The sequence below is a fragment of the Cryptomeria japonica genome, chromosome 4 (assembly GCF_030272615.1).
Source record: "Cryptomeria japonica chromosome 4, Sugi_1.0, whole genome shotgun sequence".
In the NCBI taxonomy this organism is placed as follows: Eukaryota; Viridiplantae; Streptophyta; class Pinopsida; order Cupressales; family Cupressaceae; genus Cryptomeria; species Cryptomeria japonica.
Window position 1 is genome coordinate 388,137,089 of NC_081408.1, and position 144,179 is coordinate 388,281,267.

The window sequence follows — 144,179 nt, forward strand, 5'->3', positions numbered from 1 at the left end:
ATCCTGTGACTATGATCGATCTTTGTAATACTCAACAGAAAACAAGGGAACCTCTTCTTACTTTTCTCCAACACTGGAGAAGGATGTTCTCTAGGTACCCACGACCTATCCTGAACTCTGAGAAAATGGATATATTTGTCAATAACTTGGTCCCCGAAATGAAATATAGCGTACAAATGCAAGTACACCCATCATTTAACAAAATGGTAGATAATGCCATTCAAATGGAAGATGTGCTCATAAAAAAGGGAGATATCACACCTTGGAAAGAAACACAAACAGGATCCAGTTCTAAAGAGAAGAACAAGTATTGGAAATTTGCCAAAGACAACAACAAGAATGTTGTTAATGATGGAGTAGTAGACACTGTCAAAACCAACTCAAAATCAACAATATTCAGTCTGGCTGGTGCTACACAAGCGCTTAAAGCCGCTAAAATTACAGCAGAAAATCAGCCAAAGAAAACAAAGGAATGGTTCAAAGAAAAGCCTTGGCTTTCCAGACCTAAGCATGATTTTACTCCTCTTGAAGAATCATATGAGTCGACTTTCAAAACTCTATTGGCAAACAACTTGATAATACTACCAGATAACTCCAGACCATATGATCCAGATGTCAAACCAAGATGGTGGAGAGAAAATGAATACTATGACTTCCATCGGAATAAGGGTCATAATATAAACAATTGCATGAAGCTAAAACATCAGATTCAGGATCTCATAGACGCTGGTAAAGTTGTTGTTGGGAATCACCCAACCAATGCTGATCATAAAGCATTTAAAGACCCTGTGCCTGCTTATGAACAAGGTGATTCCTCAAAGACCAAAGGAGGTGCCAAGGTAAATTATGCTTATGCCAGCCAGGACAACATTATCAACATGATTGAACCTTCACACTTAGAATATTGTAATGTGATTATAGTTCAAGATAAACCAAATGAATCACAATATGCAAAAGCTCTGACGAGATCTCAAAAGAAAGTCACCCTCTAAGGAGCTAGCTCTTCCAAACTGGCTCAAGAAACATCAAATCCGACAGCTGTGCCAAATAAACAAAAGGAATCAACCTTGGACAAATTTAAAAGATTAACCTCCTCATCATCATCCTCTGGATACAGCGTGGTTGAATAGTTGAAAAAGACAAATGCTTAGATTTCAATTTTTGAATTGCTACAGCTCTCATCTGCTCACAAGAAAATTTTACACCAAGCATTGCTCACTACCAACGTTCCAAAAGATTTAGACATTGATCGGTTTCAGTCTATGGTGGGTCATTTGACTTCACCTCACTATTTGACCTTCTCTGAGGAAGATGACAACTCATTAAATCATCCACATAACCAGCCATTGCATATTGAAGCCATGATCCACAAACATAGAGTTAAACATGTTTTGATAGATGGAGGTGCGGGGTTGAATATTTGTACTTATCATCTGCTTACACAATTAGGATTCTCTAAAAATGTCATTGACCCAGGCAAGAAAATAACAATTAAAGCCTATGATGAAGAAGAGAGGACCTCCAAAGGTTTGGTATCATTACCAATCAGAGTGGGACCGGTAGAGAGAGATGTCCTTTTCCAGGTTCTCGATATTCCATTGTCATACAATATATTGTTGGGCATGCCATGGATTCTTGAAATGAAGGTAGTACCCTCAACATATCACCAATGCTTAAAGTTTCCTTATAATGGAGCTGAAGTCAATATTCTGGCTGATACAAATGTCATCTGTAGTGCATTGACAAAAGGTGTAGATACTCTTGTGCCTCATAATAGGGCAGCCTCTCCAAATGAAGATCTAGAAACATTGATCAAAGACTTAGAAAAGAGATTGAAGATTACAGATACCGGCATGGATAGCTACAAGATAGAACCGGTATTATCATTAGTTTCTCTCCCTCCATCGCCAAAACAGTTAGGCAAGCCATCAGAGGCTATGAGAACCCAAACTCCAGCTCCAAATATTATATATGATGGTCTCTTTATACAGTCTTCTACCTCCTTGGCAGATGAAATAGAAGAGGATGTTGTGCTTAACTGGCTCTATAAGGAAGATAGTCCAAATGAGGAGGTACGACATTGTGAGATTTCTTCAAACCAGTGTGGTCATGGTTACAAAATGATTCAGTGCATGGGGTACTCAGGTACTGGTCCTTTCGGCAAACAAAAAGAAGGTAATACTGAACCAATTCAGCTAGAAACCAAATCCACACATGATAAAGCTGGACTGGGATACAATCCTAAAAAGACATCAGAACAAAAACATGTTTCTAAGTCTAAAGGCTTGAAAAAGATATTGCCTTTGATATTACATGAAGCAAACGCTAAATAGACGAAAGAAGAGCGTAGAAAAGAGAGAGAGGAATCAACAGTCAAGAAAGAAGAAATAGTTAGTGCTCAAGCTTCAACGGTATCAGCTACGATAATACAAGAAGTTGAGGTTCCTGAAGATATAAGAGATGAATTTGTAAGAATCAAAGAATTGTTTGCACCATTAAAAATTCCAGTCACATATACTGGCAGCCAACAGGTAGATGATTCAGAGACTGATTCAAATGAGTATGAATGGGGTCTTGACTATCTTTCAGACACATCCGCTACAGAAACTCTAGAAGAATCTAGTGGTATCATAGATGATACTCAAGAGTTGATGCGCCTAAAACTAGAGAAGGAAATACAAGAAATTAGACAAAAGAGGCAAGCAAATTATGAACAAGCATTGAAAGAAGGAACAATACCAGAAAGCTTCTCATCTATGTGTCCTTATCCCGAAACAGAACAAATCAGTTATAGCACTACACAAGAAGAGTTAGAAGCTACACGACAAGAACCAGTTGTAAGTCCAGAAGAAGCTGAATGGAGTAGACGACAAAAAGCCGCAGAAACAATGAGACCATGTCAACAGGTGTGTCAGATACAAATGACAAATGAACTACAATATGAAGGAATTTGTAGCATTAAAGATGTTAGTATTGATACCATACATATGCTTACTAAATCACCTGAAAGAGACTTGGAAACTTCATCAGATAACTATGATGATTATGATGACTCTAATGACAGTCTTGTTCATGATGATACCCACTCATCCTCAAATTCTAAATCATCTGATACAAACAATGAAAAATTGCCCACTAGTCTTCTTGCTGTTAAACCACAACATGACGTCCAGTCTGACTTAGTCAATGATGTTATAGGTATGCCTATTGGATTAGATTGATTAAATATTAACGTGAACTTTAATAATCATGATCTGACTCTTCTTGGTCTTGAGAAACTTACACAAGGTATCATTCTGGAACTCGACTTTTCGATCCGCAACTGTGATAACAATACCGTGAACGCTCTTGAACCTATCCAAAATTTGTCCCTAATACATCCCAAATTGATTGACTGTACTTTACAGAATCAACCCATGGATATACCTATTTTTGCCAATGACTATACATTATCCTATTAGCTCAATGCAGTCAAACCTATTAACTCTTCCACCAATGAATGGAGTGAAAATATGACTGAAGAGGATATCAAGTATCTTAGTTGCAAAAACAAGAAAGATAAAAATAAAAGATTTGATGGCGAAAACCACATTGTGGCGATGTCAGAATCTAAAAAAGAGAAAATAAAGGACGTACCCAAAGGTGAAAACCTCTCTGAGGCACCTGAAGGTGAGATACTTGGTATACTGCCTAGTCATTTTCAAGAGCGATCTTCCATATTGATCAAGCCAACTCAGCCAGTGAATATCGGGAATCAAGACACACCACAAATTATTCACGTAGCTCAATCACTATCAGTAGAGGAATTGAAGGATTTCACTCAGCTATTCCTAGAGAAGAAAATAAATTTTGCATAGACATACTCTGATATGCCAGGCTTAGATCCTGATCTCATTATGCACCATCTCTCAATCACACCAGGAGTAAAACCAGTTAAACAAAAACTTCGTAAGATGCACCCACATGTCGCACTATTGGTCAAAGTTGAACTAGAGAAACTACTCAAAGCTGGATTTATCAAAGCGATAGATTATGTTGAATGGATTTCCAACATAGTACTTGTGTCAAAGGCAGATAAATCTACCAGAGTTTGTACAGATTTTAGAGATCTCAATAAAGCATGTCCAAAAGATGACTTTCCATTACCAAATATTGATATGATAGTCAACATGACAGCTGGGTATGAGATGTACTCACTAATGGATGGATTCTCCAGCTACAATCAGATTAAAATTGCTCCTGGAGATCAAGAAAAGATAGCTTTCGCCTGTGCATGGGAAACCTTTTGCTCGAACGTTATGCCATTTGGGTTGAAGGAACGCAGGAGCGACCTACCAAAGAGTAGTTACAACTATCTTTCATGACATGATGCATAAGAATATGGAAGATTATGTTGATGACACTTTAGTGAAGACTATGAAAAGATCAACGCATATTCAAGAGTTAGGTCCTGTAGCGTCCTAAAATTGCGACACTTGCAATTTCGACTACATTTCGGTCTTCACGATGGCGACACAACACGCAACCTGAATGGAGACCCCGAAACCTGTTTATGACACTAAAAACTGCATTTTTCAAGTACCCTGGCCTGAACCTCCTTGCACCCTGCTGTCCCAGGAGGTGGGACCAGAGTGCCCAGCGCCCTGGTCCCCAGGACCATGGCGCCCAGCACCCTGGTCCCTGGGTCCTATTTTGGGCCCGGTCTCCTAAGGAGATTGCGGGTCTTTTTGTTTGCAATTTGGAAATTACATTTCCTGGTCGGCCTAAGGTCGGGAAAATCAGTCTATCAGCCCTAATTGACAAGTATATAAACTACATTTTCCTCTCTCATTTGGAGATAACACATACATGACGGAAAAAGCATGGAAACTATACTCAAACATTCAAGCATTCAAGCATTCAAGCATTCAAGCATTCCTTCTAAGTCTCCATTCAAGGCTAAGTGTTGCATTCAAGACAAGGATTCAACCATTGAAGAGGAGATCACATACAACATACTACTACAACATACAACATACAACATCTAAACCTTCGCACATAAGGATACAAACATCCTTACAACAAGGTATTAGTACTTGTTTTACAATCATTTACATTTACAGCTCTTGCTCATTTCTTGGTTAATTCCAAAACCGGGGTTTGACCTAAAGGCAAACCCCTAATCCCTAACCCCCCAATCGTCTTCGCTTTTCTATGTGTAGGTTGCAGGTACGCGGCTGAAATTGAAGATCTGGAATCCTTGTGCAGAGACGAACAGATCCCCCTTCGTTTCGCGGATTTTTTGGAGGACCGTGGCGCCGGGCGCCATCGTCCCGACAACTTTTGCTCAAATTTGTAGGACAGCGCCGTATCGACATTTTACTGCTAATTCCAGGTCCGCAGCTTCATCCTATATCCCTATCTCAGTTTATAAGCGAATCTTTGTCACTTTCTATGCATTCCTAGCTTAATTCTTCTATGCACATTCTTTACAAAAGAGGGTAGCCTTGCTTTCTTAACCCTTGAAACACATTTAGCATCCAATCTTGCATTGTGTGGGATTGGATCTTGTGGGTTTCAACCCCTCTTTTGAATGTAAAGTCTCTCCCCTAAGTGAAAACCATCAACCCTAGTGAACCTCCCTTCTCTCTCCTTGGAGTTGGAAGAGGGGAGAGCAACTAGGGTTCGATCGCGATTTTCCGCTTTACATTTTGGTGAACCCGACGTGAACATCCTTTCTGATTATTCATGCTTAGATCTGAAAATTGATTCCTTGATTACATTTCCATGTTTGATCTTTTGCAAAATTTTAGAGGTGATTGCATAAAAACCCTAAAATTTCTTTTTAGTAATTAAGCTTGTGAAATGTCTAAATGTTAATGCTTGTTTCAGATCTGTCCTTCTATTACAAATTATCAATTCATATCTATGCTTTAATTTTGAAAATTAAGTGGTTAAGTGTCAAAACCCTAATTTTTGAAACCTTCTTGATTCAACCTTTGTCTGACAATTTCACTGATCAAAACATCTCCAAATCAGCTGTAACTTTGGATTCCGCAATAAAATCACAATATCTTTCATCCCTGAAAATTTGGAAAAAAGTTGTGAGGACCGTGTGCACTCCGAGCGCCATCGTCCCCGACATTTTTTCCGAAATTTCGGGAGCGAGATCTTACTGTATTTTCCTGCTAAAATCCAGAATTTTGGCTGATTTTATCAAATCTAACACTTTCAAAATTGCAGTCGAAGTTGGTCTTGTGATTGCTTGGATTAAGGCTTCTAAACATTCAAAAATCATTGAAACTGAAATTTTGTGTCAAAATTGTGTTCTTACTGTCCTAAATCTGAAAAGTGTATTTGCATTCATTCGAAATTTCAGTGCTTTATTCAAATTCTTACAATTTGTGACTTTTGAAATTAAGTGCTTAATTACAACAACTTTAATTTCCGCTTTCAAAATTGAATTTTGCGTGAAATTGAGTCAATTTTTAAATTTCAAAGTTTGCATTGCTCTTGGCATTCCCTCTAAAATCATAACATTCAAAATTTCAGTTTCCCTCTCTTTTTCAAAATTCAAATTTTTGCATTTTTCGACAATCTTGGTAGGGTTCAATTTTGAGATTGCAACTTTAATTTGGCCTATCTATAGATCGTAAAATCACTCAATTTTTTCAGATTAGCTCTAAAATCATCATACCTTTCATCCCTGCAAATTTCGAAAAAAGTTGCAAGGACCGTGTTGCACTCCGAGCGCCACGGTCCCGGACATTTTTTCCGAAATTTCGGGAGACTGTCATGATTGCATTTAACAGCTTAAATCCAGAAGATTGGCTGATTTTACTGAAAATTGCTACCTCTAAATTCAAAATCTTTCTCTCCCTCTCTAGTGCATGAGTTTTACAACAATAAGCCCTACTTACACTATTCCTGTTAGACGAAGCCGTAGAATTAAGTCTTTCCGAGGTTTAACTACCGAGGAGATGGAACCTAATTTGAATAGCCTTTTTAACGAGGACATGGGTAATTCCTCTAATCCTCCTAATGATGAAGAAGCTCTCCATGAGGTTTCTGTAGAACAACTTTCAAAATTGGATAACCAATTTGACGATTTTCGACAATGGATGTCTCATGAATACCCCGATAGTCAAGCTCTTCCTTTAATTGAGGGTCTAAAACGTATGCTTCAAAGTGATAAGAATGGAATTGATATTTTGCGTGGTATTGCACACATCATGGATTCGAATGTGATGCCTATGAAGAGTTGTGCCAAAACTTTAGGTTATACACAACCTCCTACACAAGTCAATCATTCTATTCCTTTGATGACTTCTATTGCTAGCATACCTACCTTTACATCAAACATAATGGCTACTTCTACACAAGACATTCCCCCTGTGATCACTAGTCATGGGGGCGATCCTCCCTCTTCTTCAATTAACCCTATCCCTTCATTCAATCCGACTTCTTCATTCACTCCTTCAATGAGTGTTCCTATTACATCTTCACAAATGAACATGACGCAAGGGGGAAATTCATTTAACCATTCCATTCCTCCTTGTAGTATTCCTCCTGTCCAATCATCTCCTATGACTAATTATCATAGAGTCCCACCACCTTACTCTTTGCCTTCTTTCAATAACATAACACCTCCATCTCAATCTAACAAATCTAATATGAATTCTTCGACTGAAGCGACCATTAACAATCTTGCACAAACTGTCTCTTCCTTACAGCAACAAATTGCCTCTATGAACCAATCTAAGTTTAGTGTGCCCACATTTGATGTTGCGAGCCCACTTTCTCTTGACATTGTTCGAGCTATCCCTCCTAAACATGTTGAAATCCCGCATTTGGAGCTTTATAATGGTAAAGGTGATCCTCTAACACATGTTAAGACTTTTCAAACAATTTGTACTGATTTTGCTTATGACCAAAGGTTGCTTGCAAAACTGTTTACTAGAACATTAAGAGACAAAGCCCTACAATGGTATTGCTCGTTGCCTTCCTATTCTATTACTTCTTTCGAACAACTTGGAAATGCTTTCATTCAACAATTTCAAAACAATATAAGTCCTAAAGTTACTTTGATTGATTTAATGCATTGTAAACAAGGTGTTAAAGAAAAAGTGACTGATTTCATTGGTAGATATAAGCATTTGTATGCTCAAATTTCTTTTCCAGTGCCTGACAATGATATTCAAAGAATCTTTATTTCTAATTTACAAAAAGATATTCGAGACAAACTTCTGTTTTCTGAGTTTACTTCTTTCCAACAGTTGTGTGCCACTCTTCACAATTATCAACTGACTGTGAGTCAAATGGAACAATCACATCCTATGGCTCCGAGTGATAAGGGTGATAGCAGTCAACAACCATTTGGGAAGTTTAAACCGAACAGAGATTCCATCAAATTCAATGAAAACATCATCAACAACAATGTGAATGCAGCATCAGGTGTGCCTCCTATTTCTAAATTTTTCAAGAAAGAAAGAAAGTATACTCCTTTGAATGAATCATTGCATAGTATTATGAATAAGTTATTGCAACAAAATGTGCTTACTCTTCCTCCTATAAGACAAATTGATCCTACAAAGATTACTTCACCTTATTTTGATAACAAAGCCTTTTGTCAATTTCATCGTCAGCCTGGGCATGATACTGAAAAATGTTTTTCTTTAAAGGGTAAAATTCAAGATTTGATTGATAATAATACTATTTCTGTTTCTGGAGTGAATGATAAAGGCAACACATCTGTAGCTCCTCCTAACCAAAATCTTCAGATTTTTACTGATCCATTACCTTCTCATACCTCTAATGCGATTGAGACTAATGATTCCTCTTTTTCATCTGATGGTCTTGTGTTTATGGCTCCGAATGTGATTAACTTCGTAGAGCAGCAAGAAAACCCTAAAGAACCTTCCATCACATTTGATTCTAGTGAAACCATTAGGGCACCTGATGGTCCTTTATACATAGTTGCAAAAGTCAAGAATACACCTTGCCGTGGAGTGCTTATTGATCCTTCGTGCATGGTTAATGTTATTAATGAAGAATTTCTTTTTACTTTGCAATTGAATCAAGTGATTTATGACAAAACAGATGTGATTGTGAAACTATTTGATGCATTTTCTTCTCCTGCAATTGGTTCTATTACATTTCCTATTGAGGTCCATAACAAATCCCTTGATGTGAACTTTGCTATTATTCCTTCTTCCGAACAATTTCGTGTGAAGCTTGGCTATCCTTGGCTATCTTCCATGAAAGTTATTGCTTCTCCTATACATAAGTGTTTGAAATTTCCCCATAATGGTGAAGTTGTTACTATCAATCATAGTCTTTTTAAACCAACTGAAAGAACTTCTAGCGTTCCTCTTGATTACTTTTGGCCTAAACAATTCCAATCTCTTCCTCCGCGAAGTGATCATCTTTTCAAATCTTATCAAAAGTGGAAAACAGATATGATCCTATCTTTAAGTGAACCTAGAACACCCAAACTTGACATTCCTATCATTCTTGAGAAGGAAGTTCTTCCTTTGAAAGATAAAACTAATGTCTTTCCTCAAGAAGATTCCCAACCCGTTCCCATGGATGTGACTATGTCTATATCTAATAAACTTCCTAAAAGTAGACCTATTCCTCCTCGTCATGATGGACTTGGTCTTCTTCCTAAACCAAATATTCCTCCCTTATATGGAGCAGTTCCTCCTCCTTCCTTTTATAGAGAGAAGAGACCTTCTTCTTCTCCTATTATCCAGCCTAAGAGACCACAACCTAAACACCCAAGTGATAAGGATGAGAACATTCCTCCTCCTCAATCTTCTTCACTTCCTACTAAGACTAGATGAAATCGTTCTGCATGTGAACGCCGGCGAAAGCGTCGTCTTAGAGCTCAAACTTTGCAATCTCCAAAAACACCTTCAACAAGCATTATTCCATTTTCTCCTCAGCCGAGAATTGAGCCAAAATCTCCTAAACATAAGATGCATGATGGTCTTGATCCTGTGTGAATTAAAGATCCTATTTTTATAAATCTTGATGATGATATAGATGAAAATGTTATTCATGATGAAAATGCTACTTCTCCTGTTCATTCTGATAGTGAATATGAACTTGTTGATATTGATAACCATTTATCTAATGAATTTTCTAAAGCACTTATCCTAGCTCCTAGACAAGAACAACGTGGCTCGGAACATGAACATAGCCCTTGTTTGGATCTTGTGATAGCTCCATCTGCTGTGTTGGATGTTCCTCCTCTAGCGTGTTCCCTGCCTTCCTGAAACATTGATCAGCAAGATCGGGGGGTAGATGACATGCTAGACTAGTTTCATTAGCATAGCAGATTCTCTCCTCCTCTCTTGTGTTACTTCTTCTATACGTTATTCTCATTCTTCTATTTGTTGTCCTTAGTGTTGTCTACTTGAGGACGATGCAAAGCATTGAGATCTCTCGATCTCTCTCATGTTGACTCAAAAGACACATGTGTTCCCTTCTTCTAGGTGACCTTCCTTGATTGGGGAATGAAGAACAATTATGCATACATAAATATGATATATATACATGAATTATCATACAGCATACTGACCCCGAGGAAAGCGAAGTCACCTCGTGCTTTGTGTTTTGTGTCTATTATCCTTGGGCTTATCTCACACTTGGGGGCTAAATCCTTGCGATAACGTGCTCCTTTCCTTTCTCATTCTTATATGTATCACTACGTTAAAACAATCACCCCCGTTGAGGCGTGTGCGATCGCTTTAACGTAGGGGGGCATACACCCTGTCTATTCTTTCAAGATACTTGAAAATTTCTTGGCAAACTTAGCTTTGCCTTGAAAATTTTTGGTATTTCTTTTGCATGACTCATAGTGAGGGAACCTTACTACTGACAGTCATGGTTCTCCCTCGTGATCTTCCCTTTTACTTTGTCAATCGAATTCGTAAGATCCTTAGTCCACTGGGGGCTTGGTGTATCTTGCCTCCTTGATGTGGTGAAAGTCTTTCAATGTTGTTTCCTTGTACTTTACCGGAAGTATGAGCATACATACTCCCGCTAAAGTGGGGGCTAAATGTAGCATCCTAAAATTGCGACACTTGCAATTTCGACTACATTTCGGTCTTCACGATGGCGACGCAACACACAACCTGAATGGAGACCCCGAAACCTGTTTATGACACTAAAAACTGCATTTTTCAAGTACCCTGGCCTGAACCTCCTTGCACCCTGCTGTCCCGGGAGGTGGGACCAGAGCGCCCAGCGCCCTGGTCCCTGGGTCCTATTTTGGGCCCGGTCTCCTAAGGAGATTGCGGGTCTTTTTGTTTGCAATTTGGAAATTACATTTCCTGGTCGGCCTAAGGTCGGGAAAATCAGTCTATCAGCCCTAATTGACAAGTATATAAACTACATTTTCCTCTCTCATTTGGAGATAACACATACATGATGGAAAAAGCGTGGAAACTATACTCAAACATTCAAGCATTCAAGCATTCAAGCATTCCTTCTAAGTCTCCATTCAAGGCTAAGTGTTGCATTCAAGACAAGGATTCAACCATTGAAGAGGAGATCACATACAACATACTACTACAACATACAACATACAACATCTAAACCTTCGCACATAAGGATACAAACATCCTTAGAACAAGGTATTAGTACTTGTTTTACAATCATTTACATTTACAGCTCTTGCTCATTTCTTGGTTAATTCCAAAACCGGGGTTTGACCTAAAGGCAAACCCCTAATCCCTAACCCCCAATCGTCTTCGCTTTTCTGTGTGTAGGTTGCAGGTACGCGGCTGAAATTGAAGATCTGGAATCCTTGTGCAGAGACGAACAGATCCCCCTTCGTTTCGTAGATTTTTTGGAGGACCGTGGCTCCGAGCGCCATCGTCCCGACAACTTTTGCTCAAATTTGCAGGACAGCGCCGTATCGACATTTTACTGCTAATTCCAGGTCCGCAGCTTCATCCTATATCCCTATCTCAGTTTATAAGTGAATCTTTGTCACTTTCTATGCATTCCTAGCTTAATTCTTCTATGCACATTCTTTACAAAAGAGGGTAGCCTTGCTTTCTTAACCCTTGAAACACATTTAGCATCCAATCTTGCATTGTGTGGGATTGGATCTTGTGGGTTTCAACCCCTCTTTTGAATGTAAAGTCTCTCCCCTAAGTGAAAACCATCAACCCTAGTGAACCTCCCTTCTCTCTCCTTGGAGTTGGAAGAGGGGAGAGCAACTAGGGTTCGATCGCGATTTTCCGCTTTACAGGTCCTATACTTGACAGAATGGAAAAGTTCAAGCTCCGATTAAATCCAAAGAAGTGTACATTCGGAGGGACATCTAGTAAACTACTTGGCTACATCATTTCAAAGAAGGGCATCGAGGTTGATCCTGAGAAGGTCCAGGCTATAATGGAAATACCGCCTCCAAAGAACATCAGTCAAATGAGAAGTCTACAGGGACGTCTCGAATCCATTAAAAGATTTATTTCTCAACTAGCAGACAAAGCTCAACCTTTTACAAAGGTACTAAGGAAAGGCGTATTATACAATTGGGATCAAGAATGTGAACAACACCTTCAGCAAATCAAAGAGTATCTATCAAATCCACCGATATTGATGCCACCTATTCAAGGTAAACCATTAATCTTATACATATCAGCAACTGATTCATCATTGGGGGCACTTCTGGCGCAACAGGATGCCAACAAAAAGGAAAGAGCTATTTATTACATCAGCAGGATATTGGTGTCTTACAAAATGAGCTACAGTATAATAGAAAAAGCATGCTTGGCATTAGTCTTTGCATCACAAAAACTAAGGCACTATATGCTCGCACATTCAGTCAAGCTGGTGCCCAAAATTGATCCACTCAAGTATCTTCTTAATAAAGCAACACTCACCGAATGATTGGCAAAGTGGGTAATGATCCTTACAGAGTTTGACATTGAATATGTGGAATGCAAAGCCATAAAAGGACAGGTAATTGCTGATCAACTTGCTGAAGCTCCACTTGAGGATACTCAACCACTACACATTGAGTTCCCAGATGAATCAATAATGCATCTTACTCAACAACCCTGGAAGATGTTCTTTGATGGGTCCTTTACTCAAAATGGTTCAAGTGTTGGCATACTATTCATTACTCCTCAGAAGTACTCCATTCGAAAATCTTATAAGATTTTATTCCCTTGCACAAACAACATTGCAGAATATGAAGCATTCATAAATGGAATAAAATTAGCCATCAAATGGAAGGTTGTTGAATTACATATTTATGGAGATTCTCAGCTAGTCATCAATCAAATCAACGATACATATCAGACTCGGGATGAGAAATTGATGCCTTACAAGAGGATGGTAGATGATTTCAAGAAGTATTTTGCTTTTGTATCATTCCAACAAATTCCTAGATCAACAAATAGAGTAGCCGATGCTATGGCTACCTTGGCATCTATACCTGAGCTACAAGAGTCCAATTTTCGCTTTGATTTCCTGGTGGAAGAGTTATATTGCCCTGCTTATGATTCTCCTGAGACCCAAATAGTCTGTTCTATTAGTGGACACGATTCATCCCGATACAGCCACATCTATTCCTATCTTTGTGACCAAATTATCCCTGAAAACCTTACTCGTAACGAGAAAAGAAACCTAACTCGAAACGCTTCGCGATATGTTATCATAGCTAACGATTTATTTAGACGAGGTTTGGATGGTACTTTTCTTAGATGTCTAGAAACTGAAGAATCAAAACGTGCATTATCGGAAGTCCATGAAGGTATTTGTGGATCTCATTCGAATGGTTTTACTTTAGCTCGGAAACTATTACGGGCTGGCTACTACTGGCCAGATATGGAAAAAGACGCCATAAAATTTGCTAAGACTTGTGAGAAATGTCAGCTTCATGGAAATCTCATACATGCCCTGGCGAGGGATCTCATACCATTCATTACACATTGGCCTTTTCAGCAATGGGCCTTTGATCTCATTGGTCAGATATATCCTGCTTCATCCAACGGACATAAATTCATCATAACGGCCACTGAGTATTTCACCAAGTGGGTAGAGGCAATTCCGCTCATCAAAGCAATTGGTAAACAAGTCGCCTTATTCATCCTAAACTATATAATTTGCAGGTATGGGATACCTTCGTCCATCGTGACTGATAATGGAGGACAGTTCAAGAATAAAGACTTGGATGAACTTTGTGAAAAATTCAAAATAAGGCAACATTGGTCATCAGTATATTACCCTCAAGGTAATGGACAAGCCGAGGCGTCTAACAGAACAGTGAACAAATCCGGGAAAGATTGGCATCTGTAGCTCAATCCGACACTATGGGGTTATAGAACAAGTATCAGAACACCTACTGGGGCTACACCTTTCTCTTTGGTGTATGGGTCCGAAGCAGTATTACCTATTGAAGTAGAAATACCATCTCTAAGAGTTTCGTTGCAAGGTCTTGTTACTGATGAAGATCGTAGAATATCTAGATTGCAAGAACTCAAATTGCTAGATGAGCGTCGACAAGTGGCGTTTAATCATCTCAGAGTGTATCAAAAGAGAATGTCCAAAGGGTATAACAAGAAAGTTCGACAAAGAGAATTTCAAGTTGGTGACCTAGTTCTGAGAGAAAATCCAAAAAATCAACAGTTTCGAGACAACAAAGGGAAGTTTGAACCAAACTGGCTGGGTCCCTATATCATTACTGTAGTCTTCGGCTCTGGTGCCTATCAACTCTCAACATCGGAAGGAGAACAACTCCGAGAACCGATTAACACCATCCACCTAAAAAGATTCTTTACTTAGCATTCTCTGCTCCAGCAAACTGTACAGCAGAAAATGTCCTGAAGAAATCATAAAAATCAGAAAATGTCCTAAAGAAATCCTAAAATTCAGAAAATGTCTTGAAGAAATCATAAAAATCAGAAAAAGTCGTGGAAAACAAAAAAAAAAAAAAAAATTTGCACTGCTCATTTTCATTCATTTATTTGCATATGAAAAGAAACAAAAACTTAGACATCCATTATCATTTGTAATACATACATTCATGCTAAAAAAGAAATGCATACATATAGAATAAAGCATATAGAAACATCTCATAATCGAATTGACACAAGTACAATGAAGTCAAATCGGATCTCGTATATATATATACATATATATATACATATATATATATATATACATATATATATATATATACATATATATATATATATATCATCTCAAGTTTAAGAGTACAAAATGATGTCCAATGACATGTACAAACTCCCATCAGAGCAAGAATCGTATAGGCTACAAAAACACAAATGGGTGTGTCTACAAAAAAAATTCTGAGCTACAAAAAGAATCATCTAGCTGGCACCCTCTCCCTCATCGCCTGGTGGAGGAGGAGGAGCCTGATGCCCGGGATCCTGTCAAGGTGCTCGCGCTCCCTTCGATCTGGCCATATACTGCGAATAAGGTTGCACCTGCTGTGCAACAGGAACTACAACACTATACGCAACTACATAATAAGATGCCCTACTACTCTGGAGAAGGGCCTCCTGTCGTAGAGATTCTATCTCTGCTCTCGACTCTGCTCTCAAAGCTGCAATCTGGCGATCACGCTCAGTCCTCACCTCGGCCAGCTGTCAGTCTCGCTCCGCCAGCTAAGTCTACGCCACTAACAACTGTGACTGTAGCTCTGCAAGATGTGCTCTTATCGACCAACCCGTGTCAGCCCCCTGCTCTCTCGCAGGCTCTCTGCCACCATCTCCACCACCCTCTCCACCTGTGGCTCCACCCTGCTCCTCTCGCCGCTGACGGACCTGCCTCGGAGCTGCTCGCTCCTCCTCTCCCCCGCCCAACCTCACGCCTACTCTCCCAAGGGATCCACCCTCACCCCTCTGTTGTCCAATGTCAGCTCGCACTCCGCTGCTGCTAGCACCAGGATCACCACCAATCCATCGTGGAGCATCTGGTCTCTGGCCCTGTCCCTGCCTATGACCTTGTCTCTGTGCCTGTCCCTATGCCGGTGCGGGGGCATCATCCTCCACATCCTTGATATGAGGAGCATGCTCTCTAGGATCCGTAAACCGAGGGAATGGATGTTGCTGCAAATAATCCCTATACTAGGGCAATACCCCCGCATCTGCTATATCCTCTAGGTAATTCCACCTTGGGTGGGGTAAACCTGTCAGCTCCTGCATAGCCAAGGCATAAGATAGCCTAGGTGCCCAACCCTGCCTCTCCTCGTCTGCATACCTAGCATATGTTGTAAACTCCTGTGAGATCCCCTGAGGCCGGCCATACTGCCTCATCACTCGTGAAACGACGAATCGCTCCACAACAGTCTGCGATCTCCCAATCAGTGGGTGTGTGACAAATAGATCTTTGCGCACTACCCGCCAGTCATCCCATGGCTCTAACCTCTATATGGTTGCCATACGATAGCTATCAAGTCATCGAGCTGCCGTCTCCAGTAGTCTGTCTAGCCCAGATGGGGCTGCGTGATATATCCAACATATCTATAAATGATAGGCTGTCCTGGCTCCCTGCTGTCTGTCACTATCGACTGACACACGGGAAGGTGCTCCCAAGCCCACACCTGCAAAATGTACACCCCAGCAGCCATGCTCTGCCCCTCTCTATAAACAATCTCATGCATCTCTCGATACATGTGGGCCAGTAAGCAAGAACCCCAGCCAAGTCTTTGAGGGGACTCTATCAATCGCTCAAGCATCTGGCTCCATCTGCTCTGGAAACCCTGCTGCCCTCAGTCTGGCATCAAAAAGCACCCAATAAACCCTACTAAGACACATGCCAGCGGATACTCCTCACTGTACCTGCTCATCAGTATATCCCAACTCATAGAACAAGTCAAGATATCTGGATCCCTGAATACATTCCTCAGTGCCTGTAGTCTAGGTAACAATGCGGTATCATAGTCCACCTTATCCCCAGCAAAAGGGATACGAAGAATCCTGTACATATCCTTAGGAGTGATGGTCAACTCCCCAACCGACAAATGAAAGGTATTATGCTCTGACTGAAATCGTTCTACTAACGTCGTGAGCATCTCGTGGTTCACACGGATATCAGGTAACCTCATCAAATGAGCCAAGCCACATAAATCAACATGAGCCTGCTCAACCTCAGACAAATCACGAACTAAAGCCATCATGGGCGGATATACACATCTGAAGAGCACAGGAGGTAAACAAACCTGCAAAACCCAACAACAAACATCAGAAAACATTCCAAATTAGCCTGCAAGAGAAGTTAAACATCACGCAAATCCAAATAAGTTAAATACAAAACCAAAATTTCATGTTTACACTTTCAAAAATCGTCACTGTTTTCCGAACGACAAAACACAGTTAAACGGAATCTCGTACGGGTCAGAAATGGCTATCGTACGAGAAAACAGCCTCAAACGACAAATTTTTATACAGCGCACGACAAAATGGTCTTTTAACCGGCCTATCGTACGACACAAGGGTTGCTCTCGTATGACAATTCTAATGGGTTGAAATGATAAAACACAATTTGCCAGTTTCTCGTACGAGACAGGATCCTGTCTCGCATGATAAACCAAGAAACTCGACTTCAAACTCGTCAAAAACGTGAAAAATACACAAAAAAATTCAAATTTGGAAACATACAGAGGCTAAAGATTGATCACTTACCACTGGCTCGTAGTTTCGAGGTCGATTATGTCGTCTCTGCCGCTCGAATCGATGCTGACGAGTAGGGACCACCATTTTTCTTCGCAAAAGGTTTTTTGAATTTTCAAACTTGGAGGGTTAAAATGAATTGAAAATGACACTTTTGTCCTATATATAGCCTAAAACTTAATTTTTCAACTTACTCCGATGGACACGAAAATTGTACCCTTGGCTAATGTGCCTGCTCTGATTCCATTTTCGGGATCGAAATCGAACTTCGAGATCGTCTTGCTAGTCAATTTCATAATTTTGACCACTTAGCGCTTTTTTCCATTAATGCTCATTCTTTCTTCAAATTGCGCTCAATTTCAATGCTGAATCTTAATTCAATTTCAATTCTACACATCCACATTTCAATTCTACCTATCAACTCTATGCTCAATTTCTCATCAATCATTGCCAAATCTCCAGAAAAATCCTCAAAATCAATTTGTGCTTAAATCACTTATTTTTGCCAAACAATTGCCTATAATCAACTACCCTCGCTATCTTTCGATTTTGCTCCCGAGGGGGCATACTCATGACCTTATGACTTTACAGTCGAGAATTTTTTTCAAATCTTCATCAAAAGTCGAGCAAAATCTTTCTAATTAAAATCCTCATCGCTAAGGGGCATCTCAACTTCATCGCTTCACATCAAGTTGAAATCTCTCGATCATCTGAATCAATCAATCGCTAGGGGCATATCAGTTTCATCACTTCAAATCAAGCTGATATTTGTCTTTCATCTGAATTAATCTCTTAACATTAATCAGTTTCATCGCTTCAAATCAAACTGATTATTCGTTTAAACTCAATCAAAAGTTTAAAGAGTTTCTTTGATCATTCTAAATCTAAGCGGGTGTTCAGTATTCGTTTCTTGATCAAGCTGGACGGTTTATTCTTCGCTCATCATGTCTTGATCAATCAAGTTCAAGATCGATTTTTATCATTATTCACTGTATCTAAGATCAATCAAGTTCTAGATCAGTAAGATCCGCTTCTTGATCAATCAAGTTCAAGTTCGGTATCTTTGTTTTCTATCATTCCTCAGTTCAATCAAGTTTGGGATCGGTATCATTTTAATCAGACCTCATTTAGCTTTGTCGCTTTGAATCAAGCTAACACCCCACTTTTTATCTAGTTCATGATCAATCAAGTTCAGAACTGGCATCTCCTGGACATCACACATTCTTTGAATCAAAGCGCTGCTCGCACATTAATTCAAAGAGGGGCAAATGTAATACCCTAAAATTGGTCATCTAAACCATGGGCCCCTAATCTCGACAACATCACCAAGGTCCTAACCAAAGGCAATTAAATCAATCTTGAGCACATTATTAATTCCTTAATTATCAAAAATCACATGGCAAATCAACCACTCAATATTAATTAAATATTTATTTAATTAATTAAATTATTTCAAGAATAATCATTTTGATCAATTATCCCATTTTAATTTATTAAATATCTTTGCATATTTAATTAATTAATAAATTTGCCATTCAATCATGCGAAAGGATTAATTTATTACAAAGAGTTGAATTGAAACAAAACAAAAGTCAAAAAAAAAAAAAAGAATTGAAGAGAGAGAGAAATCAAACTTGAGATATTATTTCTTTTTCTAAATTTAGAACTTGAAATCAGAAAAGCGATTTAATTGAATTGTTGAATTATTCTCTAAAATTGGAACTCAAAGTTTTTCAGAAAAAGAAGTTCAGTTGCATTAAGAAAACTCTTTTCTTGATTAAATTGAAGAATTATCTATTTTTATCAGATGTGCATGGAATTAATTTATTATTATTTTCCAATGCAACTTGGACTTCTAATTTGAATGCATTTCAATTAAACTTATAATTGGAATCTATCTCAAGGTTAACTCAACCTGATTTCTCAATTATTTTTTCAATTAATCCTAAATTGAGCTTTTTGTAATTCTCTATAAATTCAGTCTTCAGCTCTCATTCCAATTCACCCCAAAGATTTTTGAGAACATGCTTGGAAATTATTATCACGCTAATTTCACTCCGGAGTCATTGAAATCATTGTGCTTTTTTAGATTACTTGCATCCATTTTACATTCATTATTGCTTGCATGCATTGTTGCTTGAATTTGCTTGAATTACTCATCCATCTTGCATCCATATAGCTTAATATCATATAGATTAAATCCTTCATCTTGCTGTAGTCTAGTCACTGGTATTGCTTATAAAAACTTAAGAGCAATCTTATACTCACATCTTTTAGAAGGCAATTAGTCGCTTTGCTATGGTTTATTTCTTATTGCTTATTGATTACTAACCATGCATATAATGACTTAATTGAAGTGTTGTGCTTGCAGCTACAGGTTCACTTTTTCACACACACACTAACTTTCCATTCTTGTCATGAACTTTGACAATTCCTTTCTGAAATTCTATTCAGTAACCTGTATTGTTTAGCTGTGCTACACTCAACAAATTGTATTTCAAACCTTCAACCCAATAAACATCATTGCATCTTGCATTATCAAGAAGTGTTATAGATCCTTTACCTCTTACCGGACATGGTGCATCATTACCAAATCTAACATAGCCTCCATCATAATCTTCTAACATAACAAACTTGTGTTTATCTCCTGTCATATGATGTGAGCATCCACTATCTATAATCCAAGAATCATTAGTGTTTATGTGAGATATTAGGGTTTTTTCTTCATACCTTTCTTCATCTGAGCCATCCTTGATAGCCACATAAACTACTTCCTTTGTATCAGTCTCATCTGATTTATCATCGTTAGATTCCTCATCAGCTATTAAGCATGTCTTTCTATCTCTTCTTCTGAAGTCTCGGTGTCCTCTGTAATGATTGTCTTTCTGTCTGTCATCTCAGTGATCTCTCTTTTCAGTAAAATCTTTGTCAGGATAGTTAGAAGCCATATTTCCTATCTTATCACAATTGAAACATTTCAAAGGTAGTTTTCCTTTATACTTACTTTTGCCTCTCGGTAACCTTTTGGCTAATAGTGCTTCAAACTCTTCTTGCTTTCTGATTTCCTCATATAGTTTGTGTACTTCTTCCATGTTCTTCCAAAATCTTTCACTTGCTCCACTATGATCTCCTTCAGAGTACTTATACTTTATTTCATTGTAATCATTAGATTCATCAAGATGAAAAGAACTAAATGCAGATTCAACTTTATTTACCAAAGATCCACTGTTATCAAAATTACTTAACTCAAATGCATGTAGCTTACCAATAGTAGCATCCAAAGAAACTGGCATATTAGGTATAGACCTCAATTCATTGATTGCAGAAACTCGGATTGCATAAGCTGGTAGAAGGGTTCTCAACAACTTGTTATATCCTTTTCTTCAATAGTTCCACCTGCTCCTTTGATTCGATTGACAATCTCCTTTAGTCTTGTATTGTACTGAGTTATGTTCTCACCTTCATTCATCCTCATAGATTGAAGTTGTCCTCTCAGACTGTCTACTTTTGCTCTTTGAACATGTTCATCTCCTCCATATACCGATATGAGCTTATCCCACATTGCCTTTGCATCATTGCAGCCTTCTAGATCATTAAACTCTGAATCGGTCAATGTAGATGTTATTTCAATCATTGCTTGAATATGTTCTTGCTTCGCCTTTATCTCTTCCATAGTCAATGGATAGGTGCTCGGTGTAACAAAATCATTCTCCAGATAGTATACAACATATTCTCCAACTTCTGATAGATGTAGCTTCATCCTTTTCTGCCATGTAGAGAAACTTGACTTGTTCAGCTTCGGTGCATCCCTCTTATACATCTTTGGATCTTTAACTCAAGTGCCTTTAAACTTTCCTTCTGGAGTCCAAAGCTCTGATACCAATTGATAGTTCTGATACTTAATATAAGTACAGATCCAATAGCCAACAAGATGAGAGGGGGGGGGTGAATCATACAAACTTAATCATCCATAAAAACATCAGATTCAACCTCGGTAACATATATATCAGTAATATAACCAAAACTGTTAAACATGCAAACTCAAAAGCATATGAACAATATAAACCTCATAACACCAGATTTAACGTGGAAACCCAAATAGGGAAAAACCAGTGTGGGATTTCGGACCCACTAAGAAATATACTCTTCTAGAGTATGCTCGATTAAAAGCAAATCCTGTTAAAGATTACAAACACATTGCTAGATGTGACCCGGTTAAGGGATTTCCCTCAGATCTATTAGGATCTTCACTTTGTTAGAAGTGACCTTGTTAAAGGATTTCAAACACTCAATCAGAATGTCACCTTGCTAGAGGGTTTTACATATAAGACTGTTAAGTCCACTCGATTAAGAGATTTTCTGTCACTTTCACAAAATAACAGTAATAAAAATCTATCTGCAACTTCACATCTAAAATGCTAAAGAAGATTCCTATTTGTTCAATAAAATCTAGACATAGAACTAATCTTGTCTATCTGCTGGGCTTCTATACTCTGTTATTCTAACAGGTCTTCAAGCTTCTGTGCTCGGTAATCACTATGTAGCATCCCTGTGCATACACTTGCCTGCATACATTGTTTATCAACAGTTTCCTATTTATAAACAATTAGGTAACCGCATAATCTCCTTGATCACATTTCCCATGATCAATCATAGCCATCAGATCTTCAATTTTGTCCAGGTTCAATGCATCTTTCGATCTGAAAATGTTTTACCCCACCTTGGAACTTGCATAATAGTCTTGGAACTTGTGTCAGGGTATTGCGGTTCAATCTGAGCTGTAGATCTTCATGCCGACTTTCCATTGCCTTAGATTCGTTAACAAACTTCTTACACGGCTCACCAATCATTTGATCCGCTCCAGCTCATCAAATTCCTTCATTAAATACCGCATGTAAACATTTAATGCATTTTGTTATAGCTCGGATACAACTCGGTAAATACTAAACTTCACTCGGTAGACATTCCGCCTTCATTAACCGATACCGATAACCTTAGGGTTTACAGACTAGGTTCCTTAGGGTTTACCAACTAGGTTCTTTGCTTGATAACATAGTATAGTATTAACCTTTACATTTTACAACATATGTATGATGTTAAAACAATCTAAAACATCATGATCTCATCATTGTCTGACTCGGTAGTAGTTGCCCATTGAATACCTTATTCATCCCCTTATTCATCATATTCTTTCTTGTGCCTTTTATCGACATCTTTATAATCTTCATATCATACTTCTCATGATATGGCAACATCATACTGAATTAGAAAATCAATTTCTTGACATCAATGACAAAATAATAATATCAAGATAGTAAAACATCTTTAATTAGTTATATCCATAATCATCAACAACCTTCTCAATATCCTTAAGAAATGCCAACAATCTTTCATTGTCTGTTATAATGCAATATTGCCAATAGGGTTTTCATGAGCCTTTAATATACCCATAAAACAAATGAAAATCATGGAAACAAGAAATAACATTTCAAAGTAAAAGCACTTGTAGGAAGAAATTATATCAAATTATTAGAAACTAATTACATCCAAATTTTCTATTTAGAAATCCATGATATTCGTATTTTATGAATCACTTAACCCTTAATCTTTTTGAAACATGATCAAATTAACTATTCAACACTTAATAAAATGATACTTCTATCATTCAAATCTATAGAAAAGTTATTCAAATGTATTACATGACTTCATTTTGGTCAAAATTCTCTTCCTAAGTTTCCAATTTTCAAATATTTTATTTCAACTACACAATTTTCTATTAAATTTTAACTACATTTTAATCTAACTTCTGATTTCTAGATTGAAACAATAAAAAATGAATTTCTACATATTTTAATTTTATTTTATTCAATAACTACCCCTATTTGTAATGCTTTCCTTCGTTGAATTTACTCAATTCCTAGGTTTTTAATTCACTAGTTTCTTGATATTCAATAATGAATTCAAACATATTATCACCATTTTTAAACATGGCAAATTCAAAAAATTGACCTTACTAGGTCAACATGTGCCAATTAAATTATTTTCTTGAAAGTGATTTTGATAATTTATTTGTAAAGAATCTTTGGTACCTTGGTTGGATAAAATTAAAAATATCCATGTCAAATAGTCTTGGTTGCAAATGTGTTCAATTGTTTTGAGTTGTCAAATTGCCTATTGATTCAAATTTTATTTATTATTGATCATAATCACAAGTCATCTAGAGTAGATTTTGGTCACTTAAAGGTATCGCAAAATTTTCTATATCATGTTGTAGTTCCTTGTCAACCTAGTAATCCATCTGAAAGTCATTAAATGTTTGATGAAATCATCAATGGAAAAATGTAGATTTTTAATGTAATTTGATAAGTTTATAAATTTTGAGGTTGCATTCTCATAGTTTACTCTTCCACTCTTTGCAAGCTTTACAAAGTCATAAGTTGACTTAGAAATTTTGACAATATATCTTAAAGGGGTTCTTTTGAGGTTTAGTATGTTGATTTTTTAGAAGAAATTAAGTATAATTATAATTACAAATGATTTGTAAGTATGTTTTGAGATGAATTCCTAGTTTAAATACAATCACACAAATTATAACAATTACATCTAGTGAACCGACATTGATTCACAATAATATTTATCTTACCTCTACAAATAAGTAGCTTGACTATTGAGGTCGTATCAATGGTAAATAGTTGGAGTTGAAACTTTTAATGCAATTTGTAGTTTTATGATTGTCTTCGTAGAAGTCATGTTTCATAATGTGTGGTTTCATATGGTCACAAGTTGATTCTCAAAAAATGTATAATCTGTTAAATTACTTTTTTGGGAAAAAATGCAATTATAATATATATTTTCATTTGTGAGAATATATTCTCATAAATGAAAAAATTCTCATTTCCACAATATTTGCACCACTAATTGTACAATTGCACTCCATTACTTTCAGGAAAAATAAAACATAAATGATAAAATGATAAATTTGTACTTCCTGAATGTAAATAAAGTCAAAGCATTGAAAAAGTAATAGTATGATGCAATTTGCTAAGTTTAGTCTGTATAGGTAACCGTAACCGTAACCGTAAAAATATGTTGTTTGGAATGAGTGGAAGACGAATGGAATTTTTACAAAGGCTTTTATACGAATGCAATGCAAGTGGCAGTTGTAAAGCTAAATTCGTTGTGAATCGTGATGGTCTAAACTTTGATTGCCAGATTTTAAAGCATCATATTTACCAGCCTGGCATAAATTCGTTGTCATGGTTGTTAAACTTCAAAGTGAATGCAATTAAAGCATGGTATAAACTTTGAGTAGAATGTAGAGATAGAGAAATTTTGAAAGGCAATTAGCACGTTTATTGTAATAAGAGTGATCTGAGATGGGTGCAAATACAATTGAGGGTCCCATTAGAGAGCATGGTTTTAAAGTAGCCCTATCATTTTCATTTTTTAAGCTCACTGGAATAACTATCAATTTTGATCCTTCACATTAGAACTAGTTTGCATACAAAGTAGGACTAGCTAATCTTTAGTCTCTAACTGGGAAGAGTTAATAGTGCATGGGTTTTTATACTAAAGTTTTCTTTTGAGATCTTGATACATCCAATGCATAATGAGTATCAACATTTCAAGTTTCTTAGAAATGTTTTGATTACATTGTAACATCTTATTTGTGTTCAGTTTATTTAGAAACGGGTCTTGGTCAATTGACAAATCTGGAATTAGTTACTTTGAATGATGAATCTTTTATTAATATAGATGTTCTATGTCTTATAAGGTCTATGAGGCTTCTTTCTCTTATACATTTGAGGTTATCTCAAAGATAGTCAAAACCAATTTGGATAGTATATTATCGAAGGCAAGAAATATAGACATGATTCAGTGAAGATTTCAAGACGATTGGTGCTCTAATAGTTGTTTATTTTCTTAAGCTTCCCAAGTTTTAATGAAAGGGATAATTTGGTGTGTAGCTTTCATCATTATATAAACATGGTTAAAAACTCAAAACTATGAGAAGAGTTGCAATATCTTGCGAAGCCAACTCTAGTTAAGCTCCAATTGTATCCCTTGAACCAATACCATTCCCGACATGGAGATCTATCTAATGTGCCTTGTTAAAAGTAGAATTAAGCATGATCTAAAGGTATAAGGATATGTTGAAGTGTTAGATTAGAAGTTACTTTTATTGCTATTGAGGATATAAAGAATACAACAAGAGGTCAAAGTGATAATCCAAATGGAGAATAAATGACAAACATATTGAATTATATTTTACAAGAATAAAAAAACTGCAAAGTAATTAAAGTGTAAGTAGATGAAGAGAAAGAGAATGGAGTTGTTAAAAACACAACTAATAATGTCAAAACATCAAACAATCAAAATGATTTAGATATAATGCAAAATTGCAAAGTAATTAAAGTGTAAGTAGATGAAGAAAAAGAGAATGAAGTTGTTAAAAACACAACTGATAATGTCAAAACATCAAACAATCAAAGTGATTTAGATATAATACAAAATAGCATGTATAAGCTTTAGTGATGACTACTTCATTAGATGATATATCTCATTCATGCCATGTGAACATACATGCAAATTTTTCAACAAGATGCCTCAAGTTGATTTGTACCTATAAATTTTCCAAGTGAAATTGTTCAACAAAATACCATGACAACTATTCACGTGTCAAATTTTAATAGAGACTTAATAATCTCTTATAACACATTCCTCTAATATTTGTAGTCAAATATTTTTAATGCTTATTTATGAGAATTATTGCATTTCATTTTTAACAAAATTTATAAACTTGAAAACAAAATTTGAATGGTTATGTGAAAGGGAAATATTTCCCTATAAATTGTATAAGGAGTTCATTGTACAAGGATTGTAATTGATAGTTTATGTTTTTATTTTTCAAAGAATTAAGAAGAAATTTATATAAAATTTGTGTCTTTAATTTTTTGTTGGTTTTATGTTACTTTTATGTTCAATAGAAGATTCATTCCTCCTACTTTTCTTAAAATTTTGTGTAGATTAAAAACTTTTAAAATCATCATTCAGATTGAACAATGTGTATGAATTGGTCAAAAAATAATCTTTTATTCATTTTTACATACACCCCCAACTTTTCTTCTTTTTTTCTTATTTCATTTATCGAGCAATCCTAAATAGTCTGTTGTGTTGAGCCTACTTAGGGTGTATATATTTTTTATTTTCTATTTGTGCCTTTTTTGTAAAAAACACGAAAATCAATAAACACCTCCATCATCTAAGGGAGTTGTCCCTAACAAACACAAAAAAATAAATCATATTCAATGGTAGTTTCTATAACTATTGCAAGTACTCGTCCCTACTATCTATTGGACTAGAAACACATTTTTTTGATTAATTATCTAATTCAAATTTAATTCGAAAAGAAATATTAATGTAAAAGTCTTTCATGCATACATTCCAACCTCTCAACACATAATTGAAACCCTTGATGAATGATACTAGAAATATTGATCTCATTCCCTAGATGACACTTGAATTCTTCAACTTTATCAATGAAAATATTATTCAAGATCTAGTTCTCAATACTCGTATGTGTGCAATGATAAAAGATAAAGTGTTATATTAGTTTGTATGACTTTATAAGAATCCCATTCTAAAAAATCAAACACCAATTCCTTCTCAATCAAATGAAATCAATAAATACATTATTTAATTCAAGAATATCCAATTAAATATTCTAAATAAACTCATACACAATTTTCCATTAAAAATAATTTTAATATTGAAATATTTTTCTGGTTCTAATTTATTACTTATCCTCTCATAATTTCAAATTTAATTCATGTTTTATTTTATTTTATGTACTAAATTATAATATGCTTTCTTTATTCATCAATATTATAACAAAATTTGCATGTTGGACCTATGTAACAAAAGTTGTGTCCTATGTATGTTGGCCTTGGTACAAGAACTTATAGCAAAAACAAGAATACTATGAGAAGTTGGAGGAGGAATTTGTAGAAGATTATTTGTCATTTATCAAAGAAAAATTGGAGGAGAATTGGAGGCTAAATTTCTCTTAATTGTTTTACCTTCCCCCATTAGATTGCCTATTGTTTGTTGTTGTTTGGTGTTATTGGTTGATTCTTGTCTTCTTTTAGTATTGTTGTAGCTCCATTATGTCTCTTGCCTAGTTCTTAGCTAAGTTGTTCCTCTTTGTTCTTATTTCTACCTTTTTTATTTATTTTGGATGGAAAAGTATCTAGAACCTTTTTAAAACCTCATTTTAACCTTCTCAAAAAAGGTTTCACCGAATAAATTAAATATCATTCTATAATTTATTTAAAAATAAATAAATAATTTATTTAAAAATTATTGTAATTTATCAAAAAAATTAATTTGATACTTGATTAAATTAAAAAGTCTAATTAATTACTAATTCTATTTATATTTAATTATGTTATTTAATTTATTCTTGAACAAGGTCATTGCTTCACAACTATAGATTAAGTGTATTGCATACTTAACAAAGCAAACCCAATTTCATTTTTCCTACTACCTATTTTTAAAATTAACATAAACTTTATTTTTAAAATTAACATAAACTTGACATACCATAATAGAGCTTTTTAAATAATAATAATCCATAATGTCAATCTAATTTGTCTACTATAAGCAATGAAATCAATTACAAACACATCACTTGATAACCACCAACACACAAAAATTTATCAACAACTAATGCCAATCACATTAATATTCAATCATTTTGTAAACTAATTGTGAGAGTCATCTAATGTAACAATAACAAATATTAAATCGTAAAGCATCAATCTATGTTAAAAGTAAAAGGGATGATTGAAAACAACAATAAGACAAAAGGGTCAACAATGTAAGATATTACATGTATCATGTCTCTGTTTGAGAACACAAAAGTACCTTATTGTAGACACTAAAAAATGGTCAACACATGTGTCTCCTATTTTTAACATATCATGCTCATATTGCCTCTTAGGTTTAATTAATTAATTAAACCCCCTTTTACTAACAATTCTTCTAAGTCCTAAATAAATGTCCCCTTTGTCCATTAATTAAAATTCATTTTATTTAATTAACTAATTCATAAATATGAGTAATAAATTAATAAATCATTTTTATTAATTTATCATATTTATCTTTCTCCAAACTAAAGATAATTAATAAATTTTATTTATTAATTCATATTTATTTCATTCTTTTCTTAATTTTTTATTCTTCCATTTTATCCTCTTATGTGGAGATATTTAATAATTTTTAATTATTAAATCTTCTCATAAATCCTCATAATTTTCAAATTTGGAAACTAATATCTTTCCTTGATTTTCAAAAATCAATCTTTTTGGCAATATCTCTTTATTTTTAATTTTTAATTTTAAAAATGAGGTATACATCTTCAAAAATCTGCTTTTTTGTGAGGAGATATTTTCAACTTGCTAATTTGGTATTTATGAGAAGATAATTAAAGATTTTATTATTTATTCTCATAATATCTCCCCAGTTGCTTTCTTCTATCTTCATCCTTCCTTGAATGGCAACTCTATTGTGCACTCAATCAGGTCCGTCCATCTAACAAAAAAACTTATCAATCTTGGCCATCCTATCAATCTCCAATTTTTCTATAAATTGAACTCTTTTATTCATCATTTGCAACCACATTTCAAGTATCCTTATGCTGTCAATTTCATCATTATCTTCCTTGCAACACACTTTCTTTGTAGGTGGCATCCACAAATTTGAAGGACAAAGAAGAACAATGGAGGAACAATGAAGGAGATTTCAACATTTTGGTTTGTGTTTCTTTTGAATCTTGTCTTCATTTCCTTTATTGAATGTATTAGGATTTAATTTCATTGCAATCTAGTTTTTGTGGTTGAGCTAGTTTAATATTGCTTTGATGCATTCTAAATTCTTAGTTACATGAACTAACAATTGTGCTAACATTTCTGATGTTTTTTTTATGAGTTCTTGATTGCACGCAGGAACTAGGAGGCAGATTTTAAAAGTGTTTTGTGCAGGTTTTGAAGTGTTTTGCATCCATGATCATAGTTTTGAGCCCAAATCTGCATCTCAAATTTAATCTAATTAGGAAGTTTAAATCACTAGTTTGGACTAATTATTTTCATTTGGGATTAAAATCAACATAAATTTGATTTTCATTTTGGTTAAAATTAACAAGAAGTTGCATCTACTTTCATTGCATGGGTTAAAATTGAACACAATCTGCATTTTCACTCATCTGGTTTAAAAAGAACCCACAGTTTGCATTTTCAATCAATATTAGATTAAATAGGGGATCAAATTAACCACAATCTTCATTTTTATTTTACAAATTGGTTAAAATGAACCTTATAGCCTCTTTTTAGTTGCATGCTAGGTTTTTAGCTGCATATTAACTTTTTTTTAAAATTGCACCTCATTTTTTTTAATTTTTTTTTAAATTGCATGTTAGCTTTTTTTTTAAGCTTTTTTGCATGTCAGCTTCCTTAACCTTTTTTCATGTTAGCTTTTTTAGCTTTTTTTATTGCATGTTATCTTTTTGAGTTGCATGTCATTTTTTTTAAAATTGCATGTCATTTATTTTAAGTTGTATGTTAGTTTTTTTTAGCTTTTTTGTTGCACGTTAGCCTTTTTAGTCGCATGTCATTTTCTTTAGCTTTTTTATTGCAAGTCAACATTTTAGCTTAATTGCATATCCGCTTTTTTATTTGCATGTAGCTTTTTCCATGGCATGTCGTTTTTCTCCACTTGCATGTTGCTTTTTTTAAAAAAATTGCATGCAGCTTTTTTCATTGCATGTCACTTTTATTTGCTTGCATGTTGTTTTTTTCTTGTTGCTTTTTGCTTGCATGTTGCTTTTTTTTTGCATATTGTTTTTTCTACTTAAGTGGGTTTTATGTGTTACTAATCATTTTGTGCAGCACCTAGGCATTTGTTGGGAGAAGACAAACATTGAAACTATTAACATATTTGTTGCAGGACGTGGCCAAAGACATATTTGAAGCCATGTGTTTGTGATTTCTAGCTTAGTTGCACACTTCATTTTCTAAGGGATAAATGAACACCATGTATATCATGTTTGTTTTTCACTTACTTGCGTGTTTTAGCCTTTAGATAGTGGGCTTGCCTCCCGATTTGTCTGGTACCTCGACAGGCATTGGTGAGAGGGAACGACCCTAAGTGGTGATGGGGTTGAAGATGAACCTCTTTCAAACCACTCTAAATAATTGTGGATGCAATGAAAGTTGTAGACAACGGGTGTTGGAATGGCATAGAGACGATTAAATTCGTGGGATCTAAGTCCACCCGAACGGATGCCCTAACTAGAACCCTTTGTTTGTAGAGACCAAAATCCTTCTATCCGTTGGCTCAGGCGTTGTAATATGCACATGTCGAAGACACCTCTCATGTACTCCTCAGTTAGAGATAGCAAGTTCTTGGGAAGTGATTCCCCTTGAACTTGAAGCTTGGTATGCCCGAGAAGTGAGTGCACTGTAAGGGGGAGTCAGTGCTACCAAGCGTCTAGCTATTCGATTGAATGTTGTATTTTATGGTTAGAGGATTCAACAAATATTGCCCCAGCTAGCCATAGGACATGTTGTGAATGAGCATGATTGTCTTGGGTCTAAGTCCAAACATCTTGTCTTTTGTGATTGTCAAAATTTGAATCATACACATTGTCACAAAAATTAAAAAAGGTCATTTTCAAACAAGTCAAAAACAAGTTCCAAATCAAAACAAAGTTCAAACCAAGAGTCAAAATTTTGTCCAAGTATTCATCCAACAATTGAACATGACTTGTCAAAACATTGGATACCCAGGTTGTTTCAAAATTCATGTCACTTAGGATTAGGTTTTGCATAGTCCAAACTTAGGTCTTAGGAAATTCACATTGCCTTCATAATAGTCCTTTTGCATTATCATATTTTCCTTTGCATCTAGGTTTCAAAATCATTTTCTTAGGTCTTGGTCCTCCATTTCCATTGCATTATCATTTTGATACCAAAATTTGGTCTTGGTTTAGGTTTCACTTTGCATTTCCAAAGTCATTGGTCTTCACATATCCCTATCACATTAGCTTTGTCATTGCATAGTCCAAACCCTAGGTCTTTTCTTAGGTCGACATTGTCAAACATTTCCATTCATATTCGTGGTTCATATCATTTTCTCAAATCATATCATATCTTGAGACCATATCATATCCTTAGGTCATTGTCATTATCATTGTCCTCTTGCATTTAGTCTCAAAATTAGGTTTGCCAAACTTTCATAATCAAAAATTTAGATTAAACCCTAAGTTGTTGTTAGGGAGTCTTGACCTTGTCCAACATTTATCCTTTTGTCAAACCTAGCTTAGTATCCAAGCGTATAGGTGAGACATTGTCAAATTTTCCTATTGTCATTTCGTCCTTTGTCCTCTTAAGGTCTTGACTTCATTTCAATTTCTTAAGGGTCACATCTTTAGGATTGCATTCTAAGAGTTTGTCCAAACCTCAAAAACAACAAAAAACATAGATTGCATTCTTGTCCTAGATTTCATGATCATTCCCCGAGACTACATTTAGTTGCATACCATCATCACTCCAAGAATTCAAACGGGACAAAAACATTTAGTTACATTGTCAATCACCTAGGTTGCATTAGTTGCATACATCATTCCTAAAAGTAAAAAATCCTAAAAACATTGCATAGTGACATGTCTATTGAAACAAGGTTCCAAGCTCCAATGATGCAACAAAGTTTGACATATCAGCCGATGATTGATCCAATGAATAACATAATGCAATCCAATTTTAATCCAAGGCAATCACAATTATATCCAACCCAACAACAAGGCAATATCAGTCAAACTTTTTATGATGAAACAAGTCTCCAAATACAAAAACTAGAGGAGAAACTAGCTCAAGAAACAAAGATCATTGAACAAAGGGTGAAAAATAATGAGTAGATTAGATCCCAAATGTCCAAAACATTTTGAAAATTTCAAGGTCCAAACCCAAACTTTGAGCCAATTGATGTAAAATCTCTTATTGAACGATCAGACATACCTACTCTCATCTCTCAAATAGAGATGATGAAACAATTTCAAGCAACAAACACAAATTTCAATCAAGTCCCAAATCAAATTTCATTCAATCAATTTTTTTTCAATCAAATTTGGAATCAACAACAACCAATAGTCCAACATTTCCAACCAACACAATCAATGGTGCAATTTCAAAAGTATGCTCAACCAAACACACAATGTCAACAAATGGTTCAACCAGCTATCAAGTATCAACACCAAGTTCAATCAACAAATCAATATCAACACTTACAATGCAGAATTCAAAAAAAAAAAATTGCAACTCACAACAAGACAAATTTCAAACATGTCAAACCAATTCAACCAAAAACCAATTCAAGATCAAAGTGTAACAACAAATCAAAACCAAATACCTTTCAAACAAGTCCAATATCAAAACCGAACCATGTCAAAACCTCACAAGGTTTCAAATATGTCTCCAAAGAAAGGTGGATCTATTACACAACTCTTAAAGAGAGCCCTAGGTGATTTTTCTAAGAAATATCAAAATCAAGCAACCGTGTCTAGCAATGGCTCATCCCCCCGTAAACATATTGAGTCTCCAGTGGCCTCTATTCTGACACCTTTTGAAACTTCACAAGATCCTCCCATATCATCTCCTAAAGCTTCACAAGAGAAATTTCCACCATCTCCTTCAAATGATACATCAAATAATGCATCCTCCCAAGGGTTGTCTGCCATGGATTCTAATCAGTGTCTTTATGCAAATCCCTTATACTACTTGGAAATGCAAGATTTAATGCCATCAGATGCTTCTCTTTTAGAGAGTCCCATTCAAAGTCTATCTCCCTCATGTCAAAGCATTGATCCCTTACCAAAATCCCCAATGCATATCCAAAGTCCAACCCCATGTCAAGAGGATAATTTAGAGCACGAAAAAATGAGTCCTAAAGAAAATCAAGATGAAGATCCTGAAACCTTATCATCCCATCCAATTGTTGACCAGGATCCCATCTCCTTAAACACTCACAATGATTCCCTTATTCCTATCCATTCTATCCAAGAACACAATACCCTTTCAAATCGCGTTGACATTCCACATCCTGAGCAAGATCAAGATATCCCAATCCATCCTATCCCAAATGATCCTCTTCCATTGCATGACAAAAATGTCCTTTTAAGTCCCATTGGAAATCCACTGCCTAAGAAAGGTTAAGATATCCCCTCCATCATTTTCTAATGATCCCATTGAAAGTCAAGAGCAGAGCCCTTTTTAAAGAGGAATCTAATGATCTTCCTCCTTGTCAAGATCAGAGTATCTTTCCAAATTCATGTCCATCTCAAGATCCTTTCATCCCTTTAAATCCTCCACACGATTCCTTTGTTCCTCCATCTCCATGTCCTAATCCTCCATATATGCTCCAAGATCTTATTTCCTTTGATGATCCCATTATTTCTCCCATTCCATCTCTTGAAGAGCCTATCATTGATCCATGTCCACTACACAATCCTAGTCCCCCTCATGATTCTAACATGTCGGTGCAAGATGTTCATGAACCCTGTACATGCACAATGGGTTCTTCGGTCCATTCCAATCCACTTTATGATCTCATTATTTCTCTCATGTCATGTCCACCTAATAATAGACTTGCATCTTCCTCTAAAAGCACAAAGTATCCTACAAGTCAAAATATTCATAAAGGCAAAGGGGTAGACCATCATGAGAAAGAACCCCTCCATATCAAAGAAGAACTTACTTGTCATGTCTACACAACTCACTCTCAAGACGTTGGTATCCCTCCCTCAAAATCAAAACATACACCTTCCCCATCATCTCTTCCATCCATCTTAGGTCCTTATATCCCTTCGTCCTCTATGAAAGGTCAACAAAGACATACATCCTTGAGTAAATTTCATCCATCCAAAATACCTCCATTTCATTCATATCCATCCATGCATTCCTTTCCCCCTTCAAGCAATTTGGATGCCAAGTATAAAAGTCACAAGTCTAGCAATCCACATGTATTCAAGGATAAACATGTCCAATATAATCAACATGTCAAAACAAAACAAAATATGATCTATAAAGAAAAGGAAAAATCCAAAAGGTCACAAAGGCCCATTGCTCAAAATCAAAAGTCAAAATCTATATGGGTTCCTAAATCCCCTGTGCAAGCAATGCACTCCAAGGAACCACAAAAGCATGAAAAATAAAAAACCATGTGGATCCCTAAGTGGCTCCTTGAAGCACAAAAGCCTAAAGAAACATAAAAATTGGCATCTAAAATTGCTATTCCCCCATCCAAACCTCTCAAATCTATTCCTCCATCACCTTCATCATCTATTTTGGGTCTTGATGTCCCAAAATCACCATCCTTTCCTCCATCCAAATCTCACAATCTGAGATCCATTTTTCCTCCATCAATCCACCACCCCTCAAGGTGTGTTCCAATGTTGATCTTGCCAACATTTCCATCCACTGAAGCCCAATTCTTCCAATACCCTACCCATTATCCAATGCATATTTTCCATCCTTCCATCCCTTTGGTCCAATCCTTTACATAAATCCTTGCCTTAGTTTCATCTCATTTTTCATGTCCTTATCCTACCAACGTCTTTGAGCATACTTTTAAAGGTAATGGTCCATTTTTCAAGGCTACTATCCAAACAACAAGATGCTTGAGTCCTTATTCCATCCCCTATAATGTGTCCATTTTTAGCTAAAATATCAAAATACAGCAAAAAAAATTGAAAAAAAGGAAAAATAGAAAGAAAAAATAAAGAAAAATAATTCATCCATTGGTGAAAACTTGACAAACAGGCACCTTGGGCAAATACCATGATGAAAACCTGGCAAATAGTCGTCATGTGTAATCCATGAACTTCTTGCACACCATACTTGGGGAGAGGTTTCCTCCTTCATTATCTTTTCACCATTCATTATCCTATCATACCCCTGTCATACCCCTTCCTTTTCCTATCATCCCTCATGCACATATCCCTTTTCTACCTTTGATCTTGACAAGGCTGAGGATCTTCATGAGCATCATGCATCTTTTTTGCAACTTTTAGTCCATCATAGCTTTTGGTCTTTATCCATTTGCTTATTACAACCTTTCATCCATATTCTCTGGCTTATTGCAACTTTCTGCCACTATCCCTTAGCCTATCCCAACCTTTAGTCCATGTCCCTTATCCATTCTTGGTCTTTCTTATCCTATCCATACACTCTTTTTCGCTCCTTGATCTTGATCTGACATAAGGACACAAAATTTAAACAAGGTTTCAAAAACCTCTTGACATGTCCCTCATGCCATGTCACAGCTTTACATTGTCATATCAAGTCTCTTGTCCCATCAAGCAATAGCCCTTGAAAATTGCATCCATGTTGTCTCCATAATAAAAGGCCTTTGTCTTCCCTCTATCCATCAACATTTCAACAAGCCTATTTATTCACCTGTCATATTCCTTGCCTTGCTAGACACTAGGAGCAAAATCATAAAAATCCAAAAAAATCAAATAAAGTCCTAAAAAAAAGCCTAATTTTTTTGAAAAATGTCTTGAAATAATAAAAAAATATTAAAAAAATGTCCCAAAGTAATCCAAAAACATCGAAAAATGTCTCGAAATAATTCAAAAACATTAGTAAAATGTCCTGAAAAAAAAGCCCTAAAAATCAAAATGTTCAAAAACCCTAAAAATCTCAAAACATTAAAAATCCAAAAACAATCACTTTTGTTTCATTTCAGAAATAAACTGTCCCTTTTGTACATAGACAAACATTTGTGTAGACAACAAATAGATAACACGTTACAACACTGTGCTTAACAAATCATGCATTAACAGATGAACTTTTCAATCAAACTGATCAAAATTATCATGTCAATCAATCAACATCAATATCATTTGTCCTTGTTAATATTATCATGGGTCTTATACAGGGTGTGTTATACTCGAAACCAGACTGTGTCCTGTCTTAGATGGGGTACTGCATTCCCTGAAACTAGACAACATGATCGTCATTTTATCACGACACTATCACTTTGGCAACAAAGATCTGAATGTTTGTTTGACTTGTTTGAATTTGTGAGTCTTATCTTTTTATTGATTTATTTTTGGCTTCAACCATGTTCCTATGTTGCTCGATGATGTCACTAAGTGATTTAGAGTGGTCGGGATGGCTCATTGTCCTTTATTGTTTTTGTCTTCTATTTGTGGAGTGTTTCATAACATTCTGGGGCAAGTATGTCTTAGGATTTTTGAACCATTCCTTGTCTGTGAACATGTCCGTCTTACGCAAAGGGATTGCATTATCGCCTTGGCCTTCATTGCCATGGTGTGTCGCATCTGTTTTGCCATATCAAATAAAGGATCTCACCTACTAGTTGCATTTGTGAAAGCAAGATTTCATCACACTAATCATTCTTCACTTCTCATTTGAATTTCTTTTGGCTAACATTTTTTTCCTCATGAATCCTTCTATCTATTCATCAAGTCAATTATTATTCTCTTTGATCAATCAATTTTTTTTTCATTTGGTATCAATCATCCTATTTTTGTACAATCCCTTAACATTCTTCCCTTCTTATTAACATTTTTCTCTTTCCTCATTTTTTTTTCTTTCTAACATTCTTCTCTTCTTTCGAGAGATCATTCATTTCTTTCATACATAAACAATCTCTCGAGGGGGCATCCTACCTCCATTCCTTAGTTTGTTGGGGCATGATCATTTTTTTAGTTTTCTTTGAAACAATGCTCAAAATCACATTGTCTCAAAGAGGGGCAAAAGGTAGACACTAAAAAATGATCAACACGTGTCTCCTATTTTTAACATATCATGCGCATAGTGCCTCTTAGGTTTAATTAATTAATTAAACCCCCTTTTACTAACAATTCTTCTAAGTCCTAAATAAATGTCCCCTTTGTCCATTAATTAAAATTCATTTTATTTAATTAACTAATTCATAAATATGAGTAATAAATTAATAAATCATTTTTATTAATTTATCATATTTATCTTCCTTCAAAATAAAGATAATTAATAAATTTTATTTATTAATTCATCTTTATTTCCTTCTTTTCTTAATTTTTTATTCTTCCATTTTATCCTCTTATGTTGAGATATTTAATAATTTTTAATTATTAAATCTTCTCATAAATCCTCCTAATTTTCAAATTTGGAAAATAATATCTTTCCTTGATTTTCAAAAATCAATCTTTTTGGCAATATCTCTTTAATTTTAATTTTTAATTTAAAAAATGAGGTATACACCTTCAAAAATCTGTTTTTTTGTGAGGAGATATTTTCAACTTGCTAATTTGGTATTTATGAGAAGATAATTAAAGATTTTATTATTTATTCTCATAATATCTCCCTATTTTCTTTCTTCTATCTTCATCCTTCCTTGAATGACAACTTTGTTGTGCACTCAATCAGGTCCATCCATCTAATAAAAAATCTTATCAATCTTGGTCATCCTGTCAATCCCCAATTTTTCTATAAATTGGACTCTTTTATTCATCATTTTCAACCACATTTCGAGTATCCTTATGTTGTCAATTTCATCATTATCTTGCTTGCAACACACTTGCTTTATAGGTGGCATCCACAAATTTGAAGGAGAAAGAAGAACAATGGAGGAACAATGAAGGAGATTTCAACATTTTGGTTTGTGTTTCTTTTGAATCTTGTCTTCATTTCCTTTATTGAATGTATTAGGATTTAATTTCATTGCAATCTAGTTTTTGTGGTTGAGCTAGTTTAATATTGCTTTGATGCATTCTAAATTCCTAGTTACACTTATATATATTCCACCCACCTCATATTCCTTTCATTGAATGTTTCTTGGCTATTAATGGATCTCAATGCTTGATGATCAATATATATAACAAAACCTCCTTTTTCATCAATCTCCACTTACATAAATTTTAAACAATTAAATTAAAGTTCTTGACAATAAACTAAATATTTTTTCTTAACTTCATTCAAATTTTCACTAAAACAAGCAAATGGGTTGACCTTTTCACTCATAACAATATTAATGGCTATACCATTGGCATCACAATTAAGTTTAGTGCCAACATCAACTTTTCTATTATCATATTCTTCTAGAGTTCAAAACTTTTAATTAACAAAGATCCACTCAAATCCTTCCTTCTACATATAGTGTGCCAAAGGTGTATATATCCTACTAAAGTTTCTAATAAACTTTTTGGAGAAACTTGTCAAACCAAGGAAAATTCTTACCTCTTTTGTACTATGTGATTCTAGTCACTCAATAATTACTCAATCCTTCTCGAGATTTCACAAATATAAAGACCTTCCTTATAAAAGTGCATTTCTTTGGGTTAAATTTTTTTTTTCTTCTTTCAGTTTTATTTTAATAAACACTAAAATATCATCCAAATAAACAACTAAAAACTTACACAAAAATTATTTCAGAACTTTGTCAATCAATCTCATAAAGCTATTTGGTTCATTATTCAACCCAAATGGTAGGACCACCCACTCATCAAACCCAACCCTAGTTTTGAAAAAAATCATTAATCTCCCTCATGGATAGTAATAATATGGTAATTTCTCTAAAGATCAATTTTGGAAAAGTAACATGCTCCACCCAAATAATCCATCAAATCATTTATACTTTATGGTGATGTTGTTGATCAAATGAGAAGATGTACACATCTTCTATTCTCCTCCATTATTTTGCACATATATTATACGTATAGCATAAGCGTTTATATTATCCTTTACCAAACCTATCTCTACTAGTTTATCAAACTATCTATTCAACTCAACTCTCATATTAAGGCACATCCTATGGAGCTCCTTATTAAGTAAACTTGATCATGGAATCAAATCCATACAATACAAAATATTGCACATGAGTGTTAATCATTTTCATATCCCACTATTTATGGTGTCCTCAAATTATCACAATAATGCCTATGTTTCTATCCCCTCAAAGTTATATTGTTTATATTCCTTCCTTGTCAATCTTAACTATTAATGTATAACATTTCTTCAATTTTCAACATCCTTAAGAAACTTATTAGTAGTCAATAACTTTACTTTTCTCTTGATAGATTCTTCCTCATCCTTCAATGGATATAATTCAAACCTCTTTCCACCCTTGGTGATGGTGAAAGTGTCCTTCCTCCCTTTGTGGTTATACTAACAACACATGTCAAACATTGTTGGCAATCACTTCATTCTAATTTTTAATGATATAATATCCTCTAATATGGAATGAGACTAAGTGTTGTTCTTTCACAACCATATTTTGACCCTTATGCAACCACAAAATGTGGTAAGGATTAGGATATAATACTAGTTCCAATATTAGTTTCTCTGCTACTTTTTGGATAGGAAGTTATCAATGCTGCCTCCATTTATAGTTATGTTGTACCACTTTCCTCTAGATTTACACAATGTAGGAGACATTGTTCCTCAACAATGGCTCTTTTTTCTCCCTATTAGGTGTAATAGAAGCCTTGCACAAAATTATAATCTCTCATTATTTTTGGATCACTTTCTATTCCACTACCTTACATCTCATCACCTTGTGTGATATACACTCTTTTCTTAGTTTATCATTGATGGAGGGGCCAATCACACAATACACAAAACAAAAATTTCACACAAGAAAATATTAATATTATTTAATTGAAATGAACAAAAATAATATTAAAGAAATGACAAGATAGAAAAAAAAGGATGAATCTTCACAGGTTGCAACTTATTACAACTTCTTTCCACTAGTTTCAGGAGCTTTATATCTTCTACCTCTCCAAACATGCCTTCAAATTTTTCTTTTCCTCCTTATGCATGAACTACCATCTTCCCCTCCTCCATTACCAATAATTCTAAAAAGGTCATAAATATCTCCTTGGCACCTTCAAGCCAAATTTTGAAATTTATAACTCGTGCCCAAAATTAGTCTAACTTCTATCAGTCATAACTTTTTGATCTAGGCAATCAATTGAGCGTAGACTAAATTTAAAACTAAAGATATCAAAGTTCTCTACATGCAAGAAAATCAATTGATTAATTTTCTTCAATTTTTGAAACCCTGAAACATTGTTTGAAGCCTCAAAACCACATAACAATAGTTTTTGGGAAAGTTTAAAACTTAAATCTTTAATATCTTCCAAGATATAATCTTTAATATTTCAAGACATAATCTTCATATCTAACTTGAAGAAAAGTCAACACCACCTTGATACTAACAATATGGGGCATGACCTCCAAATCCCACAATTTCTTCTATTTTTTAGGCCTCAAAAGGCTCTCTAGAGTTTTTGTCTACCAGAAGAATCATTGCAAGAAACATCATGAGCTCTAGTTTCCCTTGGGATGTTCTACCTTGCTTATTTTATCCCCAAAAATCTACATTTTCTTTTTCTTTTTAGGTTTCTCCTTAACTTTATTCCATTACTCTATCAAAACACCCTCATATAACTTCAAAGGAGGAGTTTGAGAAACATTAGTACCAAAGTCCGACAAGAGAGAGGGAATCTTGCATGTCTTTACTTTGGCTCCCTAAGAAGCTATTAAAAGAGCCATCTTCCATAGTCATATTTTTAGGAACCATAATATCTACCACCGATTGTACTTCCTTTATTTAAATCTTTTGTTTTTACCATAGCAACATTGACATATGCTTCTTGTGTCTTATCTTTTGTTTCTGCCATATCATGAATCTCATTAGATTCATCCTCATCCTTACCCATTACTTCCTCAACTTTCTTCCCTTGTTCATGAGTTTGATTCAATAAGAGATCATTCTCCTCCAAATTCTCATCTTGATTACAAATATCCATTGCTAAGGCTAGGGACTTTCTAACAAGATTATGTTTCTACTAACTAGACACCATTTTATTTTTTGTTGTTAATTGTGTCTTGCACGTGTTGCTTAAATGACCAAATCTCTAGAATTTTCATACTAAGTGCTTCGGTTCCACATGCCATATCTTGATTTCAAATATATATTAGAAGGATATATTGATTTCAAAGATATGTTGGAAGGTAAAGACATGTTAACAACCACATTAACACAAATCCTTGCAAATGCTAGTTTGGAATTCTATTGGGTAACTTTATCAACAATAATCAAATGACCAAAGGAATTAGCGATTCCTTGGAAAATTCTATAATTCCAAAACTTCAAAGGAAGACTCAAAAGGAAAATCAAGTTAGAGCCTTTGAACTGAGATCAGTTGATAGATCAAACCTTGACTTCCATTTACATATGGAGAGGAAATTGTTGAAAATTTTATTAAATGTTCTAGGACCATCAATGAACACCTTTATCAAATATTGACACTACCCTTAAGCTTCCAAACAAAATTTGCCCATTTCCTAACTTGATCAATGTCGGGACAAAAATCAAGGAACTTACCAACTAGGGATAATTGAAGCCCAACAATCACCTCATCCACCCGATCATCAAAAACCACAATGCCCAACCCTTCCACAATTCATAAAACCTTTAAAGGGTCTAAAACCCTAGATTTCACCATCTTTGAGGATCTAACGTCAACCAACTTTTCCATGTAAGAAATATGGTCCTTTTTAGAGAAAAATGATTCAAGACCATATGGAGGGGACATAGAGCCTTTTATGGGTCTCGACCATTAAATGCCAAAGGGGATGATGCTTTGTTCACCCTTGCTCATTCCTTAGCTATCACATAAGAAACCACATTAGATACAGGAACCAAACCCTTGGCCGACTTCTAAAAAATTGAAAATTGTAGAGCACACTACAAATATTAAAGCACATAAAGTTGAGGTGTTTTTTTTAAAGTTATTATATATGTTTTTAAATATTTTTTGTAATTATTTAGATCATTTTTATTTTCACTTCTCATCTTAAGATTAGTATAGTTAGTAGATTCTATTACCTCTTGCTTCCTTTTTTTCTTTTAAAAAGAGAGGGGTAAATGCTTTTGACCTAGAGCTATGAATTGGTGAGGTCACATATGGGGGACCTCATCCCCAATATAATCAATCAACAATAGCACCCCAATGAGGCTTAAACCTTGATGGAAATAACAATAACAAAATTTAACCATCACACCATGCCTACATCTACATTATGTCTTGCTTCCTTACACTAACAATCCTTATTAACTCTTTTGTATGCGAATGTAGGATCCTCCTACACTCCCCATCATCCTATTTAACCAAATGAGACTTCATCTTCTTTATTTTTACTATGATCCACTCATAAATTTTAGGTCCCTAGGATGCTATTATTGAGGGAGAATTCGAAGATATATCATAATTTGAAGGTAACAAGCTCATTAGAGAACACCTCGCCTTGTTTGTTTGAGAAGAAACATTAACATTCCTTGAAGAAGGAACCTTACCAATGGCATGGGGCGAGACACTAACATCAAAAGATGGAGCCTCAAGAATAATGAAATGATCAACTAAGAGATCACCACCTAAAGATTTAGAAGAGGAGTAGTCATCAAAGGCCTCATAACTAACATCCTCCTCAAGTTCAATCACTTGATTGATGGTGCTCAACCCTTGCTCACCACGTAGATTGCCTATGTTGAGGGGTCAAATGAGAAAGAGAAGGGAAAACACAAGATTTTCTCACAAAGACAACACCTTTATAATTAATTCATTGTTTCCAACTCCTTTTTTCCACTTTCACATGTTATATTCTAGATTTTTTTCATAAAATTAATCCCAACTTAAATTCTAGCAAAGGTAAAATGTGTAAACATCTACTCAAGATTTTCAAGACAGATATAAAATTACCTAGAGAATCTTAAATGGAAGAAAGACTTTCCTTAAACTAAATTTGTAAGGTAAAGCTAGGAAGCCTAACAAAAGCCAAAACAATTAGGAAGGGGAGAAGATAAAGGATTGAAATCTAGGAACCAAGGTGTCAACCCTAAAAATAAATTATCCTAAAAATAGGGGCATCCCTTGAGTAGAATATCTCTATTTGTAGGGAAAGTAGATACTACCAAAAATCAACCCTTAGTGCAAGGGAAAGTAACAAACCCACCTTTCACTAGGGCTTTCTAATGCAGAGATAACAAATCATACAATTTGACTAGGCTAGACCAAAAATTACGAAGTTTGCATACCAAATCAACTTTTTGTAGTAACATTTCCTTCTTGGCCACCTCTTCATTGAAACTCACTATTAGCACATGATCTATCTTAATATTATTAAGACCCGTGACCTTTTTATCAATTCCGCTAGGTTGATTTGATGTCTTAAGCTTGCACCACCTCCATTATCCAAAATATCGAATACCTCTTTTGTGCTTTTATCCTCAAATCTCATTCACGTAGGAATAGATCTTGGGCCAACTTCAAGCCATTAAAGCTCATGCAATATAGATCAATGGAAGGAGAAGGGGGGTTGATCCGAACTCCCATCACATACATTAGCATAGGATGGCATGATTTTGGAATAAAAAATTACCCTAAATATAATAGGAGAACCTATGATGGCTTCCATCAATACTTTAGATAAATATGGCAATGAATAGATGTGGATCAAGAAAATCATTGTTAACATCTTCTTTGCCACCACCTAATCATCGAACTTGAAGCTTGCCACCATTAGAAAACTTCAGATGATTCGAAGGGGAGAAATCAAGTGCATTTAGGGTTTTACCATTTCACCTAGATCTATTTGAGAACAAGCTCACTTTTCTAACTATAATTACATAAAGGTTATTTACTTAAAAGCTATTTTATTTGACTTTAGAATTAGTTTATATTATTACATTGTTTGGTTTATTTGTATTTTGGAAGGTTACTTTATTTATGTATATAGATTTTAATTCTATTTTTACAAAATTACCATTCATTATTTTCATAACTTATTATTTTATTTCTACTTTACAATGTTAAATATATATACTTATATATTACTTTTTTAAAAGTTACAATTTTATAATTATTATTTTTTATAAATACATGTCACATTGTTTTGATTATTTTTATATAAAAAATTAGAATACGAGACACTCTATGTCGCTATACAACACTTTTGAACCTTTTTTTTTTTAAACATATAAACTAGTTTTCTATTTTTACTTTTATTATTTACAGATGTATATTATTCTAGAAGTATGGAGAATAAGAACATGAGATTCTTTATTTCACTACACAATACCTTGGAACTATAATTTTTTTTGGCATATACTATTTTAAATTCTATTATTATTATTATTTATAGACGTGTATTATTTTAAAAAGATAGTCGAGGATAACTGGTTTTGTAAATACACGGCAAGCGAATACATGGCATCTCTCGAAAAACAGCGCCGAGAATGGCATTTGCGGTCGTTGCTTCCAGGCCAAGTACACTTCACGCCTTCATCCCTTGTTCTGCTTCTTTACATCTCAAGCTTTATGGTCGTGCTTCAACATTGAATCCCCTTCGATCTGAAAACATCATTATTGGACTGAAAAACAAGTGTTTTAATCTCGTCTGGGAAAGTAAAACTCGGGCAGATTGCATTCTTCAGCTCACAAAAAAAAGAATTAAATTTTTAAGTAACAATTGTTAGTTATATAGATAAGATGCAGGCAAGGCATGAATGACACAGATACCAGAATTGTATAGAAATTTGTATTGAGTAGGTCGAAGAAGGAAAGCAATGGGTAGCTGCCTGGGAAAGAAACAAAAGGTGGATGAGAGTGAGCCAGCAAAATATTCTAAGCATAAATCACAATCACACCCAAAGCCAAGGCAGGCTTCTCCTCTTCCTGAGATATCAGCAGTGCAACCCTCCCCACCTGCTGTCATGGCTTCTCCCAAGGCAGCTATGTTGAAGGCAGAGAGCATGGGGAGCGTACTTGGCCGACCCTTAGAAGATGTAAGGGTAAAGTACACTATAGGCCGGGAATTGGGACGGGGGCAGTTTGGAGTTACATATTTGTGCACCAACAAGGTCACTGGCGAGCTCTTTGCTTGTAAATCCATTGCCACGCGGAAACTGAAGAACAAGGAGGATATTGAGGATGTGAGAAGAGAGATCCAAATCATGATCCTTCTCAGGGGACAGCCTAATATTGTGGAAATGAAGGAGGCTTTTGAGGACAAACAGGCTGTCCATTTAGTCATGGAACTTTGTGCTGGTGGGGAGCTCTTTGATAGGATAATTGCCAAGGGACACTATACCGAAAGAGCTGCCGCTGCGGTGATTAGGACTATTATCCAAGTTGTGCATACATGTCATACGATGGGAATTATGCATCGAGATCTTAAGCCTGAGAATTTTTTGTTGCTCAACAAGGATGAGAATTCACCCTTGAAAGCTACTGATTTCGGCCTTTCAGTTTTCATACAGCCAGGTAAGTCTATTTGCATTGTCGTTTTCTGTTTCTTATTTATGCCCAATGCGACTTAAAAACAAGCAATTATCTGCAAGTTTGTTTTATTGTTATTCTGGCCACCATCTTTATTGAAAGATTATAAATTTAAAAGACACAGAAAACAGAGGAAAACAGAGCTCAGGAGAAGAAGACTACAATAATTTATCATAACTGATAATATTGATATTAAAACCTTGAACTCATACACAATTACATAGCACTGTATTTATAGCCTGCTGATCTCTTTCACCGATCAGAGAGAGAACTATAAAATAAAACTTAAAACAAAGCTAAAAGAAAAACTGAAAAGCAACTGCCTTACTGCACGTAGACATAAGTGTTAACTAAAAAACAAAAAGCTAGAACTATGTTTATTGTAGCAGTTACAAGTTACAACTACTGTTTTATTAGCAGAAAAACATAAAGCAAATCTCCAGCACAGCCTTGTAGTGCATGCCATATTTGATCATTCATGATTATCTTCATGCTCCCCCTGAATGATCAATGGAGGTGAGTCCCAACTGATTTCGGAAAGTAGTAAAGGTGGCTACGGGAAGAGCTTTGGTAAATATGTCTGCAACCTGTTCAGATGAAGGAGGCCCAATCTGAGTCTGTGTAACCAATTAGCTCAAACTTGTCAGTGGGAGAATACTGAATGCCAAAATTTTGTTTAGCACTCACATACCTCAAAATTCTTTTAGCAGCCCACCAATGTGACTCATGTGGACCTTGCATGAACCGAGAGACGAGAGTCACATCATACATAATATCAGGCCTAGTGGTTGTGAGGTACATGAGGCTACCAACCAAACTCCTATAGTGAGTTGCATCAACCTTGGGACTAGCATCTTCCTTGGTCAATTTTTCACCAAGTGCTATGGGGGTTGCAAGTGCTTTGCATGCCGCCATGTTAAATTTCTTCAATAGATCAGCAACATACTTAGTTTGGGAAATAAATATACCTTCTGATGTTTGTTGTAGTTCCACACCAAGAAAATAGTGCATGAATCCTAGATCCGACATTTCAAATTCTTTTTTCATTTCTACTTGAAACTTCTCCATGAGAGCTTTGCTATTACCTGTATAAATAAGATCATCAACATAAAGGCAAACTATGAGAATATCATTACCAATACGTTGGACATACAAGGTAGGCTCTGAGTGGCTTTTGTTGAATCCTTTCTTCATGAAATAACTGCCAATTCTAACATACCAGGCACGAGGAGCTTGCTTCAACCCATAAAGGGCTTTCTTCTGTTGTTTGTAACTAGGCAAGATGGGTTCGGATTGCCTTAAGGCAACATCCGAACCCATATAGGACTGGGTCCTATCCTAAAGGGGTAACGTGCCCCCAAGATAAGATCAGGCCCTATAACTTTCACGCCACCCTAAAATGCTCCACGCCTCAAATAAATAAATTGGCGCCAAAAGGAGGAAGGCCGACTTGGATTTAACAAAGGTCAAAGACTCATATAAAAAGTCAACTTGCAAATACAACTTCACTTCATATATCACATACAATCAACGAACTATCTCTGCAATTAAAATGTGCGAAACTTGAAGAGGATTGTGCGAACTTGTCCAAAGGATATAAGACATTTTTGGTGGAGACTTGGTGTATCTAGAAGGGCAGATCTGATATACAAAAGAGGATCAGATCTGGAAATCAAGCTAAGTATTGTATTTGTACAATTAAGAGTGAATACATAATCTGACCTGTGGGTCTTTAGTGCTGGGTTTTTCCTCCTTGGAGGTTTTCGCAGGGTATTTTGTGTTTGTCTCCTACTTTCTTGTTTCATTTGTGTATTTACTTGATTATGATTTACTAAATGCTAACAACTAATCAAATGTTACAAATCTGATTACTGAACTAGGGCACAAATTTAACATGGTATCAGAGCTAAGGTGTCACTAATCTCAAATTTTAGTAAATCTTTTGCTGCATATAGTTGTTGTTTGTTTTCAGATTAAAATGTCAGGTTTGAGGGCTGAAGATAGACTTGATGGAGCCCTTGATTTTGTTGCTTGGAAAGTCCGTATTCTTTTGATCCTTGAAGAGAATGATCTACTGAAATTTGTAGAAGAAGAAAGGCTGTCCCCTCCAAAAGATGCTGAAGAGCTGAAGCAATTCAAGAAAGACTCCTTCAAGGCTAGGAAGATCATAATTGAATCTGTCAAGAATCATCTTGTCACTGTCATATCAAAATTTGCGTCTGCCAGGGAAATGATCAAACACTTGGAAGGGATGTATGAAGTCAACAACCTCAGCAGGACTCTTGCTCTAAGGCAGCAACTTCTTCACATGAAAATGAAAGAAGAAGACTCAATCATAGCCTACTTCATGAAGATCAATGAACTATAGGACAAGCTAAGTACTCTTGATTGTCAAATTTCAGATAAAGATCTTGTTATGATTGCATTAAATGGTCTACTTGATGAATGAGAACCATTCATTCGTAGCATTGGTGGAAGAGCTGATCGTCCCAACTTTGAGCGTCTTCAATCTGATTGCATTGAAGACGAATCTTGAATTGAGGTAAGAGGAAAGCTCAAGAACTCTTACAAAAATGATAATCATGTTCTCTTAGCTAAATCTAGGAAAAGTGGACATTGGAAGAAAGAAAAGAGAAGCAAAGATTTTAGATCCTCCTCCTATGATCGAAGGAAGAAGTCAAGAGATTCCTCTCACATTCGTTGCTTCAGATGTGATAAGTATGGTCACTATGCTCGAGATTGTCAGAATGATCCCAAGGAAAGGGAAGCCAATTTAAATGAAGTTATTGAACAAAGTGAGGATTATCTTCTTATCTCTGCTCTATCAAGCAATGTCCCTACGGACATTAATACTTGGATAATTGACAGTGGTGCCTCCAGACACATCTCAGGTTTTCGTGAGCATCTTTCAGATCTGATTGAAAAGGATACCAACCTTCATGTGGTAATCGGTGATGACGCTAGATACTCGGTAAAAGGCTCTGGCACTACCTCTTTAAAACTAGATTCTGGTATTTCCTTACAACTCTGTGATATCCTTTTTGTACCTGATATTAAAAGAAATCTTATTTCCATTTCTGCTTTAGAAGATAAGGGTTTGCAAATAGCATTTTCTGAAGGGAAGGTACTTGCTTGGTCTAAGAAATCTAATTTCAAAACTGTTCGTGTTATTGGAAATAGATGTGATAGTTTATATAAGCTTGCAGCTAATCCAATTCAAGCTCTCATCCATGAGGCCCCTGAATCATGCGAGCTATGGCATAGAAAACTTGGTCATCTACACTTTCAAGCTCTTCCCACTCTCGGTAAAATGGTTAAAGGTATGCCTAAACTTAGTTTATCTCATGATGTTGTAGAGGTTGTGCAATGGGTAAGAATGTAAAGAACCCTTTTCTTAAAAGTGACAGTAGGGCTAAAGAAAAGTTAGAACTTATTCATTCAGATTTATGTGGCCCTATGTCTGTAGCATCTCCTAGTGGCTTCCTTTATTATGTTATCTTCATAGATGATTTCTCTAGGAAAACATGGATTTACTTTCTTAAATCTAAAGAGTCTGAAGAAGTCCTAAACAGATTTAAAGAATTCAAAGCCTTAGTTGAAAACACTATAGGGAATCGAATTAAATGTTTAAGATCTGACAATGGAGGTGAGTACACCTCAGGTAGTTTCTATGGTTTTTGTGTTAGGGCAGGGATTAAGAGGGAGTTCTGTGTTCCCTACAATCCTCAGCAAAATGGAGTTGCTGAAAGAAAGAACATGACCATTGTTGAAGCTGCAAGAGCCATGATTCATGATCAAGACCTGCAACCTTTTCTATGGGCGGAAGCATCCAAAACAATAGTTTACATTCAGAATAGATGTCCTCATCGTGCTCTAAGGGATGTAACTCTTGAAGAAGCCTTTACAGGAATCAAACCTGACTTCAACCACCTAAGGATATTCGGGAGCCCGGTGTATGTTCATGTGCCTAAAGAAAAACAAACCAAGTTGGATCCCTCTGGAATGAAAGGCATCTTAGTGGGATATAGTGAATCTACCAAAGCCTTCAGGATCTACATTTCAGGTCAAAGGTATGTTGAGGTAAGTAGAGATGTAACTTTTGAAGAAGATATTGCTTTCAAAAGATCTAAAGGTTCATTATCTGATAATAATGATATGATGATTGAAAATCAAGATTCAAAAGTTGATACTAACCCTGAGATACAGAAGGAGTCCTCTAACCTTCCAGATCAGGAAGTTCAGGATGACCCAGCAGAACCCATGGACTCTACAGATATACCTCAGGATATTGTGGTCTGCAAGAAGAGACCACTTTGGGTGAGAAACATGATTCAAGATGCTGATGGATTTGCTGCTCCTAGAGGAACCTTTAGAGATAGCAGGAGACTCCAAAATCACGCCAACTACATTTCTGTGATGTGTAATATCATTGAGTCTGAACCTCACAATGTCGAAGAAGCCATATCCCATCATGCTTGGAAATCAGCCATGGATGAAGAGTATGGGTCTATCATCAAGAATGATGTCTGGGACATTGTACCCAGACCCAAAGGTAAGTCTGTCGTTTCTTCTAAATGGTTGTTTAAAATTAAACATAATGCTGATGGTAGTATTGAAAAATATAAAGCTAGGTTTGTAGCTCGTGGTTTTTCTCAAAAGGAAGGAATAGATTATGAAGAAACTTTTGCCCCTGTTGCTAGATATACTTCTATTAGATCTATAATAGCTATTGCTGCAGCCAAAGGTTGGGAACTGCATCAAATGGACGTTAAGACAGCCTTCCTCAATGGTGTCATTGAGGAGGAAGTCTATATTGAGCAACCCGAAGGTTATGTAATCCATAAAAGAGATTCTCATGTTTGCAGGTTGAAGAAAGCCTTATATGGGCTCAAACAGGCTCCTCGTGCTTGGTACGAAAGAATTGATAAGTACTTACTAAGCTTAGGATTTTGCAAGAATGATGCTGATGCTAACATTTACTTGAAAATTTATAATGATGAGATGCTTATTTTGGTTTTGTATGTGGATGATTTATTTCTCACTGGTGAAAATAAATTAATCATAAGATGTAAGAAGGAATTAGCCTCAGAATTTGAAATGAAGGATTTAGGTCTAATGCATTACTTCCTAGGGTTAGAAGTATGGCAAAAATCCAATGAAATTTTTCTAAGTCAAGGAAAATATACTATTGATATTCTGAAAAGATTTAGAATGATGGATTGTAAACCCATGTATACTCCTATGGAATCTAACTTAGGGAAGTTAAGTGTTTCTGCAACTAACTCTAATTTTGCAGATCCATTTGAGTACAGGCAGTTGATTGGATCCTTGATGTATCTAGTCAATACTAGGCCAAATATCTGTTATGCTGTGAATGCCCTCAGTTAGTTCATGAGCTTACCTAAACTTGTTCACCTGGTTGCTGCCAAGCACATTCTAAGATACCTGCATGGCACTATTGGTTATGGGTTGAAGTATTCACTTAATACCTCAATCTTCTTGGAAGGCTACTAAGATTCAAATTGGCCAGGGAGTGTCAAGGACAGGAAAAGTACTTCAGGTATTTGCTTCAACTTGGGCTCTGCAGTGATCTCTTGGGCATGTAGAAAGCAATCTTTGGTAGCATTAAGCACTGCAGAAGCTGAGTACATTGCAACATCTGTTGCATCCAGAGAAGCAGTGTGGTTTCGCAAGCTCCTTGTTGGATTATTTGGGCAGGGTAGTGGTCCTACCACCATTCATTGTGATAATCAAAGCTGTATAAAGATGTTAGTAAATCCTGTGTTCCATGACCGGTCCAAACATGTGGAAACACACTATCACTTCATTCAGGATATGGTGCAAAGAGGCGCCATTCAACTAAAGTACATTAGCATAGATTAACAGGTTGCAGATATCTTTCCCAAACCCTTATCCAGAGTGAAGTTCGAATACTTCAAAGACAGACTTGGTATTGTGGAAAATGGAACCTTGATTGAGAGGGAGCTCCAATCTCAGTGACCCTACCTACTGCACTTTGATCATTCTTTGCTTGTGTGCAAGAATGAAATGTGTCCAATCTATGCTTGTGTGCTAGATGAAAAATTGTAACTATGTAAAGACCCACTTGTGTATTACACTTTCTATGCTTGTGTGCTAGAACCATCCTATGCTTGTGTGCTAGGTGGAAGATGTAATTCTATGCTTGTGTGCTAGATCCATTCTATGCTTGTGTGCTAGATGGAACTCTAAAGGTTTAGATTATGTATTCTCTTCTTCCCTAGTTAAGAGGGAGTGTTGTTTGCCTTAAGGCAACATCCGAACCCATATAGGACTGGGTCCTATCCTAAAGGGGTAACGTGCCCCCAAGATAAGATCAGGCCCTATAACTTTCACGCCACCCTAAAATGCTCCACGCCTCAAATAAATAAATTGGCGCCAAAAGGAGGAAGGCCGACTTGGATTTAACAAAGGTCAAAGACTCATATAAAAAGTCAACTTGCAAATACAACTTCACTTCATATATCACATACAATCAACGAACTATCTCTGCAATTAAAATGTGCGAAACTTGAAGAGGATTGTGCGAACTTGTCCAAAGGATATAAGACATTTTTGGTGGAGACTTGGTGTATCTAGAAGGGCAGATCTGATATACAAAAGAGGATCAGATCTGGAAATCAAGCTAAGTATTGTATTTGTACAATTAAGAGTGAATACATAATCTGACCTGTGGGTCTTTAGTGCTGGGTTTTTCCTCCTTGGAGGTTTTCGCAGGGTATTTTGTGTTTGTCTCCTACTCTCTTGTTTCATTTGTGTATTTACTTGATTATGATTTACTAAATGCTAACAACTAATCAAATGTTACAAATCTGATTACTGAACTAGGGCACAAATTTAACATCTTCAACTTGTACACTAAGTGTTCTTTTTCTTTAACTTCATAACCCATAGGTTGTTCCACATAAACTTCCTCATCTATATAACCATCAAGTAATGCTGATTTCACATCCATCTGAAATATTGGCCACTTATATTGTGCTTCAATAGCCAATATAATCTTGACTGTATCAAGTCGAGCCACAGGAGCAAAAGTTTTTGCATAGTCCACTCTAGGAGTTTGTGCAAATCCCTTGGCAACTAGTCTTGCCTTATGTCGTTCTACTAAACCATCCGCATGATATTTGACTTTGTATATCCATTTCACACCAATCACCTACTTACCTTTGGGAAGTGGAACTAATTCCCATGTATTATTCTTTTGAATGGAATTCATTTCATCATTCATAGCATTAACCCATACGGGTTCTTTCATTGCTGCTTCATACACAGAGGGTTAAACTTTAATTGTACTAAACAAAGCAAAATTAACAATTGGATTTATATTGGCACTCCTTTGATAGATATCAACCAAACTTCGTACCTTTCTTGGAATGAATGCTGGAGGTGATGGTGGAGTGTAATGTCCCCTTCTCATTGATGACCTTCCAGTGGTCCATTAGCCTATTCCCGAGACCCGTAGGCTAGGTGGAATGAAGAATGAGGGTCCAACATTGATGAAGCGAGGACTTACTATTTTTAGTAAGTCAAGAAATGGCTATTTTGGTGATACTGTCCTACTGAGCTCTCCATGCTCTGTCACTGGGCGCGAAGATCATGCTTTTCGGAGCATTAGTTCTTGACTTACTATTTTTAGTAAGTGGCAGTGTGGCATAATTCTATTTCTGGCAGTGGACAGGGTTCTGATCCTGTAGTAGTTCAGTGGTCTTCCTGGCTCAGTTTCATCCTGGTTTTGACAGTAATCAGTACGGGAGTCATATGTGACACAATTAAATATTATTTCCTTATCCTAAGGTTTAATATTTAATTAATTTGATTAATAGCTACTGATTTATTGAATTTGGGTTAATGTCTATTATCTCCTAAGTATTTGGCAAAATTCATGTTTAATAAGGGGATGTCAAAATTATTGAGAGAGATATTATTTTATAACTTATCTCTAATGTTTGCCAAGTGAATATCGTGGGTCCATGCTTTTTGACGTGAGGGTTGAATTGAGAATATGGCGCCACTCTTGGGGTCCACGTGGGGTGGAATGAAATGCAAATGAAAGAAGTTGAGTTTGAAGGAATTTGCATTTGGATTTGATGGTGTGAAGTTATAAATAAGAGATTTGGCCTCCCATTTGCTGCATCTTGAAAATTTGTAATGTTATGCTGTCGGTTTGGCGACAAAACTTGAGGCTTTGGAGTGCGTCTCCCTAGTGCTTCCCGGTTTTGTACTTGAAACATAGTACCTAGCTGTGTGCTATATTCTACTACATTCTCAGAGCTTGCCATAGTCATTTTGGTGTTGGAGCGATTCTGGAGACTTGCTGGTTTGCCTGTGGCTGAAGTACATTTTCGATCATACCTCTCTGCTGAAGTGATTGACGGTTATGGGTATCAGTTCCATCCTCCTTCCCAGCAATGGTGATACACTTTGTGAGTTTATAGCATTTTTAATTGAGTTTTGAATTTCCTAAACCAAATCGAAATTCTCAAGCTTAGCATGGTTTTCTGTTTTGCATTGGGATGCGTGCAAAATTAATAAGGGGTATTTGGTTTTTTGGTTTTGGTTGGTTGTTGTTGCAATTGATATAGTGTGGGTTTGGGATTGGTTTGGAGTGATTTGGATGAATATTGAGGGAGTTATGAGTTTTTTAGAGTTTTCATAGGCTACTGGTTTGTAATTCCAGCTTGCAGATTGGTTTTAGCAGAAATTCATGTTCTTATTGGGATAATCTGCATTACTCTCTTTCTATTATCTCTATTTTTGTAAGGTTAAGTAGTAGTACTACTAACTAGTTCTACGTTGTAATTCTCATCCCGCTGAAAAAAGTGGAAGAGGCTGGCTTGCCACCTACTATCAAGCAAAATTGCAATTTTAGTCCTCCCACTGCATAAGTGGTCGAGTGATAGCTATGTGTAATGGTCCTCCCGCTACATAAGCGGTCGAGTTGAGGTTGTTATGTAATTGCAGTCCTCCTGCTGAAATATTGCGGTTGAGTGATTCTTATTTTTGTGTATCTTACTTGGCTGGTTCACCGCCAAGTTTCCTTGTTCTCCCGCTGGATAAGCGGAAGGGGCTGGCTTGCTGCCCAAGCATTGCATTGTGTTTCAGTTTCTTAAGCTAATGATCCCCTCAACATCGTATGCTCTCACCTTCCCACATTGGGCGCTTGGTGATCAGAAAGTGGAAGGGTTACTTTCCCAGCATGTTTCAGTTTATGATTTCTAACCTTAACGGGTTAACTTCTTGTTGATGTTTATTGTTGGCCTTAAAAATAAAAATAAAATAACTGGGATATTACAGTGGTATTAGAGCTGGTTTTCTTGCCAGCTTGTGAGTTTCAGTGGGTTTAGAAGTCTCCATGAGTGACAAAGACGTCAGATTCTACAACAGAGAGCAGAAGAGACAACAGTTTCAGATTCTGATAGTGCCAGAAGAGGACACATTTTCAGAAGTACTGAGAAACAAAGGGAACGATTTGGATACTTCAGATTCAGTGGATTCAATGGCAGATAAGACTACAAAACCGAATGAGGCACCTGATAAGAAGGCAGAGAGACAATTCAATGCCATGATGGACATGATGTCTCTACTGCTGGCCAAGCTTAACCAGAACGTTGTTGGGGTCCCTAATCAACCCAACAATGGACCGGAAGCCAGCACTTCTAACGCTCTTGTAGGCAATGGAAACGGGAGTAACAATGGAGGTTCAGCCCCAAGGCCTTTACAATCTGTATTTTTGCCAAGAGAAGTACAACAAGCTGAAACAGAGATACCCACAGTTGATGAAATAGGAAACAACTACATGGAGTATGCTTCTCTTCCTGGTGAGATTTGAGATATCCTAACTCTGGATCAGTTTATGAATCAGAAAATGAAGAGAGGAAGGAGGAATGACTATAAGTCTGCTGCCCCAAGAGATTATCAGCAAGCTCTTGGAAGAGTGACCTTAGCACACTTTGATGGAAGCGCTAAGAGTACAGCTAGAGCATGGGTACAAAAGTTGGACAATTACTTGTCCTTGAGGCCTATGCCGGAGGAGGATGCCATCAAGTTTGCTACCTTGCACTTGGATGGAGTGGCCCACGAATGGTGGTACCATGGGTTGGTCACCCTTGGTCATAACTTAATCACCACCTACGCTGATTTCACCAACAAGCTGATTGAGAGATTCGACACCAGGGATCCAGAGGTGAAGTTTAGAGAACTTGCACAACTCAGGCAGCAAGGTTCGTTGGACACTTACGTGACTGAATTCCAAAACCTGTCAGTCATGGTAAGTAGCATCTCAGAGAAGCGGTTGGTTGTCCTTTTCATTGAAGGATTTGAGGAACCTTTGAGAGGCTGGGTCAAAGCTTTTGATCCGCCCACCCTGGCAGAAGCTATTAAAAAATCTCGAAGCATGGAGTTGGCTGCCCCAAGGAGTAAAATTCAGTCCAAGCCTTTCCCTTTCAGAAAGGATAAGAAGTTCTCGAATCAGACCAAGAGGTTCCCTCCTCGTATGGATGATGAGCTCCGTCAAGAGCTCCGGAGGAAGAATCTTTGTTACTCTTGCAGAGAACCTTGGGCCCCCGGACATAATTGTCATGGAAAGGGGAATTTGCATCAGATGGAGTGCTATTCTGCAGATGGATCAAATTCTGAAATTTCAGAACAACAAATTGAAGTTGAGGATAGCGAGTATGAAGAGGCTCCTGAAGGGCCTGAATTTGGGTCAGAAGATAGAGGAGTGGTTGCTCAACTCTCGAGCATTCACAAAAATGAATCCTTTAGAGTTTGGGGTGTGATTGGAGAGCATTGTGTCATTGCTCTCATTGACACAGGTGCAACACACAACTTCATTGATGAGAGGATTATTGAAAAAAAGGGACTAGTGGCAGAGGAAGTTGAGGGCTTCAAAGTCATGGTAGCAGATGGCTCCACTATATCCTGTAACCGAATGATTTCCAACATGTCTCTGAAGTTGGGAAATCATGAAATCATAGATGATTTCTTTGTGGTGAGCATTGGTGGGACTGATGATGCAGTCCTCGGGATTCAATGGTTGAGATCTCTTGGTGAGATCACTCTAAACTTACAAACCATGGAGCTGAAATTCATGTCAGAAGGGAAGAAGGTAGTATTGAGAGGAATGTCGCATGGTGGACTTAAAGTGGTATCCTTGAAAAGGATGGTAAGGCTGATCCGCCATAATTAGGTGGAGTGGGCAGCAGAGTGTTTGATAATGCCTTCAAATCCATTGGTAGACAAGGGCAGCTATTCCTCAGATATTCAAGCAATGATCACGGATAGAAGTAAGATCATGGTCATGCACTCAGAACCACAAAAAGAGAATAGGAACTACCCTGAAGACATTCAAGCTTTGATAACCAAGAGAAACAAGGTGTTTGAAAACCCACCTCCCGGTAGATCCCCTGAGAGAGGTGCCGAACACATTATTGAGCTTGAAGAAGGAGCTAAGCCAGTCATGACTACTCCTTACCGATATCCTAAGAAGCAAAAAGATGAGATTGAGAAAGCAATTCAGGAATTGCTTGACATGGGTTACATACGGCCAAGCAAAAACCCCTTTACTTTGGTTGTTGTTTTGGTGAGAAAGAAGGATGGGACCATGCGCATGTGTGTGGATTACAGAGCCCTGAATCAGAAAACCATCAAGAATCGGTATCCTATTCTGAGGATTGATGAGCTCATTGACGAGCTACATGGAGTAGTTTTTTTTTCCAAGATTGACCCAGGTCGGGGTATCATCAGATTAGAATGAGAGCATCACATGTGGAGAAGACCGCTTTCAGATGCCACTTTGGGCATTTTGAGTTCCTAGTCATGCCCTTTGGCTTGACTAATGCACCCGCTACATTCTAGTCATGCATGAACAGAATCTTCCAAGAATAGCTAAGGAAGTTTGTTTTGATATTCTTTGATGACATACTCATATTCAGCAAATCTTGGAAAGAACATTTACAGCAGTTGGATGAAGTGTTAAGCATATTAGAATCCGAATCCCTGTTTGCCAAGGAGTCCAAATGTGAGTTTGGGATGGAAGAGTTGCTCTACCTTGGTCACATTATCAGTGCAGGTGATATGAAGGTGGATCCTGAAAAAATTAGAGCTATCATTGATTGGCCTACTCCCGAGAACATAACACATTTGAGGGGATTTTTGTGATTGTGTGGGTTTTATAGGAGGTTTGTGAAGGGATTTCTCAGTTGGCCGCCCCCCTCACAGATCTTACAAATAAAGGAGCTTTTGAATGGTCCGAAAAGGCATAGACAATTTTTCTCATGTTTACCTTGGTAGAAGACCACCAAGTGTTTTTCTTGTTTCTCCTCTTCTTGTTTCCCTGAAGGGAATCTAGTCTTTTGTGAAGCCCGTGGTAACTCATTTGTTAAAATCTCATCTTGAAATATATCCGTAACCATAAGGACCTCTTCTGGTGTCATATCCTTTTGATTTTCGGATGACATCTGGATCATTCCTACAAAATTAGGAGGTTGTTGTGGAGCATTGAACGACATCTCTGGTTCATCTTGGACAACATTAGTATTGGCAGGAGCATTGAGTGATCCTCAGTTTGTTGTATTTTGTGGAGGAGTTCTTGGAGCAACAGTTTCAATTAGACTGCCCAAAAGGGTCTCTCTAGTCTCAGAAACTTTCATTAGCTCGATCAAGGGCAAGCTAACCTTTATCTTCTTAAATTCCTCCAATACAAATGAACTCAATCTTTTCAACTCCTCTTTGGGACGATCTTCTGTTTGTGCTTGAGTTGGTTCTGGCTGAGGAATTGTTGGCTGCCTTTGCTCAACTTGTGATGTATTCTCTGGTCTTGTTCCATTCGATTGGATATTCTGCTGGCGGTACTTGGGAGAATCCCTAGGAGCAGTTGGGGTATTGGTAGCATTGGGGTTTGATGGAGTGTGGAAATTATTTAGAGGAATAGATGTGTTTAAGGGCTCAGTGTAGCGAGTATTTCTTTGGTATACCCTAGGCTGGTTCCCAGACGTTTGTTGGAATGCTTGTACTTCTCTAGTTCTTTCTACCAAGACATTGCTGTATAATGGAGGGAAACTGTAGCCATTAGCTGTGGATGGCTGGTTTGACGCAACTTGGACTTTTGGTTCAACTTGATATTGTGGCGACTCCATTGGGCCATTAGGAGACGTGTGTGGGAATCTTTGATTGGGCTAGTATGATTTGACATTCTCAATGACTAAAGCTTGATCATACCGTGTTACAGGAACCAATTCATATCCAGTTACTTGGGAATCTTCAGCTTCTGAATTTCTTTTCTTACTCCTGAAAATGTCTGCTGCTACTTGAAACTTGTGGCAATGTAGCTCATAATGTTGATCGGTATTGTGCAATCTACACCATCTTGACAAAGCAGCTTTAGCTAGAAATACCTTGTCTACAGGACGATTATCAACAACGGGTTGACTGCCCAAGGGAGATGGCACAGTGCCATTGTTAGGTCCGGTATTCCATGTCTTCTTCTGGAAAAATTGGTTGTTGTTCTGAAAACCTTGATTGTTCCCTTGATAGTTCTGATCATCCCTTTAGAAATTTTGATTATCCTTTTGATACACGGAAGGACCTTGTCCTTGGTAATTCCCTTGGTAACTTCTCTGCATATTTTGTATTTGGCTATTTTGACCTTTCAAATAGGTCACTTCAGTTGACAGCTTCTTGACCTGATTGATCAATTCTCTCATTTCATCTTTCTCTTCCTGATTTCGACTTGAGGTTGTCGCATTTTGGAGATATACAGGCTGTGGTGGGGGTACTTGTGAAACAGGTGTTCCTAGATGGAGGACTAACTAATTATTTGTGATAGGTATTGAGTTCATCACAGGTGTACCCTGAGACAATGCTCCATTGATGCTTTGGATTTGGCCTTGCATCGTAGGATTTCCTAAATAGTTGAGCGGTCCTGAAGTATTACCTACCTCTAAATCATTGCTGATTGAGATAGCTGAAGCGTATGCTTCTTTCAAATTAGTCGGGAGTGTACCTTTTGATTTTACAAACATGGCGGTAAGGCGATCCAGGGCTGCGTAATAGACAGGCAATGCTGCAGCGTTGTCCAAATTGTAGGGATCTCTTAGTCTTGTGTAAGCTTTGTGGAACCTATTGTTGAAAGTGCTAATAGGCTCATGTTCTTGTCTTCTTACTTCCACAAATTGCCAATATAAATCAGTCGGAGAAATCAGCGATTTGAACTTTTCTAGGAAAGCATCCTTCATTTCTTGCCAATTATGAATGGAGTCGGCTGGCAAGTGGATATACCAATGAGAGGCTTCTTCATCAAAAGTGTAAGGAAACAGTTTGCAAGCGACATCTTCATGTTGGATATCCCTATTGTGAAGGAGGTCTTCAAAAATCCTTATGTGCTCATCAGTTGAGCGGCTCAGGTCGCCACTATGGAATTTGAAACAGAATTGTTCAGGATTCTTAGGCATATTATGATAGGCTGTAAAAACCATAGGGGATGCATTAGCTGGACGCAACACCATTGGGACGTTTACTTGATGTACTCCTGTTGGAGTTTGCTGAGTAACCGGTGGTGGAGTTGCTTGAGGTGAAGCTCCTTGGATTGAGAATTCTGGCAGGTCTAGTTGTGTAGCTTGTGCTTTGGGAGCAGGTGTTTGGAACAAACTGGAAATGTGCAACAAGATGGAAATATCTTCTTCTTGTGGAATGTCCTCGCTTGATGGGCTTTTCTCTCCACCTCTTCCAACTATCTTTCTCCTTTGCTTGGATCTAGTAGAGGATTCTAACTCCACGAATTCTTTGGATGAACTCGGGGCTGATCTTAGGATTCTTTGAAATTTGTCTGACGAGAAAGAACTTATGCGATCCAGTGTGTCTTTAATTTTGTCGAGGTTGTGCAGGAGCAGGTATGGGAGTTGGTTCAACTTCTTGTGGTGGCAATAGACGTTGCCCTCTTCGTATTTCCACGTCAATGCGATCAACAATTTCTTCTTCTTCAAGAATGAAGCACATTCGACGCCAGTTAGGATAATTTCTTCTTACACTCCAAGCTAAGTTGTATAATTCTGTGATGACGTTTTCCTGCTTGTCGTGATGACTCAAGTTTGGCTGCAATACTGGCTTAGGATCTCTGCCTGGTTCGGGAGGAGTGATTGGAAGGCCCATTTCTCATCATATTAACAGACAAAGGTTATTTGGTGGATCGGAAGGACAATTTTCGAATTTCTCTAAGGACTTGGCGCCGAAGAGCCAAAATTCTTTGTCTCTTCAAATTCTTCTCAATTGCTGCCTCAATTTGTCGACCTTTTTCTTCCTTAGTGATAGTGTTACTTGTCTGAATTGAGAATGATCTGTCTATGATTTCCAAGCGAGTGTAATTGATCTGCAAATATTTGTTTGGTTTAATCCTGGTTTTGGTTGTTCAAGTGGCAGCTCAAAAGGAAATTCATGCGGCAACACCATGTTGCATCATGTATACTACCTTGAATCGTGAACAATTTGTTGTAAAAATCCCTCCTTCTAGCACCAATTTATGTTGGTGTATGTTTTATCATATACCGAACATTAGAATAAAGTACCCAAAGATAATTTATCCTCTCTTGAACAAAATCACCGCGTATGCTAAAAGATTACTAGAAGATCATATGGCGATTCCAAGGTTTCTTTTGTCAGGTCTTGACGTGTGGATAAGCTCAATGGCGTTGTGATATGCTAGTAATACACAAAGGGACTTACGCTTGAATTGTTCACCACTTTGGGATTTAGACAGGTTTATCGATTAGTGCTCTTCTCTTTTTTTTGATTTTCGGATTTAGACTTTCAAAAAAAGAATAAAAGGATCAGGGTTTAGAAGTCTACTCTACTCCTATGAACTCAAGAGACAGTATTGACTTGGAGAACTCAATAAACCACACTTTGTTTCGCCTCACTTAAGACAACTACACAAAGTGGATGCAATCTTCAAGGGATGTGTTTTGATCGGAAGTTTAAGCATGCACAAAATAGAAAGCTCAGACTAACTTTGCACAGTGAATGAAAATCATCCATTCACCAAAAGTATGAGTGGAGATACACCATAAATCAATACTTATCAGATCGTTCATTCACCTAACAACATAAAATAAATTCTAACTAATGTGTTGAAGAAATTGAAAACCTTGCTTAATTACTCAAACAATAGGGATTACAAAGCCTTAAGAGAAAGCACACATGTAATATATTATCTGAAAATTGACCGTCATGCAACAATATTTCAAAAAACTCACACTCTCCAAATGAGAGAAGGCAACCTTATATAGGAGTCCAAAAATTTTGAATGGCCAAGATCGAACAACGATCAAGGGCCCAGATTAAAAGATCAAAACCCTAATTAGGGTTTCCAAAAACTCAATTAGTTTTAACAAGAGAATAGAGGACAAGTGGCGTAGCTGCTAATTTTTGTGAAGTGACCATCTAGTTTCCTTTTTGGGATGCTGCAAATACAATGTATCTAGACACAAGTGGCCGAGCCTCCTCCATGGTGACATGTGGCAAGCTGCGAATTTGGAAATCACCCATGTCCACGTCATCGACACATGTGGCGAGAGTGCCCTCCCAGTCAGCTGCCTGTGCTAAGAAATTCTTATCAATACAAATGAAACTTGAAATCTTGGTGAGATCTTCCTTGAGAATCGACTCTGAAACTTTGAAGAAGTTTCCTTGAACTTTGGCCCTCAAATTCTCTACACATAGATGCTTCTCTCGCACCTCATCCTACTGCAATATCTCAGCTGCCACAAAGATGACTTTGTCTTGAATACTCGTGATGGTCTTTTCAATCTTTGAACACTTAGCCTCATATTTTCTCAAAGATTCAACCCTAGTAATCAAATGAAAGTACCAAGTGCTGAAATCATATATGTCACCGGGTTGGATGACTTTTCTGTCTATAAGATCCTGCTGAGAAAGCCCTCTGATTATTTTTAGACATGGACTTATCCTGCTTTGAATATCCTCAATATCTTCCCAAGCTTCAACTATGTCATGAATTCTGCTCAATAAGGAAGAGGTGGAGTCATGTGCTGATACTAGGTTCGCAATGAGTATGTCAGCACGCTCTGAAGCATCAAAAGTCCATCCTTTGTCTTCTCTGAAAGTCATCTTCATGTCCTCTTAATCCTTTAATGATTCTTGTGGAAGAGGTATGGGTGGAGTAACAGGTGATCAATGGGTTTTGTCAAATGTTGAACATATCTCTTCCATTGCTCATTCTTAGCTTCAACCTTCTTTCTTTTTTCTATTTACTTGTTTAGTCTTGCCTTGAGGGTGTTGCAGGAATCATCAAAATCTTGGACCTCTTAGGCTTTGGTAGGCTTACCCAAGTTCACGGTAGTGATCTCATACTCCTTAGGAGTGGTATCAACTTGAGTTTTACCCGCCTTTGGAACTGCTACCTGAATTGTCTTGAACCCTGCACTATTTCTTTGAATCAGAGAAAATCTCTTGGTTGGCTTGGGCGGTTTAACTTTGCTGGACTTCTCTAATTCAACCAAGAGTGCAATTGTGTTATCTACTTGGTGCACTATCTCAGGAACCTTTGCTTTCATTCTCTCCTTCAATCAATCAGGAATGGTTGATTGTTCCATGCCACCTTCATCAAAATTATCCTCAATATCCTTTGGCATAGTGATTATGCCATCCAGGAATTCTCTGAGGTTTCGGGTTCTCAACTTCTATAACCTTAGCGACATTGGGCTCTTGTGTTGGTTCCTGAAATGGGGCCTGAACTAGTTCCTCTATGATCTCCTCAATGATAGGAGAAGGAACTCTCATTTCCTCATCTTCCATTTTGCCATCCTGTTCTTGTTCATCAATCATAATTCTCACTGGTGTGGTAGATGAAGCACTTATGATCGAATGACCTTCTCCTGACTTTTGTCGTCTGCTCACATCTACTTCTCCAGTAACTTTCTTTCCTTTTGCCCTCAATGAATTCTCAGTGGGTTCCTTTCTCTTCCTCGATCCAACACTTTCTGGATTCCTGGGACCACTGGATGTTACACCATGATTTGAAGACATAGACTCATCAGTCCCCATGAGATCATATGTGAAGACAACGTTTTTCACTTTGAGCTCCTTAGTTTTCTGAGCTGCCCACGAGTTGGAGTACTCAAATACAGGCCTCATAAGATCACCTAGGTTGGATCTTTCAGTATCTGACCAATCAACGGAGGCAAGGTGCTCGTTCTTCAAGGTGGCATAATGTGGCTGCTCATATTCATTGTCTTCCTCAAGCTGGTTTGCTACACGGAATACTTCAAAAACTTTGATCAAACTCAATGGAATTCTAGACCATAGCCTCCTCACATCGAAGCTATCAACAGCATTAGCCCAATAATCCTCGAGATCCGGGCTGTGTTCAAATTTTACTTCATTCACCTTTCCCATTCGATGAAAAGGATCGAAATGACTCCTCACTTGATACTGGAAGAATGGGAACCATTGAATTTCTCTTTCAACATGTGTAGCAGCTTGGGCCGATGGACATGTTTCCAATTTATTTCCAATAGTGAGAGAAGACGCTCCTGTCTTTTGTTTCTTTCTCTTCACACTCATAAAATTCTCCAATTGACGTACTACCTCAAGTAGTACCATCCTGTTCGTATGAAACATCGGTAACTTGTATGGCTGTTCAGAGAATCTCTGGATCCTCAAGTAGGTAAATCTGGGATATTGGATATACCAATACCCAAACCTGCTGATAAAATCTTTCGACTATAGAGAGAGTCGTTGATGGATACCTCCCTGAAGGGTTCTCATGATATGCATTAAGAATGCATCATTAACTCTTTTTAGATGGAATTTCTCCACAAGGGGCAGTTGCGGATAACAATCATAAACAGCAAATTGGTTCTCCTTATTTCCCACAGCTCCTTTGCATACAAGGCCTCTAGATCTGTATGTCTTGGCCAACGAATAAACCAAATAAGAACTCATATAGAATGTCCTATTCTTTTCCAAGTTTCTCAATTGATCATCCAGATTATCACTGATGATTCTGGCCCAGTTTATCATCTTAACTCCAGCAATCACTTCATGGATAAAATAGTACATCCATGGCTCGAAAGGAGCACCCTGCTGACTGCCCATGACTCTGTTCAATAGGACTATGAGGTCTCCGTAATCTTCTTTGAAATATGCCCTCACAAGGAGTTTAGGTATCTTGGAAATTACTTTCCTTGGCTTTTCCAACCATGAATGGTTGATATTAGCCTCATATTCTTCTACGTGGTCATTGTATAACTGGGTTGCTCCATCTCTAGTCATGTAGATAGTGTTATGATATGCAGGTATGCGAAAGGCTTCCCTAATTGCCATTTCTCCAATATTTGCGAGAATTCTGCCATCAGGAGCTACTATCTCTCTGTTCTCTGGGTCGTAGTGCTTGAAGCACTCTGCAATCAATTCAGTACATTGCATTGCTGGAAGGAAACCAGCAGCCTGTACTATACCATTCTGCATCATTTTCCTTGCTATCGCTGTAGCTAGTTGAGTGTCTATGCCATGCATTCTCTTCTTAAACTCTCGGAGGTTGATGTGTCCCAAGTTCGTGTCTCCTACTTGTTTCCACTTAGAATTCATTTTTGATTCCGGAGGGGAATCTTTGTCAACTTGAAACTTCATTTTGCGTGATGTTCCAACCTCGGAGGTCACCCAAATCTGCAAAAGAAACAAATAAACTTAAGTTAAGGTCTGTATTTTAGGTGTAATTTTGGGGTTTGATAGCTAAGTGTATCATGATTTTCACTCTCCTTCCAACACTTAGCCTTAAAATGAGGTTTTTAAATATTCTGAAAATCTTAAAGAAAACCCCTGAAAATCATCGAACTTAAGGAGTTTACAGTCTGATTTTGACTTCAAAATCAGAATTTAGGGAAAATCCAAGTCCAAGAAAACTCAATTAAATTCATTCTCACTTGTTTGAAAGGTGGAAAGTGAGAAAGAAAGGAAGGGAAATCTGCTATATTTGTTCTTTCTCTTTAAAACTTTGAAGAAAAATCGGGTTCAAAACCCAATAATCTGCCCACAACACTCATTTTCACCTTCGGAAGAATGAGAAGAAGAGAACATAAGCTGCTTGGAGGATGAAAAATTAGATGTTAATCTCAGAAAATTAATGAATTTGCCTTCCAAACAATCAAGGTTCTTCCTCAATCTGTGTATGAACTTGTGAAAAATGTTGAGAATCTAAAAATCTCCCTTGAAATCACCTCAACCTGCAAAAACTCTTAAAAATTCTCTCATAAATGTCCTTCACCTGCAGAAAACCTCTCTTAATTGTTCTCAACTTGCTCAGAAAGTTCGAACTTTATGTGTAAAAATGAGAGAATGAATAAGGTATTTGTATAAGAGTTCGAATTTCATATTTGGAAACTCAAAGGATCTTCAAAATTTGTTTCTAATTCGCTCTTCATTCATCGAACTTGGACATTCAGTCTTTTTAATCTTTCAAAGAAAGTTTCCAAATAAGGCTTTAGTGAACTGTCATCTTTTTGGCAAGATCGAACTTTCAATTTTTCAGTTCGAGATGAAAGTTTCCAAATTCATTTTCAGTTTGTAATTCGAACTTGATCTTCAATATTCTCTTTCTAAAACTTTCCAAATCTGTCATAGTTCGAACTTGGGAATCAAATCTTGATGATGTCACCTTGGAATATTCCTTTGTTTCAAACTTAGCAAGTTTCTCTCTCTTGGGCGGACTCATCTTAACTTGTTTCCAATTGCAATCAAAGCTAGGGCGGACTTCATCACATTTAGGAACTGCTGGTTGCAAGGTAGGGCGGACTTTGTTGATGTTATGCACCGAGTGTGTGCTGATGTAGGGTGGACTTCTCCACACTTAGGCACCACGTGTTTTACTTTTTGATCTGATTCTTGGCACTTCACTTATTGCCTTGGGGGCGGACTTTGTTGAGTTTGTGTACCATCATGTTAACTTTGCAACGATTCCTAGGGCGGACTTTGAGAAGGTCATGACCATGCTTTCCTACCATGAGGGCGGACTTTTCTCTTTATGTGACCAAGGAGGGCGGACTTGCTCAAACCTTGGCACTTCTCCCACTTGCTACTTCCTTCACCCTTGGGCGGACTTTCTTAACTTCATGCACCTTATACTCAATCAAGGGCGGACTTGGTGAACCTTAGGAACCATGGAGAGCAGACTTCATTGACTTCATGTCACATTGCTTGTTTGCTAGGTGGACTTGCCTTGACTTAAGAACCATCTTCATGTCCTTGGGTGGACTTTGTGATCATTAGGAACCAAGGATAAGCAGACTTCAAGAATTTTGTGTACCAAGGTAAGGGCGGAGTTCATCATTCTTGTGCACCATATCATGAACTAAGGGCGGAGTTCATCACATTTAGGAACTTTCATCTGCAGCATAGGGTGGACTTCGTCAAACATAGGCATCAAATGATATCCCTGAGGGCGAACTTCATGAGATTTAGGCACCATGACTTATCACCTTGGGCGGACTTTATCACTTCCTTGCACCATGGTGAGGGCAGAGTTGGATCATCTTAGGCACCTTTCTCTTAGACAAGGGTGGACTTTATCAACTTCATGACCCATTGCCATCACCTTCAAGGTGGACTTCATGAATTTCAAGAACCAAGGAGGGCGGATTTTATCACTTCCTTGCACCATGAGATCAAAACTTTGAATTTTTATAACTTGAACAATACTCCTTAGATTGCCTTGAAATTTGAAAACCATATTTCAATCATCCCTTGAATTCCTCATGATCCCTAAAATTTAGGAAATTGGCTTTTTCAAACAAAACTTGAATTTCAGAGGAATTTGTTGATCATTTCCACTGTAATTCAGAGTCGACAGTGCAAACCCTAGAACCCTTTTCCAAAAATAGAAAAAAGCAAGCATCCCTAAAAAAATATGAAAAACTTTCTAAAAATAGCCACTTCGGGGATTGCGCTCAAAATGCCAAAAACGAAACTTCCTAAAAAATAGGAAAAAGCAAAAAAGCAAAACTTTTCAAAAAATAGAAAGTTGTTCAGATTGACCCAATTCAATTGCAATCTTCGTCCTTCGGACTTTCTAGACACATTGAAGACGTCTAGACTCTGTTCTAACCATGGCTTGCACAAACTGACTCTTGACTTTCAAAATTCGGACCATTCAAAACTGACAAACTTTGGCAATACTGATGCCAGAACGTCACAAGGCTCTAACAAAAACCCTAGAAAGCAGAAAAAGGGGAGGGTCCCCATTCTCAATGGGGTGATGTGTGAAAAGGTTACAACACCTTACAGATTAATGTCTCTAATCATGAACCGGTCAAAAGAGAGAATAAGGACGATGATATACCCATCGGAATTAGAATAACAAAACTCCAACGTATACATCCAGTACTTCTGCTGTCTCACTCTTCCAAAGGATGAAGCGGCAATAATATACAAGAACCGTAAACTATTTATAAGGAACATTAATGATGAAATCAGCTATCTCCCAGTGAGTGATTGAGAAGGAACTATGTTGGAGCAATAGTCATCCAATCTGAATGGATACAGCAGCAGTACAAAGATAACAATTATCATTAGAATCGACATGATCAAATGAATAATCAGCATATCGAACCAATAAACATCAAGTAATCTTAGACCACCAATACACGAGGAACAATCATATCTATAAGCCAAGCTAATCAAGCAGTAAGTCATAACCATTAAGTGAGTCATACGACTTGGAATAATTAATGATGAGCATCGATAGTAATCATGAAGGCAGGAAGAAAACCTATCGGTATCCCTTAACTAATTCTCATCTGTTAATGACATAAAAGGATGCAATTAACATTTAGGAAGGGCCACAAACAAGGGAGGAGATGTCTATTTGGGGCGAAGAGATTTCACTGCTCCATATTATGAGATATTTAATAAAGAACCATACTCGATCAGAAAGGCATTGAATATTGTCTGTTTCTTACTTGTATCCATATGTGGGATCTGCACCAGTCGGGCATCTGCCTTTGGCACATTCAGGTTGCAGGGATAAATTATCAGACAGGGATTAAATATTTGCATACTTTAAAGGATGATCAGACAACAATTAATTATCCTCACCATACGTGACAAGGAGAAGACTGAAAGCGTAAGTATACAGTCATATTAGAAACAACAGAAAGGTATTTCGTAGCATACAGTCATTGCATAGTTCCCACTTTAATATCAGACATAACAAAGATATTACATCATATCAATTTGATAAGGATCATATATTTCAAACTCTGAATATCATACCCATTGTACCCAATAATAGTTGTAGAATATATATTGTTTGAGATATTAATTGCATCAAGTTAGAAAATAGATATATTCATACAACAGATTGTGACTTATAATTCTTATTATAAGTGGTATTTTCTATTATCTATCTCAAGGTTGGTGTTAATTATTTAGAAAGAAGTCACTTGTGATTAAGTGTAAGATAATAATTTCTTATTCCAAAGAATTCACAAACGGGACATTACACACTAAACTATCATTTGGAGTAGAATTAGTATCAGAACTTGTTTCAAATAACCTTTTTGGGTATTGTGAAGTTGTGATTTGTATTATTGTGAAAAAGGTCTACCGCTGAGAACAGAGAGTTGCTACCTTGCAATCCAATTATATCTGCAAGGAAGTGGGATCGTTTGGTGAGCGAGATGGTGAAGACAATGGAGATGATCTTGCTAAGAGAGTAGCTGCCCTTCAGCACAACATAGAGACTCATACAATTTGAAGAAAATATTGTGTAACAGCAGGAGCTAATGGCTAGTAACCAATTATTCATGGCTATGGTGGTTCATGCTCTAGACAAGAAATTTGGAATTGGAGAATAAAATCCATAGCAGAAGAAGAGAAAGATGAATTCATGAGTGAAGTGAAACCTCTAAAACCCAAGGTAAAATCTGAACATACTCCTTTCAAGGTTGAAAGTAAAGTGGAAATTAAGAATTTCGGAGGACAAGTCAATGCTGAAATGCTAGGCAAATTGATAAAGTAATTAGGGCTATATTTAAGTGTGCATAATGTTAGGGAGGCTCAATTTTATTTTTTGCATGTCTCAAAATAGGATATGCTCTAATTTGTTGGGAAAGTTATTTAGCATCTTTTGACAAGAAGAAAGTTGTAAATGGGTTGGTGAATTTGAATATTTTTGTTGTAAGGAATTTTATCCTATTGGGTATGAAATGATTTAAAATTAAGTGGCAGCATTTCAACCAAGGAAATGGTCAAAGTGTGTAGGATTATACTACAGAATTCTGTAGACATGCTATGTTGATGGGCTTGGACTTGGAAAATGAAGACAACATGATCAAATACATCGAAGAGCTCCATTCCTGCTTGAGTTGGAGACTCATCTCAAACAGGCTAAAGGATCAGATGAAGTGTGTGCCAGCATATTAAATTGAGGATGAGGAGGAGAATGGAGAAGGAGAATCCTCAAAGCAAAATTAGTCCAAGGAAGAGCGAAAACAGCTATATGAGTCCTATTAAAGGGGTAAGTGGAAAGATAAGAAAAATGCCATCACTTTGCATAATTGTAAAGATCCCAAGATTCATTGCAGCCTTTTTTGTTATTTATGGGCACATTGATACCAAGTGTTGAAAGTTGCACAACAATTTACATTCTAAGAGTCATTGCAAAGAATATTTCATGCATCTTTGAAGAACAAAAAAGAGATAGAGATCGAGGACAATTTGGAAGTAAATGAGGAATTGAGGTGCATTGAACAAGAAGAGGAGATGAGCAAGTTATTCCAACTGAAAATCCAAGCCATGAAACAAAGGTAAATACACTAGTAGATAGTGGTTCTCAGTGTAATCTAATTTTAGAAGAAACTATTAAGAAGCTTGGTTTGAACACATATTATACTCACCCTTTCCACTAGGTTGGGTGAGAAGGGGTGTAGAAATTCAAATAACTAAGAAATTCAAGTTCAAATTTGGTATAACCCACAATATGTTGATGAGTTAGAAGCACATGCGGTTCTTCTTGATGCACTTGATGTAGTGTGTGGAAGGCCTTGCTTGTATCGTAGAGATGCTTTTTTCATGAGGGTGCATAGATATAGACTGGTCAAGGATGGAGTTAGGTATATCATTAAGGCACATCAAAGCAAGCCCAAGCTTGCCATGGTAATTGCTAACCAAGCCATTAAAATCATTCACAAAAATAAGTGCTTACGTGTACTTCTTTTGAAGGATAAAGAATGTGAGCTAGAAATTTCTATAGTTGATTGTGGTAACAAAGGATTGAATTTTTTTGATGAGTTCCTAGTTCTTTTCAAAAATTGTTCCAAGCTCCTAAAATCTTGCCACCAAAAAGAGAAGTAAATCATAAAATTGAATTGCTTACCCAATCTCATTTACCTAAGATTTATATGTATAGACAATTACTTTTGGAGATTAATCAAGTAAAGAAACTACTTCATGAGTTGTTAGAGCAAGGGATCATTTGGTGTAATATCAACAATGTTGATCACCCATTTCATGGTATAGAAGGATTATTTGTGGAGAACATACTTAAATTATAGAAGAACCTAGAATAAGGTCACCATTAAAAATAGGTATCTACTTTTGTGAATGGACTACCTGTTGGACCAACTTCAACGTGCAAAGTATTTCACTAAGCTGAATCTCAAACTTGGGTAGCATTAAGTTTGTATGAATGAGGAAGATGTATGGAATGTATGAGTGGTTGGTACTTTCATTCGGTCTATGTAATTTGCCAACTACATTTTTGATATTGATGAATGGTGTATTAAGGTGCCTCTAATGGATGCCTATTTATGGTGTATCTAGATGATATTTTGGATTTTAGCCTTACATGAGAAAAACATGTAATGTCCCCAACTAGTGATTACCTGAATTTTGTCCTAAATTAGTAATTCCATAATATTGTTTATCATTTTTCAATATATAAGAGTAACTTTATCTAGTCATTCAATAAACTAGGAATAGACAAACAAATACACGGATTAATAGCAAATATGAAATATATTACATAGAATGATAAACATGTCTTTCTACCCATAACCAATCATAGTTTAGTTTGGTAGGAAAGCCTCCCAAGTGTGCCTGTAAACTGCTCAACCCAACTAAGCCCAAGAGTGTGTAGTGAAGAACGTTCCACTATGACAATTCCATCCCTTGGGGTGGCCTACTTAGCTTGGGAGAACCGGTAAACTGCAATTCACTAACTTACTTCCTCCATTCATTCCTTTGATTGATTATGAGATAAGACACATATAAATAATTTAAGAAAATATAATCAAAGTAATTTATTCATTATATTCATAATAACACATATATCTATAATTCATTTTTTTTCATAAATATATAAATATAATTTTATCGATATTATTTCAAGTATATATGTATGTATATCAAGCGAATATAAATCTTACTAACATCGTTATTATATATAAATCTATTATCCTTATTCTGATTTGAATATATATACATAAATAGATAAATGAATTAAATTATATTATCAATTATTTATGTATTTGCTAATAACTTATAAGTTATTAATACTACCACTGCCTAAAAACATTAATTATTAGTATATTTAGTGGCTGTAAAGGCAGACACATCTGACATGCATCAGATCTGGTTTGCAACTGTATATGAAACTAAGTATGACTGTCATACATATTGTAGTCTACATCAATATTATTCTGCATAAGAACATTATGAGACTTTATATATTAAGCACATTCCCATGCATACCACCAAGAACAAGGATGATACTGCCTGTAACTTAATAACAGTTCTGATCTGATCTGATTGATGGTGTTGTCACTGGATGCTTTTGACTCCTTTCCTTTATATCTCTGAATGTGAGGGAGAGATCACACCTCTTCATCATGTATGATGGCAAGAGACACACCCTTTCACCATTAGCACCCTTTGACCGAGAGTGCAACTCTTCATTATTTCTGCCCTTTGAAAGGGACACAACCTTTCACAATCAGATCTGCACTTTACTTAAATCAGATCTGCATGTCTGATTCACAAATTATCCCCCTCTCAAATGAGGTTCTCTTCTCCCTTTTATATCTCACGTTTGAGGGAGTCACAACTTTTCATTCCATGTCTTTTGACCATTCATTAACTTTAATCAAATTTTAATTATATTTAATCTTATTTTTTTATTTTTTAATTTAATTTAATTTTTATTCTTTTTTAGGCTAATTTTATTTTAATTATTTATTATTAAATTATATTTCAAAGTGGGGACATTACAAAACATTAGAGATTTTGGGTAAGTCTTTAATGTTTAATGTTTAATTATTTATATAATTGTTATTTTATTAAGTTGCTTTATATCCCCTCAAAATTGGTTGCCTAGTGAGGAAGACATGCATATGAAAGCCATTTCAATATTTCAAAAAAACCTTTGGGTGGGAAAATGAGTTATTTTGTATTATTTCAAATTCCCTTTGCCCACCAAAGCTATAAAAGGAGGTTAAGGGTTCTTATTTAGAGATATGCTGAAGATTTCTTATACTAATATGTTGTCCGATTGAACACCAAGAGGCAGGGGTACTTGGAGGCACCAATTTTTGTTAATATATTTTAATAATTTCCAAAAAATATCATGACAAATAACATTAACTTTAAAGTTTAAATACACAAATCAAAATGTCAAGTGTCATTGCGTCAAAAAGTTCAAAACTCACACTTCATATTTCATATTAGATTATCATTGCATATTGAAATTCAAAAATATTGATAGTTTGATGTTGATACACACAAAAAAGAACAAAAATCTGAAATCTGTCGTCTACTCTTCAACGTTTTGATCATCCATATCAAGGTCCTTAGCTATGATGCTCTCTAGATAATCATCACTCTCAAACTCAAGTTCCTCTGATGGTAGTAGGGGGTAATTCATTAAGGCCATATGGTTCAACCGCTTAATTCACCATGGCTACTAAATGATGGAAAACAACATTTTCGTTTTGCTTTAAACCATTTCACGTGCCTTTGGTCAGAGGAGACACTTGGGAGATGGCTAGAAGCCTGGCAGGAGATGTGGAAGTGAAGTCTCTAGAGGAAAGTGAAGACTCATGAAGCGAGAAAAGTCCCTAAGATGTGTCTTCGTCTTCGTCTTCGAGACGTGTCTTAGGGGGCTGAAGATGTGTCTCCAGGTTACAGAGTCTTTTGAGGACGAAAACCCTCATTGGATTTCTAGTTTCAGATTCAAGAGATAATCCCTAGTTAGGCTGGTGTGGTTCTATACAGGGATCACTATTCTTCTTCATCAGAGTTTTCAGTTTCAGGGTTTCAGAATGAAATTTTTTGAAGTGTTTTAATTTTGTAGATTTACTAGGGTTTTGTGAATGTTCATTGAAGTTTATTTGCAATGATGGTTGTGGTTTTTTTGGGCTGACTATAAAAACTTTTTGCTGGCCATACCATACATTTCTAGGCTTGACTGTACATCTTTTGGCTAGTTAAGGGTTTGCAGTTAATATTTCTTGTCTAGTGCCGATTTCCTTGTCTTCATTGTCTGTATAGCTGGTTGTGGGCAGATCTGTCAGTATTGGAGGCTGCACCATTGTTAATACTAGTCGTACAAGCTTCTGTAGAACACAATTCTTCTACTGAGAGGGGGGGGGGGGTGAATCAGTAGAAGATATAAATTTCAGATTCTTGAACAATTAAAATGTCTTTGAAAAAAATGATAATAATAAAAACTAAAATGATAAGTGAGAGCAATCACACATAGAAACTTCAACACCTAATGTACGTGGAAACCCCAAGATGGGTGAAAAACCACGGTGAGAAATGCTGCTAGGATCTACTGTCCTAATCCAGCCTCACAAATAAAAATGTGTAGAATGCTTTAAGGGCACCAACACTAAGAAATCACCAAATCCCTTGCTTGAGAGCACCAACTCCAATAGAAGCACCAACTTCTCAAACTGAGCACCAACTCAGCATCTGTGAGGCACCAACCTCCCGGAAATTACAAAACTCTTTGCTCATTCAGACTTCTCTGATTTGCTGATGTATTACAATAGATTTCTCTCAACTTGATGAATGTCAAAAGAATAGACAGAATAGGTTCCCATTCAGATTTTACAATGACTCTTTCAGATTTTACAATGACTCTTTCAGATTTTACAAAGTCATTCTCAGATTTTACAAATTCATTCTCAGACTTTACAATACTGATATCTTTATATCATTTGACACAAACTACCAGACTAGCTTATAGATACATGTTCATCTTCTTCACCAGTGATCTCATACATTACTCATTCCACATCGGGCTTTAATGTTTTTTATCAATGATACGCACACATACACAACCTTTCCACCGAGCCTTTGTACTCCTCAAATACAAGTGACTTTTGGTTGAGCAGTTGAAAAGTAGTTTAAAACTGCCAAACTGCTTATGCTGTTATAACTAAACCTGCCTTAATAAATAATAAACCTTCTTTACAACCTTGTCTAGCGACCATAACAGCAAAATGGTTTCCAGTTTGTAAGTGACAATAATCAGTTGAAAAGAAGTTATAACTGATCACACAGTTATAACTAAACAGAACTAAACAACCAAGTACATAATCATCGATATTCATTATACAGATTGATGGCCTGTGAATCTTTGATTTAATCATTATTACCATCTTCTGATCCAAAATCATTTCTGTTATTACATTCCCGTTTCCATGTTTGACTAACCAAATAATATGCAGATCGTGGATATCAGTCTTCTCACAAACCTGTACCTGATGATTTGTACAATCATTCATATCAGCAAGATGAAGACCAAAGTTTTAAAACTCGGACTTGCCACGGACTTGGCAAACCAAAAAATTGGACTCGGACTCGGACTTGTGAAAGACTCGCGAAAGACTCGGCAAAAAAACAAACCGTAGTTTTACAAAAAAACATAAAGAAATTAATGCTTTTAGAGAACATAAGAGCCATAATTGAAACATTACACATGTCATATGATCTACAAACACTCAATATTTGAAATTTCATCATTCATACTCCTAGTTTCAAACTTTAAAATGTATAATAGCAGCATAAGTTATAAATGTTTACAAAATTACATATAATGATATGTCCAAATGTGAAAAACAACAATGAACAAACTAAAGAGAGAGAGAGATAGAACTAGAGGGTCTAGTTCTAGGAGTCCGATCGCCAAAATTAGGTTGAGGGTAGCACCACTTATTGGGGTCTGAGGGTGAGAGAGAGAGGGGTAGAGAGATAGGTCTAGATCTTGGGGGAGAGAGGAGAGAGTAAGATAGAGAGTGGTAGAGAGAGGGGATAGAGGAAGAGTGATAGGGAGATAGATAGGTCTAAAATTCAGGGAAGATAAAGTGAGTGAGATAGAGAGAGCGAGAGAATGCTAATAGGAGCCTATTGATTACTGAAATTTGACTGTCTGAAAATTTAAAAGATCTTCTAAAACCTAGAATTTGCATTATAACTCCTAGAGATCTGAAACCACTCTCAAACATCCTGCCAATATATACATGAAATATAACTTAAAGTATAAGTCACATTTCAATATGTCTTTATATTTTATGTATATATTTTGGTGAAGAGAATGAGTCTGTTTTAACTTTTAATCTTGTTTTCTCTCCTCCTTCAAACCCTGCAAACCTGTTTTCAGCAAGCAACAATGCCAAATGAGTGAAAAAAGTAAAAAAATAAAAAATACAAATCATGGCTGGGCGTGTTAAGTGAATGGCGCGAGTCCGAGTGAAAGACTCGCGCGAGTCCACTCAAAAAACTCGCGAGTCCTTGGTGAGTCGACTCGGCTCGCAAGTCCTTGGTGAGTCGACTCGGCTCGCCAATGGACTCGTGAGTCTTGGCGAGTCCGTGGTGAGCCCCACGAGTTTTAAAACTATGACGAAGACAATTGTTTATCAGATAGAACTGTAAGTGCTTGTTTTGGAGTTCAACATCAGTCTGTGTGATAATGATTGTTTGATGTTTGACATCAATCACAAGTTTTCTAACAACTTTCCAGGAGGGTATGGCGTGAGATCCCTAGGCTGAAATGCCTAGTTTGTTGAGATGGCCTTTTCATTATTTTTGAAGGTGCATAGAGTCATAGACCACGAGAACCATTTCCAAGAATTTTGGCATTGCACAAACAAAGGTACAAGGATATTTGAATATTTTAGTGCTAGCGACCCCTGTTTCAGTGCCATACCAATGACTATGCATGATTGAAAATCATAACCAGACCTGCAAACTGCTTTTTCCCTATCAACTTGAGGGTGTTTGGTGGTGCTGGGTGTGTATGAGGCTATTTGACAACTTTGGGAGGTGTGCCATTCAGGTTGGAAGGGTTTTTCGAAGGTTCTCTCTGTTGTAGTAACGAACTTCTTGATCACTCATAGAGATCTCCGATCAATTGAATGCACAGGCTGGTAGGAAAACCAACTCTTATACCACTGAAATGTCCCCTCATTTTTTTTTCAAATTTTTCACACAATACATTCACCCATTAGCGTTAGCATATTAAAATGAAGGGAGCAATACAAATTGGCGGTTGAACCAGCCACTTCCTCTTTCCAGTGGGATAGAGAAAAATGGAACTAAACTACAATTTGGCGGTGTAACCAGCCAATTACAAAATCCAAAATAACTGAAGTAAAGAGACAATCACTCAACCACTTAATTAGCGGGAGGACTGAAAATAATAATAACAATCTACTCAACCGCTTATTCAGTGGGAGGACAAAAGTACAATGAAATAAGATAGGCGGCAAAGCCAGACTCTTCCACTTATTCAGTGGGAAATTAAGAGCAATTCAAAATATAACTTGTTGTTAGTACCAAGGAAGTAATAATCGTTTGGGGAATTAATCGGCAAATCAAAAGTATAAGATTTTTTCAAAAAATCGGGAAAAAATCGGATTTACAAAAAACGTAAAAAATTGTAGAAAACAATCAAAAACTACTTTTTTTTTTATATATTAAGGCATTTCCATAGCATAGAGATATTGTAGGCAAATAAAATAGACACTTGAACACATGAATTGCAGGAAATAGATTTCCGTTTATATTCATATCACCGATTACGTTGCACAAAATACACCATAAATAATATCTAGATGGTGATAGATGTCAAAATGTCAATTACAATATAGTTTGTGACTTTGAACAAAGTCAACTTGTAAACTAAGTACAAAATTCCAAAATATCAAATATAGGCAATGGCATGCTAGAGGGCAGGAGGCTCTGATGATGAAGCTCCCGGGTGAGAGCCTGTCCTAATTTGATCCATCCATTGAGGAGCAAAGTTGGCTTGCCTCATGATATCAAAATCTTCAGTCTCAAGTGGACGATCAGCAACAACATCATCATCATCATAAACATCATCATCATCATCATCAGCATCTTCAGCAACAATCCACTCACACTTTGGATATATCTCATCGAGGTCAATTGACAAGCCATCCTCAATAGTTCCTGATTTTGCCCATGTAGAAATTAGTGAAAAACACAATGAATAGTGAATAGTGAATAGAATTTCAAAAACTGCAACTATATATTAATATTCTCACCTAGAGATTTCCTTATCTTCAAGCGAAGGTTGTGATGAACAAATACCAAGTCATTCAGCCGTTGTTGTGATAGGCGGTTGCGTTTTTTGGAATGTATGTGTTCAAAAACACTCCAATTACGCTCACAAGCTGATGAGCTGCACGGTTGGCTCAAAATGCGCACTGCCATCCACCTTAAATTTGGTATTTCGTCTCCAAAAGAAGCCCACCATGCAGCTAAAAAACACATCATATGGAGATGATATTGTAAGACTAATAATATCTTATAATCTTAACGAGCTTAATGAGCATGTTGGCAAAATTGTTAAAATTTTATAGTCTACCTGGTTGAATAGTCTTTCTACTTTGTATAGCAGCCCTAGAAGAGAGAAAACCCTTAGCATGCTTGTACACTTCCAACTCTACCATAGCCGCATCAAATTTTTCCAAGTCAGGAAACATTTTTTAAAATCCTCGTTTGATTTCAGCATCAATTTCCAAGAAGTCGGTCTTATAGAATAATAAAGGATTGAGAAAGTATCCTGCAGCATGGAGAGGAGTGTGCATCTGTCCATCCCATCTCCTGTCAATTATGTCCCACAATGGCATATACCTATCCCTGTTATTTTTCAGCTTACTCCTTAGCACCCCCTTGGCCCTATCCATGGCCTCATACACATATCCCATGGGGGGGTTTTCCCCATCCACTAGTCTCAAGACTTTTACTAAAGGCTCTGAAAATTCTACAATCTGCTCAATTGATTCCCAAAAGGTGGTAGAATACATATACTTTGCAACTGCTTTGCCATTTGCTTGAGTTGTGAAGCCAGACTCCATCCACTCAGCTGAAACAAACATTCGCCTCAAATTACCTTTCTGTTCACATAATGTTTGTAATGCAAGGAAATATGTTGCAAATCTTGTCACCCCTGGTCGAACTAGCTCCTTGCCTCCTGTGAAAGAGCACATTATAGCCAAAACCCTCGTGTGATTATAAACAAATTTGGTAACTTTGTGAGCCATCTGAAAGGCCGCCTTAACCCATTCTATTTTTCCAATGTCCTCTAGGGTTAGATCAAGGCAATGTGTTGCACATGGTGTAAAAAACACAGAAGGGTATTTATTTGTCAGAAGTCTCCCTGCAGCAACACAAGCAACAACATTGTCTGTGATAAATTGAACCACATTTTGTGGCCCTACATCCATAACTACCACGTCATACATCTCAAACAATGCATTTGTGGATTTCATCATATTAGATGCATCCACAGATTTTAGAAAAACAGTGCTAATCTCACAAGAGACAAGGAAGTTAATGAGAGTTCGGTTCCTTCTATTTGTCCAATCATCTGACATGATACTGCAACTAGTTCTAGCCCACTGTAACCGATGTTGTTTAACAACATCTTGAACATCCTCTACTGCATCTTTCAGCATACCAACCCTCAATGACTCATAAGACGTGGCTTGAAACCCAGGTCCTACAGCTGCAATAGCATCTACCATGGGTTGCCAATATGGATTTCTGGAAGCATGGAATGCCATGTGAGAGGAATACCAAAAATTACCAATGGCCTTCTTTGCTTGTTCAGTGACAGTTCTCCTCCATCCTGTACTCTCCAGAGTGGTTTGTGATCCTGGTGTAGTACAAGGTTGGAAGAAAGTATTAATGTTTCCTCCACCTGTGGTTGGTCCACGTGCTATAGAATTAGGTGTTGACCCACATTCCCTGAAACTCCCATCTTTGCCATCCTCCTCACCCAAATGGTTCGTCCTGGGATCTACAGAACTAGAACCTAGTTCAACCCCAATTCTTGCCTTTTTTGCCTTACTCTCAACAATCCCCTCAAGAGATTTCTTTGCCTGATATGAGACATCCGCAGGGCATGCTTTGCATATCACTGTGTTATTTCCTCGTTCTTTGGACAAATGCCATTTGAAACAATAAATTCCACCACTGATCTCTTCTAGACACCAATTGCACTTGACCTTCGTGCTACCAGGAATTGTTGTGCAATGTGTCCATGCAAATTCTTTTTGACGTGGCATTCTGATCAAGAATCAGATCTACAAAAACATTACACCCAGTCTTTATTTCTGAGGGATCTTGGGTTGGGTTTGTGTATAATAATTGCATTTGAATTTCATTGACACGGGAAATTGCAAATGTAAATGTGATTGAATTTCAATACACAATCTAGTACAGTGGGAAGTTGCTCGATGTAAATGTAAATTGCAAATGTAAATGTGGGAAGTTGCTCAATACTTAATCTAGTACAGAAGATCACAAACAACAGCGACATTAATTCATAAATTTATGACATCAAGACAAAGAAATGATAGTAAGAAGTCACACAGTTATATGGGCGCCTATATCAGACCTTTAACAGTCAAATAATCAATGATAGTCATGTTTATAAATAATCTTAAAGGTAGGTGTAAGAGCAGTGTTTGTGTCAATGTGAAGGCATGCATGTTAAACTTGACTATATATTAGATGCACAGTTAAACTTGACTATATATATTTTTTATATATGAAGTCAAGTTTAACTGTGCATCTAATATATCAAAAATTCTAATATATTCTGATTCAGAATACATATTTTTTTTATGAGAATACATATTATTCAAGAAAACGTATTTATCAGAATACATATATTTTTTATCAGAATTTCTGATAAAAAATAATGTATTCTGATAAATATGTATTCTTGAAAAATATGTATTCAAATACATTATTTTTTATCAGAAATTCCAATTAAAAATATATGTATTCTGATAAATACGTTTTGTGGAAAAATATGAATACATATTTTTCCACAAAATGTATTTATCAGAATACATATATTTTTTATTGGAATTTCTGATAAAAAATAATGTATTCTGATAAATATGTATTCTTGAAAAATGTACATTAATACATTATTTTTTTTTTATCAGAATACATAGTTTTCAGAATAAATATTATTGAAAACCCCAAAAATGGGAATATGGCATGACAAAATACGTATTTTGTAAAGCATCGTAAAAATAATGTATTCTGATAAATATGTATTCTTGAAAAATATGTATTTTTATCAGAATACATTTATTTTTTATCAGAAATTCTGATAAAAAATAAATGTATTTTGATAAAAATACATATTTTTCAAGAAAACGTATTTATCAGAATACATTTATTTTTTATCAGAAATTTTGATAAAAAATAATGTATTCTGATAAATATGTATTTTGATAAAAAAAATAATGTATTAATGCTAGAATACATTATTTTTTTTATCAGAATACATAGTTTTCAGAATAAATATTATGGAAAACCCAAAAAATAGGAATATGACATGACAGAATATGTTTTGTGATTTAAAAAAAAATCTTGAAAGCCCAACAAAATCATGAACATATTGAAAACCTGAAAAAAAATATTTGGAAGAAATCAACATACCTCTCTCGCAGCACCTGAATGATGAATCAACCTCGCTTGGCTTTGTCGTAGCACTTGAATTGACTTGGCAGAGAAGAGACGAAAATGGCAAGGAGGAAACTTGCGTTTAACCTCCTACAACCCCGCGTCCGTTATAAAGGTGTCGCGATGATTTTTTCGCGCGATTTTGTGATTTTTGTGGCAGTTTAGGGTTTGGCGGTTTAGTGATTTTCGCGTGTTATTTTTACCCGATTTATGGGTCCGTTTTATTCGCGATTAATCGCGTTAAAGTTGTTGAAAAGTCCCAAAAAATCGTTGACCGATTTTCTGCGATTTTTTCGGGGAATTAATCGCCAAATCTGCCGATTTGTGATTAATCGCGATTATTGCTTCTATGGTTAGTACTACTAATCAACATTACAATGATAACATGAACTGTAAAATAAGATATATCGTTATCCACAACTGCAAATAATGCTCAGTCTGATCCACAAGCTACAATAGACTCTCTATCCAAGAAACAACCCTCAACTCCAAAATCTCTAAACCTGATATACTTCTAGCAGACTAAAAAACGTAGACCAGCAACAAAATTCACACTAAATCGATCATAACTTCATCAAAACTTGACGGAATGACATGAAACTGAATGCAAATGACTCCTAGGAAGTAGGCGTCCAAGCCTAGAACAATAAACAATTGCAAGCTAACCCAAATGATTAATGCACGCTTCTCGAAGTATTCGGCCACATGGTATGGCCAGCCAAGGGGGGCGCGATTTACAATATAAAATTCAAGACTCCAAATTAATCTCTACAAACTTGCAAAATGCATCGCCCAGTCCATAGGAAAAGATAGAGAAAATACCCAGAAGCGCACAAAATTCCTCCTAAGACTTATGATGAAAAAACCACTTCAGCTCTACAACCAACCGACAACCTGAAAACTCACAAACACGCCAAAACACATCAGAAAACGTCAAATGACCCTACTACTGTGAATTCCATCTATTCTTCAGTGTAAAGAACAATCCTCAATCTCAACTAGTTGCTATCTTTCAAGCAAGAAGCCAAGAACCAGCTAGGAGGTATGCATTCCCCGAAGCAATCAATCGAAATTTCGGCAGCACTTCGTTGCAAATATTCATGGATGCCAAAACAAGAGCCCAACACTGTTATTTATAACTTTTTTGGAGCCCCAAATTCAAATTCAACTCCCTCCAAATTGCCATGAAATGAAATGAAATGGCATTACACTTGGGCCTCAAAACTAAAATATCTTTTATTTGGCAAAAATCATATTTTTCTTCTAAGTGGCCGCCCAAATAATCAATCATCAAATATAATGTAAAGTTATAATCCCTTTTAATGAAAAATAGCTCCATGGGCGTCCAGACTTAGGTTATAAGTTGATAATTTAAATATCAAATCAGCCCCCTTTATGTCATACACAAGTTACGCCTAGGCCAAGGGGAAAATAATAAAGTATTAAAAAATACTTTAACTGTCATATACTGAATACTGCTCAAAATAATCTGAAGGTTGAAATCCTGAAAACTGCACTGCCTGACATAGCTTTGGAACTGGACCACAACAACCTGCCAAAAAAAGCACTGCCAAAAATAGTACTTACTATAAATAGCATATTGCTAAAAATAGCAAGTGTTTCCAAAGTGATTTTTACCATATTCTGAGCAATCGTCGCAACTTACTAAAAATATTAAGTCCGAAAAAGTCTTCAGATTCATTTGCATGTTACACCACCACAAAGCTCTCTGAAAACCTAGAGATATAAATTGCCCTCGCCTCCACTTACTAAAAATAGTAAGTTTGCCAAACTCCGCTGCTTGCTATGCATGTACCATCATTGCGAAGCTTTCTGAAAACCCAGAAGGAATCCAAAACCAAAACTGTCAAACTTCAACATGCAAGCCACCAAAAAATCTGAAACAACCTCCCAGAGGTAGGAAACCCTAATTTCCGCTCCTGACTAGCCTACGAGCCTTTGGAATAGGCTAACAGCCAATTGAACTAGTCAATGTTGAGAAGGGGACATTACATCCACCAACTTTACAGGAGGCAATAAGGAAGGCAAGGAGTGTGGAGCTTGCCACCCCAAAAAACAAATTTTCACCAAAGACCTTCGAGCATAAGAAAGACAAGAAGCATTGTCACAATGATTCAAATCAAACCAAAAAGACATCATCAAGAATGTATGAAGACCTCCTAAATGACTTAAGAAGAAACTATGCTTCATGTGCAACGAACCATGGGCTTCAGACCATAAGTTCTTTGTGAAGGGCAAAGTTCATCAAATACAATTGATGAATTAGCATCAAAAAAATCAAAACAACAATCTGATTTGGAGGAGAAAGAGGAAGAAGAGTTATTTGAAGAGTCCAAAAGGGAGAAGGAAAGTGAAGGCACTATTATCCAACTTTCCAATTTTTTAAAAAAATGAGTCTTTCAGAGTTGACAACGTGTAGTTCCGTTGATTGACACTGGAGCTAGACATAATTTTATTGATGGAGTGGTGGTGGCCCGCAGAGGACTCAATATTGAAGAGGTTGATGGATTCAAAATTTTGGTAGCTGATGGATTTACTATTACATGCACCAGAATGATGCTCTAATCGAGCCTACAATTGGGTAATTATGAAGTCAAGGATGAATTCCATATAGTGAACATTGTGATACAGATGCAATACTTGGCATTTAGTGGCTGCAATCTTTGGGAGAGATCACCTTGAATTTTCAGACCATGGAGCTAAATTCCAATCAGAGGATAAGAAAATGGTATTAAGAGGGATATCTAATGGAGGGCCACATGTTGTCACCTTCAAATGTATGGAAAGGTTGATTTGACATGATCAGATTGAGTGGGCATCAGAGTGTGTTATTATGCCTAATATCATAGAATAGGAAAAGAGAACTTTTCTAGATGTGCAAGATTTTCTCAATCAAAGAAAGATTTTTAGTGCTATAACTCTTGGAAAGCCTCCTAAAGGAGGCATAGAGTATGCGATAGAGTTGGAGGAGGGAGCCAAACCTGTCATCACCACTCCCTACAGGAATCCAACGAGACATAAGGATGAGATCAAGAAGGCAATAAAGGAGCTTTTGGAGATTGGACATATCTGCCCAAGTAAGTCCATTTGCATCTTCAGTTTTGTTGGTAAAAAAAAGAGATGGGGCTATGTGTATGTGCATAGAGTACAGGGCTCTAAACAAGAAGACTATCAAAAATAGGTACCCCATACTGAGGATTGATGAGCTTATTGATGAGTTAACTACATGGAGATGTCTACTTCTCAAAGATAGGTTTAAGATTAGGTTATCATCAAATAAGGGTCCAAGCATAGAAAAGATTGCTTTCATATGCCACTTTGGTCACTTTGAGTTCCTAGTTATGCCTTTTGGCTTAACCAATGCTCTTGCAACATTTCAATCTTGCACCAATTAGGTGTTCAATAAGCAGCTCAAAAAAAATGTTTTGATATATTTTGATGACATCTTGATTTACAACAAGACTTGAGAGGAACATATGAGACATTTGGATGAGGTATTGGGTGTACTTGAGGCAGAGTGATTATTTGCAAGGAATACAAGTGTGAGTTTGGTACGATAGAACTATTATATCTCAGTCATGTAATAAGCTCCAAAGGTGTAAGTGTTGACCAGGAAAAGATCAAAGCAATCTTAGATTGGCCTCCACCTACAAATCTCTCATAGTTGAAGGGATTCTTTGGTCTTTATGATTTCTACAAGAGGTTTGTGAAAGGATTTTCATAGTTGGCTGCCCCACATACAAATCTTACCAAAAACAGGGCCTTTGTGTGGTCTAATGCAGCGAAGAAATATTTTGATCAGCTTAAGAAAATCATAAGTACATGTCTTGTTTTAGCTATACCCAATTTTTCCAAGCCATTTGAGCTTGAGTGTGATGCATTTGGTGAAGGGATAGGTGCTCTACTACTACAGAATAAGCACCCAATTTCCTTTGAAATTAGAAAGTTTAGAGGTGGAGAAAGGAGCTATTCAATTTATGATAAGGAGATGCTTGCTATAACACATGCTTTGGCCAAGTTTAGACAATACCTTGTTGGTGGTAAGTTCATTGTTAAAACTAATCACAATAGCTTCAAGTATTTTGTTAATTAAAAAGATCTTAATGATAGGCAACAAAAGTGGGTGAGTAAGCTACAAACTTACGATTTTGACATTGAATATGTCAAAGGGAAGAAAAACATAGTGGTTGATGCATTGTCAAGAAGGCCACATTTACGTCCGTGATGGAGATCATTGCTGATTGTAAATAGAAAATACTTGTAAGAGTATGCCAAGAACTCCTTTCCATTAGTATTCTGGAATGAACTTTGCAAGATGAAGGTTACAAAGTGGTGCATGAACTTATTCTCTACAAATAGAGAATGTACTTAGTATCTACTAAATCAGGGCTTAAAGTGAAGATTATGAGGACATTCCATGATGCACCGCGGCTGGAAACCAAGATTTTTTCAAGATTTATAGGCAGATTTTGGAAGGATTTTCTTGGAGAGGGCTTAAGGATGAAGTCCTTAAGTATGTTAGAGTGTGTCCGATGTGCCAATAGAACAAAAATGAGCACACTTTTTCTGTTGGTTTTTTGTAGCTGTTGCCCATTCCCAATCAGAAAGTATCTCCATGGACTTCATTATAGGTCTTTTCAAGGTGAGAATTGCATCTTTGTTGTTGTTGACATATTGATCAAACTTGCACACTTTTTTGCTATCTCTGCACACTTTACAATAGTACAGGTGGGCTGATTTGTTCTTCAAAGAAGTGTTTAGGTTGTATAGTTTTCCAAAGAACATTGTAAGCAATAGGGACAGCAAGTTCCTAAGTCTATTTTGGTAGGAATTATTCAGATTGAGTGGGACCAAACTCACTCCTAGCACTAGTTATCACCTATAGACATATGGGCAAATAGAGATTGTCAATGAGTGGGTGGAAGCATAGATGGAATACTCGTAGAGTACTTGGCGAGTTTTGAAAAACATGCGATTTTTTTTGCTCAGCGAGTATTTAAGCCATTAACTCACCAAAAACTCACAGAGTTTTTGGGAAAATCTCGCCAAGTTTTTGGCAAGTATTTCACAAAAACTTGGCGAGTCTTTGTCAAAAACTCATCTGCATAAAAAAAAGAGGCCCAAACACATCAAAAAACCATCTAATTTTTTTTTCAAGTCAGTCTCATTCTCTTCATCAGAATATATACATGAAATATAACATTTAAGTATAAGTGATATATATATATGTATATATATATTGGCAGGATGTTTGAGAGTGGTTTCAGATCTCTAGGAGTTATAATGCAAATTCTAGGTTTTAGAAGATCTTTTAAATTTTTAGACCTGGTCAAATTTCAATAATCAATAGTTTCCTATCATCATTCTCTTGCTCTCTCTATCTCACTCACTTTATCTGCTCCAAATTTTAGACCTATCTATCTCCCTATCACTCTTCCTCTATCCCCTCTCTCTACCACTCTATCTCACTCTCTCCCCTGTCCCCCAAGATCTAGACCTATCTCTCTACCCCTCTCTCTCTCACCCTTAGACCCTTGCGAGGGGTGCTACCCTCAACCTCATTTTGGCGAGGTGGAGGAGCCACATCGGACTCCTAGGACTTGACCCTCTAGTTCTATCTCCCCCCTGGTTTTCACTAGGGCTGGGAAGAGGAAGATGTAAAATGTTTTGATGTAGTATTTGCTTTTAGTTTTACAAAAACAATTTGCTATTTCATTTTGTTTTAGTCTATCAGCCATCAACATTCCACTAGAGGATGCCATTTTGTACCCAATTTGCAATTAAATCAGTCAAATATATTTAGACTCAACTTGTTTCTTTTGTGTACTCATTTATTGACTCGTTGGATGCATCTCATTGAATTTTGCAAAAAAAATGCATTTCTAATTAAATTTAAGCAATTTTTTAAGTTGTCGAGTTTTCGTCGATTTTTTTTTTAGGGCCTTGGCAAGTTTTTGCTTTTGGCAAGTAGTTCAACTATGGGTGGAAGTGTATCTTAGGAATTATGATCTAGGGCAGCAAAAGGCTTGGATGAGATGGTTACATTTGGGTGAGTATTGTTATAATTCTACTTATCGTATGCCGATCAAGATGTCACCATTCATGGCATTGTATTGGCATGAAGCTCCTAGCTTCATTGATTTGTTATTTGGTGATAGTAGAGTGTCCAAAGCTAAGGATTCATTGCAGCAGAGTCAAGACATAATGAATCCTTGAAGTACAACCTCCAACATGCTCAAAATCAGCAAAAGTTGTATGCAGATCAGCACCATATATATTGTGAATTTGAAGTGGGAGACATGGTTTACTTGAGGTTGCAGCCCAACAAACAATCTAATCTCAAGAAGAGTGGATTAGAGAAACTGAAGCCATGTTCTATGGCCCATTCAGGATCTCCAAGATGATTGGAGAAGTGGCATATGAGTTAGAGCTACTTGAGATTAGCAAGGTGCATAATGTCTCCTCCCACGTATCATGCCTCAAGAAGGTGCTTGGACATAATGCTCCCTCCTCTAAGTTGCACAAATGGAGGTATAAGGAGATTTGTATATTTTAGTGCTGGCCATCCCAGTTTTAGCACCATACCAGTGACTCTGCATGAATGAAAATCATAACCAGACCTGCAAATCGTCTTTTCCCTGTCAACTTGAGGGTGTTTAGTGGTCCTGGATGTGTAGTAGGCTGTTTGACAACCTTGGGAGGTGTGTCATGCTAGTTGGAAGGGTTTTTTGAAGGTTTTTCATAGCTGCTATGACCCGCAACTATAGTACAATAGACCTGCAACATCACTTTCTATCATGTCACACCTGCTACATCACTTATATCAGCTCGTACTGTGATTTCCAGACTTGTGTTGATCAATATAACTCATAATCTCTAGGTATTCCATTGATGTTTGGATGTTGAGTGTTGGTTTAATGTATTTGGATGTTTGGAAATGAATTTTCTGTGCAAATTTGTACCAGCACTGTTTATGGTAACAACACTTTTTGATAGCAAAGGTTTCATTGTTGATCTGTTTTTGTCAAGCTTATATATTGAAATTCAAAAGAAAAAATCTAGGGTGGTGTTGACGTGTATTTTGTACACAATCATACACAGAATAAAATACCCAAGGGTACCTTATCCTCTCTTGAATAAAGTCTCTGATTGCTGAAGATGTCGCAAAAAAGGATCAATCAGGATGACTCCAATGTTCTTTTATGTAGGGTCTCTACGTGTGGATAAGCACCAGTGGTCGTTGTGATTGCTGTTTCATCAAGGGGACTTACGTATCCGAAATGCGGGAACAAGATTTCCTAATACTAATGAATTCCAAAAAAATCAAAAGGGTAAGGCTTGCAAGAGATAAACTCTAATCTAATCCTAAGAATGACTCAATGTAGGCTAGACTTGGCAAGATTCTACCAACTTCAGTATTGCCAAGGAATTACAACTTTACTGAAACTGATGCGATCTTCTAAGGTGAATAATGATTTTCAAATCATCAAGAATCATAGGCACTACCATGAAGGTACATATCAATGACTCAATGATGAATGAAGGTTTATGCAATCCAAATATTTCCAGTCGACCACACAAGGCGTCCTTACAATCAGCAAGAAGCTAGTGGTTTGGAGTATGAATCTCACCAAAGATCAAGCCCAACACTTAGTCCTTCAAATTTAAATACTACTTCGACTGAGAATGATTCAAGAAAGTAAACAACCATGAAAATAGCCACAAGAATTGCAATAAAACACCATAACTTCAATATTTTATTGATCTCAAAGCCATCATAAACAACAATTGTTTGATATTCCTTCCTCAAAGCTCAATCTTGCTACAAAATAACTTGCTTCTAAAACTCTAACTATTTCTTATTGCTCTCTCTTAGTTCTATCTCTCTATCTCCATCTATCTATATCAAAATGAAAATGAATGAGGGTATAAATAGCATCCTCAATTACAATGAATGGTCCAGATCAAAAGAAGATCAATGGCCAAGATTATGACACCTAAACCCTAATTAGGGTTATATTACAAAAGTTCCCTTTTTATTGCACAACATTAAATGCATAGCCAAATATTAAATTTGGCACAAAAATCTAGGAAACATAGACCAATGACAATTAAGGTGCCACATCATCTATAACAACCTTTCTTCTAGAATCTTATTCCCTTTCCAATGCTCCTTTTTAGCATATGCAATGAATCTAGACACGATTCCTTCGATCTCAGCAATTGGAATCTCGGGAAGATTCTTCATTCGTTCCTCCAAGTGGATGACCTGATCGAAAGCCTTGAGAAGAGCAGCGTCCCATCTAGGTTCAAGTTCTTTGATCTTCTCAATCAGGAGCATGGTGGCAAACATCTGATCCCGTTGCTCATTTGTAATAACATTCTCATCTTTGCAAAAGATGACCTTGACTCTATCTTCTAATTCTTGCAAATCCACATCTGTCTCAACTGCAATCCTCCTGCCAAGAATAGTACATAATACTTCGAACACTTTGTCCTGGATCGGATGGATAATCTCTTCAACTTGATTGCATTTGTTACTGATGTCCTCAAAAAGAACTTCCTTCATCTGGAGTAAAGTTGACCATTGGAGTAAACTATGAGGTCCTCCATCTATTATCTTTTCTTGTGCCAAGACCCTCCTTGATGTTTGTCTGATTACTTGCAGGACAGGAATGATAACATCCTTAGTATGAGCAAAAGCGGCTACAGTTATCATTAGGTTGTGGATGACCTCAAGAACCTGAATAGCTCGGTGAATGGTCTACATCATCCTTGTTGCAAATTCAATAGCAACTGTATGGGATTTGTCAATCCAAGAGCTTATAAGTTGAACCAAACTCCTGACTCTCTCTGCCTCGCCAATTGATTCAAGGGGAAGTGCCTGTGCAGGAGATACTGCTGGATCCTGACGTCTCAAAGGCTGATTGAGATGACTAAAGTAGCCTCTCCAAGCACTAACCTCTCGCTCAAGCTTCCTATTCTTTTCCATTTCTTCCCTAAGCTTGTCCTTAAGTGCCTCGAATGAATCAGTGGCATCATCCAACGTCTGCTCGGCTGTGAGTGGACCAAGCTCAAATGTCTCTACATCATATTCCTCTGCGAGGATCTCACCTTCATACTTGTCTACTGCTGGTGTAGCTATCTGCAATTTCCTGGATCCTGTCTCATCTCTGATCATCTTGGACATCTTAGTAGCATTCCTCTTTTCTGTCACTTCCTGAGAATTTCCAACAAGGCTCTCTAAATCAATCACATTATCCTCGTCCTCGATCACAATCACCCTGGTTAGTCTTTCTTTTAACCAATCTGGAATGGCAGATCTTGTTTCTCTAACCTGTATCTCCTTAAGCAATGTTTCTTCTTCTCTGAGAGGAGATGTCACTTCATCATCGTTCTTGTCTTCATGTAACTCATTAACTCGGAGAGATTGGCTTGATGAACGTTGAGGTGCCTGTCCTTCTTCCTGTTTATCGTTCTGTACCATTGATTCCATAGATTCCTCCACTTCAAGTGTCCTGTTCTCCTGTCGAGAAGATGTGCCGGATGAACGATCTCTGTTGGCTTCTTGCTTCTTCTTGGAGGATTCTCTTTTCTCGGGTCTCTCTTTTCTCTTCGAGCCTCTAGGATGGGGGTTGCCTTCACTTACGCTTCGAAGGTTGCCTTCACTTGTGTTTCTGGGATTAGGATTACCTTCACTTACACTTGCTCCTCCTTCGGATGGCCTTTCCTCCAAAGTAAAAGTCATAGATATGCCTTGCTCTCTCAACTTTTGATGTTGCACATCAACCCATCTGCGAGTACAAGACAAAACTGGAGCCATCAAGGTATCTAGGTCCAAAATTTCAGGTTCATTCCAATCTAGCCTCACTGCTTTGCTTTCTCGGTCATAAGATGATTGGAGGTGTCTGCCACTGTCCTGAGCTTGGTCGGCCACTCTGTAAATTTTGCATTTCCTAATAAAGTCTAAAGGCAATCTGGAATGCATCTTTCTTTTCACTTCAAGATCATCTGAGAGATTCATCACGAAGTCCTCTACCTGAGGTTCATGTCTGTATTTCCTTCCGACTGTCTCTTTTATATACCCATAAGGATCAAAACTCTCTCTCATGGCAAAGAATGAAAATGAATACAAGGCTAACTCCTTTTCTGCATCATCCATGGCTAGAGCATTAGGACATACCTCAACTGAATTTCCTAGTATGATAGGCACAGGAACTCCATTCCCATGTCTGTGTCTGAATGCCTTTGCATACGCTGCCAACTATCTAGTTACCTCAAGTAACACTATTCTGTCTGTCGGATATCTTGGCAGCATGTAGGGAGGTGAAGGACATCCATGAACTCTAATATATGTAAACTTCTGGAATTGGATAAACCATGCACCGTACCTCTTTACAAGCTCTTGTGCATCTTGAGATAGCCGATTGTGAATCCCGCCTTGCAATGTCCTGGTGATGTTCATCGTGAAGGTATCATTGACTAACTTGTAGTTACTTCCTGGCGGATGATGTAAGTGAACATAGGAATCACAAACTCTGACTTCCCCAGGCCCTCTCCCGATCACTCCTCTGTGAGGTAATCCTGCATATTCAAAACTCCTGATCAAGGCATATATGATGTATGAACTCATGTGGAAAGACTTGGTAGCCTTCAGTCTTCTTAACTACACGTCCAAGCAATGGCTAATCATTCTAGCCCAATGAATTGTTCCTTTTCCTTGAACTATCACTTGGATGAAGTAGAACATCCACTTCTCAAAATAGAAGGCTTGAAGAGCCCCTGTAACTCGGTTGAGTAGTGTTATCAAATCTCTGTACTCCTCCTGGAAGTCGATCCTATGTGGTGTGTTCGGAATCTTGCTCAGGCGACGACGACTCTTGAGTAACCAATTCTTGTTGATGATGCTCAAGCAAGTGTCTGGATCATCTTCATACATGGACCTGGCTCCTTCTAAGCTTTTATAAATCATATCTTTATGTTCTGGCAGGTGAAGAGCTTCACTGATAGCCTCCTCTGAAAGATAAGCAAAAGTGTCTCCCTCCTTGGACACTATCGATCTGGACTGTGGATCATAATGGCGAGCACACTCGATCATCAACTCATGGCACTGGATTGCTAGAGGGAAGCCGGCCGCCTTGATAATGCCACTTTCAATTATTCTCCTTGCGACAGGTGATGGCTTGCCAATGTAAGGGACCTCTCGAAACTTCTTCGTACTGAAGTTTCCCAAGTTGGTATCTCCAATGTTGCTCCACTTTGACACGATCTTGGTCTCCAATTCTTCGTTCTTCTGATCTTCCTTCATGAGGGCTGGACGACTGGTAGATGCTCCTGCCTTCGGGGTCGCCATCGTAACACCTACACAACATTTCATAATGAGTAACAGATTTTGCAATGCATGAATATAGATTGGATTAAAGATTGAATTTAGGAAACTTCATGATAAGTCCTTGAGCTATCATTTCCTAAATACGATTGAGCTACTGGAAATTCAAAATTTCAAAATTCAAAATTTAGATTAAGACTAGGACGTTTCAAAATTCAAAATTTGGACAAGGGAGATCTTGCCATACCTCACTTTGAGAGCTAACTCTAACAAAAGGATGCAAAATTAGGAAATTCGCCTAGGCAAAATCGAAGTTTGAAGTATTCAACGTGATCCTCCTCTAGCAAAGGCGCCTCCTTACTTAATTTCACCACCTTGAGGACAAATTCGCTCCACTTGCAACAAAATTCGCACTCTTCCTTGGATGGAAATTTCGCACTTCTCCTTGCCTTCTCCAAATCGCATGCAAATGAATGATTAAATGATGATTTGAAATGCGATATCATACTTCCCTTTTATAGGCGCTCACCTCTTTAATTACCTCTAGGCCGACTTGAAAATAAGGAAAATAATAACAAAAAATTAAAATAAAAGGAGGCCGACTTTTGTATAAATATAAAAATAAAACCCAAGCACTCTCCCTCTTATTTAATTAATTAATTAAAATACCTTTGTAATTAATTGTTTCGATTTTTAAAAGGCAAAATTAATTATTAAATGCCTTGTGCGCACCCGTTAAATGCCAATTTTAATTAAAAATATCAAGGTTCATCGAAATTTAGCATTTAATGCAATTTGAAAATGATGTTGGCGCCAAGACATGGGAAGAATAATGAATATTAACCTCATCGCTCTGGTCCCTGGGAGAGGGACAGGAGCGCTTTAGCATTTTGTTCCTGAATTTCTCGCTTTTTACGTTCAAAGTCACTTCCCTTACGTCCAAACTGGCATTTTAATTGGGAACCTTGAGCTTGATCTTATTCAATCTTTTGAATGAATGTCTCTTAGACCATTTTCGCCCTGGTCCCTTGGTGAGGGACAGGAGCGAACTTTGCTTTTCTCCTTGATCCTTGATCATTTTAATTGCCAACTTACGTCACAAGGCAAGAAATAACTTCATCCATTCATTCTACGCATGCTTAACTTGTCCTTTGCAAGGCAAATTTGATATTTGAGTTATTTTCGCCTTGGTCCCTTGGTGAGGGACAGGAGCGAACTTTGTATTTTAGCTCAAAATTGTCAACTTTTAATATTAACTCCTTGTTCATTACCTTTCTAATGACATTTCGGACCTTGCATGACTTCGCCTTGATATGGTTTTTTGAAGGAAATGATTGTTTTAATGAATATCGCCCTGGTCCTTGTCTGAAGGACAGGAGCGAACTTTTGCTCCTTGTGCTAATCCTTGATCATATCGACCTCCAATTGTCTTCAAAGCGTAAAATAGTTTCTCTTACTCCTTCTTGAATGTTTGAAAAGGAAGTGGCATTCAAAATTTAAGCATACTTGACTATTTCGCTCTGGTCCCTGGGAGAGGGACAGGAGCGAGTTAGCTATTTCCTTCAAATTCTCATAGTCTTTGTAACTTCACTCTTCTTCGAAGCATTCCAAACATCATCTCCATCATGCGTCTTGGCTTGGATCCGACCAATCTTGAAGGAAAAGACTTGATATTCTATATTTCGCCCTGGTCCTTAGCTGAAGGATAGGAGCGAACTTCCATTTGCAAGCTTATTCGTGTTTTGCCAACCTTCAAATTTGTCTTCAATGGATTTATTATGCTCCCCTTCACTCATCTTTGACATGAAAATCGCTTCAACTTGGTGGGAAATTTGTCTTAGGAGGAAATCGCTCTGGTCCCTGGGAGAGGGACATGAAATCGCTCTGGTCCCTGAGAGAGGGACAGGAGCTATCATTGAAATTCGCCTTGGTCCCTGACAGAGGGACAGGAGCGATCTTGACCTTTTGGGTAGATTTTCTCCATGATGGCATTTTCAAGTTATATTCAACTGATAAAACACACTTTCTTTGTTCTCCTCAAATCGCGAAATCATTAAAATCTTGCAAGGACAAAGCAATCTTGGATTTCAAGCTCCGGTCCTTCAGTGAGGGACAGGAGCGATTTTGTCCTTCTGGCACATTTCCTTGTTTGCAAATTTCTTCAAATTATATTCAATGGACAAAGATGCCCTCCTTGATATCTTCCAATCCAAAAAACGTCTTGGTCCTGCAAGGACAGTTGAATTTTAAGAAACAAGCTCCGGTCCTTCAGTGAGGGACAGGAGCAATTTTTGTCCTTGAGGTCAAAATCTCAACTTTTCATTGCAAACGGCTAAATCTTGGCGTTCCATCATGTTGATTTGACCTTCCATTGCGTCCTTGACGCTTCAATTTGATCAAAATGAGGTCAAAAATGGTCTAAGTAAGTCATTTCGCCCTGGTCCCTGACTGAGGGACAGGAGTGATTTGACTTTAAACTTTAAAAATTTGCCATTTTGAGTCTCAAAAATCTTCTAAATCTTCAATTATTGCATCTCCTGGCGACCCTGCACAAGACAAATGAAGCAAGTCAATAACCCAGACGCATAAAATACCAATTTCGCCCTGGTCCTTGGCTGAGGGACAGGAGCGATTTTACCTCTATAGGCCAAAATATCAAGAATTTAGGCTCTCAGTCACTTCACAAGGCAAAATTAGGTTATCTCCAAGGCGAAGGATCAATTATCAAACTTTCCAAAATTTGGTCAAAAATTCAATCAAACAAAATTTCAAAATTCCATCATCAACACTTAGGCAAAATTTGGACTTGCTTTCAAAATTCTGACTGAATCTAGACAGATTCACTTGACCCCTTGACAGATTCACCCTATTCCAAAATTGCAATCCATACGAGGATGCTCAATAACCTTCAAAATTGACTGGACTGCGGCTTGAAAATATCAAAAAAAGAAACCCTAAGGCTTAGCCCTAGTCCAGACGACTCACTCACTTCCCAAAAACCCTAAAAAGCAGAGAGAAGAACAAGGCAAAACTGAGCAAAAAGAGGGGGTCCCCATTTTAATGGGGCGATGTGTGAAATGGTCACAACAGGTGGTTATTACATAAGTGTAACTTTGTAAGGATTTAGACAAGTCTTGATAGAATCAATTTATTGATAAAAGAATTAATTAAATATCACACTATGTGCTTATATCTAATTGGGTGAACTTATGTTTGGAAAAAAGTTACCAGCATGGTCTTGACATTGGGGTTGGCATTACGAAATTAAATAGGTGCCTGGTTCCTAAGGTTAGGCACAAGGAATTAGAAAAGTCTTGATAGACTCAATTTATTGATAAAAGAATCATTTAAATATCACAATATGTGCTTATATCTAATTAGGCTAACCTATGTTTGGGAAAATGTTACCGGCATGGTCTTGACATTGGGGTTGGCAATACGATCCATATTTCTCTCATAGAACCATAGAATCCACCTCACTTTGCACCCAATGTACTTGCAATCAAACCATATTCCCTGCACAATTCCACCAATCAAATAGTAGTCCTGGTTAGTTGAAAACGTAATCAAAGCATTCAATTTTTATAGATAACAGAATAATGATAGCATCCTTTATATTAAGGGTTCATAACCATCCCACACCCACACACACACAAACCAACATTTTGTGAATTCAAGTTCCATCCCTAGTCCAAATTACAATGGGTCTAGGAGTATTGCAGGGAAAATAAAGGAGTTCCTAGGGGATGTGATAACTTGCTAAGTCATTATAATTAATAGAGTCTAGCTAAAGACAACCTACTACTATCCCATGAATTTGGAATAATTATTTTTACTCTAATTTACCATATGGGCTGATTTAAAAAGTAGATCCACACAAGCTAATGCTAATTAATAATAATATATGCATTAGAATGGGGGTTCTTAACAAGTTCTTTGATGATTTTGGAATACAAGCTATGATTCACATGCTTGAAGTGTTTTCGCATTTCTTGGTTCTAGAGTTTGTTATAGAATTCATAGATAAGTTTTCATGTTGAAAAATTTCTTTCTCTGTGAACCCTAGAAATATTTGTTTATTGGCAAAGCATGGACGAGGTAGGAGGTAATGTGAAATTGTCTTGTTTCGTGTAGCTTTTATAGCTGTTTGTGAATTGACTCACTATTTATTCCTATCCATTAAACATGTATTTTCCCTTAGGGATAAGGAGATATTGTTGTTGGCATATGTTAGATGGTTTTAGGTTTTTGGCCACAAAACTTCTATGCATCTTTAATTCTCAGCTATACAACTTCTTCAATGGGGGCCATCTTGAGTCACATTTCAAGAGAGTTGGTGTACAAAGGAAGGAAGTTTTCCCCATAATATGATATGACTTTATGTGCGATGGGATTCTAATGTTTCATTGCAATCAACATTAACTCAAGACTGAATAGAATAGGGAGATGCGGTATCTTAGATAAGAGGTGAATTCTGTCAAATTGCAAATGATTACCTTTTTCTCTTTATTTTAAATAGTGTAGAGTTTTTCCAAGTCTACGTGCCATACGATTTGTTGGTGGTCTCTTCAATTTCAATCTTCAAAAGCCTTCAACTCCTTGGCATTTGTGCTTCATCTGAGAAGGAAACAATGATGATGCAACATAGAAAGGGGTGGAAGAAGATGTGGGAAAGTTTGGAAGCAAAGTAGGTTTTTATAAGCAATTTGATTTTGGTAGTGTCTAAGGGACTTGATGGACTTGTAGAGGCCAAAATGGGGGTAGGAATGGAAAGAATGTGATTAAAATAAATGCTAATCTAGTAAGTTACAATATCTAAGATGGTGATTGGAGCGTTAACTACTATAGTTGAAGGGAGATGTGGGGATGGACAACACACAAATGTGCAAAGCAGCCATCAAGGTTTGAAAGTTTTGCAACTTAATTTTTTGCTTTAATATTTGGCTTTGATTTGTGGGGTGTCAAGCTATAGTGAACCTTGTGGATGTACATGGGAACCATTAGAGTTTGATTAGTTCGATGAGTTTCATGCCTTATGAATTTTGAAAGGGAGGGATGCAAGAATTTTGGGTTTGAGGTATCTAGTGGAAGTATCAACATGAAATCATCGAAAGGGACGAATTGAAATTCACTCATATTATAATCACATAGGCACACTCAAAGACTATAATATTATACATTTCAATAGAATTTTTACATCAACAAATTAACTTGACTTTTAAGATGCGTGTATATATGAAACACCAAAATTAAAGGATATATAAATCTTAATGTCATTTATCTTTTTGTGGGCTAGATTTACTCTTAATAAATATTCATAACATTAAGTTTTTTAGTTTCTAATATTAGATTTTAACTTTTGTGGGATGTGATGTGTGTTTTAAGTCATCTCAACATGATCTCAATGCATAGTCATAACACTTTGTTGATAATAGTTACAAGACAAGGGGACCCACTTAGCACGCAAGCACCTTTGAGCATTTGTTAGTAGGGAAAATGAACAAAGAATGTAGTTTACCTCTTTGGTCTTTTCACCCTCTAGCCTCTTTTGTCATTTACAGTTTTTGGAGCATGAAATGCCTTAAAGTGACCACCCATGTTTCATAATTCTTAGCGATGTTGGATTGAACCAATGACAACTCAATCATATATCTATGTTAAGCAATTGAAGACATCCATGTGAATGTTTAGTTGGTTTTTAATTTTTTTGTGGGATTTGACTTGTATTGTTTATCTCAAAATTACCTCCGTGTGTAGTCATTAAACTAATGACATTTTTTCATGCATGTTAATAATTACAAGGCAACAAGATCTACTTAACACACATGCAATTTTAAATATTTTTTGTTGTGGAGAAGATTGGTGAATTTAATCCATGGAGTTGGGCTCACAACTCCTTTATTGGCAAAGCTTTTAAAATATGTAATCTTTATAAGTAACCCTGATCAAAGTTATATGCTAATTTAAATTTAATTTATAATTGTTTAATTTTTTCCGAACCAAATCAATTTTTCTTAAAATCTGAACTTCTGGATTTCTTCCCCTTCTGAGCAGGCCGTTATCTTTGTGTATTTGATTTTCCGTTGAGAAATATGCATAATCCTAAGTTGTAATATTTTCAATATTTTTGTATAGTGGATTTTAGTTGATTTTTTAAAATAATTGTATATTTTTTAATTTTCTGAACCAAATCAAAGTTTTCTTAAACTATCAAACAACCAGACTTTCCTTTTAGCTGAACGGACTGAATATTTTAGACATGATAACTATGAAGCCAAACAACAACTGGGAATGCTAATATACACAAAACTACACTTGAGGTCTTTTGGTTTCCTTTCCTTTCTGAAATGCTTAATTTACACATTTACTACATGTTATGATGGCGTGCCTTTACTAAAGTATTTGCTACTAGCAAAAGTATCTTCTTTCTCACGACTTTGTTGCTTCCATGGTACAAAATTGTTTCCTGCTTGTTTGGGGGTTTAATGCATAATCATCTTTTTTTTCTCTGGGTGCATATTGGTCCAGGAAAAATGTATAGAGATATTGTGGGCAGTGCATATTATGTTGCCCCTGAAGTTTTACGGCGAAACTATGGGCCAGAAGCTGATGTCTGGAGTGCTGGAGTTATACTTTATATTCTTTTAAGTGGTGTGCCCCCTTTTTGGGCTGGTTAGTTTCATGGCAAAATGCTATAATTTTTTAAAAGTTGTTTATCCTTTTTATAAGTTGAATAAAATGTCTGGATTACAAACAGAAACAGAGCGAGGCATTTTTGATGCTATCCTGCAAGGACATATTGACTTTGAAACTGCACCATGGCCATCCATATCAGCTGGTGCAAAAGATGTGGTCAAGAAGATGCTGGATCAGGACATACAAGAACGTCTTACAGCTCAACAAGTTTTAAGTAGGTATTCTGTTATTTATTTAAATTATCCCAAGGCTGACAAGTACAATGTTAAAGCTTTAGGAGGCAACGATTTTTGTCACCTAGCAGGGTTTCTCATTTGATGATTATTATAATTATTGGTTATCGTTTTCTCTACAAGGGCAGTAGGTCCTATTTGAGTCGCATAAATAATTATACTTGAGTGCTTGTAATTGAGTTTTTTAAATTTATTATTTTTTTTGTGTCTAGAATTTGTGATATGCTTTTAATTTTGCTAAAAATTCTGCGATGCAGATCACCAATGGGTTAGAGAAGATGGCGAAGCACCTGATAGACCCATTGATGATGCCGTATTGACTAGGTTGAAGCAATTTAGGGCAATGAACAAGCTTAAAAAGGTTGCTTTGAAGGTATGCTTATTTCTGGGTTTCTATGGACTTTGACCAAGTGCAAGACATCCAATGGTTTGTGTTTTATCTGACTATGTTTGGTACCATTGGTCAGGTGATTGCAGAAAGTCTATCAGAAGAAGAAATAGTGGGTTTGAAGGAAATGTTCGGAAGTATGGATACCGATAACAGTGGCACAATAACGCTTGAAGAATTGAAGATTGGTCTTGCAAGACAAGGCTCGAGAATCTCTGACTCTGAAGTTGAACAATTGATGGAATCTGTAAGCTTAGGCATATTTGGGTGCCTGATTAAATGAGTGACTTAAATGTTTTAAGGCATTCCTCAGTTTGTCTTTGGTCCTGAGATATCTGTTATTCTTCTGTCAGGCAGATGTAGATGGGAATGGAACCATCGATTATCTTGAGTTTATCACAGCCACACTTAACATGAACAGGATTGAAAAAGAAGATCATTTGTATACAGCCTTTCGGTACTTCGACAAAGACAACAGTGGGTATGTTCTCTAGACTTTCAAGGAAGATATGTCTGAATTGAGTCTCATTGAATCCTTTATGCTAATTTTGTTTGGCTGGAGGCAAAAGGCATCATACAATCTTGATCATGTAAGGATATAGATTAGTGAGAAGTTAAAATCTAGCCAAGGTAGAAATCTACAATTGATAGATAATATTTCAGGTGTATGTGGCATTATTGAGCTATACCTTTTACACAAACAACATAAATTTTTGATGATATGGTTGCAATGAGCATGCTTGACATTGGCTGCTTAGATCTGTATAATGCTTTGTTTAGCTTTATGAATTTAAGACTGAATCCTATACACATTAGATATCTTCCCAGGTTCATTCTTCAGTTTTTTTCAGGTACATTACAAGAGAAGAACTAGAGCAAGCTCTAATAAAGTATGGAATGGGTGATGAGGAGACCATAAAGGATATTATAGCTGAAGTGGACACAGACAATGTAAGTATAGTTTTTCAAATTGGAGCTGAAAAACAGTTACTATCATATATTGTTTAATGTAAGCCAACACTTACCAACTCCTAAACTGCATCTGCAGGATGGACGAATCAACTATGATGAATTTGCAGCAATGATGAGGAAAGGTAACCAAGAGGGTAAGAGGCATAATGAGCTAAGATTGGGGGTCCAAGTGGTAAATTGTGAATAAATTTATAGGGAGCTTAATGTAATGAGACAACTTTGTATGCAAGCTCGCTCAATCTTGAAGTACAAGGTGTGATATACAGACCCTCCCAATGTTAATATGTTCTTGACAAAAAAATGAGATATGATACTGGATTTGGTTGTATAATCTGAGAGAATGTACAAGGGATGACTATATCAAGGTATTTTCCTTGTTACATCATACCTCAGGTATCTGGCTTGACTTAGCATGCATGCATAAGCTCCATTTACTTAAAGCTAGATTTACCCTTAAAGTACATCTTACAGAGGCATTCTTGTTTTCATCTTGACAACTGGCTTGGTCTTGATTGCAACGTTGACAGCATATTACAATCTTGGTAATTTATTTGTATATGAAAATTATGTTACGATCATTTGTTTATGGATAATAGTTGGCATGTGCACACACAATTTTACATTTCTAGGGAATTCTTTTGGCTAGTTTGGCCTGGACATCAACTATCAGTATGTTTATCCAAGAATGATAAATAAATGTCACATCTATTATTTTATCAGTGTGTTTTAATCCAAAGAATGATGAATAATTGGCAGTGCTACCATTTCATGCTTCCCAGTTTTCATCACATGGATTTTTCATTTTTGAAAACATGAGTATGACATAAGCTTGTTTTACCTTTTCGTCTTCAAGTTCTTGAAAAATCATGCAAGTCTTTTTTTCTTCAAGTTTTGTTCTGAACAATTACCTGTTATAAATTGCAAATCTACAATAATATAGATTTTTATGAAATGACAATCTTTGTGGAGAAACAACACCACAAATGGAGGTTATATGTTCTCATGGAAACAGCCCGAGTTGGCCTGATGGTAAAGGGATGTGTACTCTATGTTAGAGGTCACATGATCAAAATTGAAGTGTGTGGTTGTAGGCGAAGTTTGAAAACTTGGACTAGGCACGGACTCGGCAGCCCGAAATAGGATTCGGACTCATGACTCGGCAAAAACTTTGATAGGACTTAGCAAAAGAGAAAACAGTAGTTTTACCATAAAAAAAAGAAATTAATTCATTTAGAGAACATGAAAGCTCAATTTGACTATCAATTTGTCATAATTCAAACATTACACATCATATGATCTTCAAACACTCAATATTTGAAATTATGTAATTCATATTCATAGTTTCAAACTTTCAAATGTATAACAACATCATAAATTTATAAATGTTTGCATATAGTGATATGCCAAAATGAGAAAAACAACCAAATACAATCTACATCTTCCTCTTTCCCCTTCTAATGTAACTCAATTGGTCAAGCTTAAAACTAAAATGATGATGAATTGTTTCTTCAACATTGTAATTTTGGACCTCAAATGCTTCCCTTCTCCCCTCCTTTCCTATTTTGGTGTTTAACCCTATTTTGGTCAAAGATTGGACAAAAAAAAGTGAAGGAAAAGTCACCTTTTTATGTTTTTTTAACTCCCTAGCGGCACCCAAGTGGATTTGAGAGTCCATGCCCAAAACTCTGGAGTTTGAGTCTGGGTCTCAGAGAGTCTTAGGGGGAGACTCGGACGAGTACTCCCCAAAACTCTTCCGGATGTGCCTCAAGAGTCAATGGCAAGTGGACTCGGCTAGAGATAGGACTCGGGAGTTTGGAGAGTTCTGGATAGTCCTCAAACTATGGATAAATTCCCTTGTTGAACAATATCTAAAGTAAATGGAAAATAAATTCCCTTGTTGAATGCTTACATCAAGGGTGTCTCATGATCTATTTGGTGTCTCACTTGGCAGTGATATAAAAAGTGAGTTAACTATTCTATAATCCTTGTTATCTGTGTCGCGAAACTCACAAAGTATGAGCTAGTTAATGTGGCATACTTAGGACAATCCAATTTATGCGACATATTCATAGATATGGTAACATTTGGAAACACATTCATAAATAAATAAAACTAGATTAAAAGATTAGAACAATCTTCATTTTTCTATGCTTGAGGAAATCGTGTTTGCAAAAATAGAATGGAAGTTTTCCTACATCCCTTGGATTGGATGGTAATTAAGGAAAGGAAAATTTCCTTTTAAGGTCCACAAGTATACATGCATATGAGACCACAAGTACACATGCATATGAGACCAACCTATACATGTTAGAAAGTATGTTCATAATACACAGTTTTCCATAAATAAATGATGTATGCAATGTTCATAATATATAGTTTTCTATAGATAAATGATGGATGCCTAAATAGTTGCATAAGACTTCTGTTGTGTATCTCTTATATTGTGGAAGTTTAATCATGAATCTTATAGAAATAAAAATATTATAAAATAACACTTATGAAACACCCAAGCAAATAAAAAGTTGACTTAATTATAAATCTTTTGGAAGAAAACATGACTCAAATTTTTAAAGCATGTTTAATAGAGAGCCTACTTGAGCTAGTCTAGATCATTAATGTTGTATGGACAATTGTATCATCGCCACATATAGATGCCCTACAAAGGTATGGTGAAAGATGTTTATGTATGAAGTTCATGAAGCATCATGTTCTATACACCTCAATTTGATCTTACAAAGTTTTATTATTGTCATAGTATAATTATGTGGCTAGTTGATTTGTGAAGGTTAGATCCCAAAATGCCATAGGGTTTGTATATATATATATATATATATCCTCCTAGCATCTTGTGAGTGGGAATGAGAGGTGGTTTTTATAGATTCCATTTTGACATATGTCATAGTGCCATTCTCATAGTGGTGGGTAAATTACAAAGGTTGCTCATTTTTTACAACTAGTAATACTTATATGTGGTAGTTATTTCTTAGTTATGTATTGATCATATTGAGAGAATACATAATATTAAGTGTAGATCATTTCCCTATTGATTACTTGTTCACATATTGATATTGGATGACCTTGTTGGCAATGCTAGATGTGAAGTTGAGCTTGAACATGTCATATGTCCTTGATATCAATAGCTAAATGGAGAAAGGTTTTAGAAGTCATCTTGCCCATGTAGGTCATGGACTAAACATTTAGGTAGTAGGGATATGTCTCCTTGATTTTTTTTCCTTAACTAAATTTTGTAGTTTAAACTATTTTAGGCCTATGATAGACCTTAAAAATGTCTTTCAGTTGGGGCAATTTGAAGGATCATATCACAACCATCTTTAATATTATCTATGAGATGAAGAAAATGTGACACAAATTGGGTAGTATTTGAAGGAGGTATATGACCATCTAAAAAATGTTGTGTTGATTCACATAAGATTGATTTGAGTGCAACCTCATTTACCTTTGTCATTAATACGTTCAATGTTGCTCAACGCACACCTTAAGTGTGTATCCTTGCACAACTCTCTATGTAACACCTTACTTGTAGTACTCACATGCAAACATGCGACGTTGTGCAATTGCATAGCGTTGCCTTAGACATGGTTGCCTATGCTTGTGCCAAGTTAGAGCATACATATGCAACACATGGAGCATTAACATCCATAGGTCATGCCACTATAGGTATACAATACTTGGTAAACTCTATTACATAGGGTAGGACAATAAACATTGGCAACATATGCATTTAATGCATGGCGTTGTCTGTTCCACATGACAAAACAATAGAAATAATAATACATGTGTTTGACACTTGACAACATCTCATCCATATGTACCACGTGTTTATAGATGTTAGACATTTGTTAGCATCTATGTGGAGCCTAACTAACAATCTAATTGTACTATTGCGTATAAATATATGCATTTGCATTATACATCTTGTATAGTTGGAGGAGTCTATAGATTGACATCTAAATCCTATGTACATTTTCCTCATTCTTTTTGAATGGAAGTGATATATCTATTAGAAGCCTTTTGCATCTTGAATCATCTTTGGTTTTGCATTTCTATTTTCCATTGCATTCTATGATCTTACTAAATTACTAGCTAATTTGTAAGGTTGTTAACTAGTTCACCTAGGAATCATATCATTCATATGTTGTTCACGATCTCTCTCTCTCTCTCTCTCTCTCTCTCTCACACACACACACACACACACACACACACACACACACACACACACACACACACACACACACACACACACACACATGCAGAACAACAACAACAAAGGGATCACAACACACTTGGCAATTTGTGAATGTTTAAATGAACATCGAAGAAAATGGTTGATGAATGTATACCAAAGGTCTTAGCAAATATTCAAAGAATGCTCAATGTTGCCTTGGAAACACAATGCCAAGAAAATTCTCTAGATAGTTTTGTGACCACAAACCAATTTTGACCAACGCCACAATACTTTGCAAAGCTCATTCTTGCACAATATTGCAATCCTTTTGGAGTTCAAGTAAATTAGTATTCCTACATTCAAAGGAAAAATCACCACCTCAACGCTAGATATTAGGATTTGATAACTTAAAGAAAATTTCTCCATCAACAATTTCACCAATGTCAAGAATATTTATCTTGTAGCATTGAAAATGTTCATTTTAGTGTCCACTTGTGTCAATCACACAATGTGATAAGGATTACTAGTCAATTTTGGCCTATGATGCCTTTGTCGATACTTTGTAGGAGGAATTCTACCCCCTTGGATACTACGAGGATGAATACATGAAGTTCTTGTAGTTGCACCAATGCAAACATCAACATGTGGAAGTATATACAAAGTTTGTCTACTTTGCATATTTGCATCATATCTTGAGCAACACAAGGAAGAATACACCTATAAGTACGGTGAATGCTTTGCATGTTCATATGAGAACTTGAGCAACATAGTGTTCAAATACACTAGTGAACTATCGCTTTCTATCTATGTTAAGATGAAGTTTTTTTGTTCAAATAGCTTTGGTCAAGCATTTTAGCATGAAGCCAAGGAAAAACTTAACCAAAAGTTCTCCCATGCAAGAGTAACCTTGTGTAGGAGACTAGTTATAAGTTTTTGATGTAGAGGCAACATACACTTGTACAAAAGAAAGAATGATACTTCAAACTAGACATGTAAAGCCCTAGAGTGTCCCCACCACCTTCACCAAGTAAGGACAAGGGTAAGCATTTCTCATTCCAACATTTTATGTTGGTTAAGGAAGGCAATTGGAAATTGATTTATTTAATATTTAATATTAGACCTGTGTTGAATTATATTTCTAAGATTGTTAGGGGTCAATTATATATTAAATATATTATATTGTTTTATAATTATTATGTTGACAACCCAAAATGGGGTGTTGGATTCCTCACGAGACAATTATCAAATTTCAAGATAACATGGCACCTTTTTATAGTCGATTTCATGATAGATTTTATGGCAGTTTGTAGGAGGGAGTTAATGCCTATTTTTAGCCAGGAATCAGGGAATGGTTATAATATAATTTCTTAAATGAACAATTTTAGTGGGAAGTGCTTGAAAATAATATTTTGTTTTTTTCAATTGAAGAGTTGCAAATTAGCTATTTGGAGGAGTATCTCATAATTATTCATGAAAGTTGTAAGTAGGAGAAAGAAAAACATCTTTATTGCTTAACAATAGTCAAAGATCAAGTGGGGGTTATGCCAACTCTTTATGGAGCCTATTCTGGAAGGAAACTTAATGAAATATTATTTGGATTTAGTCCTCTATTTATTTGCAAGAAATTTCACATTCCAGGAATCACTTTTCATCTTATCAAAATTATGTCAAAATTTGTTTCGACACTTGTGTAAAACCAATGGATGAAAACCCATTGGTTGTAGATATTAGAAGGTCTGCGACCCACCATGTACAGATAGGGGTGGTTGAGACCCACCACAGACATGAAGTGAATAGATTTTTCTGGTGGCTGAGACTATAGTCTCAAGCGCAGAGATGAGTGATAGGCTGGCAATAACGACAACATTGAATGACGAATGACCCAACCTACTATCTCTCCATAGATAGGGCTAGCGAGTTGAACTGAACCAACCCACTAATGAGATTGACTATAGATAGAGCAAGTTGAACTAACCTACTATCTCTTCGACTGGCAATAATAGTGAATGGCCCAACCCTTAGGACATGGCACTATCAAAATGAATTTATGGTTGGATCTTTCGACTTACAGTGCTCTCCCCTGATATGGCTTGTCACATCCATATCATATAGACCTATTCTATAGGGCAGGGACCCCGAACATCATGACCAGACAGTTTGATGTTTTATATACTATTTTGTTTCAATTTGGAATCTCTTTGGCATGTGACAGTGATCTCATAGATTGCATAAGAACTTTATTTGGTGTACTTTTAGTTGGTATGTTGTTTGCAGGTTTTCAAAGTGTAGCTTGAGTGATTTGCAATGTGTGTTTCCAGATTAGTGCAATTGTTTCTTGTTGTGTTAGAAATGTATAACATCCTCATTTTTTTGTACTTCCTTAGATATTTTATTAATATAAGTTGGGGTTCATATTCCACCATTTTTTATGTTGTCAAAGGAAATTAGGGTGATGAAATTGTTTTTGATTAAGGAACAAACATGTTTTGAGGGGACTCGAAACCCCACACAACAAGTTTTGAAGGGACTTGAAACCCTCAATTTTTTTCACAGATCCATAACCCTCAATAGAATGCTGCAATAAGATACAACATAGCCATTCAACAACCCAACCCCAACCTAACAATAAAGATTAAACATTAAAGAGCTAGTGTAAAAGAAAAAGGCCGAACCCAACCTCCAAAGAGCTCAGACGAGTATGATCATAGAGAACAAGGCTCCCTCAACCTTAACCATGGGTTTTATCAAGGCTCCCACAACCTTATCCTTGAGAGTGAGCACCACTGAGAAAAACTTGCTTTTCAAGATCTCCATCTCAATAGGAGATAAAGGAAAAAAGTCAGCAAAAAGGCCACCATCAGCTCCCTTACAACCAAAAGACAGAGCTTCATTAGCCCCCAAAAACACTTCTAGGCATAACCAGTAGCATCCAACTCCACCTCAATAGGAGAAAGGTCAACTCCAGCCACATCCATCTCCCCCTCAGTAGAAGATAGGACCACCTCTATGGGAAGAACCCGAGTAACCCAAAGATGCAATAAATGAAGCACAAAGATCAAAGCCAATGAATCAAGAAGGAGGGGGACAACAAAACCCCCACCACAGAGAGACTCAGGAGTTAGGAGATATAAATAGAGAAATCCAGACCCCATCATCAAAGAAATCACAAATCAAAGAGATTCCAAAGGAACCCATAACAAAAAAACCTCTCCCAAAAGATCAAGATAAACATAGGAGCGTAAGGAGAGAAGAAAAATAGAGCGCCATATTTCCATCTCAAAGGTAGAGAAGAAGTTGAGACATCAACAAAAGCCCTCAAAGAAACAAATGTGAAGATCTCCAAGTCAAGGCAGAAACAACTTCCACGCAACCCCACAAAAATAAGAGCAAAACCACCTTGTGCATCTTGGACAAGAGCCACCAAAACCCACGAGTCCCCAAAGAACAACTTAAAACCATGGCCATGACTTCTAGAAGAGCATGAGGAAACCAGATAAAAGCCTAAGCAATAAGGCCCAAAATCCTTCACAAACACCCAAAGCTCTGGAAGAACAAAAGCAACACCAGGCCACGCCAAGAGCACCACACAAGAACAAGATCCCAATAGTAGGAAAATGACCCCTCACACACCCCCAAGTGGTAGAGAGAACAGACCCCCAAGGTCTCAGAGCAGAGCAGTCCTGACCCCAAAAACCTCACCTATCACCAAGAACATAGCTCGTGATAGACAACCCATCTGACATCTCCCAACGAAAAAGAGCATTGAATCCTTCTAGAAACAGGGGAAAGAAGAGAAAATGACAGAGAAATTTGCCCCTCGCACCAGGCCTTGGGAGAGATGAAGAGCACATGCACTACAAGAGAAGGAAGAGCATACCCACCACCAAAAGGAACAACTCCAAGACATCCATGACATCTCTCCCAACAACGTCTGCTTCATCAGCAACATCTTCATCTCCCTCTGCCACAAACCCCCAACACTGCTCCCACCACCCTCAACCATTATGGAGAGCACCCCACACAAGAGCAACCTCTCGAAAGTGAAGAAAAGGGAAGCAAGGACTACACCGCCTGCCATCTGCCACACCAAACACCAACAAAATGCCTCCATCTGCTTGAGACACCCCAACGCGCACTGCTAATCATGCCAAAGGGATTTGGACTTAGTTGGGGCACGTCCTCTCCATCACCGTCACTATCCTCTGACTCCTCTGCAGCCTCCCCCAAAACCCTAGCTCCTCCCCTTCTTCCTCTCCTATTCCCGCTTTCGCTCCTCATCGTTTTCATTATTTATTTGTTAGGTGTGATGAAATTGTTAGATTTGTATACAGTTTTGTGTTTATGATAAAATCTAATTTTTTATACATATCAACTTGTGGTCGTGTATTGGTGAGGAAAAATTAGGGTTTCATCAATTATGATAATAAAACCACTAATCTTTCCTACGATACCAAAACATTAAAAGAGAGGTGAATCCAATAGATCTAGCCGCAATCCAAATAGGAAAAGGGATGAAATTCTAATTAGATTCACTAAGTTTGTTTGCCACCCTCTTTTAGTTGAAATTTGGATGCAAATTGTGAAATTAAGGCAAGGCAAGGGATAATTGAGGAGAAATAGTAAAAAATGATTGCTACAAATATCCAATAGAGCCACAAATAGGGACTTGGGTAGAAGAAGAGAATTAGACCCGTTCTCAAAAGTTCAAGCTGATTTTTCAGGATCAGGTAGCAAAGATTTGCCTTGGTTCTCCAATTTTTGCTCCATTGAAATCTGAACTCCTTCGTCATCGTCAACTCTTTTGGAATCTTTGAGTATAGCTCCCAAGTCAATTCCCTGCACATAGAAAGAGGGAAGAAAGGGGTTGTGGATAGGGGTTTGCCTTTGGTCAAACCCCAATTTAGGAATTAACCTTGAATTGAATAATGCAAATAGTAAAGTAAATGCTAGGAGATATACCTCAAATCTGCAATGGTTGATAGAAAGATTGATGATGCAATACTCTTTAGATATGATCACAACAGGTTGGATGTAATGGCATGACAAACACATTAACATGAAAGACCTAATCAAACACACATTCTTGCATGAAGATTGATGCAACTTTTCTACATAATGCTTGAAGGATTTGCCTTGAATGTGTGAAAATGTTTGATGGATACACTAATATTATAGATAGGTAGTGGATGTCAAAATGAATTGATAGGGTGTCTTTATATAGGGTTTCTTAGGTAAATTACTGATTAGGATGACCTCCAATGGTCAAGTATAGCCATAGGGACCGAAATCCATCGAAGAGGGAGAGAGTTTGCCTAGATTCAAATTGGGTCATGTTTGAGCGGGACTAGGGATGTAGGGGGTGCCCTGGTCCAAGACCAAGGCGCCCCACACCCTAGTCCTCCAAAAAAAGGACCAACAAATTAGGAAATGGGGGAAGGCAACTCCAGGATGGGGCCCACTCAGCAATGTCAATAGGTGACATCAAGGTTGGAGTAAAGAGAACCAAAACAAACCTAGGGGGAATGGAGATAGGACACACTAAAGTAGGAGCACAAACATGAGATATGAATTGCAATGGTTACAATTTATGATGCTACATGTTGTAAGATAATACCTTTTGTCTTTAATTTCACTTGAAAAATTGGATTAATACAATTTGGGCTTCATACTTTATAATTTTGATACTTTCTGGTGAATCGGGTGTAGTAAAATTGGTAGATTTGTATCCAGATTTGTGTTAAATTTGATTATGTTTTGGTATACTGTAACTTCATACCATACAAGTTTTTTTATTTGTTGATATTTACTAGTATATTCAGTTTGATGAAGTTTCACTTTGATTTGGTTATCAAATTGTCAAATTTTGGATGTTGATGTGTAGTGAAAAATTGGGTGTTTTGTGAGTTAATGAAAAATGCATTTCTAGATTTGAATTTGTTTGCAATTTTTTTTTTCTAGGTTATTACAATGGTATTAGAGCTATGATCTAATCTTTGTTCAAGCTAAAACATCTCTAAAAGAGGAGAAATATCTAGATCCCATCCAAGATGAGATTACGTGAATACAAAAAGAGCAACACGGAGCTAATGAATCATTTGAAGAACAATGGCCCAAATTACTAAATGGATACCAAAAATTGTCTAAATATTCCAATGAATACAATTGAAAAAAAACTAAATAGTCAAGAGGTAGAGGAGGCTATCAAAATGAAGAATCAAAGGCTTTTAAAGTTGTATTTCCTTTTAAAATATACTGAGTATTTGAAAGAGAGCTAGATAACTATGAAATAATTTTTGAAAATAAAGAGGAAAAGTTAGGTGAAGAGCTAGAAAAGAAGATAGATGTACTAGAAATTGTGAAGGAATAAAACTATTGAGTAGACCACAAGGGAATCCACATTGGATGTTGAAGGTAAATATTATTTAATAAAAAAATATATTCTAGTGATTTCTAATGAGATTTGACTTGAATAAACTATTTGTTGTAATGGAGTCAATGAGAAATCAACATTGTCTAATGAAGATGAAGATTTAATATTAGAAAAGTTAATCTAGGGGTCTAAAATAATATTCAAGAAATATTATTGAGACTTTAAGCATTGAAAAGGTGCCAATGCCATGTGAGGATGGTCTACATGAAAGCCATATTGATGAGCATGATTTCATGAAGGATGTGTTAGACTTGTGTGAATAATGTTGTCATTGATGTCAAACTAGTCATTCGGTTTTGGACCAGACAATGTTTGAGGCCCAGATATTAGTCTAGATATTATGGACGCTATAGATGCTATGGTAATGCAGTCTGTATGTATGTGCAATTCAGATGTTATGGCGTGCAGTTTTTGGTTAGAAGTTCTTGTGCAGCATGGACAACTATGGATGATCACTTTTGTGGATCCATTGAGTTCTCATTGATCCCGGTATCCCAGTGTTAGGAGTTCTCATTGATTTCGATATCCCAGTGTTAGGAGTTCTTATTGATCCTGATATCAGTTATGTGTCCCAGTGTTAGAAACGTTGGTAATTATCAGAAGTATCTCTTTGAGTTTTGTGTTGCGGTTTCCTTGGTTCATGTGGAGTCTAATTTTTGGAGATATTGGGCTTGATCTTGTGATAATGGGTCGGTATTCTTGGGTCTGGATGACCTTGCCCCTTTCTAGTAATCTCAGTATATGCATTGGTAATCAGAGTATGAAAAGGAAGTATGTAGAAATCTTGCAGAGGACAACATGAGCATATTGGTAACGTGTTGGGCTTGGCCGACACAATATTTTGTTTCTATACCCTTCGGTATATATATACATATACATATGAAGTGGTAGGACAATAAAGAGAACAAACAAGTGAGTGTGAATGTGAAAGCGAGTGATGTGTGAAAGATTGTTGGCAACAAAGATAACAGAGTGTGTGAAGTGTAAGTTATGGACAACAAAGGCAATTAGTGTTGCAGTAGTCCTTTACCAGACCTGCTGCAAGACAGTTGTACAAAGATCTCTAATCGGATCTACTGTAGAGTTTTAGATTTGTAATATGATCTTATAATTGGAACTGATCCCATGCATTTGGACAAGCAAAGCTTTTCTGTTCAACCTTTCGGGTTGCAGTGAGCATTTTGATAGTTAGCCATCTTTTGTATATTTTCTTGTTCTTGTGTTTTCCATGCATAAAATCTAGTGTTTATCTTGTGGTTGTGTTCTTCATGTCTATTCTACATTAGCTACTCTATATTTGTCAAGTGTGTTTGATAACAATTATAATTGGTGAAAGGTTAATTGTTTTTAAATTTGTGGGAATACTGATTCATCCCCCCTCTCAGTATTCCGATGCTTTCAACCTAATCAATAATTGGTATTAGAGCTTTGGTCCCTTGTTTGGAAAGCTTAACTTTTTGAGGGAGATTCGTATTGGTTGAGTCATGGCACCCATATGCTTAGTAGAAGATTTTCAGATGGATGAAGATTTGAATACAACTCTTGAAGATTTGGAAAGCGTTGAATCATATAATGAAGAATTGAAGGAAAATGTGAAGATAGTTAATGAATGTGTGTAGAAGTTGAGAGAGAAAATCCAGAAGTTCAAGTTGAGACATAAGGAGGTTAACAATTAGTTGAAACAAGCGAATGAGACCATCAACTATCTGATGCAGAAGATTGAGGAAAAGGTCAAGATAGAGTAGCTCCTAAAAGAGACATTAAAGCTGAAATCTGAAGTTCAAGTGAAATGCTTGAACAAGAGGTGAAGAACCTAAAGGAAGAGAATAAGATCCTTGACAAAAATAAGCTCCTGGAAGATCTAATCAGTATGCAGCAAGGTAATTCATATAAAATTGGACTTGGTTTCCAAACCGGTATGTGCCCAGATCAGAATGGTAAACAAGAAAATAAAGAAGTCAAAGCTAAGAAGAAATCCTGGAAATAGAAATCAAATGCAAGAAGACCACCAATGCGACAACCTAATTCACAAAGGTACCCATCTTTTAATGGCTATTATTTAAAATGTAATAAATTTGGACACAAGGCAATAAATTGTAGAAGCATTCAATGTTATGGTTGCAAGATGTTTGGACATAAATAAAGTCTTTATAGGAATCATGTTGTGAATCAGGATTATAATCTGGTTGTTGCAAACAAGAAGAGGGTGAACTCACAATACTGGTTCCCACTTTTTGGTACATCCTGATTTTTGTTGAAATCATACATTTTTTAGAAAATATAATGATTTAAGCTTTAAGAGGTCCCATTTGAAGTAATTAATTGAAGAGATTTAGATCAAAAGCTCTTAGATCAAAATTTCTTGGATGGAACCTCTCCACTTCTAAATCATACTTGCAAAGGAGTCTCCTTTGCATCTATCAAATGATGATAAAAAACCAATTTTACATTAGCTTTTGGGGGGTCAAATGAATTCATTTAGAAGTTTTGTTTTTTTAATTATTTAGTCCTTATTATAAGCTTTCCAAATAGTATAATTTTTAATATATTTTTGTTTTATTTCTTATGAATGTAGGTTTTTCACCAAACATGAACTTCTTTGTGCAACACATTGGGAAAAATAGTAAATTGATTCAAAAATATTCTGAAAAATATCTATGTGCTAGGTATTGATGGCTTCTTTCTAACAAAAATAGTAAAATTAAATTTTGATATATATAGAACAAGTTATGTGTTCAAACGTACACCTATATCTATATTATAATTAGTTGAACTTCAAAACTTAATAAAATGAAAAATATTAAACATATCACTATCAAACCAACTGCATGCCTTGGGTATTGATGTTACAAACCAAAATTCAAAATAATTAAGTTTTTATCATTTATACAAAAAAGTTATGCGTTTCAGGATGCACATCACACTTAAAAAATGTTGTTTGCTATAAAAAACTACTTTTCAAGGGAGATGGAAAAATCAATAAAATTTTATTCAAAAAATTTGAAAAAATATATTTAGAATCTACAGACGAGATGTTACAAATCACTAGTTTACATGATCTCCAAATTCTTAACGATTTAAAAGTTATAGGTATCAGAAAGTGAAGGTTTTTTTCAAAATGTTCATCTAAGTGTCAAAGTTGGTCAAAAAGTGGGAACCAGTATTGTGAGTTCACCCAAGAGTTACAAATTTCGTGGATACTATTACATTTTCAATAACTATGGACATAAGGCTAGTCAATGAAGATACAAATCACAACTGGTAAGATCTGAGAAGAAGATTGTTGGTTGTTTCAAATGCAAGAAGACCAAACATTATGCTAATCAATGCAGGAATGGAAATGAGGAAAGATTTGTTGAGAATAATGTGATGAAGAATGATGGATCAAAGAAGAAGGAAAATTTAGTCTGGAAAAAGAAGAGTGAGAGAAAAGGAAGTGAGCTTGAAGTACCGGAATCCGGTACAGGCACCCCTTCCTTCAGTAATTAAGCTTAGAGCTTTGGGTCAGGGGGAGTTATTGATATGAAAGAAAAATATTCTATCCTCCCAGTCTGAATGGATCATGCCACTAATTCAGCATGACAATACATGAGTGGTATCCGTTAATCAGAGAAATCTTGATGAAATCATAAAAAAGATAGTACTTGGCGGCAAAACCCTAATGAAGTATCTTTAGCAAGATAAGTGTCAGTTTATTGAGTTCATTTCTTTCGCATGCATCAGTTATTTTCTTGAGATTATTGTGAATAGTAGAGAAGTAGTAGAGTTGATTGTCGGAGAATCTAGTAGCAAAGAATTTCAATCTGTGGACAAGGTGCTCCTAGACGAGTTTAGCCTAGAGAAGATCATAATTGTTGAAGTAGGTTTGAAGGATGATGAATTGCAGAGGGTCAAAGAGTTGTAAGGCAAAGGTTTGAATCTATGGACCAAATTCCCTTGGTTTGACAATGCAGAGGTTATCAAAGTAATTCTTAGGCATGTGCAATATAATTGCATCGTATTGGATAAACTTTATCCAATCACAAAGGAATTCATTTCTAGGGTCATCGGCTTGTGCGACGGTGGAGAAGTTTTGAGAAAGAAGTCGATCTTGAACAGAGAAGTGGAAGCCCTAACTGGCATAAAGGGTGATCAGCGAGCTCTAATCATTAACATAATCATCAACCCTATGGTGAGGTATGTTGCTTATGACATCTCTTATAAAATCTATTTCCGAAATAGGGAAGGAGCCACCTTGGCTATTGCAGTATATATGGCGCATATTCTTGTAATGGAAAACAAACCATTCGACTTGTGTGAATTGTTGAAAGAATTATTGTTTGAAAACATTAAGATGACAAAAGAGAAGGATTATGCTTTCCAGTTTGGGTCATTGCTTGTGAGTTTGGTTATGTACTGTTTAGAAACCCTTCCGACAAAAGATAATGTCATTTGGGAGTATTGTGTTTCTATTGCAAGATAGATATTTAGATATTTGAATAGTTTGGCGAACAAAGAGGAAGTTTGCAATAGTTATTTCAAATCATTTGTGGATATGTGGAGAATTGGCCCGATTCCAGTGTCTTTCTCTTCTGATTCTAGAGATTTGTCCTCTAGAAATAAGAAAAGGAGAAAACCCATTCCCTTTGATGTTTTAAAGCCAAAGAGAAGCAAGATGGAGAACGTGATGATAATTGAAAATCTAGAATCCCCTGCAGCTAAAGGAGTTTCGAAATCTAATGAACAGGTAGCTGGAGACTCAGATGATGAGTTTGTTTTGCTAAAATTGGTTGACAATGTAGATGAAACTTAGAAGATTGGTATGAAATGGTTGACCTCAATTGATTCAGATAGAATTGAGAGCACTTTGGTGAAGCATTTGATCCGGAACAACATCAGTCTAGAAGATATCAGTAGTCTACTTTTGGAGTCTTTGAATGAGGTCCTAAAAGAAAGAATGTCTGTGTAGGAAAAAGGCCTAGATATGTAATGTCTTCTGAATGAATGCATTGATGCACAAAAGAACTTGTCAACATGTATAAACGAATTGAGAGATTGTATCCATAATGCTATCAGCGTTTATAGATATTGTATTTCTTGGTCGATAGCTGTTGTGAAGCACATAGGTAAGATTGATGGTATTGAAGATGAACTGACAAGTCTAGGGAAGTTTTTTGATTTTTTGAATGATAAGGATGGTGAGGAAAGGAAAAGAGTTAATTCTCTTCAAGCTGAGCTCCTTTTGCTGTAAAGGCAAAAAGAAGACTTTGTGAGTGTGTTTTGAAAGGTTATGAAAATTGTTGAAGCTAAGCTAGAGTATTTTTTCAGTATTGCTTGAGAACGCGGTTGAGTATGAGAAGAATCCAACTGCTCCAGATAATTTCTCAAATTTGGTTGATTTGTTGGTTGAGTGCAGAAGTCTTTTAGTGAGTATCAAACTGGCTATACATTCTTGGGAAGTTCTTCTTCCTGATCTGAACGAAAAGTACAAGCTTATATTTCCGTAGAAGAGCAGCTGAAAGTTTCTTTGTGTAAGGTCAGTTTTTTGACAATTTTTATTGTATATATATGTTCTTTTATTTTCTTTTCTTTTTTCATCCAAGGAATCCTTTGTCCTTGATGTCAAAAAGGGGAGAAAGGAATTCAAGGAATGCAGTTTTGAGGATTCGCATGAGTAAGGGGGAGTTGTTCAGTTATGTTTTGAATATGTTTTGCCATCAATGACAAAGGGGGAGATTGTTAGACTTGTGTGAATAATGTTGTCATTGATGTCAAACTAGTCATCTGGTTTTGGACCAGACAATGTTTGAGGCCTGAATATTAGTTTGAATATTATGGATGTTATAGATGCTATGGTAATGTAGTTCAGATGTTATGGTGTGCAGTTCGGATGGTGCAGTTTTGGTCAGAAGTTATTGTGCAACATGGACAACTCTAGATGATGACTTTAGTGGATTCATTGAGTTCTGATGCAAGAGCATCCCCGGTTCATAGCAATCTTGCATCAACCAAAAAAAAAACATTTTCTTTTATGTTTTGTTTTATTTTTTCAGTTTCAGTTTTCCTTTCTGTGTGTCCCGATTTTGGCTCACCGGATCCTATGGAGTTGGATTCTACTTGAAGACTTGATCATCTTTCTTTCTTTCAAACTGCATCTCATTTGGATCACTTTCCAACAAGATATCACTACCGGTTTCCATGACAGTTTCTTGTTACCAGTTGTTCCTTTGTTACCGGTTGCCTGAGACCTATTCTGGTGATCTACCAGAACCCATTCCGAAGCTTGTGGAGCCTTGGACGTTGATATCGATGTTTCTTGGTGTGTGGCTGACCTTCTACGTTTCATCCTTTGGATTTTTTAGAGGAATCTCGTGGCAGAGGCCGACCTTGTTCATTATGCACGTTAGGTCACCGCAAGATTTCGAGAACTCAAAATGTGTAAAGACTAAGTGGATTTGGGTTTGGCACCCATGAGGAGTCACTAGAAGAGTTATTTATTATTTAATTATGTCTATTAGCTATTCATTCTTCGAGGCATGGATTTTGTCAAGTGGTTTTTGCCCCTTTTTTGGGAGAACAACAATGGTTTTTCCTCTCCCATTTGGCTATAAATTGTAGCCAAGGCATAGTTGTTTATTCATCAGTTGATCATTGTTTCCAGTAGTTACAGGATCATTTGGATAAGTTTAGTGAAGTGTATTATTGTGGTGTTCTCTTTTTTGAAGAATAATAATATACTTGCCCTCGTTCTCTGGTGGAGGTTTTTCCTAAAAGGGTTTCTCCATGTAAATTTGGTGTCTCTTTCAGTATGGTTGTTTTTATATTCATGTTGAATGGTGCAATCACATGCTCATTTCAGATTTGGTAATATTTCCAGACTTGTATTCACATAAGACAGTTTATATTGGAAGATTTCTTCACCTTGTTTCTCAACATTTGATATCAGAGCTAATGGTTCTATTGAGAGGGGGACACCTTTCTCTTTAAGTGTTGAAGTTTTTTTGATTAAATGGAAGGTTTTGTTGTGTGGTTTTACAGATTTGAGAAGAGGATTGAAAACCATGGCTTCTACTTCTTGTATAGATATTGACAAATTCAATGGTATTGGCTACGAGATGTGCAAATTGAAGATGGAAGATATTTTGGAGGAACTAGATTAGTGGTTGACAATTTCACATGAAAAGAAACCAAAGGACTCTACTTTGGATGACGATGCTTGGAAAAAATCGAACACAAAGGCACAAAGAACCATTTGATTGTGTCTTACCAATTTTGTCCTCTTGAATGTCTCCACAAAAGACACCACATACAATTCATGGAAGAGGATTGGTGACATTTATTAATCTAAAACTTTGTCCAAAAAGTTATATCTCAAAAGAAGGTTATATTATTTGAAAATGAAAGAGGGTGAATCATTACAGACCATTTGAATGCTTTTAAATCTAATTATAAGTTATCTTGCATTGATAGATTTTAAATTAGAAGATGACGATAAATGTATCTTATTCCTTTTCTCTTTGCCTGAATCTTGGGGAAATCTGATTGTTCTATTAACAGTGTTAGTATAAAGCCAAATATGGACAAGTTGATTGCCATACTTCTTTAAGAGGAGGTGAGAAGACAGTCTATGATTGTTGCCTCCCAAGATGTCTTGCATGTGCAAGGAAGGCCCAAATAAAAAGGGCCTAAAGGGGATAAAAAGAGGGAGAAGTCTAAAGGATGATCAAAGACCCCCGAAAAGAGTAAAGTGTTGGAATTGTAGAAAATGAGGGCATGTGAAGAAGGAACTGTTACCTATTTTCGGTACAAGCTCAATATTCCTCGAAAGGAGAAACAAGTGCTAAGTATGAAAAAATACATTTTTTTGTTTAACTTGTTTGCTTCATGTGCAGATATAGGAAATGTAAAATATAGCATGTGGGTTAAAATGTGGCTCCCACGAGGGTTGAGCCCATCATGCTGATGGAGATGAATGTTACAAAGATAGATAGATCACATTAATGTTCATGCTCCATTGCAAAATTCATTTTTTAATTTGGAGAGGCTCAGAAACCTTCAGGTAAAAGCAAATTGTAGGGGTTGCGTGACAAAGGAAAGGCCCAAGAAGGACCATTTATCCCACATTGGCTGCATGGAGGAATTTTATCGCATTTATATGCAAGGCCGCATATATCCTTAGTGTCAAAGCTTACAGGCTTTTGATAAGGAGCAGTTTAGTGTCGGTGGGCCTCCTGCGTGCACACACATCTCAAAGTGGCCAAATTTTGCAGTGAAAGGGAAAATTAACAGGTGAGCAGGTTGCAAAGGATCTGACGGCCATCACTATACCACTATGCGAAAGTGCTCAACTGTTAATCACCGTGACTTAGCGACTGGTGAGGTGGCATCCAAGTGGAAGTTGAAGTGGCACCTGGGTGGATCATGTAGCAAAACAGAGGCGTGCCACGTGGTGACACCATGGCATAAGAGAGAGCCACTTAGAGAGACTAAAGACCGAGCAGATTCAGGTAGATCAATGGTGATCAAGAAAGATCTGATGGCTGTCGTTATGTCGTGATGGGAAGATAATCGCCAAATACTCCCTGCGACTTGGTGACAAAGCACGTGCCGAAAAGGGAAAGTTAAAGCTTGAGCAGATCGCTGAGATCAATGGCAGATCAAGGAAGATCAGACGGTGGAGTGACATTCTGGGGCTATCCATGAATGTTGTTGTATCGTGGTTGTGAAGTGCCCGAAATGAATACCCTTGCGATAGGTGGCATGTCATCAAGGTGAATGTCAAACAAACCTTGGTTGCGATAGATCTCTAAATGGTTTCATTGAATGCATCGGTTTCATTGAAATAATAGGTATCGATGGAATTGTAGTTTCTATGAGACATAAAAATTGTTCGCCGAGGGAGGTAGTTTGGCTGAAAGATTGATGCCAAACAAACCAAAGTAAAACGGTGGGCCTGGTGGTGCTGAGGTGGCAGATGAGGCCGTGCTCAGGTGGATCAAGTGGCAAACTGGAGATTGACATGTGGCATGGATGGACGAAGAGGTAAGGGTCGAGTAGATCAAGAAAGATCAATGGTAGTCCGAAAGATCTAAGGGCTATCGCTATACCACTATAGAAAGAAGCTCGCCAGTTATCATAGAAACTTGGTGACAAAGCACGTGTGGAAAAGGTGAGCAGCTTAGAGAGACTGAAGATTGAGCAGTTTGAGGACAGATCAACAGCCATTGCTATATCGCATGATGAAGATGCTCACTGGTTATCTCATGCGACTTGGCGACTAGCGAGGTGGAAGTTAAGGTGGCCGTCTAGGTGGGCTTAGAACGAATGAGGATGTGCCACGTGGTAGAGAGAAGATGAAGAACCAAGGAAGACCAAGTCCAGATGGAAGACAAAGTGGACTCGCGAGAAAATCAGATGCTGACATGTGGCTAAAGTCTACAGACGAGCGGATGTCTATATTTTTAAAATCAACTTTGAACTAGAACTTTGAACCGGTTCAAAGTGGTTCAATGGTTCAAAGTTCATTATCATCGCTCATTCCTATGGTCCCAGGATGAAGAGAGCAACTCAGAAGAGATAAATACCAAATAGGTTCTTGAAGATCTAGCGGTGGTCGCTATACCGCGATCAGAAGATGCACAGTGTTTATTTACCGCGACATGGCAACCAAGAAGTAGGGCCTGCTAAGGAAGCATTTAGTTTGGAAGCACATCATCAAGCATCAAAATAAGTGTTTCAATGTTATTCCGATGACCCGATGGAGAAAACCATTGAGGGAGTGCGCAGTTTGAAAAATATCATCGGGCATCGGAGTAAGTATTTCGATACTACTCCGATGACCCAATAGGAAAGCATGCTATTTTGGAGTGCACCATCGGCTGTCAGTACAAGATGTTTAGAAGCTACGCCTAATAACCCGATAAGAAGGTGTGCCAGTTGTAAACTCTCTGTAGACAAATGACTCAAAAGCGGGCTAAGTCTAGTAGCATCCAGGTGGAATCAACGGCGAAGAAAGGAGAAGTCATCAGGTAGTAAGTTGCAGTTTTGGAAGAGTTTGTCTCTCAGTTAAGCCCCTTGATTTTGAGGAAAAGCTTAGAATTGATGACAACTGATCCATCTTGAAGCCAAAAATTTAAATTTTGAATTTTTTGCAAGCTTTCGTATAAGTGATTGTTTTTCACTCTTTTGAAAAAGGGAGGTTCTAGAGTTCGGGAGTTGGGGAGTTTTGAGATTGTGTAGCAGAAGATACTCAGGCTCCTGTAACTCATTTTTAGGAGTTTTTCCAGATTTGTAATGCAAAAAGTTCCTTGTTTTCAATAAAGAAGTTGAGTTCCTCCTTAAATTCTTTGGTCTAAGTGTTATGATTGTAAGCATTTTGATTAAAATTCTGTGATTCTTTTGTAGAATCCTTCATTTTATCTTAGTTTCTTCAGATTCTTAGGGATGAGGTACATGTTATAGTGCAAGTCTCTGATTGTGTATGTGATTCTGTTGCATCAAAATTGTGAGAATATTATTATTCTCCTTTCTGTGAACATCAGTAAGCTAGCCTTTGAAGAGAATTGTTTATGCAAACTTGTATGTTTGAGTTGTGAGTTTAAGCAGTTTCATTAGTTGGTTATCTTGTGGATTTGTAAGCAGTTTGTAGGTATTTTATCATTGGTGGATGATCTAGCAGTAGTTAATTTTCAGTTTTATGCATATCCTTCTTCCCTTTTCTCATAAATTTATTTTAAGTTCTTTAGGTGATCAAATAGGAAGCCGACCTATAATCTGGAGGTCTGCTCTCATAATATGATACCCACAACCTGAGAGTAGTCCAATGTGTCAATGGATTGCATGAATTTCAAGCTTGCATCGGGTGCAAATCCATGTGACAACAATTTTTGGCATGCCCGGTGGGACTATTAGACTTTACAGTTCGTAGAAGGACACCTTGGTTATTGTTTTGGTGTGATCAACAGTATTTCCAACCTTTGGAGGCAAGTTTTACTCATACACCTGGCGACTCAAAGTTTAAAACTACTGGTTTCAAGGATCAAGTGTTGGTGTTATTTTCAAATCAATTCTTTGATTTTAGTTTCAAGTTGTCTATATGTTTGAGGATGTCAAATTTCTATGGCCAAAATGTATACCCACCTCCATACCATGAGAATGTCTCTCCTATACCATCTTTCCATCCATATTAAGATAGCCTTAATGTTGGTTTTTACCCAAATAAATCATTGTCAGCAGGTAACCAACATACTCAATATTCTTACCACCCACCCACACCTACTCAAGTCCCTTGGCAGCCTGAATATGGGAATACTCAGCTTCAGAGTACCAATTCAGTGAGTCTAAATGATATGGCTGTGCACTTTCAAAACCAATTTGATGAGATGGATAGACAAAGAGAGCTTCAGTTGCAGCAGGAAGAATGGTCTTATCAAGCCTATCTGCATGAGCAGTAGTTGGAAGATCAAAGAAGGCAGTTTGAAGAACATCTTGCAAAAGAACTAGAAGAAAAAGATGAGCAGATGAAGTTTTTGCTAGCTCAAGTTTAGAGGCAACAAGCTCAAGAAGCTCCTTGCATCCTAAGTTTCAACCAACCATCATTTGAAGCTGCAAACCATCCTATGCAGGAGGAGGTTCATGAGAACAAGTTTCCAAGTTTCAAAGACTTACCTTCTAAGTCTCTAATACCAAATAATAAGCTTCCTCATGACCCCCCTATCATTCAAATTCCAAGTTGGAAAGGTTCATCTATTCCACCCTGTGAGATTCCTCCAACAACCATGCAAATAGAACCATGCCTTGACATACAGAAAGAAGAAGAGCAGCCCATTGATCAGGATATGTTACTTCTTTGGGAGGATATTAGAAATGTACGTCCCCTACATTTAGATATAAAGTGTCATCAATTGCAGCAACAAAAGATTGAGCAGGAGAAGACCTCTCAATATGAATCTCATATTGCTTTAGTTGATGATCCTCTTATTTTTGTTGAAAATGGTCCAATTGTAGTAGTGGTTTCAGAACAACAAGAACATGAAGTATTGGACTATGCTAAAGAGCAAGATACTGTGCACATTTCAATGCTAGTAAACCAACTGGGACAAGAAAAGGAGGACAATGATGATGAAGTGTTCAACTTCATAGCCGATGAACTTCCTTCTTTTTATGATCAAGATGAAGGAGTTGTGCATACATCATTGGTAAATCAAGTTCTTGATCAACATGAAGGAGAAGAAGATGATTTTGTGCAAGAGGTTGTCGTTCAAGATGAACAAATTATCAAATCAAAGCCTATAATTGAAAAGAACATTGCTAATGTTTTATCAGGGCTTGATGAAAGTTGCATTAAGCTGAAAATCATTCCTCCTACTCAAAAAAGTGAAGAAGACGTTGAGGAAGACATGTTCTAGAATGATTTAGATACTTTTTGTATTAGTTTGGATACGAAACCAACACTTCTAAGTGAGGTTTACCATGAACAACATGATCATATGGAGGAGGTTACCATTTTTTCACCAAGTCAGTCACAGGAGAGAGACCTTTCCAATCAACAAGATGATAAGATGGTAGTCCATGAACAAGAGATCAATAAGGAAATCCTGAGCTTTGTCCTTACAAGAGGTTGTCCTATTAGGTACTCATCCCAGATGGAGTCCAATAAAGTCCCCATGCATGAAGCTTTATTGGGAGATGAAAATAAGGATGCCTTTGTAGATGTTCAATCCTCATATCCTCTTTGGGAGAGAAATTCATATAATCAGTTTGATTAGGTAGGTGGACTTGTTCACCTTGTTCAAAAGATAGTACTTCATTTTGTTGGTTATCTTTATGTGCCTTGTTTCTCCTTAGCTGACCTTAAGTATGAAAGTCATTGTAAATTGGGAAGAAAGGGAAGCTATTTCAGTCATCATGTAAATGGTTTTGTTTAGCTAAGTTTTGTCTTGCTATTTGTATAGGATAGGTTTCTAGTTGTAGTTTGTTGTTTTCCCTAAGTGCTCATACTGTTGCAATCCATCGAAGCTATAAAAGAGAGGTTTCCATCATATGAAAAAAGGAATATGTTTATCCCCTCTCATGCACAAAAGGCATGTCCCTCATACAACTGCAATAAATTGTTGCAGCAGTATTTTTCAGAGTTCTTTTGTTGTTACCCTGTCTTATTTCATTGATTACATCCATATCATTCATGACAACAAGCTATTTCACCTTCCTGTCACAAACCACATACCTATAAACAATGAAGTTGGACAAGTTTTGAGGACTTTTCAAAGTTCCTGTTGTGTTAGATGTGTTGTTTTAGTTTTCTATCAGTCTCAGTGACTCTATGCCCAATGGAATGCATAAGGCAGCTGGTCAAAATGTTTAGCAATCAAACATATGGCAGATGTCGTAAAAAATGTTACCTATTTTTGCTACAAGCTCAATATGCCTCAGAAAGAGAAACAAGTGCTAAGTATTAAAATACATGTTTTTGTCTAACTTGTTTGCTTCATGTGCAAATATAGGAAAGGTAAAATATAGCATGTGGGTTAAAATGTGGCTCCCACGAGGGTTGAGCCCAACATACTAATGGAGATGAATGTTACAAAGATAGATAGATCACATTAATGTTCATACTCCATTGCAAAATTCATTTTTTAATTTGGAGAGGCTCATAAACCTTCAGGTAAAAGCAAACTGCAGGGGTCACGTGATAGAGGAAAGGCCCAAGAAGGACCATTTATCCCACATTGGCCGCGTGGAGGAAATTTATCACATTTATATGCAAGGCTGCATATATCCTTAGTGTCAAAGCTTACGAACTTTTGACAAGGAGCAGTTAGTGTTGGTGGGCCTCCCGCGTGCGCATGCATCTCAAAGCAGCCAAATTTTGTAGTGAAAGGGAAAATTAATAGGTGAGCAGGTTACAAAGGATCTGACGGCCATCGCTATATCGCTATGCAAAAGTGATCGACTGTTAATCACCATGACTTAGCGACTGGTGAGGTGGCATCCAGGTGGAAGTTGAAGTGGCACCCAGGTGGATCGTGTAGCAAAACAGAGGCGTGTCACGTGGTGACACCGTGGCATAAGAGAGAGCTGCTTAGAGAGACTAAAGACCGAGCAGATTCAGGTAGATCAACGATGATCAAGAAAGATCTGACGACTGTCGGTATGTCGTGATGGGAAGATAACTGCCAAATACTCCCCACGACTGGGTGACAAAGCACGTGCCAAAAAGGGAAATTTAAAGCCCGAGCAGATCATTGAGATCAATGACAGATCAAGGAAGATCAGACGATGGAGTGACATTTCGGGGCTATCCATGACTGTCGCTGTACTGCAGTTGTGAAGTGCTCGGAATGAATACCCTCACAACAGGTGGCATGTCATCAAGGTGAATGTCGAACAAACCTTGGCTGCGATAGATCTCTAAATGCTTTCATTGAATGCATCGGTTTCATCAAAATAATAGGTATTGATGGAACTGTAGTTTCAATGAGACATAAAAACTGTTCCTCGAGGGAGGTAGTTTGGCCGACAGAATAATGCCAAACAAACCAAAGTAAAATGGTGGGCCTGATGGTGATGAGGTGGCGGATGAGGCCGTGCTTAGGTGGATCAGGTGGCAAATTGGAGATTGACATGTGACACGGATGGATGAAGAGGTAAGGGTCGAGCAGATCAAGAAAGATCAACGATAGTCCAAAAGATCTAAGGGCTATCGCTATACTGCTATAGAAAGAAGCTCGCCAGTTATCATAGCAACTTGGTAACAAAGCACGTGCGAAAAAGGTGAGCGACTTAGAGAGACTAAAGATTGAGTAGTTTGAGGATAGATCAATGGTCGTCGCTATACCACATGATGAAGATGCTCGCTGGTTATCTCATGTGACTTGACGACTGATGAGGTGGAAGTTGAGGTGGCCATCTAGGTGGGCTCATAACGAATGAGGATGTGCCATGTGGTAGAGAGAATATGAAGAAGCAAGGAAAACCAAGTCCAGATGGAAGTCCAGAAGGAAGACAAAGTGGATCTGCGAGCAAATCAGAGGCTGACACGTGGCAAAAGTCTACAGACGAGCAGATGTTTATATTTTTTAAATCAACTTTGAACTTGAACTTTGAACTGGTTCAAAGTGGTTAAATGGTTCAAAGTTCGTTATCGTCGCTCGTTCTCATGGGCCCAGGATGAAGAGAGCAACTCAGAAGAGATAAATACCGAACAAGTTCTTAAATATCTAGCGGTGGTCACTATACCGTGATCGGAAGATGTGTGGTGTTTATTTACCGCAACATGGTGACCAAGAAGTGGGGCCCGCTAAGGAAGCATTTAGTTAGGAAGCACATCATCAGGCATCAAAATAAGTGTTTCAGTGCTATTCCGATGACCCGATGGAGAAAAGCATTGAAGGAGTGCACAATTTGAAAAATATCATTGGGCATCGGAGTAAGTATTTTGATACTACTCCGATGACTCGATAGGAAAGCATGCTATTTTGGAGCACACCATTGGCTATCAGTACAACATATTTAGGAGCTATGCTTGATAACTCAATAAGAAGGTGCATCGGTTGTAAACTCTCTATAGACAAATGACTCAAAAGCGGGCCAAGTCCGGTAGCGTCTAGGTGGAATCAATGACGAAGAAAGGAGAAGTCATCAGGTAGTAAGTTACAGTTTTGGAAGAGTTTGTCTCTCAGTTAAGCCCCCTGATATTGAGGAAAAGCTTAGAATTGATGACAACTGATCCATCTTGGAGCCAAAAATTCAAATTTTGAATTTTTTGCAAGCTTTCGTATAAGTGATTGTTTTTCACTCTTTTGAAAAAGGGAGGTTCTAGAGTTGGGGAGTTCGGGAGTTTTGAGATTGTGTAGGAGAAGATACTCAGGCTCCTATAACTCATTTTTAGGAGTTTTTCTAGATTTGTAATGCAAAAAGTTCCTTGTTTTCAATAAAGAAGCTGAGTTCCTCCTTAAATTCTTTGGTCTAAGTGTTATGATTGTAAGCATTTTGATTAAAATTTTATTATTCTTTTGTAGAATCCTTCATTTTATCTTAGTTTCTTCAAATGCTTAGGGCTAAGGTACATGTTATAGTGCAGGTCTCTGATTGTGTATGTGATTCTGTTGCATCAAAATTGTGAGAACATTATTATTCTCCTTTCTGTGAACATTAGTAAGCTAGCCTTTGAAGAGAATCGTTTATGCAAACTTGTATGTTTGAGATGTGAGTTTAAGTAGTTTCATTAGCTAGTTATCTTGTGGATTTGTAAGCAGTTTGCAGGTCTTTTATCATTGGTGGATCACCTAGCAGTAGTTAATTTTCAGTTTTATGCATATCCTTCTTCCCTTTTCTAAGAAATTCGCTTAAGTTCTTTAGGTGATCAAATAGGAAGCCGACCTATAATCCAGAGGTCTGCTCTCATAATAGGATACCCACAGCCTGAGAGTAGTCCAATGTGTCACTGGATTGCAGGAATTTCAAGCTTGCATCGGGTGCAAATCCATGTGGCAACAAGAACATCGAGTTAAGAAAAATAATGTTGATTCCTCCACAAAAAAGTCCTCCGATGATGATTTTGATACTTTGTTTATTTTTGCTAACACTATTAGTGATGATGCTTGGGTTATTGATTCAAGTGCCTCCTACCAGATGACTCCTCACAAAGAGTGGTTTTCCTCTTATAAAGCATATGATGGGGCAGAGGTTTTCCTTTGGTGACAATAGTACGAAGAAGGTTGTTGGTAAAGGAAAGGTAACATTATTTTTCAATGATGGAAGAGTAAAAACCATCAATAATGTTTTGCATATTCCAGGACTTGTGATAAATCTTCTTTTTGTATCCAAGTTGAATGATTTTGAAGTCATGTGCATTTGAGAAGTTTGGTTGGAGGTTGGTAAGAGGGATTTTGGTGATAGCTAAAGAATATTGAATAGGGAATTTGTTTAGGCTTAATGACTCTACTTTTTGTAACTCTACCAATGTAACTAGCAATGAAAGGTACATGTATGATGTGGCATTAGAGATTGGGTTACATTGGTGAAAAAGGTATTAGGACATGTTGACATGTGTTTTGACATACTCACCAACAGTCAGGTGGCATATGAGAATGTATACCACCTCTCCTGAAAAGTAATCAACCTCAAAGACTAACAACTCCAAGGTTTTTTGAGCTGGAAGGAAACAATGATGCTAAGGGTTTGGATACTAACCTGAAGAATCTGGTCAACAAAGTGGACAAGATGGAGCTTACTGTGAAGAGGATTGTCGAGCAAAACTTCCAGATCCTTAAGGCCACTGTTGACCATATTAACATCCTGATTAACAAATTTGAACAGATTAAAGGCAAGGAGGGTGATAAGGATTAGATGGAGAAGAAGGGTCATGGAAAAAGAACAAGGGCCAACACTCGGAAACAAGTTAATATCAAGCAAAAAGAGCTGGAAGAAATGAAAAATTCTACGATTAATATGAAGTAGACGGTGGTTCATGCTGAAGAACTTATGAGAAACATTTAGCTATCCTTGTGCTGTCTTTGTACTTTCCTTTGGCTATCTAGTGTTGCTTCCTTTATCTTGTGTTCCCTTTTTGTTTTGGCTGGGAATTGTTCTATGTGTGGGTGATCAGGCACTATTGTTTTCTGCCTCTTTTATGCTTTATCTTTCTCCTGCTTTGTAACAAGGTTTCGGGTTCCTTTCAAAAACTTGTTTTTAATTAATCAAAACAACTCCAAGGTTTTTGTAGTCGGGTCACAACAGTGTTGGATAACTCAGTGGTTGATGTAACTATACCTATCAAGGGGCCTGTTGGTTGAAAAATACAAACAAAATCCTTTTTTTTTGTATTCTTTAATTTCAATAAAAAAATGTCAAAAGAGCGACCAGGGTAACAAGAGACAATAACAAAATCAATATATAACAACTGAATGAACTATGAAGTCAATGTATCACAGTAAGGTATTATCAATAACATTTAATCAACATTCAACGTAATGCTCTAGGAAATATGCAAAGTCAGACAACTTACATATAAATGGAAAATGAATATCACAAGTTCATATAACTGCTCTACCATTTCATTCCTCATATACCATTAACATGCATAATATGATTCACAAAACAATAAAGTTGAAAGGACAAGTTGCTGATTCAAATGGAAGAAGATACTAGACTACGAAGAATAGTAACCAAGAGAACATGTGTTGTAGATCAGACAATCCACAAGTTGCTTTTATATTAATCTTTGTAAAATGAATGATAGTATTTCAAGAGTTCATGAGAAAAAAATTGTATAAAAACTAAATTCTCTAGCTAAATGGCCTTGAATCATCAATTCGTGGACCCTCAAAATGGCCCAAATTCTACAACTTATAGAATTTCACCCTACACCCTAGGAAGGAATCATGCCTACAAACTAGGATTACAAAATGGTGGGAGTCAGAATCGACATGCAAGTCACTGCCTGTGAAATCCACTTAACTATTACAAAACTGGTGCTTGCAGTTCATTTCTGTGACGGTGCCTCAGGTTCAGGAGCTTCAAACCATGCAAAAATGATACAAAATAAAAGCAAGTATGGCATCCAGTATCAATTGAAGATGCAGTGGTTGTGGCCGTGGCACTACTTCAACATGCATTTGCTTTTTATAACTTCCTATTTAGCTTTTATTCTTTTTGTAGCTCCAGTAGTTGCTAATGAAGCATTCTATCGAAGCAGTTGGTGGATCAACGATGTACTCCATCCTGGACTTAGACACTCTAATCACCTCCTTTGTACTCTTTAGTCTATCTTAGATATCAAGGTTTGATCCTGATATTGATATTTCATGGTTGGTGGGTTTTTCTCCAATTTAATCTCTCCTCTAGTCTTGTTTTGGGATGAGGTGGAAGGTTCCATAAGACTGCTTCAACCTGCAACACAAGATACATAATCAACTCCATCATATTGGCAAAACCATAAGGGACTCCAAAATTCTAGGATTCCGGGGTTTCAAGGTATTCAAAGAGTCCATTATAGATGGTTTAGAGATCCTGGGGTTCCGAGGTCCATTATTGATGTTTTTCGGATCTTGCGTTCCATTATTGATGGTTTTAGGATCCCAGGGTCTATTATTGATGGTTTTGGGATCCCTGGGTTCCGAGGTCCATTATTGATGGTTTCAAGATCCCGGGGTTCTAGAGTCCATTATTGATGGTTTCAGGGTCCATTATTGATGGTTTCGGGATCCCGGGGTTCTGGGGTCCATTATTGATGGTTTTGGGATCTTAGGGTTCCAAAGTTCTGAATTAGGGTAATAGAGGGAGTTCCGAGATTCCGGGAACCTGAGATCTCAGGACGGAGAAACAAGGCTGAGAAAACATAAAACCCTAATTGTTGATTCAAAATCAACTTTATTGAAAGGAGGGAAACTAAGACTAACCCTAAATTACGAAAGCAAGGAAACACACAAAAAAACGCGAACAAGCAATGACATGACGAAAACAATGATCAACAAGAAGACACACAATGTGAAAACGAAGACTCACACAGACAATTTCAAGGTTCCAAGATCTCAAGGTTCTGAAGGTCAAAAGGAGAATGACCTCGAAAGTCTAGAGTTCCGGAACTCCAAAGAAGGAACAAAACACAAAACAAAGAGAGAACCCAAGATTCTAGAATTCCTGGATCCTGGGGTTCCAAGAAGCAAACACGAGACTTTGGGGTTTTAGAGTTCCAAAATCAATGAGAAACCAACAAAGAGACACTTAGAGATTCTAGGATTTTGGAGTTTCGAAGTGTCAAAGCGAAAAACAATGAAGACTTTGAGGTTTTGAAATCTTGAAACTCCAAAGTCAAACAAAGCAAACAAAAAAAAAGGAACAAAACACACTTCGCAATCTCGGGAATCCAGGGTTTTGAAGTGCAAACAAAAAGAAAACGGGACGAAAACAAAGCGAAGCAAAGGGGGGGCCCCATCTCAAGAAGCAAAAAGTTGGGGTGTGTTATGCAGGACATAATAAATGATGACTCGGCTGGGAAAATGCTTTCACGCATTTTCAAGCACTCAACCCTTCAAGAACCTAGAATCTCTGGTTTACGCTCATATAAGACATCTCAAAGAAAACTAATCATAATCCAACCCTAACACACCAAAGAGGCCCAAGTTACAACTAAAACCGTAAGTGTGTACAAATGATTCATTAACCATCCATTGAGCTTCGTTACAACCAAGCAATGTAGAGTCTATCTAGGTCATGTAGGTGAAGTATGTAGTTCCCAACGTGCAATGATATCCTAGGGATAGCTCTATTGCCAACCAGACATCTATAGACTTGATAGAGATACCTCTGGTTCCCCTCAAGTATTGCTCCACTGCCAGCGAGGTGTGCATAGCCCTGGTGGAGGTACTTGAATGACCCTTTTGAATTGAGATTTTGATAATTCTTTCTTCTTTCCTTTTTTTTTACATTTCTGATGATTGCATTCTTTTCTCACTTTTCTCAATTTTCAAACAATGAAGTTCGACACTGGGTTGGGATCCATGGTGTACATCATGAAGGAAACATTAAATTTTGGATTTTTCACCTTGGATAGAGTTACTAAATCTAATATAGACTAACTTGTGGATTTATTAAGATGTGTAGCTTGTGATAGGTCTTCAACTGCTTCCTAGAAACTCGAAAATGTATTAAGTCAAGATACATGTTAGCACCCTCAAGATTGAAAAGTATAAAAGTAAGCTAAAGTTTCTAAGGCAAGTGACTGATCAAGTATCCAAAAATATATGTAGAAAAATCCTAACTTAGTCACTCTCTATTATACCCCTCATGCGACAACCCAATTTCCACCTTTGAACAAGGACCCCCAAACAAAGGAAAGAGAAAGGAACAAGGAGACAAGAACAACCATGACACGAGAGAACAACAACCCAAAGCAAAAAGAAAGAACAAGAAAAGAGGAAGAAAAAATACAAATAAGACCAAGATACAAGAAATAAAAGAAGACACAAAACTAACACAAAAAAAAAAAGAAAAGAAAAACACAAGAAAGACTGAAGGACAAAAAAAACCAAAACCAAAGAAAATAGAAAGAAAACTAAACTACTCCTACCTACCTAGCCTAAACTAACATTACACCAGCTTAAGACTTGATACTAACAAAATGGGACAACAAAAATTGGCCACTTCTTGATTGATTCCTGATTATGTTTAGTAGTAACAACTTAGTTGGCCAAGTCCTAAGTCTAGCAAATTCATTTTTATACTCAGAAATGTAAAATTTTAGCAATTTCAATTCATTTTGAGAGCACAAAACTTTAAAGATCAACAACTATGGGTCTTCATTATGAACACAATCTACCCACAAACATGTTGGTATTCCCCCCACCTCATATTCAAACACATAGTAATCAACACATTGAAGGAAAAGGAAGGAAGTCACCTGATTGGATTGCATTGTAAGAGTGTGATCCCGCATAGAGACTTCATCGTTACGAGGTCCCAGCTCGAGGTAGAACTTGTCGTCCCACTCAGGTTCATACATGTCAAGAGAAACAACATCCATTAGTGATGCATCAAACTGATCATCAATATTAACTTTAATTATGAAGGTCAATCCCAAGTGGTGAATTAGGACACTTAACTTCCAATCGACTATTCACTTCAAACCTCTCCTCTTGTAAATCAAAAGCTTTAAGTTCAGCATTCTCCAGATTATTAAGAGAAGAATGTTGACCTTCAACATTACCTACCATGGAAATCTCCCAAGCCATTGCAAAATCCGGACAAATTACCTCAAAATGTGATTCCAAAAGATGAATCCTACATGAATAACATGTTGTAAAATCTTACATGTTATGCGAGTAGCTACGACTACTCATCTCTATGATCAGTTCCAACACGAGATTCATTTTCCTTTCCATTTCTTCTACCAAGGTAGGCTATATTATATATTTGCCTTGCAAACTTTGGAACTCCTCTTCATGATGTACAATGCCAATTCCTTGCACAGAGTCGCCAACATTAGTATTTTCATTACCAATGTTATGAGAAACTAACGAATAAGGGTTCTGTCCTAAAAGTTTATGAGAATACATAAAATCAAATGAAGACTTCCCTATTTCATGTTGTTGATCTTGCTGAAGCACCTTCAATTTTGACTTTATCTCTTGCGTACATTTTGCTTTCCTTGCACTCCTTCAACCTGGATGATATCACAAACACTTTACTGCAATAAGAGGTCAGTCTCATGTATGTGTGTGTTTTCATCATTATTCATCATGACTTCTAACTTTCTCTTATGATTGACACAAATCTGATCTAGACATTCATCAGGAAGTTTAGAGAAAGTCTGAATGTGGTTTTGACTTGTTTCTATGTTTGTATCAAAATTCTCAACATCTAAGTCATTATATGGAAAGGGAAGAGGTCTTGCACTACTTTGTCCAAGAATATATCACATTCGCTTCCATTATTGATATTCTCTTCAACCAAATCAACACAAGTTGTAAATTCCAATGAGAAGCTCATATCATCCTTGATTATGAAAACATTTACAAATGTATTATCTTTGTCAAAATAATGAATTCATCATCATTAATTTCAGTCACTTCCAAATTTGATTTGACATCACTCTCCTTGCTTATGGAGTCCATACGAAGATCAACATTATCAGCTTCTAAACACAAAATATTATCATTCATAACTTTGTCTGAGAAATCATCCATGGTTGAACTAGCCTCATATTTTCCTTTACTTGGAGTGATTTATCCATCATGTTGGTCTTTGTCAATCAATCCCTCCTTATGGGGAATTGTTTATGAATCTTCTTGAGATACGTAAGATAATAATTGCTCTTAAATTCATTCGTAAGGTCCCAGTGGTCTTCCAACAGAGTGAATACTTCAGCGAATTCAATTTTCTCCTTCAAGCATAAGTCCATTCTCTCAAAGAAAACAAAACAATTGGCTTCACAATGCTTGTTCGTGAGGTGTATTCTACATCCATCTAATAGTTCAATGTCAACCAAATACTTAGAAACATCCATTTCTTTCAAACGTCGATTCAAGATACTATGTGCAAACAAAATGTCTTTCAAAGAATTACAAATTTTCTCACCTTCGTTCTGTGATTGGTTACTATGGAAATCATAATGGGAATGTGCATGAAACCTATCATTTGTTGAATCTTCATTGTAACAATGTTGGGGCAGCATTGTTGACATTCCAAATTCTTTAAAATTTTCTTCCAAACAAGTTGTTCAATCACTTCCAAATCTGATTTTTTGTTTTTAATTAGAGTTTGCAGCCACTTCTTCATTATTTTTGAGCAACCGGTTCATGTGGCATCGCTGATCATCAACTTCTATAGCTGCAACTTCATTATAATCTGTTGTTTTTCTTCCTGAATCATGACCAAAGAAAAAAGTTGCAGCCATAAAAACTTCATTAGTAGATGTAAGATTTTCATTCACATTTGGGAATTGCATTTGTTGATTATAGCTAGGCTGATTTATTGTGCTATTTGAAGTTATAGTAGGCGGATTTGGGAAGTTTTAGCTTTCTAATGCTTGTTGTTGAATAGGTGTGGTGTATGCCTAAGCACAAGTTTGTACATATGAACAACCTCCTAACACAATTTCATTAAAATTGTAGAAATTATTATTCACAGCTTCATACCCAGATTGTGCTAAGATTAATGCTATACCAAGTTCCTGATGCACATCATTGGCCTCACAAAAAAAATTAATTTTTGCTGCAAATATGGTACCAATACCCCAAAAGTAATGTTGTTTCAAAAATCTTGCATCTATTACTCTACTTGTAGATTTAACTCTTTGATACATAAGCAAGAACCTATAATTGAATTAAGCAATTGATTCACCAGATACTCTTTTCACATTTGCAAATTGAATTAGTGCATCTTCCAATCTTGTGAAATGATTGAATTGACTTAGGAAAAAGAATTCACGTTCATGCCATGAGAAAATTAGGCTAGGAGAAAGACTTGCATACCATTGTGATGCCAAACCTTGAAGAGATTGAACAAATAGATTGCAAGCAACACCCTCTGGTGTGCTTTGAAGAAAGACTACTTGATGTTTGAAAATATTTACGTGGTCTAAAGAAATTTGTCCATTTTTAGGAAAGAACATAGGAAGCCCTTTATATGCATGATGAGGAATTGTATGAACAATCCTGGGTATGCACAATGGAGTCAAACTTTCCCAAGGTCTAACTCACTTTAACTTAAGAAAATAATTCAGAAATCATTACCTGGCCCTCCTTCTAGTGCCAATTTTTGTTGATGTGTGTTTTGACACACTCACCAACAGTTAGGTAGCATAAGAGAATGTATACCACCTCTCCTGAAAAGTAATCAATCTTAAAGACTAACAACTCCAAGGTCTCTATAGTCAGGTCATGACGGTGTTGGATAACTTGGTGGTTGATATAACTATACTTGTCAAGGGACTTGCTGGTTGAAACAAAACAAACAAAATCCTTTTTTTTTTTGTATTCTTCAATTTCAATCCAAACAAAATGTCAAAATATCGATTAGGGTAACAAGAGACCATAGAAAAATCAATACATAACAACAAAATGAACTACGAAGTCAATGTATCATAGTAAGGTATTATCAATAACACTTAATCAACATTCAACGTAATGCTCCAAAAAATATGCAAAGTCAGACAACTTACATATAAATGGAAATGAATATCACAAGATCATATAATTTCTCTACCGTTTCATTCCTTATATACCATTAACATGAGTAATATGATTCACAAAACAATTAAGTTGAAAGGACAAGTTGCAGATTAAAATGAAAGAAGATACTAGACTACGAAGAACAGTAACCAAGAGAACACGTGTTGTAGACCAGGCAATCCACAAGTTGTTTTTGTATTAATCTTTGTAAAATGAATGACAGTATTTCAAGAGTTCATGAGAAATAAATTGCATTAAAACTAAATTCTCTAGCTAAATGGCTTTGAATCATCAATTCACAGACCCTCAAAATGGCCCAAATTTTACAATTTATAGAATTTCACCCTACAACCCAAGAAGGAATCATGCCTACAAACTAGGATTACAAAATGGTGGGAGTCGTAGTTCACATTCAAGTCGTTGCCTGTGAAATCCACTTAACTATTACAAAATTGGTGCTTGCAGTTCATTTCCATGATGGTGCCTCAGGTTCAGAAGCTTCGAACCATGCAAAAATGATACAAAATAAAAGCAAGTGTGACATCCAGTATCAGTTGAAGCTGCAGTGGTTAGGGCGATGGCACTACTTCAACATGCATTTGCTTTTTCTAACTACCTATTTGTGTTTTATTCTTTTTGTAGTTCCAGTAGTTGCTGATGAAGCATTATATGGAAGCGGCTGGTGGATCAAAAATGTACTCCATCCTGGACTTAGACACACTGAGCACCTCCTTTGTACTCTCCAATGTATCTTAGATATCAAGGTATGATCTCGATATTGATATTTCATGGTTGGTGGGTTTTTCCCCAATTTAGTCTCTACTCTAGTCTTCTTTAAGGATGAGGTGGAAGGTTCCATAAGCCTGCTTCACCCTGCAACACAAGATACATAATCAACTCCATCATATTGGCAAAACCATAAGGGACTCCAAAATTCTAGGATTCTGAGGTTCTGAGGTCTTCAAAGAGTCTATTATAGATGGTTTCGAGATCACGGGGTTCTGGGGTCCATTATTGATGGTTTCAAGATCTTGGGGTTCCAGGGTCTATTATGGATGGTTTCAGGATCTCGGGGTTTGAAGGCCCATTACTGATGGTTTCAGGATCTTGGGATTCTGGAATTCATTATTGGTGGTTTCAGGGTCCCGAAGTTCCGAAGTCCATTATTGATGGTTTCGAGATCTCGGGGTTCTGGGGTCCATTATTGATGGTTTCGAGATCTTGGGGTTCCGGGGTCCATTATTGATGGTTTTGGGATCTCGAGGTTTCAGGGTCCATTATTGATGGTTTCAAGATCCTAGGGTTCTGGATTCCATTATTGATGGTTTCGAGATCTCGGGGTTTTGGGGTCCATTTTTGATGGTTTCAGGATCCCGAGGTTCTAGAGTTCCTAATTAGGGTAATAGAGGGAGTTCTGGGATTCCGGGAACCTGAGATCTCGAGACGAAGAAACAAACCCGAGAAAACATATAACCCTAAGTGTTGATTCAAAATCAACTTTATTTAAAGGAGGGAAACTAAGTCTAACCCTAAATTATGAAAGCAAGGAAACACACACACACACCAAAAAAAAAATGCGAACAAGCAACGACAAGATGACAACGATGGTCAACAAGAAGATGCACAATGTGAAAAATGAAGACTCACACAAACAGCTTCGAGGTTCCAGAGGTCAAAAGGAGAACGACCTCGGAAGTCTGGAGTTCTGGAACTCTGAAGAAGGAACAAAACACAAAACGTAGAGAGAACCTGAGATTCCAGAATTCCGGGATCCCAGGGCTCCAAGAAGAAAACACGAGACTTTGGGGTTTTGGAGTTCCGAAATCAAAGAGAAACCAATGAAGAGAGATTTCAAGATTGCAGTATTCCGGAGTTCCAAAGTGTCAAAGTGAAAAACAATGAAGACTTCAGGGTTTCAGAATCCCAAAACTCCAAATTCAAACAAAGAAAACAAAGGAGAAGGAACAAAACGCACTTCGGGATTTCAGAAACCTGAGGTTACGAAGTGCAAAGAAAAATGAAATGTGATGAAAACAAAGCGAAGCAAAGGGGGGGGCCCCAGCTTGAGAAGCGAAAAGTTGGGGTGTGTTATGCAAGGCATAACATGACTATTCTAAATAAAAAGTTAGTTGATGATCTTTTTGATTATTTTGTTGGAAAAAATGATTTTTGTGAGAATTGTGTTTTTGGTAAACATAATAGATCATCATTTCCTAAAAGAATCTATAAAGCAAAGAAATCATTAGAGTTTTTTCATTCAGATGTGTTGGTTCATATCTAGAGTTTAGTTGTCAATAGATGGAAAATATACAGATTAAGATGATGAAGAGAATGAAGGAGCACATTTCAAGAGTTCTCTACTCTGCAAACAAATGTTACTAATAAGTAGTGTGAAAATGGGCATCCATAACATTGTTAGATGGAAAGATTTCATCCAGAGATAAACAAAGGTGTTCACACGGTTTTTGTGCCTCCATTTGTGGACTGTGAAGAACAAAAGCCTATTCCATTGTAGTTGGATCTGCAAATGATAAGAGAAAGAGCCATACGGTGTAGTATCATTCCCTTTGACCAAAAATCCAAGGTAAAAGACCTATGCACCAAGTTTGAGTAGATCTGCTTATGAATGGAGCAACGTCGATCTGGTATGGCACCCACGCGATAGAGAGGAAATGAATTAGGTTAAGGTGGATTCTGCCAAGTTTCCATCTAATTTTGTTGTTGAAGGGAATATGGAGGTCACAAAAAACATTGGATAGTGGAGTAGATCCACTTGCTTGAGATGGACCTGTCTAGACAACTTTGCATCACGTGTATGTGTGTGAACATGCCTACAAAGCACGTAATCCAAATGAGATAATGCTTGAGAGATACACAAGATGGAAGTGATGCCCCTTTCTTTCCCATGAATGCTAAATGCCTTTGCACAAGGTTTTGAGTTGCATAGAAAGTTGTGCTCCTTCTATCACATAATAATAAATTTGGCATTTATGGGATGTTGCGATTCTAAATGAAAGGTTCATTTCAATACCCCTCAATGTGCAAATCTGTAGATCAAAAGTGATTAATTTTTGACACAAATGAATCATGTAGATTGCAATTTGGTAGTAGTTGCTGTTATGTGCAATGAAAAGGCAATGTGTGAAGATTTAAATAGGCCATGCAAGATATGTATGCCATGATACTTGTAGAGAGGATAGTCACATAGTTCAACAAAGGCTAAGGGATTATGTAGGGGTTTTCTGAAAGAAATATGCAATCCATTATTTCTTACAAGTGTGCTAGGCTAGCATTGATTTCATGTTATGTGTGTGAAAAGTGGAATAAGTATCTGTAAGCTGTAAATCACAACACTTCAATTAAGTCATTACATGTATGGCTAGACATATATAAGCATGAATAATAAAACCATCACAAATCGACCAATTGCCTTCTAAAAGATGCGAGTATAGACTTGCTCTCAGATTTGTGTAAGCAATACTAGTGACTAGACTATACCAAGATGACGGATTTAATCTATATGAGCATGATATTAAGCTAAATGGATGCAAAATTATGCTAGATGGATGAATAGTAAGCTATATGAATTCAAGCAATCATAATTGAACTAAATATGTAAAAAGCTAAACTAATATGCAATAATCTCAAAAAAGAAAGCACAATATCTTCAATGACTTTAGAGCAAAAACTGCATAATAACAATAAATCTCCAGGGTGTTTTGAATGAGAGATGAAGGCTAAATTTATAGAGAATCACAAGAGAGACCAACGGTCAAGATCAATTAGCAACGAGCAGTTGAGATTATTCAAGAAAAAGCACAATTTAGGATAATTGAAATAATTGAGAGATTAGATTCAGTTAACCCTGAGATAGATTCTAATTATATTTTGATTAAAATGCATTCAGATTATAAGTTTGAGTTTGCATTGGAGCTAAAATTCAATTAATTTCATGCACTTGAGATAAAAATAGGCAATTCCATGCATATTTCTTTGATTCATTCAAGAAAAATGTCTTTTCAATGCAACTGGATTTCTTTTCTCAAAAGCTTTGAGTTCCAATTTTAGAGAATGATTAAATTCATTTAATTTCTTTTCTGATTTCAAGTTCTCAATTTAGAAGAAAGAAATAATATATCAAGTTTGATTTCTCTCTCAATTCAATTCTTTTATTTTATTTTCAATTTAACTCTTGCTTTGCATATTGATTCCTCTTTTATGATAAATTAATTCCTTTTTTATGATTAATGGCAAATTTATTAATTAATTAAATATGCTAGGATATTTAATAAATTAAATAGGATAATTGATCAAAATGATTTATTTAATTAATATAGAATAATTCACTTGCCATGTGACATTTAATGATTGAAGAATTAATTAATTGTGTGCTCAAAGTTGATTTAATTGCCTTTGGTTAGGACCTTGGTGATGTTGTCAAGATTAGGGGCCCATGGTTTAGGTGACCATTTTTAGGGTATTACATTTGCCCCTCTTTGAATTAATGTGCGAGCATTGCATTGGTTCAAAGAATAGTTGATGTCTAGGAGATACCAGTTCTGAACTTGATTGATCACAAACCAAATGAAGAGCGAGGTGTTTAGCTTATTTTGAAGCGATGAAACTGAACAGAGTTGATTAAAGTGATACTGATCCCGAACTTGATTGAACTAGGACCGATGAAGAGAAAATATACCGAACTTGAACTTGATTGATCAAGAAGCGGATCTTACTGATATAGAACTTGATTGAACTAGACACAGTGAGCAAAGATAAAATCGATCTTGAACTTGATGGATCAAGACACGATGAGAGAAGATAAACTGTCTAGCTTGATTTGATGCGATGAAACTGAACACCTGCTTAGATTGAGTGTGTGATCAAAGAAACTCTTTAAACTTTTGATTGAGTTTAAATGAATAATCAGCTTGATGGAAAGCGATGAAAGTGATTAACATTAAGAGACTGATTCAAAAGAAGGCAAATATCAACTTGATTTAAAGTGATGAAACCGATATGCCCCTAGCGATTGATTTGACTCAGATGAACGAGAAATATCAACTTGATATGAAGCGATGAAGCTGAGATGCCCCTAGCAATAAGAATTTGTTTGATTTTCTTTAGTTGAAAAAGATTTTTGCTTGACTTTTGATGAAGATTTGAAAATTTTCTCAACTTTGAAGATGTGAGGTCATGAGTATGCCCCCTCAGGAGAAAAACCGAAAGATATCGAGGGTACATGATGATTAGGAAATTGTTAGTGATGATAATTATTTGAGCACAAAGATTTTGTCAGAGGAATATTTGAAGATTTAGCAATGATTGATGAGAAATTGAGCGCAAATTGAAGAAAAGAATGAGAATGTGATGAAAGCGCTAAGTGGTCATAGTTGTGAAAAATTGACTAGAAGAATGATCTTGTATTTTGATTTCGATCCCAAAAATGGAATCAAGACGGGCAAATTAGCTAAGGGTACAATTTCCATGTCCATCAGAGCAAGTTGAAAAATTAGGTTTTGGGCTATATAAGGGGTCCAAGTGTCATTTTCAATTCATTTTAACCTCTCCAAGTTTGAAATTTGAAAATCCCTCTATGAAGAAAAATGGTCATTCTGATCCAGGAGCACCGATTCGAGTGCCAGAGACGTCATAATCGACCGCAGAACTATGAGCCAACGGTAAGAGACTAATCTTGTGCCTTTTTATCTCATCAAATTTGATTTTTTGTTGAATTTTTTGCTTTTTCATGGCGTTAAAAACCGGTCAGTGTCATTTTGTCGTGCGAGATGATACTGTGTCTCATATGAAAAACTATCTTTTATTGTTTTGTCATTTTTGCCTATTAGATTTGTCATCTGGAACCTCCCCGTGTATCGTACGGGTGTTTGCTTGAAAGACCATTTTATCATGTGAGCACATGTAGTTTCTTGTATGGGAGTCTTTTGTCATGCTGTATGAATTCCTAACTCGTATGAGTTTCTGCATAGATTGTGAAATGTCGTATGTAAAATAGTGAGCATTTTTAAGTGTCCAAACATGAAAATTTGGTTTTACAATTGATGTATTTGGATTTGCGTGATGTTTAACTTGTTTTGTAGCGTAATTTGGATAATTTTTTGATGCTCTATAGTTTGATTCTTGCAGGTTCGATTTCCACATGTCCTATTTTAGTGTGTTTATCCTCCTATAATGAGGCTAGTTCATGAGTTATCCGATATAGATAGAGCACATATTGACTTGTGTGGGTTTACCCACCTTTTACAGATGCTGGATATCCGTGTGAATCACAGGATGCTTACTAAACTAGTTGAGAGATTTTATTCTGAGCATAACACCTTCCATTTACCACTTGGGGAGATGACCATCACTCCAGAGGATGTTTACAGGATATTGAGGATTCCATTTGCTGGGGATAAGTTTGATTACGATTCTGCTCAGCGTCTTGATATATTAGCCTTGGGACGCATTTTTCATGATGAGGACATCCTTATGCGGGCTATCAGTTGGGATGATATGATGGCCAGGTACAGTGAGCAGTTTCCCTTGGCATGTGTCTTGGTAGGATTCATTGGTTGCTTCATTATGCCGGACAGAGGATAGCAGGGTTTCTTATGCAGCTGGGCTAGGATGTTGGATAGACTTTTGGAACATCCTGAGATATTAGAGTGGGGTTCTTGTCTAGTTTCCCACATGTATCATGAGATGCATGAGGTTGTATACAGGGAGGGGAAGAGCATGGTAGCAGTTGTCCTAGTTTTACAGATATGGGCCTAGGAGCATATCTCAGTTTGCAGACCTATTGTGGATGATGCCAGAGATCCACACCAGCCGATAGTTTATAGATATTCTGGATACGTTACTCAGCCCCATATGGGAAAGATAGAGTATTGGTGATGACAACTTGATGATCTAATCATTATTGTATGGAGACCATATAGGGGTCTTGAGTTTTGGGATGACTAGAGAGCTGTGCGGCGTGACATGTTCATGACTCATCCTCTTATCGGCAGATCGATGACAGTTATTGAGCGATTTGTTGTATCTCGGGTCATGAGGCAGTATGGTCGGCCTCAAGGGATTTCACAATATTTCACCACCTACACTCATTATGTAGATGAGGAGAGACGAGGATGGGATCCTAGGTTGTCATACGCATTGAGCATGCAGGCGATG

General features: G+C 36.8%; 1 protein-coding gene across 2 annotated transcripts; it reads left to right on the forward strand.

Annotated features, from left to right (window-relative positions):
• Nucleotides 1-44,915: 44,915 nt before the first annotated feature.
• On the forward strand, nt 44,916-102,456 carry LOC131074648 (calcium-dependent protein kinase 1). 2 transcript variants are annotated; one of them, XM_058011307.2, is made up of 8 exons: nt 44,917-46,023; nt 99,980-100,123; nt 100,209-100,361; nt 100,638-100,753; nt 100,848-101,015; nt 101,122-101,249; nt 101,620-101,719; nt 101,817-102,456. In XM_058011307.2, the coding sequence occupies exons 1-8, from the start codon at nt 45,327-45,329 to the stop codon at nt 101,925-101,927; spliced, it is 1,617 nt and encodes a 538-aa protein (XP_057867290.1). In that variant the 5' UTR covers nt 44,917-45,326; the 3' UTR covers nt 101,928-102,456. The 2 variants fall into 2 exon arrangements, with proteins under 2 accessions (XP_057867291.1, XP_057867290.1); XM_058011308.2 differs by lacking the exon at nt 99,980-100,123 and having other exon boundaries at nt 44,916-46,023.
• Nucleotides 102,457-144,179: the final 41,723 nt, after the last annotated feature.

Excerpts from the sequence above, each read along its gene's own strand:
- LOC131074648 (XM_058011307.2), top strand. The coding sequence starts at position 45,327 with ATGGGTAGCTGCCTGGGAAAGAAACAAAAGGTGGATGAGAGTGAGCCA. Across the intron at positions 46,024-99,979 it reads TTCAGTTTTCATACAGCCAG|GAAAAATGTATAGAGATATT; the intron begins GTAAGTCTATTT and ends ATATTGGTCCAG. Across the intron at positions 100,124-100,208 it reads TGTGCCCCCTTTTTGGGCTG|AAACAGAGCGAGGCATTTTT; the intron begins GTTAGTTTCATG and ends GATTACAAACAG.